General features: G+C 46.7%; 4 protein-coding genes across 5 annotated transcripts in view; 3 read left to right on the top strand and 1 right to left on the bottom strand.

Moving 5' to 3' along the window:
* Positions 1-5,073: 5,073 nt before the first annotated feature.
* PHLPP2 (PH domain and leucine rich repeat protein phosphatase 2) lies at positions 5,074-38,078 on the top strand. The gene is made up of 19 exons (XM_040410162.1): positions 5,074-5,200; positions 16,775-17,019; positions 19,956-20,089; positions 20,985-21,175; positions 21,793-21,918; positions 23,716-23,870; positions 23,960-24,106; positions 24,361-24,591; positions 24,671-24,870; positions 24,972-25,032; positions 26,493-26,588; positions 26,662-26,817; positions 27,360-27,560; positions 27,643-27,805; positions 28,006-28,136; positions 29,038-29,148; positions 29,223-29,417; positions 30,710-30,941; positions 31,025-38,078. Exons 1-19 carry the CDS (start codon positions 5,093-5,095, stop codon positions 32,138-32,140), a joined length of 3,999 nt encoding a protein of 1,332 aa, XP_040266096.1. The 5' UTR covers positions 5,074-5,092; the 3' UTR covers positions 32,141-38,078.
* Positions 38,079-40,884: 2,806 nt separating this feature from the next.
* Positions 40,885-56,553, bottom strand: MARVELD3 (MARVEL domain containing 3). Its single transcript, XM_040410165.1, has 4 exons — positions 56,430-56,553; positions 50,761-51,277; positions 49,262-49,371; positions 40,885-41,862 (listed from the first exon to the last, which is right to left on the bottom strand). Exons 2-4 carry the CDS (start codon positions 51,267-51,269, stop codon positions 41,252-41,254), a joined length of 1,230 nt encoding a protein of 409 aa, XP_040266099.1. The 5' UTR covers positions 51,270-51,277; positions 56,430-56,553; the 3' UTR covers positions 40,885-41,251.
* A 147-nt stretch (positions 56,554-56,700) lies between these two features.
* On the top strand, positions 56,701-70,773 carry TINF2 (TERF1 interacting nuclear factor 2). Of its 2 annotated transcripts, XM_040410207.1 has the most exons (7): positions 56,701-56,811; positions 62,705-62,889; positions 64,658-64,756; positions 67,809-67,910; positions 68,282-68,389; positions 69,123-69,201; positions 69,730-70,768. In XM_040410207.1, exons 1-7 carry the CDS (start codon positions 56,793-56,795, stop codon positions 70,545-70,547), a joined length of 1,410 nt encoding a protein of 469 aa, XP_040266141.1. In that variant the 5' UTR covers positions 56,701-56,792; the 3' UTR covers positions 70,548-70,768. The 2 variants fall into 2 exon arrangements, with proteins under 2 accessions (XP_040266141.1, XP_040266142.1); XM_040410208.1 differs by lacking the exon at positions 67,809-67,910 and having other exon boundaries at positions 69,730-70,773.
* Positions 70,774-123,114: 52,341 nt separating this feature from the next.
* TAT (tyrosine aminotransferase) overlaps positions 123,115-123,660 on the top strand; it is a 10,332-nt gene continuing 9,786 nt past the window's right edge. Inside the window, exon 1 of the mRNA XM_040409126.1 lies at positions 123,115-123,460. The gene's annotated coding sequence lies outside the window, so the exon portion shown is untranslated. The remainder of the gene's footprint in view (positions 123,461-123,660) is intronic.

Here is a 123,660-nt window from a genome sequence, read left to right as displayed (position 1 = left end):
CATACGGAATGTACTCCGTATGTCTTCCGTATCCGTTCCGTTTTTGCGGAACCATCTATTGGAAATTTTATGCCCAGCCCAATTTTTTTCTATGTAATTACTGTATATGCCATAAGGAAAAACGGAACTGGAAACGCTACTGAAACAAAAAACGGATCTGTTAAAAACGGCCCGCAAAACACTGAAAAAGCCATATGGCCGTGTGCATGAGGCCTTAAAGTAAACGTCCACCGTGCTTGTTCTAGGCCCAAAATTCTGTACTGATTAATTACAGAGCTCCAAATCCCCTGCACAGAATTATATTGCAAAACGCTGCCGGCAGCCACCACTAGAGGGAGCTATTTTACTATATGGTTTAGTGTATAAACAGGACTGTCATTTCTTAAGCTCCCCCTAGTGGTGGCTTCAGGTAATTTAGAGACTGCTATAAAGATATATTAAGAAATGAATAAGCACATAATTGTGGACTTATTGAGGTTAAAAAAAGGTGGACATTGACTTGGAAATGTACAAACAAGAACAAAAAATAAAATTCTGGGACCCCATCCAGTCCTGAAAATGAAGGGGCTGCAGTGCTGGTTTAGCTTCGCGTGGAACTGCAGGAATACCCCTTTAGGGCTCATGCACATGACCGTATGTATTTTGCTGTCCGCAGAAAAATACAAATGTCCGTATTTTGCAGAACGGAACAGCCGGCCCCTTATAGAACAGTCTTATCCTTGTCCGTGATGCGGAGAATAATAGGACATGTTCTATTCTTTTAGGGAAACGGAATGCACACGGAGTAACGTCCGTTTTTTTTTTTTTTTTTGCAGACCCATTGTAATGAATTGTTCCACAAACAATCCGCAAAAAAAAAAAACGGAACGGACACGAAAATAAAATACGTTCGCGTGCATGAGCCCTTAGTGTAGTGATCTTCTGGCGTCCTCTTCCGTAGTAAAGTAGAATTTATACGCCATTCAGAAGCTGTGGAAAGCTGGGTGACGGCTCCTACAGACCATGTAATGGATCCGACACCCAGAACAGGTGACCCTTGGACATTTCCTCAGGTAGGTCTTTTTTTTTTCTTTTCCTCTAATTTTAGGAAGAAATGTTTTTTTTTGTGTGTACTTTAGGGGTCTATTCACACAGTGCTGTCTACTTCTGGGTTCATACTGTGAAATTATGGCAAAATGCAATGGATTTTGCTGAGGTTTCACAAAAACCGCTATGTTTTGTGGGAATCACAACCTGAAAACGGAATTTGACTGCACCGTGTGAATAAGTCTTTAGGCAAAAAAAATTATTTTATTTTTTGGCGCTCAATAGCTGTTTAAATTTCTGTGATGGTATCAAAGCCGCTAAGACCCTGCGGAGCTAGTCGTCAGTGTATTTAAAGGCGTTTTCTGGGATTTCACATTGGCCTATATTCAGAAGATTGAGAGAATGATGGGGATCCGACTCCCGGAACCCCTGCCGATCAGCTGCCGAGCTCCCTGGTTTTAATGGGAACCGGTCGCCTCTCCTGACGTCTGTTTTGGTAAATAGCTGTATTCCCCATGTAATAACAATTCTGGAGTGTGTATTCTTACAGCTCTGTGTTGGGCTGTTCCGCTCTTATTCCCCCTAGAAGTTTATAAATAATTTACCAGCTTGTGTCCCCCACTTACTGCACAGTTGCCCAATCAGTGCAAGCTGTGCCAGGCAGGGTAAGGACACGGCAAGGAGATAGGTGACACCTGTCGGTTTATTCAATATTTCTGGGAGGAATAACAGAGGAACGTCACAGAATAAATGATGATCATGTGATCAGAGGCAGTTTTTATGTTTGCGGTTTACTGCAGGCTCCGAAGTACATTTCATCTTCTTCTTTCTAATAATCCAGAATAATCTGGTAAATGGCGGCTCCCAATAATAGCTGAAAACGAATGGCGGCGTTTAGACTCACGTGCTGGAGGGGAGCGGACTTGTCCTCAGCAGTCCGGGCCCGGTCAGGACTTGAATTTTCCTTCCACGTCTAGGAGACTCAGAGTATTGGAGTCACGTGTACTTACTGGAGTACTAGTCACTAGCTGATGTAGAACTACAACTCCCAGCATGCTGCTGTAGAGCAGGGGCCCTGTAGCTGATGTAGAACTACAACTCCCAGCATGCTGCTGTAGACCAGGGGCCCTCTAGCTGATGTAGAACTACAACTCCCAGTATGGCCGGACAGACTCCTGTTTATTGCAGAGAACTGCAAATGGAAAATTCTGAGCAGAAAACCAATTCAGAAAAAGGCTGGTTTCAATATGGATGCACTTTCGGATCTGTACCAGCCGTCCTCCTACTGGACCTGGCCAACCAACGGCTTCCTATGGGCGGATTAAAACTGCATCAGAACAAAAGACGCAGGCGGTTTTCAGTGCGATGGCGGTTTTTTAAAAGTGAAGCATTAGTTTTAACCACTACCACAACTGCGCTGTCTGAATCCACCCTAAGAAACCCACCTGAAGAGCATCGCACTGTCCTTTGAGGGTCTCTCACCCTATTAGGCCTTACCTTTTTTTTTTGCATTTCCAATAAGACTGTTTTCTATCTGAATGTCCGAGGGGGTTTCTGTGTGTCGGGTTTTTACGTCCCTTGGTCCGTTTTTGGTTTTTTTCTTCTCGTTTGGATTCCCTTTTTTCACTGCTGCTTAGCAATGGATGGCGCTCCTGTAGACTTAGGCCTTTTTCACACAACCGTTTATTTTTCCGTTTACGGACCGTTTTTTGCGTTCCGTATACGGAACCATTCATTTCAATGGTTCCACAAAATAAATGGAATGTACTCCGTATGCATTCCATTTCCGTATTTTCATTCTGTTGAAAGATAGAACATGTCCCATTATTGCCCGCAAATCACGTTCCGTGGCTCCATTCAAGTCAATGGGTCCGCAAAAAAAAAAGGAACACATACGGAAATGCATCCGTATGTCTTCCGTATCCGTTCCGTTTTTGCGGAACTATCTATTGAAAATGTTATGCCCAGCCCAATTTTTTCTATGTAATTACTGTATACGGCATACGGAAAAACGGAACGGAGAAACGGGAACAAAAAAAACGGAACAATGGATCCGTGAAAGAGGCCTTAAAGGGATATCCCAGTTTTTACAAGTTATCCCCTATCCACAGAATAGGGGGGGGGGGGGGGGGGGGGGGGGTCTTACTGCCAAGACCTCCACAGATATTAACAGGGACCCCATACCACTCGGGACCCCCCTGAACTTAGATTAGTGGGTTTCCTTCCACTAGGGCCCCCACCAATCACAAGAACCTAGAGCCCAACGTAGGCTTCTCCTCCATGTGCGCTGACCCATTCATTTCTATGGGGCCGTGCACACACCTGCACTTTTCGACGATCCCTCCGGCTGCTCTGCAGAATAAAGCCTCTTGCACACGACCGTATGTATTTTGCGGTCCACAAAAAAAAAAAAAAACGAATGACATCCGTGTGCATTCTGTATTTTGCGGAACGGAACAGCCGGCCCCTAATAGAACCGTCCTATCCTTGCCCGTAATGTGGACAATAATAGGACATGTTCTATTTTTTTTGCGGAACGGAAATACGGACAAACGGAATGCACACGGAGTAATGTCCGTTTTTTTGGGGGGTTTTTTCGGACCCATTGAAGTGAATGCTTCCGCATACGGTCCACAAAAAAAACGGAACAGACACAAAGAAAATACGTTTGTGTGCAAGAGGCCTAATAGAAGAAGTCCTAATCTTCCCTGTGCCCTTTCTAATGATGGCCTCATGCACACGAACGTATTTTCTTTCTGTGTCCATTACGGGTTTTTTTGCGGACCATATGCAGAACCATTCATTTCAATGGGTCCGCAAAAAAACAAAAACGGAAGTTACTTTATGTGCATTCCGTTTCCTTATGTCCGTATTTCCGTTACGCAAAAATTTAGTCCTATTATTGTCCACAATATGGACTGGGATAGGACAGTTCTATTAGGGACTGGCTGTTCCGTTCCGCAAAATACAGAATGCGTACCGCAAAATACATATACGGTCGTGTACATGAGCCCTAAGACGGAGGGCACGCGGAAGGTTCTGTATTTTGCAGACTGAAATATGGACCCCTAGGAGGACAATTAGCTCTATATACAGTAGGTCCGGTAATCTGGCATCTATCATATCATATATTGATTCCAGATAAAAGGAAGGAATTATTTATATAATTTAGAATTAATAAGCTATAATTATTGATATAAATCAGACTGCGCCCCCCCCTTCCCCCCCCTATATCCTAAGAATGGATGTGCTCGACCCTCCATCACCATCTGAAATGATACCATTCTCAGGCTGCGTAGGGGGGGGGTCAGTGGGCTATTTTCACACCTCTCTGAGTGTGCGAGGAATTTGGGGTAACTGAGGGTTCAGGTGGTCATTTATGGCATATCTGATCAAAATTCATTAGAAATTACTTTTTGGCTTCACCGATTCCTTGCAATTTACCTAGAGCCGAGGTCAGCAACCTTCGGGTCGCCAGCTGTTGTGAAACTACAATTTCCAGCATGCTCCATTCATTTCTATGGGAGTTCTGGGAATAACAGCAAGTATGCATGCTGGAAGTTGTAGTTTCGCAACAGCTGGAGGTTGCTCAGCCCTTTTATAGACTGATAAGCTGATATAAGCCCTCTCCTGCACCCCAATGTCCAATCTTAAAGGGAAGCTCCATGTATCTGTAAGTGCCGTAAGGGTTAATGATCAGCCCTTTCCAGTATCCAGTTGTACTATGGGTATAATCATTAACCATCTGATTGTAAAGGGCAGCTGCCCTGGCCTAACCTTACACAGTGCTCACTCGTCGCGCCTCATGCGTCACGAGAAGGGCAAGGTACAGGCAGCAGCTGACTTGCCAGCAGTTAAGATGGCAGCTGGGGGGGGGGGGGGGGTCTTAATTTGCAGAATATCACTGTACGCAAAGTGGGCGGGGCCATTTTATTGGATTAGCAGCACAAGTGTCAGTCTCTGCGTGATTGGCTGAGCGAATCTCACTGTCCCTCGACTAGTGGGCGGAGACTCCCGGGATTGGCTGGACGTCTGCTGGCTGTCAGTCGTTCTGCAAGCCGTGGAAATGGACGGCCAGAGACCGGGTCCGGTCGTGGGACCCAACGGGGAGGAAGGGCCTGAACCGAACCGGCCCAATACCGCTGCACGGGGAGCAGCGGTTCGAGTGCTTAAGGTGGGCGTCTGTCATTGGAGGTGACTGGCTGCATGAAGCGTGTGATGGAGAGCAGCGCTGTGCTGACAGATTATGGCCAGCGCCCCCTGCCGGTACACAGCTGTCACCTGTCCTGTGCAGAGGTGTAGTGTGCTCGGCAGGAACTTGTTCTGTGCTGTCCACCTGTACAGAACACCTCCCTGTCTATATCATGTATATGGTCCTGTATACAGGTGTCCCCTATATACCTCCCTGTCTATATCATGTATATGGTCCTGTATACAGGTGTCCCCTATATACCTCCCTGTCTATATCATGTATATGGTCTGTATACAGGTGTCTCCTATATACCTCCCTGTCTATATCATGTATATGGTCTGTATACAGGTGTCCCCTATATACCTCCCTGTCTATCATGTATATGGTCCTGTATACAGGTGTCCCCTATATACCTCCCTGTCTATATCATGTATATGGTCCTGTATACAGGTGTCCCCTATAGACCTCCCTGTCTATATCATGTATATGGTCTGTATACAGGTGTCCCCTATATACCTCCCTGTCTATCATGTATATGGTCTGTATACAGGTGTCTCCTATACACCTCCCTGTCTATATCATGTATATGGTCTGTATACAGGTGTCCCCTATATACCTCCCTGTCTTTTATGTATATAGTCCTGTATACAGGTGTCTCCTATATACCTCCCTGTCTATATCATGTATATGGTCTGTATACAGGTGTCCCCTATATACCTCCCTGTCTATCATGTATATGGTCTGTATACAGGTGTCTCCTATACACCTCCCTGTCTATATCATGTATATGGTCTGTATACAGGTGTCCCCTATATACCTCCCTGTCTATATCATGTATATGGTCTGTATACAGGTGTCCCCTATATACCTCCCTGTCTATATCATGTATATGGTCTGTATACAGGTGTCCCCTATATACCTCCCTGTCTATCATGTATATGGTCTGTATACAGGTGTCTCCTATATACCTCCCTGTCTATATCATGTATATGGTCCTGTATACAGGTGTCCCCTATACACCTCCCTGTCTATATCATGTATATAGTCCTGTATACAGGTGTCCCCTATATACCTCCCTGTCTATATCATGTATATGGTCTGTATACAGGTGTCCCCTATATACCTCCCTGTCTATATCATGTATATGGTCTGTATACAGGTGTCCCCTATATACCTCCCTGTCTATCATGTATATGGTCTGTATACAGGTGTCCCCTATATACCTCCCTGTCTATATCATGTATATGGTCTGTATACAGGTGTCCCCTATATACCTCCCTGTCTATCATGTATATGGTCCTGTATACAGGTGTCCCCTATACACCTCCCTGTCTATATCATGTATATAGTCCTGTATACAGGTGTCCCCTATATACCTCCCTGTCTATATCATGTATATGGTCTGTATACAGGTGTCCCCTATATACCTCCCTGTCTATATCATGTATATGGTCTGTATACAGGTGTCCCCTATATACCTCCCTGTCTATCATGTATATGGTCTGTATACAGGTGTCCCCTATATACCTCCCTGTCTATATCATGTATATGGTCTGTATACAGGTGTCCCCTATATACCTCCCTGTCTATATCATGTATATGGTCTGTATACAGGTGTCCCCTATATACCTCCCTGTCTATCATGTATATGGTCCTGTATACAGGTGTCCCCTATATACCGCCCTGTCTATATCATGTATATGGTCTGTATACAGGTGTCCCCTATAGACCTCCCTGTCTATATCATGTATATGGTCTGTATACAGGTGTCCCCTATATACCTCCCTGTCTATATCATGTATAAGGTCTGTATACAGGTGTCCCCTATACACCTCCCTGTCTATATCATGTATATGGTCCTGTATACAGGTGTCTCCTATACACCTCCCTGTCTATATCATGTATATGGTCCTGTATACAGGTGTCTCCTATACACCTCCCTGTCTATATCATGTATATGGTCTGTATACAGGTGTCCCCTATATACCTCCCTGTCTATATCATGTATATGGTCCTGTATACAGGTGTCCCCTATACACCTCCCTGTCTATATCATGTATATGGTCTGTATGCAGGTGTCTCCTATACACCTCCCTGTCTATATCATGTATATGGTCCTGTATACAGGTGTCCCCTATACACCTCCCTGTCTATATCATGTATATGGTCTGTATACAGGTGTCCCCTATACACCTCCCTGTCTATATCATGTATATGGTCTGTATACAGGTGTCCCCTATACACCTCCCTGTCTATATCATGTATATGGTCTGTATACAGGTGTCCCCTATACACCTCCCTGTCTATATCATGTATATGGTCCTGTATACAGGTGTCCCCTATATACCTCCCTGTCTATATAATGTATATGGTCCTGTATACAGGTGTCTCCTATATACCTCCCTGTCTATATCATGTATATGGTCCTGTATACAGGTGTCCCCTATATACCTCCCTGTCTATATCATGTATATGGTCCTGTATACAGGTGTACCCTATACACCTCCCTGTCTATATAATGTATATGGTCCTGTTTACAGGTGTCCCCTATATACCTCCCTGTCTATATCATGTATATGGTCCTGTATACAGGTGTCTCCTATATACCTCCCTGTCTATATCATGTATATGGTCTGTATACAGGTGTCCCCTATATACCTCCCTGTCTATATCATGTATATGGTCCTGTATACAGGTGTCCCCTATATACCTCCCTGTCTATATCATGTATATGGTCTGTATACAGGTGTCCCCTATACACCTCCCTGTCTATATCATGTATATGGTCCTGTATACAAGTGTCCCCTATATACCTCACTGTCTATATCATGTATATGGTCTGTATACCGGTGTCTCCTATATACCTCCCTGTCTATATCATGTATATGGTCTGTATACAAGTGTCCCCTATACACCTCCCTGTCTATATCATGTGTATGGTCCTGTATACAGGTGTCCCCTATATACCTTCCTTTCTATATCATGTATATGGTCCTGTGTACAGGTGTCCCCTATATACCTCCCTGTCTATATCATGTATATGGTCTGTATACAGGTGTCCCCTATACACCTCCCTGTCTATATCATGTATATGGTCTATATACAGGTGTCCCCTATACACCTCCCTGTCTATATCATGTATATGGTCTGTATACAGGTGTCCCCTATACACCTCCCTGTCTATATCATGTATATGGTCCTGTATACAGGTGTCCCCTATAGACCTCCCTGTCTATATCATGTATATGGTCCTGTATACCGGTGTCCCCTATACACCTCCCTGGCTATATCATGTATATGGTCTGTATACAGGTGTCCCCTATACACCTCCCTGGCTATATCATGTATATGGTCTGTATACAGGTGTCCCCTATACACCTCCCTGTCTATATCATGTATATGGTCCTGTATACAGGTGTCCCCTATAGACCTCCCTGTCTATATCATGTATATGGTCCTGTATACCGGTGTCCCCTATAGACCTCCCTGGCTATATCATGTATATGGTCTGTATACAAGTGTCCCCTATATACCTCCCTGTCTATATAATGTATATGGTCCTGTATACAGGTGTCTCCTATACACCTCCCTGTTTATATCATGTGTATGGTCCTGTATACAGGTGTCCCCTATACACCTCCCTGTCTATATCATGTATATGGTCCTGTATACAGGTGTCCCCTATATACATCCCTGTCTATATCATGTATATGGTCCTGTATACAGGTGTCCCCTATACACCTCACTGTCTATATCATGTATATGGTCCTGTATACAGGTGTCTCCTTTATACCTCCCTGTCTATATCATGTATATGGTCCTGTATACAGGTGTCCCCTATATACCTCCCTGTCTATATCATGTATATGGTCTGTATACAGGTGTCCCCTATACACCTCACTGTCTATATCATGTATATGGTCCTGTATACCGGTGTCCCCTATAGACCTCCCTGGCTATATCATGTATATGGTCCTGTATACAGGTGTCCCCTATACACCTCACTGTCTATATCATGTATATGGTCCTGTATACAGGTGTCTCCTTTATACCTCCCTGTCTATATCATGTATATGGTCTGTATACAGGTGTCCCCTATATACCTCCCTGTCTATATCATGTATATGGTCTGTATACAGGTGTCCCCTATAGACCTCCCTGTCTATATCATGTATATGGTCCTGTATACAGGTGTCCCCTATACGCCTCACTGTCTATATAATGTATATGGTCTGTATACAGGTGTCCCCTATATACCTCCCTGTCTATATCATGTATATGGTCCTGTATACCGGTGTCCCCTATAGACCTCCCTGGCTATATCATGTATATGGTCCTGTATACCGGTGTCCCCTATAGACCTCCCTGGCTATATCATGTATATGGTCCTGTATACAGGTGTCTCCTTTATACCTCCCTGTCTATATCATGTATATGGTCTGTATACAAGTGTCCCCTATACACCTCCCTGTCTATATCATGTGTATGGTCCTGTATACAGGTGTCCCCTATACACCTCCCTGTCTATATCATGTGTATGGTCCTGTATACAGGTGTCCCCTATACACCTCCCTGTCTATATCATGTATATGGTCCTGTATACAGGTGTCCCCTATACGCCTCACTGTCTATATAATGTATATGGTCCTGTATACAGGTGTCCCCTATACACCTCACTGTCTATATCATGTATATGGTCCTGTATACAGGTGTCCCCTATACACCTCACTGTCTATATCATGTATATGGTCCTGTATACAGGTGTCCCCTATATACCTCCCTGTCTATATCATGTGTATGGTCCTGTATACAGGTGTCCCCTATACACCTCCCTTTCTATCATGTATATGGTCCTGTATACAGGTGTCTCCTTTATACCTCCCTGTCTATATCATGTATATGGTCTGTATACAGGTGTCCCCTATATACCTCCCTGTCTATATCATGTATATGGTCTGTATACAGGTGTCCCCTATAGACCTCCCTGTCTATATCATGTATATGGTCCTGTATACAGGTGTCCCCTATATACCTCCCTTTCTATATCATGTATATGGTCCTGTATACAGGTGTCTCCTATACACCTCCCTGTCTATATCATGTATATGGTCTGTATACAGGTGTCTCCTTTATACCTCCCTGTCTATATCATGTATATGGTCTGTATACAGGTGTCTCCTATATACCTCCCTGTCTATATCATGTGTATGGTCTGTATACAGGTGTCCCCTATACACCTCCCTGTCTATATCATGTATATGGTCCTGTATACAGGTGTCCCCTATATACCTCCCTGTCTATATCATGTATATGGTCCTGTATACAGGTGTCCCCTATACACCTCCCTGTCTATATCATGTGTATGGTCCTGTATACAGGTGCCCCCTATACACCTCCCTGTCTATATCATGTATATGGTCCTGTATACAGGTGTCCCCTATACACCTCCCTGTCTATATCATGTATATGGTCTGTATACAGGTGTCCCCTATACACCTCCCTGTCTATATCATGTATATGGTCTGTATACAGGTGTCCCCTATATACCTCCCTGTCTATATCATGTGTATGGTCTGTATACAGGTGTCCCCTATATACCTCCCTGTCTATATCATGTGTATGGTCTGTATACAGGTGTCCCCTATATACCTCCCTGTCTATATCATGTATATGGTCTGTATACAGGTGTCCCCTATATACCTCCCTGTCTATATCATGTATATGGTCCTGTATACAGGTGTCCCCTATAGACCTCCCTGTCTATATCATGTATATGGTCCTGTATACAGGTGTCCCCTATAGACCTCCCTGTCTATATCATGTATATGGTCTGTATACAGGTGTCCCCTATACACCTCCCTGTCTATATCATGTATATGGTCCTGTATACAGGTGTCCCCTATACACCTCCCTGTCTATATCATGTATATGGTCTGTATACAGGTGTCCCCTATACACCTCCCTGTCTATATCATGTATATGGTCTGTATACAGGTGTCCCCTATATACCTCCCTGTCTATATCATGTGTACGGTCTGTATACAGGTGTCCCCTATATACCTCCCTGTCTATATCATGTATATGGTCTGTATACAGGTGTCCCCTATATACCTCCCTGTCTATATCATGTATATGGTCCTGTATACAGGTGTCCTCTATATGCCTCCCTGTCTATATCATGTATATGGTCCTGTATACAGGTGTCCCCTATACACCTCACTGTCTATATCATGTATATGGTCTGTATACAGGTGTCCCCTATACACCTCCCTGTCTATATCATGTATATGGTCCTGTATACCGGTGTCCCCTATATACATCCCTGTCTATATCATGTATATGGTCCTGTATACCGGTGTCCCCTATAGACCTCCCTGGCTATATCATGTATATGGTCTGTATACAGGTGTCCCCTATACACCACCCTGTCTATTTCATGTATATGGTCCTGTATACAGGTGTCCCCTATACACCTCACCGTCTATATCATGTATATGGTCCTGTATACAGGTGTCCCCTATACACCTCCCTGTCTATATCATGTATATGGTCTGTATACAGGTGTCCCCTATATACCTCACTGTCTATATCATGTATATGGTCTGTATACAGGTGTCACCTATTTACCTCCCTGTCTATATCATGTATATGGTCCTGTATACAGGTGTCCCCTATACACCTCCCTGTCTATATCATGTATATGGTCCTGTATACAGGTGTCCCCTATACACCTCCCTGTCTATATCATGTGTATGGTCCTGTATACAGGTGCCCCCTATACACCTCCCTGTCTATATCATGTATATGGTCCTGTATACAGGTGTCCCCTATATACCTCCCTGTCTATATCATGTATATGGTCCTGTATACAGGTGTCCCCTATACACCTCCCTGTCTATATCATGTATATGGTCTGTATACAGGTGTCCCCTATACACCTCCCTGTCTATATCATGTGTATGGTCCTGTATACAGGTGTCCCCTATACACCTCCCTGTCTATATCATGTGCACGGTCCTGTATACAGGTGTCCCCTATAGACCCCCCTGTCTATATCATGTATATGGTCCTGTATACAGGTGTCCCCTATATGCCTCCCTTTCTATATCATGTATATGGTCCTGTATACAGGAGTCCCCTATACACCTCCCTGTCTATATCATGTATATGGTCCTGTATACAGGTGTCCCCTATACACCTCCCTGTCTATATCATATGTATGGTCCTGTATACAGGTGTCCCCTATATACCTCCCTTTCTATATCATGTATATGGTCCTGTATACAGGAGTCCCCTATACACCTCCTTGTCTATATCATGTATATGGTCTGTATACAGGTGTCTCCTATATACCTCCCTGTCTATCATGTATATGGTCCTGTATACAGGTGTCCCCTATACACCTCCCTGTCTATGTCATGTATATGGTCTGTATACAGGTGTCTCCTATATACCTCCCTGTCTATATCATGTATATGGACCTGTATACAGGTGTCTCCTATACACCTCCCTGTTTATATCATGTATATGGTCCTGTATACAGGTGTCCCCTATACACCTCACTGTCTATATCATGTATATGGTCTGTATACAGGTGTCTCCTATATACCTCCCTGTCTATATCATGTATATGGTCTGTATACAGGTGTCCCCTATACACCTCCCTGTCTATATCATGTATATGGTCCTGTATACAGGTGTCCCCTATAGACCTCCCTGTCTATATCATGTATATGGTCCTGTATACAGGTGTCCCCTATAGACCTCCCTGTCTATATCATGTATATGGTCTGTATACAGGTGTCCCCTATATACATCCCTGTCTATATCATGTGTATGGTCTGTATACAGGTGTCCCCTATATACATCCCTGTCTATATCATGTATATGGTCCTGTATACAGGTGTCTCCTATATACCTCCCTGTCTATATCATGTATATGGTCCTGTATACAGGTGTCCCCTATATACCTTCCTTTCTATATCATGTATATGGTCCTGTATACAGGTGTCCCCTATATACCTCCCTGTCTATATCATGTATATGGTCTGTATACAGGTGTCTCCTATATACCTCCCTGTCTATATCATGTATATGGTCTGTATACAGGTGTCCCCTATACACCTCCCTGTCTATATCATGTATATGGTCCTGTATACAGGTGTCCCCTATAGACCTCCCTGTCTATATCATGTATATGGTCCTGTATACAGGTGTCCCCTATAGACCTCCCTGTCTATATCATGTATATGGTCTGTATACAGGTGTCTCCTTTATACCTCCCTGTCTATATCATGTATATGGTCTGTATACAGGTGTCCCCTATATACCTCCCTGTCTATATCATGTATATGGTCTGTATACAGGTGTCCCCTATATACCTCCCTGTCTATATCATGTATATGGTCTGTATACAGGTGTCCCCTATATACCTCCCTGTCTATATCATGTATATGGTCCTGTATACAGGTGTCCCCTATACACCTCCCTGTCTATATCATGTGTATGGTCTGTATACAGGTGTCCCCTATATACCTCCCTGTCTATATCATGTATATGGTCCTGTATACAGGTGTCCCCTATACAGTCCTGATCAAAAGTTTAAGACCACTTGAAAAATGTCAATAAATCCTATTTATCATGGCTGGATCCTAAAAAAGGTTCCAAGTAGAGCTTCAACATGAAACAAGAAGAAATGGGAGGGAGACAGAACATTTTTTGAGCATTAAATTTAATGAAAACAACAAATAAACTGAAACAGGCTGTTTTTCAGCTGATCAAGAGTTTAGGACCACACCTCCAAAAAAAAAACTAAACCCCCCCTAAACAGAAATCCAACTTCCAAACATGAACTCAGTAATGAGTAGCTCCGCCGTTATTGTTTCGGCATGCTTGATGCAAGCGTTTCCATGAGGTGAGTGGGAACATTTCTCCAGGTGGTGAAGACGGCCGCACGAAGGCCATCTACTGTCTGGAACTGTTGTCCATTTTTGTAAACTTCCCTTGCCATCCATCCCCAAAGGTTCTCAATTGGATTTAGATCAGGGGAACACGCAGGATGGGCCAAAAGAGTGATGTTATTCTCCTGGAAGAAGTCCCTTGTCCTGCGGGCATTGTGTACTGTAGCGTTGTCCTGTTACCACTCAGACGAGGGCCCTCAGTCATGAGGAAGGCTCTCTGCCACATCTGGACATAGCCAGCGGCCGTTTGACGCCCCTGCACTTCCTGAAGCTACATTGTTCCACTAATGGAAAAAGCCCCCCAGACCATTATGGCGCCCCCTCCACTGTGGCGCGTAGAAAACATCTCAGGTGGGATCTGCTTGTCCTGCCAGAAACGTTGGAAACCATCAGGACCATCAAGGTAAAAAAAAAAACTCATCAGAGAATAAAACTTTCTTCCACCTTTGAATGTCCCATGTTTGGTGCTCTCTTGCAAAGTCCAAACGAGCAGTTCTGTGGCGTTCAAGGAGACGAGGTCTTTGAAGACGTTCTTTGTTTTTGAAGCCCTTCAGTCTCAGATGCCGTCTGATGGTTATGGGGCTGCAGTCAGCACCAGTAAGGGCCTTAATTTGGGTCGAGGATCGTCCAGTGTCTTGACGGACAGCCAATTGGATCCTCCGGCTCAGTGCTGATGAAATTTTTTTGGGTCTTCCACTAGACTTTTTTGTTCCATAACCCTCAGGATCATTTAAGAAATTCCAAATGACTGTCTTACTGCGTCCCACCTCAGCAGCGATGGCGGCTGTGAGAGACCCTGCTTATGCAGTTCAACAACCCGACCGCGTTCAAAAAGGGAGAGTTTTTTTGCCTTTGCCATCACAACGTGTGACGACCTGACAGAAAAGGACAATGAATCCACATCTTTGCACAGATTTGGCCTTTTAAAGGCATGTGGTCCTAAACTTTTGATCAGCTGAAAAACAGCCTGTTTCAGTTTATTCGTTGCTTTCATTAAATTGAATGCTCAAAAAATGTTTTGTCTCACTCCCATTTCTTCTTGTTGCATGGTGAAGCTCTACTTGGAACCTTGTTAAGATCCAGCCATGCTCAATATGATTTTTTGCCATTTTTCAAGGGGTCTTAAACTTTTGATCAGGACTGTACCTCCCTGTCTATATTTATGTATATGGTCCTGTATACGTGTGTATCCTATAGACCGCATTCTCTATATCGTGTATATGGTCCTGTATACAGGTGTCCCCTATAGACATCCCTGTATATATCATGTATATTGTACAAGAATATAACTACTATAATACTGCTCCTATATACTAGAATATAACTACTATAATACTGCTCCTATGTACAAGAATATAACTACTATAATACTGCTCCTATGTACAGGAATATAACTACTATAATACTGCTCGTATGTACAAGAATATAACTACTATAATACTGCTCCTATGTACAAGAATATAACTACTATAATACTGCTTCTATGTACAAGAATATAACTGCTATAATACTGCCTCCTATGTACAAGAATATAACTACTATAATACTGCTCCTATGTACAGGAATATAACTGCTATAATACTGCTCCTATGTACAGGAATTTAACTACTATAATACTGCTCCTATGTACAGGAATATAACTACTATAATACTGCTCCTATATACAAGAATATAACTACTATAATACTGCTCCTATGTGCAAGAATGTAACTACTATAATACTGCTCCTATGTACAAGAATATAACTACTATAATACTGCTCCTATGTACAAGAATATAACTACTATAATACTGCCTCCTATGTACAAGAATATAACTACTATAATACTGCTCCTATGTACAAGAATATAACTACTATTATACTGCTCCTATGTACAAGAATATAACTACTATAATACTGCTCCTATATACAAGAATATAACTACTATAATACTGCCTCCTATGTACAAGAATATAACTACTATAATACTGCTCCTATGTACAAGAATATATCTACTATAATACTGCTCCTATGTACAAGAAGATAACTAATATAATACTGCCTCCTATGTACAAGAATATAACTACTATAATACTGCTCCTATGTACAGGAATATAACTACTATAATACTGCCTCCTATGTACAAGAATATAACTACTATAATACTGCTCCTAGAGTATGTACAAGAATATAACTACTATAATACTGCTCCTATGTACAGGAATATAACCACTATAATACTGCTCCTATGTACAGGAATATAACCACTATAATACTGCTTCCTAATTTTAAGTATGTATCTAGGATGAGGATCTGAAGATGGAAAGATAACTCACAAGACATTTTATAGCTCTAATTTTTTAAGATTTCATCTGCAATATTTTTTCACCCCAGTGCCCGAGTAGGAGTTTCTTTTAAAACCAGCCTGTGTAGCACAGAGAGGCAGTCTGCGGTATAGTGAATAAATATGTCCTGTGAAGTGCCGCCAGCAGAGGGAGCTGTTAGAAGTAAACTAGTCTGTGCAGCTGGGTTAACATTGATGATACTATCAGTAGGCCGCAGCTGGCGCTGGATGCACTTAGACTGACGGAGGAAATTTTTACATTTTCTTTACAGCGAAATATGAAACGCAGCGGGAGTAAAAATTGCCTGAGTCAGAAATGCTGTTTGGGATCACGAGAGAAAGAATGGCTGAGAGAAGACCCCAGCAGAGGATGTATCTATGTCTATGGCACAGACAACACATCCTCCATTTGTGACCTCCACGTGGTCCTCTGCACTGTGGACACCACGGCCTCTGAGATCCTGCTTAGTGAAGGGACAGACAGCCTGTATGTACAGCTCAATGGAGACCTGGTCAGGTGAGAAGACTGTTCACTGGTGGTGTGCTGGTCATGAGCATGGTCAGTCTAAGGTGGTCCTGTACCCTGCAGACTCATCATACTTCTGCTGCTCTCTTTCCACTATGTCCTTGCTTTTAGAGAGAAATATTCAGATAATACAAATATAACCAGGTAAGTTCCAGCCTGAATAGTGGAGCTCACCCCAACTACTTACTTTATCTGGTGCCTCCATTCGTGAACACCAATGCTGCCATCTTGGTTGAGCACCTCTTCCTAGTGATGCAGGCGGGTCTAAAGAAGCATGAACGTCTTCATACGTTCTTCAGGATCCTTAAAGGGAGTGTTTAATTTCCCCGAAATGTCACCACAGGCCACTGGATATTTGAAGCATCACAAGGTCCTCCAGAGAGAGGTTTGCTCTTTGTTACCGATCTCCACTCTGGTCAAGAGATGAGAATCCTAAACGGAGAACCCATCTCTATTAAAGGGGTTGTCTCACATCAGACATTGATGCCTCCAATGTCAAATAGGTGTGGGCCGCGCCTCTGGGACCCCATCCTATCTCCAGAATGGCACCCTCGAAGTGAACTGAGGCCACCCTCCATTCATTTCTATAGGAATTCCAAAAATAGCTTTGGAGGACTTCTCTCCTGCATTAGGGCTTGTTCACACGAACGTAAGGGCTCCGTGGTTGCGGTTCCGCAATGTACAGTTCACCAGCCGTGTGCATTCCGCATCATGGATGCGGACCCATTCTCCGCAAATCCGGCGGTGCGGAACGGAAGCACGGGATGGAACCCCACGGAAGTACTACGGAGTGCTTCTGTGGTGTTCCGTTCCGTAAAAAGAGAGAACTTGTTCTATCTTTTTGCGGAACGGACGGATCGCAGACCCTATTCAAGTGAATGGGTCTGCGATCCGCATGCGGCTGCCCCGCGGTCGGTGCCCGTGCGTTGCGGTCCGCAGCACGGAGCCCTTACGTTGCTGTGAACAAGCCCTTACACAGACAATCCATTGGCTGGATTGGGAACAGGTGTAATTCTTTATTTATCCTGTGGTGGTGCTGCAGGGAAATTGAACACTTATAAATATTTCCAGCTGATCGCTGGAGGACTCTTAGTGATTCTCTAGACCAGGCATCCTCAAACGGCGGCCCTCCAGCTGTTGCAAAACTACAACTCCCAGCATGCCCGAACAGCCTACAGGTATCAGACTACAGCAGGGCATTGTGGGAGTTGTAGTTTTACAACAGCTGGAGGGCCGCAGTTTGAGGATGCCTGCTCTAGACCATCCTCACGATAGTAGGGATTGTCCGAAATGGAGAGAGCGAGAGAGAGCCTCACTCTCTGGAGGACCTGTGATGGACATGCTTTACACTGACAGTCCATATAATTCAGTGAGGACTTTGTAATTCTTCGTTTCCCCTGTGGAGGCGCTGCAGGGAAAGCAAACACTTTCTGCTTAGTGACAACCAATTTGACCACTGTTACGTCTTCCACCAGGGTGGTAACCTAGGATTCCCAGGCTCGTGGACAGTGTGTGACTATTGCAGGTGAGGGGACATCGCTACGACACTAGTAGGATGTGGCGGTAGGCCTCCTGCAGTGCATCGTCAGGTTATTAGCAGTAACCTGCATGCCCGGCTCCGCTCCGGGGCTGATAACACTGTCCACTGCAAATATTGGAAGACTTGGCCGGTTTGTCTTGAGATTAGGCGGCACTTCGATAAAGATGTTTATTCGTTAGATTGGCATTGTGTACAGAGGCTCGTTGGGTAATGGTGGGGGAGGGGACTTGGTTGTAAGCACGCTTCAGCCATGATCAATCAGGGGACGACCACACGGGACATATTATCTGTGGGGGGAAAAAAAACTCCCCCACGGATTAGGCCACAAATTTGCAGCAAAATCTGTATGAATTTCAAACGGATTTTGCCGTGGATTTCACTCATGCGTTGCAAAGGGAGAAATTCGTGGTGGAAATCCAAAGGATAATTTGACGCGCTGTGTCTCCACGGCGGGTAGATAAAATTCCTTAAAGTGGTATGCCCATCTGGGACATTGATGGCGTATCGCTAGGCTATGGCATCGGTGTCAGATAGATGTGCGGCCCACCCTCAGGAGTTCCAAAAATAGTTGCGCGAGTGTGCGCAGTTTTTTTTGTTAGTCCCAAAGTGGTGAATGGAGCGCGCACCACGCATGCACAGCCACCTCTCCACTGTATGACTTCAGGGAGTCCCAGAGGGGTAAATGGAGGGGTGGAAGTGCATGCAGAGGGGGCTCTTCTTCACTTTGAGGGGGCCCTGTTCTGGAGATAGGAGCGGGTATCAGGGGGCATATTCTAGTAATATGCTATCAATGTGTAAGATGAGAATGCCCCTTTAAAATCTCCTGCAAATGCTGCAGCTTTCCGCAGCATATATGCTGCATGTGAACTTACCCTAAGGCCTCATGCACACGACCGTATCCGTTTTGCGGTCCTTGTTGCATCCCATTGATTTCAGAAGATGTTCTTTTTGCAGAACGGAAGTGCGGATGCAGAAAGCTCATGGATCATCCGTATGGCTGTTCTGCGAATATATATATATTTGTCCGTAGAATGCGGACCACAGACCCAGTGAAATCAATGGCTCCGCCAATAAAATGCGGACGGCACACATTACAAAAAATGTTGCAATGTAGTTGTACCCATTTTGTCACCGTGTAGCCCTAGCCTAACTCTTTTGGACTGTATAAGAAGCTGTACCTCCTTCCCTTATGCTTTACACTGCAGCTTTACTTGTTCAGTTTGACTAGTGGGTATATTCACCAGGCGTTAAAACCCTACAACGGATTTCTATTAGAGCAGCATTAGAATGATTACAATCTACAAGGACATAAGCCACATGCCTTTAGGTGCATCGTCTATGGATCTGAACGTATACATGGCGGTACATTATTTTTTTTCTTCTTCAGGAGGTTAGAACCCGAAGAACGACCCCTGTACATAATCTACAAGTACTTGTCCGATCTGGGGTTTCGGGACACTGCTCGGATCCAGGAGGAGGCCGCCCACTCCGATCTCAGCTGCATGATCCGGTTTTATAATGGTAAGTGGATGTTTAGGATTCATGGGGCGTGGCGGGGTCCTCGTGGACTCCGGAATGGTGCCTCCGTTCCGCCCCTGTGACCAGCGGCAGAGAAACAATGCGGCACTTCAGGTTTATGTTTTTTTTTTTAAATGGATAAAAGTTTAAAGTGCATTTTTAGTTTCAGAAAACTTCTGACGTGTCATGGTGACAGAGGTTTTTTATCAGTGGGGGTCCAGGTAGTAAGACCCCCACCGATCACTGAAATGAGGGGGCAGAAGTGCTCAGCTGGGCGTTAAACCTGTTCGGCTCTGCTAGACTTATTCATATCCCAATTCCTGTTCGTTATTTCTCAGAACTGTTCATTGTGCTGAGATTTTGACCCCCGAACTATGTGGCAGGAAAAGCTCATCCAATGGAGCATTCCTCCCTCCATAGGGTCCCTGGAAATCTGTAGGACCACATTTGGGGGCATCTGCCCCATAGGCATTTAAAGGGGTTGTCGGGAGTCCCTCATTTGAAACCTCCATCAGTTAGTTAGAGCAGAGAGAGTGGCTATGAAGAACATCTTTCTGGAGGACCCAACACATGTTCCTTACACGGACAACCCAGTGACCCATGTAATACTTCATTTCTCCTGCGGAGGTGCTGCAGGGGAGTTAAACATTTGCTACCTGGTTCCCCCAGGGCTACACCTTGAATAATACTTGAATGAGCTCAGATTATATATATTTTTTTTACTGTATAGTAGGTTGTAATATGGCAATATGAAGAAGTGGCCAGAGAGCGGTATCGCTATTTCTTTGCTATGGCAGTATTATAATGAGCCTGTGAGTCAGAGGGGTTATGGTCTCGAACCCCATCCCCCCCATGATTGCTGTGGGTTCTGTAACCATAGACTTTCTGTATCTTTCAGAGAAGCCAAGTTCTTTGGAGCAGCTGGACCGGATTCTGCTGTCGGGGGTGTATAACGTGCGCAAGGGCAAAACCCAGCTTCACAAGTGGGCGGAGAGGATGGTGGTGCTGTGCGGGACCTGCCTAATTGTGTCCTCCGTGAAGGATTGTCAGACGGGGAAGATGCACATTCTGCCCCTTGTGGGTGGCAAGGTGAGGCCCGTGGCACTGTGGCGGCTTCCTTCATGCTGGCACGGCCCGGCCGATGACTCACTTTTACGGGAGAGTCACCTCTGTACACAGTCCTGATGGGATAGTAAATGTGTGATGGAACAGGGAAACATGCGTGTTACGTGTAGGGTCAGTTTTCACAAGCTCGTTTGCATAGAGGTTTATGGATGCAGGTCTCAGCTTGACCCTGACTGCCGAGTGGGCGCGTTTATTTCACCAGTGCCTTCAGGCCTTCTCATAGCTGCTATCCCTTATATAATGTTCTGTGCTGTACAGAAATGTTTTTACAATTAGGGAAAAACTGGGTGTGCTGAATTGTGACCACAAAAGTAATGATAGGCTAATGTACATACCTGCAATATCAGGACTACCCAAAATGACTATTATGCAGAGGTCTGCAGAAGAAATTCCTATCCAGAGGATCTCTCTTGGCCTCTAGCACAGCAGGAAGTCTCAGCCTCTCCCACACTAAAAGAAAGTGCAGCAGTTTACTCTGACCGGGCAGACCATCCAGTCTTCTATGGTCCATATATTCTGTATATGTTATAGTCCCGTAGTCTGATCTTTTGTTTGCTAACCTTTTTGTCTTCCGTCTAAAGATCGAGGAGGTGAAGCGGAGGCCGCACTGCCTGGCCTTCTGTTCTTCGGAGGCACAAGCGCCCACCTACCACGTCAGCTTTGATTCTGCAGCAGAATATCAGAGATGGCTCCGCCAGGCAACCAAAGTAAGCGGATAATGAGCCTGTCCACACCAGAGGTAGGCCTTGTTCATACCGTGCAGTTTTTTTTGTCAAAACTGCATTGTGTGTACAAAGCTTTAAGGTGTATGTACACCCATAGACACAGTGTACATATAGAATTAATCTACATAGAAACATTCAGCAACTTTTGTTATTGCAGTGGATTATTTATCTTGTACTGATCCACACTGTTCAATACTCCAGAGCTGCATTCACAATTATGCAGCGCTATACAGACATTAGCACCGGGCTGTCTCCAATGGGGCTCACAATCTAAGTTCCCTTTCAGTCTGTCTTTGGAGTGTGGGAAGAACCGGAGAACCCGGAGGAAACCCACGGAAACATGGGGAGAACATACAAACTCCATGCAGATGATCAAACCCAGGACCCCAGTGCTAACTGAGCCACCGCGCTGCCCACAATCTGCAACAACCATGTTCTAGATTCTAGAGCACCTTTATTACTTACAGGAAAAGCAAACTGTTTCACTGCATTACAGAAGCCCAGCTAAGAGTGTGTCTGATAACAAGCTTGTGGCCTTTCAGAAAAGAGATTGCAGCTCTGGAGTATAATACAGGACAGGATGTAACTCAGGATCAGTACAGGATAAGTAATGTAATGTACACAGTGACTGCACCAGCAGAATAGTGAGTGCAGCTCTGGAGTATAATACAGGATGTAACTCAGGATCAGTACAGGATAAGTAATGTAATGTATGTACACAGTGACTGCACCAGCAGAATAGTGAGTGCAGCTCTGGAGTATAATACAGGATGTAACTCAGGATCAGTACAGGATAAGTAATGTATGTACACAGTGACTGCACCAGCAGAATAGTGAGTGCAGCTCTGGAGTATAATACAGGATGTATCTCAGGATCAGTACAGGATAAGTAATGTAATGTATGTACACAGTGACTGCACCAGCAGAATAGTGAGTGCAGCTCTGGAGTATAATACAGGATGTAACTCAGGATCAGTACAGGATAAGTAATGTATGTACACAGTGACTGCACCAGCAGAATAGTGAGTGCAGCTTGGGAGTATAATACATGATGTAACTCCGGATCAGTACAGGATAAGTAATGTAATGTATGTACACAGTGACTGCACCAGCAGAATAGTGAGTGCAGCTCTGGAGTATAATACAGGATGTAACTCAGGATCAGTACAGGATAAGTAATGTATGTACACAGTGACTCCACCAGCAGAATAGTGAGTGCAGCTCTGGAGTATAATACAGGATGTAACTCAGGATCAGTACAGGATAAGTAATGTATGTACACAGTGACTGCACCAGCAGAATAGTGAGTGCAGCTCTGGAGTATAATACAGGATGTAACTCAGGGTCAGTACAGGATAAGTAATGTATGTACACAGTGACTGCACCAGCAGAATAGTGAGTGCAGCTCTGGAGTATAATACAGGATGTAAGTCAGGGTCAGTACATAAGTAATGTTTGTACACCATGACCCCAATAAGCTGATCAATTTACAATAATCCAATCAGTTTGTTGATGTCTGCAATATAGATGACACCAGTGAAGTCATTGGCCTTTGCGCCCTGTTGGGATGGCTTATCAATCGGTTTATCAGTTTATTTCAGAATGGCTGTCAACGACCCTAATCCAGCCTGGTACTCCATAAATAAATTACCTGATAGTACCCTCATGTACTGTGCCTATTAGGAGCACAGCATGAGGTCAGTACTGTCACCCCGGGGTACACGTTCTTCAGATTGAACACCTATGTTCTGAATTACTATCCGTCTTATTTCATTGTAGGTTGTATCGCAGAGACTAAGCACTGTAGATCTCTCGTGTCAAAGCCTGAAGGAGATCCCCGAGCACCTGTTCTACTGTCAGGACATCACCAACCTCAACCTCCGTCACAACTTCCTGCAGCTGGACAGCGCAGACGGGGTGACCAGTCTATCCAGGTTTGTCCACGTTTCCTTAAGACACAACCATCGGTGATGCAGTCTTGGAGAAGGCTGACGTTCATGACGTTCTTTGTGTTCCTCTCAAGGTTTTCTCAACTGAGAGTTCTGAACCTGTCACAAAACAAGCTGGGAGATTTCCCCCTCCAGTTATGCGAGATCACCACGCTTACGGAGCTGAACGTGTCGTGTAACGGGCTGACGCACTTACCACCCCAAGTTGGGCAGATGCTCAGGTCAGGTCTTCATACATTGTGATATATGAAGAAATTATGAAGACACTGCAGCTGTGGAGCAACACGCTGGCCATGTCCCTGAGTCCATAGCTCCTATGTTGTGTAGCCATTGGCCCCCACGTTTGAGTATTGGTGTCATATGCACACACTGACCCCCTTTTTGGCACCTTATAACCTCACCCACCGATCCTGAAGCCCTACCAGCTTAGATGAATATCTAATGTATCCTATGTATTCTCGCTACTTACATGCAGCCTGCAGACGCTAAACCTTGATGGGAACTGCTTGACGTCATTACCAGAAGAGCTTGGATGTCTCCAGCAGCTCTCCTGCTTGGGTCTGTCATTCAACGATCTGAGTAGCATACCCCCTGTGTTTGAGAGGCTTGGCTCAGTGGACAGATTGTGCATGGCTGGGAACCGAACGGAGTCTTTAAGTCTTCAGACCTTATACAACATGCCACACTTGAAGTCCGTAGACTTGAGGTAAGCTCTTGCAGCGTCGGTGGGTGATGTTGGGAATGGGTTCGTTGCCTCGGTGACTATAAACCTTCCTCCTCCATAGGATGAATCATCTTACACAAGTCATCGGCACCTTGGAGGGAATAGACAACGTCACCCAGTTTGATGTACGAGACAACCAGCTGACGGCCCTGGACCTCAGATGCTTGGGGAACTTAGAACAATTGCACTGCGAACGCAACCAGCTGAAGGAGCTGATTCTCTGCGGCTTCTCCCTGAGAGCGGTTTATGCTGCGTCCAACCGTACGTCACTACCGCCACAGCTGCTGCTGCACCTCCTGTGTGCCGTCATCTGCACGCCTCACATTGCATCCTTGTCTTTTTTTTGTTTGTTTGTTTTGTAGAGTTGACCTTGGTGAATGTATACCTGACTCCTTCCCAGCTGGTTTCTTTAGACTTGTCCAGGTAAGTGTATGGGTGTTCCAGCTCTGGCATGGGCACTGCTAAGTGTGGCAACTAGTGTGAATGTGAACAGAGAAATGTGACAGTCTCTACTCACGTCTCTGCAGCTCCCTGGGTTGGCATGCAATGAAGAGAAGGAAGGCTCTGGGTTAAGGGGGTTCTCCTGCCAGATGGTAGTCAAGGTGCCGTTGGTGGTATGGGTTTTAGGTGCAGGGTCCCTGATGTCTTTGTGATTCCAGCACCCTTGGGGGCAAGTAGGTGACTGGCTGGCACAATAAGGAGCCCAGTTCTCTTAAGAAATTCACAGTATTTTACTGAAGGTCATCAATGTGCACAAAAGTCATTTACAGCAGGGGAGCCTGGGCAGTTGTTCAGAGTAGTTCCCAAAAGTTGCATAAGGGGTCGTTTTCCTCACTTGCAATCAGTCTTCTTCTCTTGTTTCTCCAGGCTGGAGGGATGCACTATCTATACATTGGTTCACAGTGTCCTCTTTAGTAATACTATCTGTGGACAGTGCCCTTCGGCCTTTAGTTATGGTGGGCAGCTGGTAGCTTGGAATCTCTCCACCAAATGCAGAGGAGGCTAAAGCCTGATCAATGACAGTTACCTTCCTTTGCCAATATTCTCACTCCCTCTCTGAATTGCCTGGATCTTCTGTAATGTTTCCCTTCTATAGGCTGGTGCACGGCACTATCTCTGGGGTCTAGATAACTCTCCACAATGGCGGCTGAGTTGTTGCTTCTACCTCAGATAACTTACTACACTGCACTGACCTCCTTCTTGGAGGAGTCAGCTCTCCGAGGTCTGCTGTGACCTCCTCCTCCCACGCCCTATGCAACGTTGTGGAATCTCAGGCACAAGCACATAATACGTGACACACAATTACAGTGTCTTCCAGGACATCTGTGTCGGCCCCATGTTCATATGTGCCCACAGGGCTGAGAAAAACGAAGTTTTAATATCTGCAAATGAGCCTTTGGGAGCAACGGAGGCGTTACTGTTACACCTAGAGGCTCAGCTCTCTCTGTCCTTGGCACTTTGATTGACAGGACCAGGTGTGATGACATTTATAATGCCTGGTCATGTCAATCTAAATGCAGAGAGAGCTGAGCCTCTAGGTGTAACGGTAACGCCCCCGTTGCTCCTAGAGGCTCATTTTGCATATATTAAAACATCATTTTTCTCAGCGATGCGGGCGCATATGAACATGCGACCAACACAGAAGCCTTCAGCTGCCAAGCGCACATGCAACAGGTCAGCCAGGGTCATAGAGACAAATCTGCTGACAGATGCCCTTTAAGCACTGCAGCATTGGGGGCCATGAGTTAAAATCCAACCATGGCTATAGTCTGTACCTGCTCCTTCTGCTTCCACGGGTTTCAGCATCAAACCCCCCAACCCCACTCCACTCCAGAACAAACAGCCATGAAGAATATGTAATGAAGCTATCTCCTTTGCCTAAGGAACTGCTTAACGTCAGTGCCAGACTGTGTTTGTGAAGCCAAGAGGCTGGAAGCTCTAGATCTCAGCTGGAACCTACTGACAGAATTACCCTTAAGGTAATTGTGGAAATTCACCTTATTGCAGGTTACAATTGGAGAGTCTGTTGCTAAACATGTACCTTTCCTATAGGGTAATGGGGTGTCCCAAGTTAAGGAAGCTTCTCCTCGGACACAACCAGCTGAAGAACCTGCCGTGTCCTACTGATTGCATCCCTCTGGAAAGTCTGGATGTCCAGCACAATCTACTGAGACACCTTCCTGACTTCTTGTTCTCTGTAGCTTTAAAGTGAGTGTCCACACAGGTTTGTAAGGCTGCATTCTTACCCGATTTGCTAGCGACTACAGTGTAGTTGATCACATTGTTATGCAGCAAAAAAAAAAGGGATTCCACCATATACTGACTTGTCGGAGGTGATTAAAGGCCTGAGGAGAAGTTTAATATAAATGCATAAATGCTGGGAGCTTTCATGGCATATATGCTAAAAGTGCACTGCAAACACAGTTACACCCTAACCCAGGCAAATCTCAATTTACAAACATTTTTATGGCAGTTTTTGGCATAAAAATAGTTGCAAGATCTCTTTTTGAGGCTTTTTAAACGCCTGTGCGACAATATTTTGTTACATGGGCATTTTTTTTGCCATTCTCGCCACTTAGGAGTGACGGGAGCTGAGCCGGGACTTCCGCTTTTGCAAATTTACTGTATATACTCCAGACGCATGGACTGCTGGAGGTGTGTCTAATTTATGGCAAGGCGAACCCTCCGGCAGCGCAGAGAGAAAACTGGCGTAAATAGCATAACATTTTTAATGCTTTGACACTGTTCAGTCTCAGGTTTCTTAATGCATCTGCAAATGCACTGGAGTCCCTGCCATCCATGTGTAGTGGAGAGGAGAGCGGAACTAGGCTGCAAGTCCTCTACCTAACCAACAACCAGCTGACTGATCAGTACGCCCCGTTCTTGACCATACACGTGAACCTCAGGATCTTGCACATGGCTTATAACCAACTGGAGACCTTCCCCGCCAGGTGAGACGGTGTTAAGCAGCCGCCTTAGAAATCCTTTGACTAGTGAATTCACCTTAAACCAACCTAGAGTCTTGTCTTCCAGCAAACTGAACAAACTGGAGCATTTGGAGGAGCTGAACCTAAGTGGAAACCGCCTAAAGTCCATCCCCAGCACTGTATCCAACCTCAAACATCTGCACACCCTCATCGCTCACTCCAACTGCATCAGCGTGTTTCCTGAGATTTTCCATCTGCCGCATATCCAGGTCATTCCCCCGCCTAAAACCTACACTATCAGACCTTTCCTAGCTCTCCACTTCTAGCTCTGATCCCCTATTATCTCTCCTCTTCCCCCCTCTCTTACCCTGCAGGCTGTGCTACAGCTGTAGACTTGTGTACATGGTGTCATCTCATTGTCACTGACTCGGCCTCTGGCATGAGATGTTGCTGCTCTTTGTTCCTGCAGCTGGTTGACTTGAGCTGTAACAGTCTGATGGACATCCCGGCGCCCGATGCCCTGCCGCCCGCCCTGCAAGAGCTGGACTTGAAAGGGAACAATGACCTGGTCCTGGATCATCAGCTCCATGACATCTTCAGGTATCACTTCACTAATGTCCTGCAGTCTGCACTACGGGAAAGTGTCAGGCTCACAAATCAGTGCAACGGTAGAAACTAGGCCATAGGATACAACAGGACTATAATTCTGTACGATGGCAGAGACCGGCCGGAAGAAACTGTGGTGTACATCAAAATTGTGAAAGCCGTTTTGCAATAGCTTATTTCTCTGCTGATCATGTGAGCTTACACGCCCAATGCCTGAGGCTGCACTACTGAGAGATTCCGGTCCAAGTCGCCATAAATATCTACAACTCGCATGGCTTGAACGGTGACTTGGATCCACAAACATGGTCTCCATAGCAGGACTGTAGCTGATGGCATGCCATCAGGATTTCTCAGTAGTGCAACCTCAGGTTCTGGGCCTGTAACTTATATCTCAGCCTAGATATAATGTATTAAAAAAAAAAAAAGGTGTTCAGATTTTAAAGATACACTTAGTCTACCTGCACAAAACCACATAAATCGGCACCATTTATCTTGGTTTTTGTGTGTGTTTTTTTTAGGCAGTTTTAGTTTTCTGTTTGTTGTAACAACTCCATTGAAGTCTATGGAGAAAACCACTATACAGACGGCATGGATTTGTACAAAACAGCGGGCATGCTGCATTTTAAAAGCCATATGGCAGGTTAATTTCTGTACATGACATTTGGCAACTCATTCATTTTGCTGGTACCATATTACAGTGCATTTTTTCTGCAAAAAAAAAAATCTGTGGAAATTGTTTTTGCATAATCTGCAACGTGGGCAGTTCCCTTTAAGAGCCTTCCAGTTTTGTTCTTCACTTGACACAACTGAGGGGTCAGTGCAGAAAACCGTCACATTACTGCTCTAGCTTCACTGCCACCATCTATTAACGGACCCTTCTTGCCTCTTCCTACAGTCACATCCCCATCCTGAAAATCGACAACAAGCCGATGGCTAACGCGGAGATGGCGGTGCCGTCCATTCCCTGGAATCATGGCTTAGCTGAGATGTCTGGCCAGAGGAATAAGTGAGTATTGCTGCCATCCATGTTCGGTGGGCATTGTGGGGAGACCTGCAGTAATGTTGGCTCCTCTCCCACAGGCTGTGTGTGTCTTCATTGGCGGTCAGTGACTTCGCGGAAGGGGTAGAGGCTTTGTACGGCATGTTTGATGGAGACAAAAACGAGGAGGTGCCGCGCCTGCTGCAGTGCACCATGGGAGACGTGCTTCTGGAAGAAGTGCAGCAGTCAAGCTGTGATACGACGTCCATATGCCACACGTTCCTGGTGTCACACAGGTCTCTGCCCTAAATTATCAGCTAACTAGTGCACACTGACGGCATTCGGTGCTGTACATCCTCATGTCTTAAGGGGCAGATAGGTTAGACCTCTCCATGCTGCATGTGATGGAACAAAAGAACAGGGAGCGGCTTGCAAAAATGGTTCTGTATTTTATCTCTGCTCTCGTGACCATCTGTTTTTAGAATGGAAAAAACATTTTCGGAGGAAAAAGAGACTGATGAGAGGATTGATAAATAGATGGATGAAAAAAAATAAAAGGTTATGCCAGCACCTCCTGACAAAGTGTAATAACAGGTGAACGATGGGGTGGATGAATGTGTGGCTAGAAGGATGGGTAGACTGGATGGTGGGCAGACGGATGGATGGGTGGAAGGACAGACTGGATGGATGGTTGGTTGGACAGGCAGGTTGGATGGGTGGAAGGACATCCTTGATGGATGCATGGGTTGGATGGATGGCTGGAAGGACAGGCTTAATGGACAGATGGGTTGGAAGGATGGACGGACAGACAGGAGGGTTGCAGGGATGGGTGGAAGGACAGGCATGATGGACAGATGGGCTGGATCAATGTACAGATGAAAGGACGGACGGAATGGATAGATGACAGGACAAGCTTGATGGAAGGGAAGGACAGGCTGAATGGACAGAGGGACGATCAGGCAGGTTGGGTTGATGGACAGGATGAATACAAGGATAGATGGAGAGAGAGAAGCAGAAAGATAATAAGATGGATATGAGATATATATTTACACTAGTTTCCAAACTATATTGGTAAAAACACAATGGGGAAGATTTATCAAAAAAGGAAGTCCTCTCCGGGAAGGCTGTTCGGGCGGGGAACAGCCTGCCGTATCCGTGCTATCGCAAGTCCACCGTGCCGAGAGACGGCCGGACAAAAACGGCAGCATGCTGTAGCTTTATTCCGCCCACCTCTCGGCATGTTTGCCGCGCTGCGGCCGGACCTCCGGCTCGCCCCCATTATAGTGACTGGGGCCGGAGTGGAGGCGGCGGCACGGTGGACTTGCGGCAGCATGGATTCGGCAGACTGTTCCCTCGCTGGAAAAGGCTACCGCAAGTGTGAAAGTAGCCTAAATTGCGCATACCAATCGGGTTCTAGTTTTAATTTTCCAAAGAAGCTCTGAAAAGTGGAATCCGATTGGCTGCTTTGGGCAACTAAGCCTTTCCCTTTGCACCAGTTTTGATAAGTCTCCCCCAATGTGACACCTTGTTAACCCTCTAATAACCACGGGGATGTTGGGCTCTTGCTGCCTGTTACTTCTCCCATTAGGAAGTTGGGGACTGCAGGTCAGAAACTCGGTTCTTCCGCCCTCTTGTGTTACATCGGACACACGGCACCGGAGCACAGCAACAACTTCTCTTTGACGGTAGCCAACGTGGGGACATGTCAGGCCGTGTTGTGTCGGAGCGGGCAGCCGTTGGTTTTATCCCGCATGTTCAGCATTGAGCACTGCCCGGAAGATCTTCTGAGGATCAAGGAGCAGAAGGCGATTATCACAGAGGTGAGTCATGGTTTTAAGTTTCTCCTTGAGGTTTTTTGTCTTCACTGCCAAGAAATGCAGGAGTATATTTTTTTGTTTTGCAGGATAATAAGGTGAATGGCGTAACCTGCTGCACACGTATGCTTGGCTGCACATATCTACACCCATGGGTGCTTCCTGAACCTCATATCACAAAGTTACCGCTTACTGTGCAGGACGAGCTGCTGATTCTTGGGAACAGAGCATTGTGGGAGTACATGCCAGTAATGGAAGCCGTACAGACCATTCGGCACTTGCCAGACCCGCTTTCAGCTGCTAAGAGGCTCTGCACTTTAGCACAAAGCTATGGTTGCCAGGATAATGTCGCCGCCCTAGTGGTTTGTCTTAATATTGGAGAGGATACCTGCACTTGTGAAATGCATACTCTGACTTTACCCAGTCCATCCGGCTTACCTTCCACACCTGCCACAAAGGAATCTCCAGACTCAGTGACGCCATCTTCCAGTAGCGGCATTGCCTCGGAGTTCAGCAGCGAGATGTCGGTATCTGAGGTGAGCAGCGAGGTGGGCTCCACAGCCTCCGATGAACACGCCATGGCTGGAATAGATGGAGGCCTCATCCTCAGGCCAGAACGGCGGTGCAGTCTCCATCCGGTTCCTTCTGCCAGCACTTTTCAACGGCAGCCATCTTGTGCCACTTTCTCCAGCAACCAGTCGGAGAATGGTCTGGACAGTGATGACGACCTGCAGGCTGAGGGCCTTAATACTGGCAGCAGGGTGGAAGTAGAGGTGGATATTCACTGCAGCAGGCAGCACTCCCCCGAGCCTTCTGCCCTGGGCACGTTTCAGGGACTGGAGGAGGAGGATGATGATGGAATTTCAGTGCGGATCCTACAGCAAAACACCATCAATCACAGCGCAACGTCGGGCCAAGAGAAGGACGAGCTACCCTCTTCATCCTCCGGGTCTTGTCTCTATTGGAAGAAACACTCCAATGGGTCTGTTGTGCCCTTGGAAGAAATCCTTAACCTCATTGAGGTTGCCTCTGAGGCTCCTAAGAGAAAAACTGGCTACTTCTCTGCACCTTCACAGCTGGAGCCCGAGGATCACTTCGTAGTTCCTCCGCATCTGGAAAACGACGTTCGGCAGCAGTTGAATGACTTAGAATCTGGAGCCGAAGAAAGAGCCAATGCCCTTGAGGAATACGATACTGCTTTGTGACCGGGGCGAACCCAAGGACTTCGGTGGCGGGGCCACATCAACTGGCCCTAAAATTGCACATTTCTCAATTCTCACTCCTGTAACGTGCGGCAGATGGATTTGCCAATCACAACATACCTCTTGTACCTTCTTCCCCCATTCGGAGCCAAATGTTTTTTGTTTTGTTTTTGTTTTTTAATTTATTAATGAATTTAAGTCCTGGTTGTTGAGCCAATGAACAAATGTGAATCTAATCCAGATGATATTTATATTTTTTAACCACTTGGTCCCATTGAAGGTACGATGCAGCCAACTAGGGTGTGATCCAGTGGAGGTACTTGAAGATGACTTATCCACCTTCCATATATAGTGGAAGAGGAGCTCGTTTGTCTTGGAGGGGGGGGGGGTCAGATTGCCCTACAACACACTGACGAGTCCTAACGTGGACAGCAGTCTTTCTTCCCTGTCAGAGCCAACTCTCTTAATACCCCATGGGTAAGTGGCATACCCAGAAACCGATGCCCCCCCTCCCCTTCACACGGAGTAGCTTATTTACATAGTACTTTACTGAATTTGTACAGTTTGCAGCGACTGATGCCCAGCTTGGAATGAAGGTTGTCTGCGGGAATATTCCTGTCGTGGTCGCTTTTCCTGAGCCATTCTTGATCAATCTCGAGCAGCTTATGAGACACCTTAGCACTTTTCAGTACCTTGCAAAGTGACTAGAGGAGCAAGAACAAGGAATCGTACATTCCCATTAGATTCGCCAAGTGTGGTGATTGATTGAGCTATATGAGCCTCCGTTATATCATGTAGAATTTACGTTGGTGGAGGGTCATATTTTTAAGATATTGACTAAATTATGAAATAACAATAATACTGTAGGGTCTACATCTGACTCTGTGAACGTCTCCAGAGGAGTCTCCCAGGTTTATGACCAGCGGACATGAGCCACTTTGTTTTTTTTTTATATGCACTTTGAACTAGATTTCATGGTACCTGGGAAGGGAGGGAGAGGGGCAAAGACCCCCCGCCTGATGCAACAGAAGAAACTGTAGAGATCCCGTGGCCTGGTCCACGTCCGATATTGCTAGAAATTTGTCTGATTTGCACTAAACGCTTTATAAATTTCAATGTGTGACACTGCAGATTGCATTGCTTTCTCCAGTTGGCGTCTTAAGTCTAGCTTTACAGACATTTGGTTGTGAATGAATCGACAGAGTCCAAATCCAACGAGGAACCTTGGCAAGGATTGGACAGTCTGTACTTGGACCACCTTTCCCCATGATGCTTTGCCTGCTCAGGGCTCTCCCCGATATACACGGAGTCCTCACTACTTCTATTGTCATTCCTGGTTTGAATGTCGATGCCATGTTGCCACAAGAAAATCTCGCCAATGGGGAGGACAAATTTGCTGTCTTAGTGTTTTCATTTTTGGCTTGATACCGGCAGAGGGGTCCAGTCATGTCGTTGAGGCGCGAGTCCCTTCATCCCTCGCTCTAAGTTGCTGCTGTGTTTATTTCAGTGTTGGGGGTGGGAGGACTACTCGGACATCTCTGTGCTCCAGTGAGATAGCCCTAGGGGTCATATATTAATAATATTGGAAAATGCCTTGAGGGTTGTATCTGTTGCTGCATCCTTCCCCGTCTCAGGCCTCCTTGCACACTTGGTTTTCTTCATTTCTCCCTCTGCCGCCACCACCACCAGTTTTTACGGAGACAATGGGCAGAGAAGACACTGGGAAAGGATTACGTCAGGGATTTGTCTTGTATTCTGCGCCCCCATTGTGTGCAAGAGCGATCCGCGTTTGCCGTGTCTATGGATTTGAAATCTGCATCAAGAAGGCAGGCCACTTCTTGATGTGGATTCCATGTGGAAACTGTGGCAAGCAATCCACATTGATTGGGACTAATCCACGTGTGGACAAACAGAAGTTGTCGATGCAGAAGGAATTCCTTGAATTTCTGCCACGGAGCCCACGTCCAATACATGTTGGGGAAAAATCAGATGTTGACCGCCATGTCTTAAGGGAGTTGTGCTAAGTTTTAAATTTATCTCCTTCAGGATAAAGGATATCTCATCGCTGGGCATCCAACCGCTGGGATAGACACTGATCCCAAGAAAAGGGAGTCCCATTTCCCTGTCCTCATGGAGTGGGCAGGTCAAGCGTGATGCCATTCCATTCTCTATAGGAGAATACTTCGCCAAGCTATTTTCCGTCCCAAAGAGCTGAATAGAGCAGCAGGGTGCATGCTCGACCTATCACCCCATCAGGATGGGAGAATGGGACCACCGTTCTTGAGACTGGTGGGGAATCGAGAAGTCGGGCCCTGGCCAGTGCCTTAGTTCTGCCTGGAGAGAGCCGGCACTGCCCCTACCACTACCAATGCATGGTCACCTTATCTGTACTCTGCAGGGTAAATTTATGAAACTGGTCTAAAAGAAAAACTTGCCCATAGCAACCAATCACTGTGCGGCATTCATTCTTCAATGGAAAATACCAAATGAAAGCTGTGCTGTGACTGGTTGCTACATCTGCCAGTCTGATGGACGAGCCTGGTGTTGGTGAATGCCAGGAGAATGTTACCTGTTGGTGGTGGAGGGGTAATGCTATGGAGGTGTTCTTAAGAGGTTGGCCTAGGTTCCTTAATTCCAGTAAAGGGAAACCAAGACATCGTTGACAGTTGTAAGCTTCCAGCTTCGTGGGAAGAGTTTGGGGAAGGTCCTTTTCTGTTCCAGCATGAATGTGCCACAATGCAAGGTGGGGGGAGTTTGGTGTAGAAGAACTTGACCTCAAGCCTAGCCAACACCTTTTAGGATGAACTAGAACAGGCATGCTCAACCTGCGGCCCTCCAGCTGTTGCGAAACTACAACTCCCAGCATGCTCGAACAGCCTACAGGAGGTCATTGTGGGAGTTGTAGTTTTACAACAGCTGGAGGGCCGCAGGTTGAGCATGCCTGAACTAGGACATAGAGTGTGGCCAGGCCCTCTCCTCCAAGATCAGGATCTGACCTCCATGAATGGGCAAAAAATTCCATCTTTTAGAAATTCTTCCCCCGAAGAGCCAAGGGTGGTGGGGTAAAACTCCATATTAATGTGTATGGATTTAGAATACTTTTCTCCAGGACAAGACCATTTTTCTTTTAGATATTTTGGGTGTTCATCTCTCTACATTGATTCATTTGTGTGAAAGGGGCCTCCGACTGGGGGTGAATATATCATCGGATGTACGCAGTTTACTGGCATACAAACATAATTATTGTGCAAGCAAATTTTTGTAATTTTTTTTTTCAAGCTATGTGGAGGAGATCCTCCCGAGCGCGGCAGATACTGGTACAGCTCACCTCTGCACCAGATCGCTAGCTTTTCTAGTGCATGGACAACGCCTCAATATATTGCATTAGACATATGGCGTAGCTGTGGAAATACCTGTACATTTCTTAATTTTCAATTCTGGCTCAGTTCCATGTTCTTATAACCAGATTTGCCCCAGACAAGGGCCGCAGCACGTCCAACTGATGTCACTCCCCGACTAATCCATCCATGGCTATATGCGCTCTCCCATAAGGACCAGAGCATGCCCAGTAGAAATTTACCTAATCCACTACCTCCCTGTCTATTGTGCAGCCAGGACAATTTATCAGCGCATGCGCAGTATTTTGGGGCTTACTCTAACTGCACATGCGCCAATATTTCATCTTAAATGCACAATGGACGGGGGCGGCAGTGGATTATGTAGGTTTCTACTGCGCATGACCCTGGTCCCTGGATTTGGGCCTTGTTTGTAAGAGACAGGGGAGCAGGAGCGTACATTCAGTCATGGACAGGTTGGTCAGGTGACCCATCTAGGACATGACATCACTTGGACATGGGCTTAATCAGGAGAAATCTGATTGTTTACGTCCAGGGCAGCAAATAGAGAACATGAAACTGTGCACGAATTGAACCTTAGGAAACAAACAGGTTTTTCCACTTCTACAATAGACGTCTGATGCAGTATGTTTATAGGAAAGGGGCCAACCCCGCTAAGTTGTCATTTTCGCTTTCTTTACTTCACCCCATGCTCTCGTCCTTGCCTGTTTTTATTGGGAAAACACTGTTAGGACAGTTTTGTGCATTTTTTTTGTACTAAACTTTGGGTGAAACCAGCTGTACTTTACCATTTTTTAGAACAAATTACAACAGTTTCATGACAGTACATTTTGTGGTACTACACATTTATTCCTTAGCGTACACCTATATCACAGGCATGTGGTGGATAGAGCCGAGTCCGCTCCATACACGCTAATTGCCAACTGTGTTAGACAGTTAACGCCCTCACACAAAGTCCAGGATCGGAGATAACACCAATCCCAGATGTATAATGCAGTCAATAGCAACCGTGGCATCTGAGCAGTTAGACATGGAGGGGGCTCCATTTGTCCTCCAGACGTCTCAATGCAATCATTGGGGGACGATGACAGAGGTTGACATGGCAGCCAGGGACCTAGTGAATGTCCCTTCCCCAGACGTGCCATCTTTGTACTCCCATTATAGAAGTAATTATATGTTCAAGTCCCCTAAGGGGGCTAAAAGGAAAAAAAAAAATAAGTCTTTAATTATAATAAACAGATTTATTAAGAAAAAAAAATCTAAAAAGTTTCACATATTAAACATAAAAAAATAAATAAACTTAATTGGAATCAAAATGTCTGAAACATACAGTACAACTTTATTTATCCTGCACAGTGAACGCCATGAAAAAAAAATAAAAAAAAATACCAGAATTGCTGTTTTTGAGGTCACCTCCCCAAAATAATGAAATGTAAAAAAATCTAATCAAAAAGACATTCACCCCTTAATGGTACCAATAAAAAACTACAACTCGGACCACAAAGGACAAGCCCTCACACGGCTTCATCCACTGAAAAAAGTTAGACAGCAACAGCATTTTTTTAAAGGCTTTTAATTAAACTATATAAATTTGTTGTCGTCTTAAATCATACTGACTCACACAATGAACTATGTAAAAAAAAAAAAATTTAAATGGCAGAATTTCTTATTTTGTGGACCGACATGAACACTGCTGTTCCATTTAGGGAGGGGACTCCTCGTTCTCTGGGTCAGACCCTCACAATCTGTAATTTATTATTTATCCTGTGGAATAGGTTTTATAGGATAACCCCTAATAAAATGGCGCTGCCTTCTCTTTGCTCAGGCTTTCACTATGTGGATGTCTCGTCAGGGAAGCAAATCCATCATGTAGAAGTACCCTTCCTTCTAAGACTTCTGCATGTAGAGGAAGACTTCCTGTGATTGTCACCTAGTGGGAAGTCACTAGTGTGGCTCCTCCTACTTTCCCACCCCCGCAGATCTGAAATTTCTGTCACCTTTATTATTCAATGGTTGGGTACTTCCACCTATTTGTCCAAAGAGGGTTTTAGGAGAAAGTGTGGACTTATGCCCCCTACTGCATTTTTTGAGCACTGCATAAAAGGCGTTTATACATTTCATCGCGATTATATCATGGGATAGGCATTAAACTGCCTTCCCTGCTGCACAAAGCATGAATTTAGCAAAGGACTGAAACCAAGCTTTAAAAGCATCTCGATCCCTTCTGAATAGTGTTGATTTGTAAGCAGAAACAGGTTTATGAAATGCGTCTGATCTTGCACTGGTGGGGGTTCTTTTTACAGACACTGCCCCCTGGGGGGGAGCCAAAGAAATGACAACCTCTAAAGCCATTATTTGTACATTTTTATTTTAGCAAAAGCAATAATGTATATATGTACAAGTTTTCATTTACACATTTCTTGATTTTTGGCTTTGCTGGCGTTAAAGAAAAAACAAAAAACAACATTTTTCCCAGTTTTCCCTGAAATGTCAAATATATGCTCTTTCCCCAAAATAAACCGCTGTTCATTCTGTTCTGAAAATCTCTTCAAAATGATGTTGTAATTAAAGCGGAATCTGCTGTCTGAAGTTTCCTGTGTCAAGTTATACCTCCGAAATAGGGAGCCAGGTAAACAGTAGTGCAATGGAGTATACAGAGGAAAGCCAGCAATCAGCATCCTCGGGGGCGGTGGCAGATAGTTATAGGCTTGGAGCTGAGCGTGTAGAGGGGGGGTGCTCGACTTCTTCAGTAGTGGTTTGGGTGCTCCATTTGGTCCCTTTCAATTACAAAATCAAGATAGCGGTCAAAGCCAACAACCCCCATCAGTGGTTTCCCTTCAATGTCGGCAGGCAAGGGGGCTCTGTAAAATATTCTTGTATATTTCTGTATATAGGGGGTGGTATTATTGCAGCTATACTTCTGTACAATGCGGGCGGTATTAGTGTAGTTAACTTTTTGTACATTGGGGGGCGTTATTAGTGTAGTTATATTCTTTGAAATAAGGGACAGTATTATAAAAATGTTCTTGTACATAGGAGCAGTATAATAGTAGTTATATTCTTGTACAATGTGGGCGGTATTACTGTTAAATTTCTCTACATTGTGGGGCATTGTTAGTGGAGTTAGGGTACTTTCACACTAGCGTTATTCTTTTCCGGTATCGAGTTCCGTCACGGGGGCTCAATACTGGAAAATAAAACGCTTCCGTTTTATCCTAATGCATTCTGAATGGAAAGCGTTCCGTTCAGTATGCATCAGGATGTCTTCAGTTCAGTCCCTTTACGGTATTCCAGAACACTTGCCAGAACGCTGGATCCCATTAAAATGTATTAATGCCAGATCCGGGACCAAGTGTTCCGGAAAACATGCGCATGCGCAGACCTTTAAAAATGCAAAAAATAAATAAATACCGGATCCGGAATTTCAATGCATTTGTCAGACTGATCCGCATCTGGATCCGTCTACAAATGATATCCGTTTGCATACGGATTTCCAGATCCGGCAGGCAGTTCCGGACAACGCAAGTGTGAAAGTAGCCTTAGTCTAACAAACAGTATTATAATAATGTTCTTGTATCTACTTGTACATGGGGAAGGGGGGCAGCATTATGGTAGTTATATACTTGTCATTAGGGGGGCGGTATCAGGGTAATCATATTCTTGTAAATAGGACAGTATTATAGTAGTTATATTCTTCTACATGGGGGCGGTAGTGTACTATAGTACTTAGTCTTATCCATAGAAGCAGCACTTCAGTAAGTTATATTCTTGTCCATAGGAAGCAGTATTGTAGTGGTGATATTCTTCTCCGTGGGGGGGCGGTATTACTTAGTGCTGGTTTACTATGCTTGCAGGAATGCACCCGTCTGCAAATAAAGTGCGTTAGAAGTGACAGCGATTTACTTGGAGCAGTTGTCCAAACACAAAGTGCGTTATTCTGCAGGGGGCACCAAAGAGCACAGGTTACATGTTAAAGAAAATCTGAAATCTGTGTGCCGTCACTTGACATGATGGGAGTGATTGATATTCATGATACAAAATTTTTAAATGTCTTCATGAAGAGTGACAAAAATTGCCCTCAAGGAGCAGGTAGCACATTGCATACTACATATCTATTTTATAGTATATGTTGTACACTATGGATTTTGGCTGCATTTTCCTTTATAAGTGTTCAATATATATATATAATTTCAGATTAGTAGGCGTCATCCTATTGCCTGGGTGTGACATAAAGTTCACTGCTGTAGAGCCGCCTTTTCCTTGTATGCCCGGGCCGCTAGCACAACGCTGACACCATATAATATAATCAGTATGATGGCAAAGGTTGCTGCTCCCCCGTCGGTCCCAGACAGATAACAGTTCATCCAGGTGAGTCCATTTCTGGCGTACAACCTCTCTCTCCTCTTGCACACGTCCGTGGAATTTATTTGGAGAGCAAAATGTAGAAACACCCCCACCGCAGCTCCATAGCCCAGTGACGCCACCGCGCTGAAAGCAGCCTCAATCAGGAGCCATTTCTTAGATAGATCCAGTAGGTGCCTGGATCCGTGAGCCAGGATGGCAAGTGTCAAGGTCCCCATCAGCAAACACACCGTCAGGCCTCCGTATATCAATGGAGCGCGCAGGAGTGTGAATTCCTGGTCCAACTGACGCACCTGCTGCAGCTCTTGACCCTCAAAGGGGTAATAACCGCCTCCGAACCCACCACTTGCCATGCCGGCACTGAACCCAGATAGGGTGAAATGGGAGGAGACTACACAAATCAGAACCAGAGCGTTGAGGATCACCTCCAACATCTGCAGAACACCTGAGTGAGAAAGAGAAGAGGCTGAGAACCCGCTTTCCATGCCTTGAGAAGGCCAAGAGCTTGGCAGAGGAAGAAAGATGATTTGTAGACACCAGTTTAATATTCATTTTATACACATGAACCAATCTGCACCACCCTTGAGGTTCCTAGAAAACCTCCAATCCTTTAAGGGAAGGTCCATCTTCTAAAACATTTTTGAAATTTTTTGTTCCAATGCATCCAAAGTGAAAAATAAAGCAACTTTGCAAACAGTCTTTATTTACAAAATCTACCACCATTTAGTGTCTGCTGCTTCTATGGTCACACTTCCATCTGTCCCTCTTAGGACTGATGCACATGGCCGTCCCGTGTATTGGGGACCGCAATTTGCACAGGCACCATCCGCGCGGCGGCGGCTGCAACGGATCGTTCCAGACCTGTTCAACTTGAATGGGTCCGTGATCCGTTCGCACCGCAAAAAAAATAGAACACGTAGAGAAACCCCACGGAAGCTCTACGGGTCCAGTGCCTCCATTCCGCACCGACTTTCCGGATTGCGGACCCCTTCAAGCTGTTTGCGGGCGCGGCCATGTGAACGAGCCCTTATATGCGTACATTTGGCTGGTTAGCAAGAAGTAGGGACACAGATAAATGGCAGTATGACTGGAGGACCAGACTACGCAAGATTTGTTTGTAGTCTGTTACCGTGGAGACAAAAACAGGTAGCAGAATTTTAATTTAGACTATGGGCCAAGTTGTTTCATTTTTTCTGTAAGCGGGACCACCTACAATCAGCCGGAGGGAGCTGATCTGCATCAATGACACCTTATTTAAAATGCAGTTTTCACACTTTAGATTAATAGTTTTTATTTTATACAGATTCTTAAAAACAAAGCTGCACAATACATCGTATATGTAACATGTATTTACAAGACTAAGACAACAAGGTGTGGGGGGTAAAAGAGACATGGACTAGAATTCAAGGGGGTCAACTGGCTTCTTTTTCTGGCGGCGGACTCTCCGGAAACCCTTAACGGCGAGCACGGCGCTCATGAAAAAGGCTATGATGGCCATGCAAGAAAAGAGGGCGGCAGCAATGTCAGCCCCATGTAAGGCGCAGCTAAAGCCTTGGTAACCCTTGCTGCTGTACAGGGCCTCGCGGTCTTTGCAAACCTGAGAATTATAAGCGTCCTGTAAGCGCTTGAAGTAGAAATACAGGGCCGGCATGTAGCCCACAGCAATGACGATGTCTAACCCGCACTCCACCAACAGCCATATTGGCCAGTGCCACGGGACTCTGAGAACACCAAGAAGGACCATGAGGCAACTGAAAGCCATTATTGCGCCCCCAAAGGCCATGGAAGCGGTGACTGTGGGAAGCTTCAGATTGTAAAACTGGACGTCTAGCTCCTGAGCCCTATCTCCATCTGCACCGCTAAAGCCGCTATAGGCCCCCCCAAACTGGTAATAATAAATTCCTCCCAGGTTAGTGATCCCAGTGAAGCCCCCAGTGGCGTTGTAGGACACGGAGCAGCATATCAGGATCAGCATGTTGAGCAGAACTTCCACAAGCTGACAGCAAGCTGAAAAGATGGAGAGCAGACGAAGACACATTAGATCGGGGAGAATTAACACATATTAATGCATCAGGTAAAGAGGCTCTCCACTAAGGGCACTTTCACACTAGCAGTTTTCTTTTCCGGTACCGAGTTCCGTCAAAAGGGATCAATGCCGGAGAACTGATCAGGCATATCCCCATGCGTTCTGAATGCAGAGTAATCCGTTCAGGATGCATCAGGATGTCTTCAGTTCAGTCTTTTTGACTGATCAGGCAAAAGAGAAAACCGCAGCATGCCTGAATTCCGGATCCGGCGTTTTTCTCCATAGGAATGTATTAGTGGCGGATTCGGCATTCAAAATAAAGGAATGCCGGATGACACCGGAAAGACGGATCCGGCATTTCAATGCATTTTTAAGACTGATCAGGGACTAATGCCATCAGTTGGCATATGTTTTGCCGGATCCGGCAGGCAGTTCCGGCGACGGAACTGCTTGCCGGATCACTCTGCCGCAAGTGTGAAAGTAGCCTAAAATGTATCGTCTAAAAAATCTGATTAATACTGCAGGCTACTAAGATGTATCTTCAAAAAAAAACTAGTAGCCTGCAGTATTAGGCCTCTTTCACACTGGCGTGTGCGCCTCGTTGCCATATTGCAGACCGCATTTGCGGATCCGCAATACACGGGTGCCGTTCCGTGGGCATTCCGCATCACTTCAATGGGTCCGCAAATACGGAGATGCGGAATGGAAGCACGGAACGGAACCCTACGGAGTGCTTCCGTGGGGTTTCGTCCTGCAAAAAGATAGGACATGTCCTATCTTTTTGCGGAACGTCCGGATCCCGGACCCAATCAAGTGAATGGGTCCGCGATCCGCTGTGGCTGCCCTACGGACTGTGATCGTGCATTGCGGCCCGCACGTCTGAAAGAGGCCTTAATCAGATTTTTGGAAGATACATTTTTATTCTGCAGGCTACTAAAATGTATCTCCACAAAAATCTAATACCGCGGGCGAGTAAAAAGTATAAAAAAATCTAAAGTGGTTATCCTGGTCAATATAATGATGACTGATGCTCCGATCAGAGGTTCAAGAGAGCCCGGAAGCTTTACAAGCACAGCGCCGTACATTGTATAGTGGTTGTGCTTGGTATTGCAGCTTAGCCCCATTTACTTCAATGGGGCTGAGCTGCAACTAGGCCATGTGACCGATGTACAGTGACGGCACATGGTCTAGGAAGAGGCATCGGCATGCATAGAGCCACGGCCTCTTCTAACAACAGATCAGTGGAGGGTCCCGGGTGTCAGACCCCTATAGGTTAATTAGTATTAACGGATAACCCCTTTAAGGGTCCATTCACACGTCAGTAGTGTATTGCGGATCCGCAATGCACCCGGCCGGCACCCACATAGATCTGCCTATTCTTGTCCGCAATTGCGGACAAGAATAGGACATGGAAGATCGGGGGTGTGCTCCGGAAATGCGGATAGCACAATGTGTGCTGTCCGCATCCATTCCTGCCCCATAGAGAATGAATGGGTCCGCACCCATTCCGCAATTTGCGGACCCATTCTGCGGACGTGTAAATGGACCCCAATACTGCAGGCTACTAAAATGTATCTTCACAAAAATCTGATTAATACTGCAGGCTGAGCCAGGCAATGGTACAGCATCAGAGCCAGTCTGGTTGCTATTAATACACTGCTTAGCAACCACACTCCTTACAATGGAGTTGTCAAGCAGCACATACCTAGCAACGAACTAAGGGCAAAGACTTGGCAGGACATGAACTGCTGCTGTTCCCATCTTTCAGGGCAACATTAAACATTTTGGTATAAATATATTTTGGTGGAGAATCCCTTTAAGAGCTGAAGGTTTTCTTACTTGAACCTTAAAGGGGTTGTGTCAAGCAAGTGGCATTTATGTTGTAGAGAACGTTAATACAAACTGCTGACCAGTGACATCGCTAGGTTAAAACATTCGGGGCCTGGGCCCCTGATGTTTTGTCCCAGACCCCGAATGTCCTGCCTGCCAGCTAGATACAACTGTATTGTGGTCCTCAGGACGGCAATACAATTGAATCTAATGCCCTGCAAGAGCCGAAGGACCTGTGATGACATCACAGTCCATGTGATCAGTTCTAAATGCAGTAGTTGAAAAGGACTTGCGATGATGTCACCATCATGTGACCAGTGCAGGAGAGGACGGCAGTGAAGAGGAGAAGTCCTGGGGAGGAAGCTGTAGTGAGGTCTGCTACATGAGGAGAGGTAAGTGAAGGGAGAGGCAGAGCAATGCTGGGAGTTGTAGTTATTTAACTGGGACTGTATGTTAGGGCTGAAGGGAGGGAAGTTATTTACATGGGACAGTGGGGTGGAGTTAATTACATGGGACTGAAAGTTGAGGGGGTGATGTTATTTACATGGGAATGCATGTTGGAGGTGGCTGGAGAACGGTGATGTTATTTACATGGGACTATATGTTGAAGGCAGCTGTGGGAGGGAGTGATATTTACATGGGACTGAATGTTGAGGGGTAATGTTATTTACATGGGACTGCATGTTGGAGGTGGCTGGGGAGGGGATGATTTTATTTACATGGGACTGTATGTTTAAGGTGTTTGGCGGAGTGATGTTATTTACATGGGACAGAATATTAAGGGGGTGATGGGACTGTATGTTGACGGTGGCTGGGGAGGGGGTGATGTTCTTTACACGGGACTGTATGTTGGAGGGGGCAGGAGAGATGGCGTGATGTTATTTACATAGGACTGTATTTTAGAGGGGGCTGTACATAGAGAGGGATGGTATTAACATGGGACTGTATATTGGAGCGGGCTGGAGAGATGGTATTTACATTGGACTCTATGGCAGAGGGAGGGAAATAATGTTATTTACATGGGACTGTATGGTGGAGCGGCTGAGGAATTATATTTTCTGAGGACACTAATCTGAGGAATATAAATACTGGGGCACATCAGGGCGAGCATTATAACAGTAGGGGGCAATATAAATAATGGGGGCACTGTGGGGGCATTATAACAGTAGGGGGCGATATAAATACTGGGGGCATTATAACAGTAGGGGACAATATAAATAATGGGGGCACTGTGGGGGCATTATAACAGTAGGGGGCGATATAAATACTGGGGGCATTATAACAGTAGGGGGCAATATAAATAATGGGGGCACTGTGGGGGCATTATAACAGTAGGGGGCGATATAAATACTGGGGGCATTATAACAGTAGGGGACAATATAAATACTGGGGGCATTATAACAGTACGGGGTGATATAAATACTGGGGCACTTCAGGGTGAACATTATAACCGTAGGGGGCATTATAAATACTGGGGGGCATTTTAAATCCAGCTGACATTAGGCGTTCTTATTACTATTGGGGGCTCTATAGGAGGGATCCACATTATTTCTACTAACAGCACTATGGGGGCCTTATTACTACTGAGGGGTCGGCAGAGAGCTTTATTACTACTGGGGGAACAATAGGGAGCCTTATTTCTACTGGAGGCTCTGTAAGGGCATTATTAATACTGGGGGGCTCTTCTACTAATGAGCGCACTCTTGGGAAGCATTATCAGCAACGCCCCTGCTGCTGACTAATGTATTGGGATTGTCCATGTTGCCTCCTTTGCTGGCTGGATTCATTTTTCCATCACATTATACACTGCTCATTTCCATGGTTACGACCATCCTGCAAACGCCATGCTTGCATACTATAGGAAAAAGTGCCAGCCTCTCCGGTGGCTGAGACCGCCTTTTCTGGTGGCTGATGCCTTTTCCTAGAGTGTGCAAACACGGCCACTGCTGCTGGTTTGCAGGGTGGTCGTAACCATGGAAACGAGGAGTGTTTAATGTGATGGAAAAATGAATCCTGCCAGCAAAGGAGGCAACATGGAGAATCCCAATACATTAGTAAGTGTCTTGTATTCACTTTCTCTACATGATAAATGCTATTTGTTGAAGTGACACAGCCCCTTTAGGGGAATTGTCAGTTAAGCGATTCCCTAATACAATCATTCCAATGGATCTTCTACATTACAACTTATGGTCTTACTCACAAGTCGACAGTGCACATACACCGACTGATTACGCTAACTGTGGTGGGTCCATTCACATTTTTTTCCTGCAGGATGGAGCAATACAATTGTATAGGCACATTATAAATATTACAGTCCTCTAAGTTGCTGGTGGAAATCGCCATTTGTCACCTACACACTATGGCATCACTGAAAGGGGTTGTCCACAGTTATTGCATTTATTGAATAACCCAGTGGCTAGACTAATGTTATTTTTTATTTTTTAACATGCAAGTACAGAAGCATTGAGATCCAGGTGCTGGTTTGAAAAACTTTGAATATTTTTCATGGGACAACCCCTTTAAATATAGGGTGCCCTGTGGCTCTTTGGCGGTTGCAAAACTACAACTCTGCTGTTGGAGCATGATGGGAGTTGTAGTTTTAGAACAGCTGTATAGCCACAGGTAGGAAAACTGGTATAACTGCACATTTCGTCTCTTATCTTTACAATAACACCCAATTATGAGTCTTCACACACAAATAAAAATACCTGCGCCCACGCAATAAACCGAGATTAAGAGCTGAAGGTGCGAAGTTCAAGGTGGAAGGTTCAGGAACTGGCAGCAATCAGCGAATTTCAAAAAAATAAATAAATTTAAAACTCCCAATAGAGCAAGGAAGGTGATGCCAGAAACAAGGTGCGTCAATGGAGGCATGCTGGAAGTAGTAGTTACACGACGCACACAGACTGGGCTCTGTTCACATTAGCGTCATTCTCCACGTTGTCAGATTTCTGCAGGATTTAGCTGGCAAGAATAGCTCAGTCCGCAGTGCTATTTCCGTCAAAAAAGTGGAAGTCCGATGGAACCCATTATAAGAGGGTTTAACAAGGCTGTGACGGCTCCATTAAAGGGGTAATCCACCGTTTACAGAGTGATGATCCATCCTCTGGATAGGTCATCAGTATCTGATTGGTGGGGGTCCGACACCCGGGACCCCGTCAATCAGCGGGGCTCGCAGTAGAGCTGCTTCACGTAGGCCAGTGACGTCACGACCACAGGTCACATGCCCCACAGAAGTGAATGAGGCCGAGCTGCGTCTAAGGCACGTGGCGTCCCCGGCCTAGAGGAAGCCGGAGTGCCGCTGCCTTCTGAAAAAGCTGATCAGCACGAGCCCTGGGTTTCGGACCTCTGATGCATAAATTAATTGGAAAACCCCTTTAAGGGTGTAGTCATACAGAGCAGAATACAGTATACTTCTGAATACCGCCTGCACCGGCCGCACAAAAAAAAAAAAAAAATAATATTTACATGTATGGACCTAAATTTTCACAGAAATTTCTGCAACTGTGTGTGAGTATATTTAAAAAGCTGTTTTGCATCCACCACCGCCAAATTACTTACGGATATCGCCCCCCCCCCACTTGTACGAATCCGGTCTAATTTTTTGACATTTTTGTAAACTTCAAACCGCACAGACTGTGGCCGATCCTGGATGATAAATCCGGTGCACCCTTAGACTGTCCTCCCTTAGCTTAGTTGGCCTACTGTGCACCTAAATTTTGGTGCAATTTTGGCGCATGACATTGCCTCTTAGGCCATGCCCCTTGAATGTTAAGCCACGCCTGCTCGACTAGCGCAGACGAAACGGTGTCTAAGACACTTCGTAAGGCTGCAGACTATCCGCAGCAGAGTGAAGGAGCTTTTCACAAATGTCGCCCACACGCTGCAGTGATTCTCCTCGTATAAATCTGCACACACCTTGACCTGTGGCGTGGCGTGACTTCGGTCAGGGAATGCACATTTGCAAGGCAGAGGGTGAAATCTGCAGCAAATACGCCCAAAAAAAAAAAAAAAATCAGCCCCATTCTGTTGCTGTGGATTCCTGCCGGAAATGCTACAGTATATAGACAGATACTATATAAATAAATAAAAACATTGTTATTTTACTGCTGCTGCGAGGGGAAAGATATTATCTGCTAGTAGAATAGTAGATCAGTAGAATTTAGGATAACAGTATGACAATTCTAATGACAAGCCTAGATAAAGATGCACTTATCACTTGTAAAGTGTGACCCCTCTAATTCAGTCACCCCTTCCCTCACTGGTCGCAGTGATAGTCTGACAGGGAGTTAAACGGAAGGAAATTGGATAACCCCCTGAAATAAGGAACTGCTGAGTACTAACGGACAGGGCACGTGTTGCTGCTCTGGTTCTCCCGGCCTGACTTTATTTACCACGTCGACAACACGTGCCTGCTGCAACCAATCACTGGCCTCGTCGAATGCAACACTGAGGCCAGCGACTGGCTGCAGCTGTCACGTATTATCGACATGACATCACTCCTGCAGCCGGGTCTATAGAGCCCTGCCAGGACAACCAGGATCTGTCAGGTAAGTCTATACCTGTTCTTTATTTCAGGTGGATTCCCGAGGTTGTCTGGTTTTCTCCGGACAACCCCTTGTCTGCTGTGCTACAAATCCGAATAAAGAAGGACGTAGAGTACATGGAGTGACTTAAAGAAGTATATCCATAGTGTCCCTTTAATCCTGCGCCCGTGTCCCCTGCCACATGTATGGTTAGGAATACTACCCCAGAACAGGCACACGTGTGTAATTAGACGGAGGAGCCGGTGTCCTCTGTGCCTCAATATCCTGAGATCAGCGGGACACAAATATGAATCAAGCTGCGCCGTCAGCACAGGAAATGTCCTCTGTTTTCCTTGGGAGAACAATGAAGACAGAAAGAGCCGGGCCCCCGATGCAGGAGCCCGGGGTGACTAGTAACTATTTTCTTACTTTTTCAACTCAGCTTGAAGAACAGGAAAAATGACTTTAAAATAACAGAGTTGACTTGTGTTTTCCTTTCTGGGACTGTATCCAAACCGCACTGTGTCCTATACAGCGGATTCTGTGTCTGGAGGGCGGTGCAGGAGCCACAGGATTATCGCCCGTATACACAACATTTATAAAACCCACATCTAATGGACGGTCTATACACCACTCACATCCAGAGCTGCATTCAAAATTCTTATGTTATAAGTGCTCAGGCTGAATGACGCGGTAGCTTACTGCCGCCCCCTGCTGGATAAGCGTTGTAATGCGGTTTACATTATAATGTCTCATACCATGTACCAGTGGGCAATACCGCAAGCTGGACGGTATTACAGGAGTCATACACGGTGGATTCTATTACATAATGGAAGTAATAAGGGGTAGAGCAATCAATAGAATTCAGAAAGCAGCTTTCGATGTAACTGGAGCATAATGTAACCAAATCAGAACAAAAGAACATAGTATTTGACAGGTTAGACAATATTACATGAAGAACAATTGCCGTTTTTTTTTTTATTACAACCTGTTGTACATAACCTTAAATGAAAAGCTAACTTACCACGTCCGGTGCACAGATATTTGCATTTGTGACAATCCAAGATCCCACCATCCGGTTCTGCTTCATAATACTCCAAGTCCTGCAGCTCGGCACCAGGTGTAGGGAATGACCTACGGGGTAATGGAAATCAGTTTTAGCAATTCCTAAAAAGGACAAATTGAGAAAAACACAAAGATGGAGAACGGAATAAATAAAGGTCACAAGCAAAACAAATACAGTTAATGTTGTATGATAATAGGATACAAAAATATACATATGGAAATAAAAATAATGTTTCTATAGCACTGACATAATCTGCAGGTCTTTACAACTGGGGAGATGACAGATAAATTATATGTAATCCACACTAATAACTATAATTCCAACTCCCTATGTACAAGAACTACTATAATACTGCTCCTATGTACAAGAATATAACTACTATAATACTGCCTCCTATGTACAAGAATATAACTACTATAATACTGCCTCCTATGTACAAGAATATAACTGCTATAATACTGCTCCTATGTACAAGAATATAACTACTATAATACTGCCTCCTATGTACAAGAATATAACTACTATAATACTGCCTACTATGTACAAGAATATAACTACTATAATACTGCCTCCTATGTACAAGAATATAACTACTATAATACTGCTCCTATGTACAAGAATATAACTACTATAATACTGCCTACTATGTACAAGAATATAACTGCTATAATACTGCCTCCTATGTACAAGAATATAACTACTATAATACTGCTCCTATGTACAAGAATATAACTACTATAATACTGCTCCTATGTACAAGAATATAACTACTATAATACTGCTCCTATGTACAAGAATATAACTACTATAATACTGCCTCCTATGTACAGGAATATAACTACTATAATACTGCCTACTATGTACAAGAATATAACTGCTATAATACTGCCTCCTATGTACAAGAATATAACTACTATAATACTGCTCCTATGTACAAGAATATAACTACTATAATACTGCTCCTATATACAAGAATATAACTACTATAATACTGCTCCTATGTACAAGAATATAACTACTATAATACTGCCTCTTATGTGCCACAATATAACTACTATAATACTGCTCCTATGTACAAGAATATAACTACTATAATACTGCCTCCTATGTACAAGAATATAACTACTATAATACTGCTCCAATGTACAAGAATATAACTACTATAATACTGCCACCTATGTACAAGAATATAACTACTATAATACTGCTCCTATGTACAAGAATATAACTACTATAATACTGCTCCTATGTACAAGAATATAACTACTATAATACTGCCTCCTATGTACAAGAATATAACTACTATAATACTGCTCCTATGTACAAGAATATAACTACTATAATACTGCTCCTATATACAAGAATATAACTACTATAATACTGCTCCTATATACAAGAATATAACTACTATAATACTGCCTCATATGTACAAGAATATAATGTAATACCGTACTTACCTCTCAGATGAATAGTAATTTTCTGGCTGTTTTTTGTTCATTGGAAGTCCCTGTTCATCGGAACGGTTACGGCTTCTCTCTTTGTATTGATGGTCTCTTTCCTCATATGGGGGGAGACTGCTCTCTTTGTAATAGCCGTCTCTTTCCTCGTAGTGATTCCGGCTCCTGTCAGCTTCATATCTGCTGTGCTTATCCCTCTCCTTATATCTCTCTCTGCTCTTGTCCTGCTCCTTGTCCCTATAGTGCTTCTCCCTTTCCTGATACTGGTCCCGATTCCTGTCCTCCCGGTGCCCGTCTTGCCTCCTGTCTCCATGATGGTCGTCTCTTTCTCGGGGCCGATGTTTGCCACGCTCATGGTGGCCCCTGCTCGGAGCCCTCTCATTGTGGTAGCCGTTCTGAACGTCGGAGTGACTGTCCCGTGTGTTGGGGCGGCTACTGCGCTGCTCGGATTTGTGTTTCCTTGGTGCACGGCTCTCCCCATCACTGGGATAGGGACCAGGATCCCCCATTCTCAGACCTGAAAGAAGAAGCACCTTACATGAGCTCAAGACATCAAGGGTATCCTTAAAATGAGCATCTCCCCTTTAAAACCAATACATTTCAAGAGGTCATTAAAGGGGTATTCCCATGTGTGATGACTTTAGTGCTGCACCCTCTTCTAAGTTTTCCCTGCAGAGCAGCGCTCTCTCTTGGCCGCCCGAATGCGCAGAGAACTGCTGCCAGACCCATTCACTTGAATGTAGGGGTAGTGCGGTGTGGCTGGGGTGCTGCTGTGAAGGGGAAGACTTAAGGGGCCGCAGTACATCCTCATTATGAGAATGGGCGGGGGTCTCGGGGGTCGGCACCCCACCATTAATTAAAGGGGTTATGCCACAGAATAGGTGATAAATATAAGAACACTGGGACCCCCTGCAATCCTGAGAATGGAGGCTCCTCCAGTTCCTGCTCTGAATGGAGCGGCAGTGCACAGGGACCCTCCGTTCTCGGGATTGTTGGGGGTCCCAACAGTTGAACCCCTGCAATCTGATATTTACCACCTACCCTGTGGATAGGTGACACTCTTCATAGGCTAACCCTTTTAAGTGACGGCATCATTGCTTGAGATGGGAATTCCCCTTGACAGTAAATTAGACCAATCTGCAATACCAGACACAGCCTACAGACCGGAGTGGCGCTGTTACTGGGGAAAAAAAAGAAAAAAGGAAAGTGGAGCATTTGCCAAATTATCATCTACGCAGGTGTACTCAACCAGCTGTCCGGACCCCTGCATGCACCCGGGTGCCGTCTCTCGGGGTGCCAGAGTCCAGAAGCAATGAGCACTTCCATCAATACAGATAGAAGCGCTCATTGCTGGAGCGCAGGGAGCTGGGTCTTGTCACTCACCGCTCAGCTCCCCGCGCTCCTCCCCTTCTTCAGGCCGGCGGCGCACAGAATGGTAAAGCAGGAAGACTTCTCCCCGCTCCACCATTCAGCACCGATCGCGCTGCCAGCCTGTGTGGGTGGAGCCTGCAGCCCAGAAATCTGCTTAAGCTCCGCCCACACAGCGCTGCAGAGCGATCTGTGCCTGCAGGGGAGAGAGGTATGTGAGCTTCAGGAACGGGACCAGGTGAGTAGTTACTGTGTTGTTGTTTTTTTAACACAGAGGAGGCACAATGGGCATTTCTACTCTTGAGGGGGCACAATGGGCATTGCAAATGTGAAGGAGGCACAATGGGCATTGCTAATGTGAAGGGGGCACAATGGGCATTGCTAATGTGAAGGGGGCACAATGGGCATTGCTAATGTGAAGGGGGCACAATGGGCATTGCTAATGTGAAGGGGGCACAATGGGCATTTCGACTTTGGAAGGGGCACAATGGGCATTGCTAATGTGAAGGGGGCAGGGCACAATGGGCATTTTTACCCTGGAGGAGACACAACGGGCATTGCTAATGTGAAGGGGGCACAATGGGCATTTCTACTCTGGAGGGGGCACAGTGCAAAGAGGGCATTTCTACTTTGAAGGGGGCACAGAGGGCATTATTACTGTGAAGGGGGCACAATGGGCATTTCTACCCTGGAGGGGGCACAACGGGCATTGCTAATGTGAAGGGGACACAATAGGCATTTCTACTCTGGAGGGGGCACAGTGCACAGAGGGCATTACTACTATGAAGGGGGCACAGAGGACATTAATACTGTGAAGGGGCACAATGAGCATTACTTGCAGAGGGCATTACTACTATTAAGGGGGCACAATGGGGATTTCTACTATGGAGGGGGCCCAGAGGGCATTACTATTGTGAAGGGGCACAATGGGCATTACTACTATTAAGGGGGCACAATGGACATTATTACTTTTAAGAGGTACAATGGGCATTATTACTTTGAAGGGGGTACAATGGGAATTACTACTGTGAAGGGGGCACAATGGGGATTATTACTGTGAAGGGGGCACAGAGAGGGCATTCCTACTGTAAGGAGGCGCTTAGAGTATTCATACTCTGTGGAGAGGAACTAAGGAGGCATTAAAATGTGTCAGGGGCACTAAGGGATCACCCTGCTGTGAGGGTGCACTTAGGGGTATCATACTCTGTGGAGCACTAAAGAGGTATCATACTGTCTGAGGGGTATTAAAGGGGCATCAATATTGTAAGGGGGCAGTGAAAGGACATTCTTAGTGTTTGGTCGGCAGAAAGGAGATTAGGTGGGCTTGGAGGTGTGGATTATTGTAAAAATAAAATAATAATGCAGCGCTCCACACAAATGGTGTTGTCCCTCATATTTTAGTTTTATAGCTCGGACCTTCATCCTACAGACGACTCCGGTATGAGAACCTTTAAAAAAAAGTACTTGAGTACCCCTGATCTACGGTGTATTGAAGGTTCATGGGATCACACAATGGAACTGCCCAATGTAAATACCCATTAGGGAGAACTTCAAAGTTTTAGTAAACTACACCCCCAAACTCACCGGGAGCTGCCGCCCATTTACAGCTTAACATGGCAAACCAGTCTGATCACCAGTGCTGCCAGTGCAAAGGTCACTGAGAATTATAGGGGCTGTCCAGGATCCCCTAGGTTTCCAGTTAGCCCCCCTTGCGTGGTTTACCTAATACACGGATCACACTTCACTGGTGGTGACTATCCCTCCGCTCCGGCACCCTGGCTGCGTTCGGCGACCTTCTAGTCCCAGGCTTCTTGATTTCCGGCTAGGCTATGGATGGGGTCACGGACGCCGCTGCAGCCAATGACCGGCCACAGGAGTGACATGTCTCCAAGCAGCACATCACTGGTGAGGCCAGTCATTTGCTGCAGCGGCGTCCGTGACCCCGTCGGCAGCCCACCCGGAAATCAACAAAGCCTGGGACCGGAAGATCATCGGATGTAGCCATGGGTGCAGGACTGGGGCAGCAGGGACCAGGGGATTCTTGTAAAAGGTAATTTAAAACCGAGGGGATCCTGGACAACCCCTTTAAGGGTACGTCCACGCAGGGCGGGCTTTCTGCTGCAGATTTCACCTCCTGCACTGCAAAGGGAGAACTCCGCAGAATGAAACAGACATTTATTTGGGGGGGGATCTCATCCACTTTGCCGCTAGCATACTACGCGGTGGGAAATGCGCACGATGTATGCTCCGTGCGGCCCTATCCTCTCTGTAATACTACGCGGGAGAAGATGGGCGCCGGTGCTGGGTTTTAGGTGACATTTTTTGAAGGAGACTTCAGTCCTCCACCATCCCCAAAGAGACACCTTCAAGTCACTAAATCTCTTGGCAATCGTCACCGTGTCAATTAGTCTGAACGCGTCCAACCCTGACAACGGGACGCGCTAGTAATACCCGGAGGAAGGAGATAATGAGTGTCATCTACTGAGTGGAGATTATCTGATGACCGGAGATTTATACCCTGAGTAATAGAAGTAGTAACAGTACTATAGACAGTAAAGATAACCATTGAGTGCAGCCTGTACTCTGCAGGCAGCGGAATACAGAGCCGGAGCAGACTGATGGGAAAATATTCAGCACTTTGTAAATTATACATATCAAACCTCTGCTCTTTCTAGGCTTAGGAGTCATGTGGCGGTCCTATCGGTGCCTGACCGCTAACCGCATGCCTGAGCATACACCGACAGGTCCGCCCACATGACTCAAAAGCATGGATTTTAAGGGGCGTTCCAGTATGACATTATCCGCTATCCACAGGATAGAGCATTACTATTAGATTGTTGCCCCCCCCCCCCCCCCCCCTTTCCCTCAAAACAAATGGAGTGGGAGGTCGGGCATCCTGCAGCCGCTCCATTCATTTCCGGAGACAGACAATTACAGCGCTCACCCATCTCCATCACTCCCGACCGGCCTCTCAATTGGGGGCTCCACAGGGTCCCAACAGTAGGACCCCCCCACCGGCCTAATAGTTACCCCCTATCCTGTGGATAGGGGGTAACGTCATATAACCGGGATACCCCTTTAAATGTATAAATTACTAGTATTACCGAATAAAACTCCATAGAAACGTTGGACTGGGGACGGTGGGCTCCTCAGTCGTCAGACCCCCACAGCACAGGTGATACACTATCCCTGCGCTACAATTTCTCACAATTTACAAGATCTCTGCTTGCTGTCTGTGGATAGAAGCATTCTGCTTTACATCCAAAGGGTTAAAGGTTATATGCTCATGTGACACCGGTGACTAGGACTATGGGACAAGCCGGGTTCACAAGAGTGTAATACGCGTGCATTTCTGTGTCAGTATTACGGTCTCAAGTCACGGCCGCGTCCCAGTTCGGACTGGAACTTACGCCCATAATACGGATGCGTCAACACATTCAGAGCTACTTTTAGATGAAACTGGCCGTAAAGTCAAGTTTCAGTCCAGTCATGCTTCGTTCAGAAGCCTGTGGCGCCGATTACGGAAGCTTGACAACACAGCGCAGCCCGCTGCGCTATCCTGGCCGGTAAAACGGCAGACGCCATAACAGAAACCGGACAGATCCCATCACAGTCAGCGGTGCAGAGGAAAACTGGCTTAGTTGCCCCTAGCAACCAATCAGATTCCACCTTTCATTTGTCAGAGCTGCTTTGGAAAATGAAAGGATCGATCCGATTGGTTGCAAGGGGCAACTAAACCAGTTTTCCCTCTTGGCCACCTTTGATAAACCTTGCCCCGGTGGGTGCTGCCGATGTGACCGATTCGTCTTTGGCTTCCATTTCCTTTTTGTTTCTAAGAGTGAAGCCTAAACAAAAATGTTTCCATTCACTGTCTGCAAGCAGTGGTCTCAAACACTGCGAAAAATTGACACAAAGTTAAAACTGCAGTCGTTTTCATTGTACGGAGCTGAGCTGACATAAAACCACACAAAATGTCTTCATATGGATTTTGGTAACTGCTACCATGGTAACCATAGCAACCTGCAACTTTTTCCTAAATTTTTAGGCACTGCTTATAAATCTGCAAGTTATAACACTTGATTTAGTAACAGTTTGGGTAAAAATTTGCTTTGCAATAGTTGAAAAAAAACAAAAAACACTCTCCTTGAAAGGAAATGAGAACTTCAGCCACACTCGGAAAGACCCCCATTATGCCCCCCCAATGAGCATGATGCACCTGCCCCGGAGCAGCCCCCTCAGAACCCCGGTTCCAGCCCCTAATAATTACATATTCCCAGGATTTATTCCCCTTTATTACTCACCCAAATTCTCTTCCCAGCGTTTGCTGTACGGAGAGAAACAGCCGGAACCGAAACTCACACTCGAAAGCGCGCCCCCGACGCAGCAACACACCTGAGCTCGCTTCAGGCGAGCCCCAGAGGGCGCGCGCCCGACGTCTGGAACGCAGAAGAATGCGCGCCGCGCGCGTTTGGAACGCACAGGGGGACGCGCGCACACTGATTGGTAGAAGCCGATGAAGAAGTGATTGGGCAGAGAATGTTGACAGCGCTGTGATTGGTCGCAGATTACAGAGTGCGCTGCGGTTGGCCGGGAGGGGGCACGGGCGGCTCTGTGATTGGCGGGTTTGCGGAGACGCGTTTGGACATGTACTGGAGGCAGTGGAGATGAGCAAGCAACCGTCAGGTGAATCCTCCGGGTGATGTGGAGGCTGCTCTGTCCTGTGTGGGCTGTTATTAGGGTGTTACTGGTGGTCTGCAGGATTGCATATTGACAGTATACACTACTGTACTTGGGGAAGGGGTATATGGAGATCCTCTATAGACTGGGGGTCAGGGAGGTATGTGGGGACCCTTTATAGACTGGGGGTCAGGGAGGTATGTGGGGATCCTCTATAGACTGGAGGTCAGGGAGGTATGTGGGGATCCTCTATAGACTGGAGGTCAGGGAGGTATGTGGGGATCCTCTATAGACTGGGGGTCAGGGAGGTATGTGGGAATCCTCAGACTGGAGGTCAGGGAGGTATGTGGGGATCCGCCATAGACTGGGGTTAGGGAGGTATGTGGGGATCCCCTATAGACTGGGGGGCAGGGAGGTATGTGGGGATCCCCTATAGACTGGGGGTCAGGGAGGTATGTGGGGATCCTCTATAGACTGGAGGTCAGGGAGGTATGTGGGGATCCTCAGACTGGAGGTCAGGGAGGTATGTGGGGATCGTCTGTAGACTGGGGGTCAGGGAGGTATGTGGGGGTCCTCTATAGACTGGAGGTCAGGGAGGTATGTGGGGATCCTCTATAGACTGGAGGTCAGGGAGGTATGTGGGGATCCGCCATAGACTGGGGTTAGGGAGGTATGTGGGGATCCGCCATAGACTGGGGGGCAGGGAGGTATGTGGGGATCCCCTATAGACTGGGGGGCAGGGAGGTATGTGGGGATCCCCTATAGACTGGGGGTCAGGGAGGTATGTGGGGATCCTCTATAGACTGGAGGTCAGGGAGGTATGTGGGGATCCTCTATAGACTGGAGGTCAGGGAGGTATGAGGGGATCCTCCATAGACTGGGGGTCAGGGAGGTAAGTGGGGATCCTCTATAGACTGGGGGTCAGGGAGGTATGAGGGGATCCTCCATAGACTGGGGGTCAGGGAGGTAAGTGGGGATCCTCTATAGACTGGAGGTCAGGGAGGTATGTGGGGTTCCTCTGTAGACTGGAGGTCAGGGAGGTATGTGGGGATCCGCCATAGACTGGGGTTACAGGGCTCCAGACTAAAAAAAATATGAAGGAGCTATTGGCTCCTAACCTGAAAAATTTAGGAGCCAAATGAAATTTTTAGTCGCCAAATTTAAAATATATATATATAATATAGCTGGGATGCTTAGGAGCATATAAGACATCTAAGGCCTCATGCACACGAACGTGTATATTCTTTCCATGTCCATTCCATTCGTTGTTTTTTTTGCGGGCCGTATACAGAACCATTCATTTCAATGGGTCCGCAAAATAAACGGAAGTTACTCTGTGTGCATTCCGTTTCTGTATGTCCGTATTTCTGTTCCGCAAAAAAATAGAACATGTCCTATTATTGTCCGCATTACGGACAAGGAGAGGATTGTTCTATTAGGGGCCCAGCTGATCCGTTCCGCAAAATACAGAATGCACACGGACGTCATCCGGATTTTATGCAGAACCATTTTTTGCAGACTGCGAAATGCATACGGTCGTGTGCAAGAGGCCGAAGTCTGAGTGTCTGGAGCTGGATAACCTTTCACCACGTGACCTACGACTATAAGGTCTCTCAGCCCGAGAGCGACCATTGAACCTGTAGCCCTGTTCTTTGCCCTTAGAAAGATCCATTGATTCAGGATGATTTACTTTGCTGGATGGGTGAGGGGAGCCCATCCAGGGGAGAATGTTTGGAGAAGCTCCATTAGGAATCTCAGAGGGAATGTTAGGAGTCTGCACTTTTTCAGTGGAGACGCCTCTGGTTCTGTTTCTGAGGCAGAAGGGTCCATTGATGGGATAATGTGTCTGTTCTTGGGGGATCAGGTGGTGTGTCTGGAGGAAGGACACTATGGACTGGTCCCTGAAAAGGGGGGCCTTTGTGGATGGGGCTGGATTCAAAGGCACTTGAGGTGTTGGAAACCAAGGAACCAGGCAGCGAGGGGGTAAGCGGCAAAATTTGAGACTTGTTAGTCACATCAGTTCGTTGTGAGGGAAAACTGGAGTCCAAGGTCTGCTAGGAGCTTGACAGGATTTGCGATGTAGGAGTGCCGAATTCACACGACGTCTGTGAGATCCCGGCCCGGAGTCCTGCTGAGTGCAGGAGCGCACGGCGTCATTGGTTGCTATGACGCCGTGCGCTTCCTGCTGCCGCCGTAGTACAGTAATACACTGGTAACCAGTGTATCACTGTACTGCGGCGGCAGCAGGAAGCGCACGGCGTCATAGCAACCAATGACGCCGTGCGCTCCTGCACTCAGCAGGACTCCGGGCCGGGATCTCACAGACGTCATGTGAATTCAGAAGCAGACTGCTGGAAGCGGAAGCACAAGATGCGGGAACCCAAGCCACGCCCACCCTCTATGCCGAGTAGTGTGAGCGAGCGGATCTTCATCCAGCAGACGGCTGCAGCGTCTCTCTGCTGGATGAAAGCCTTTTTTTCTTAGAGGCAGAGCAGCGGAGGGTTTAGGCGCAAATGGCAATTCCAAGTCGCATTGGCGACCATTTTGGTCGCCATCTGGAGCCCTGGGTTAGGGAGGTATGTGGGGATCCCCTATAGACTGGGGGGCAGGGAGGTATGTGGGGATCCCCTATAGACTGGGGGTCAGGGAGGTATGAGGGGATCCTCTATAGACTGGGAGGTATGTGGGGATCCTCTATAGACTGGAGGTCAGGGAGGTATGTGGGGATCCTCCATAGACTGGGGGTCAGGGAGGTAAGTGGGGATCCTCTATAGACTGGAGGTCAGGGAGGTATGTGGGGATCGTCTGTAGACTGGGGGTCAGGGAGGTATGTGGGGATCCTCTATAGACTGGAGGTCAGGGAGGTATGTGGAGATCCTCAGACTGGAGGTCAGGGAGGTATGTGGGGATCCGCCATAGACTGGGGTTAGGGAGGTATGTGGGGATCCACCATAGACTGGGGGGCAGGGAGGTATGTGGGGATCCTCTATAGACTGGAGGTCTGGGAGGTATGTGAGGATCCTCTATAGACTGGAGGTCTGGGAGGTATGTGGGGAGTCTCTATAGACTGAGGTCAGGGAGGTATGTGGAGATCCTCTATAGACTGGAGGTCTGGGAAGTATAAGGGGATCCTCTATAGACTGGGGGTCAGGGAAGTATTAGGGGATCCTCTATAGACTGGGGGTCAGGGAGGTATGTGGGGATCCTCTATAGACAGGAGGTCAGGGAGGTATGTGGGGATCCTCTATAGACTGGAGGTCAGGGAGGTATGTGGGGATCCTCTATAGACTGGAGGTCAGGGAGGTATGTGGAGATCCTCTATAGACTGGAGGACTGGGAGGTATGTGGGGATCCTCTATAGACTGGGGGTCTGGGAGGTATGTGGGGATCGTCTGTAGACTGGGGGTCTGGGAGGTATGTGGGGATCCTCTATAGACTGGGGGTCTGGGAGGTATGTGGGGGTCCTCTGTAGACTGGAGGTCAGGGAGGTATGTGAGGATCCTCCATAGACTGGGGGTCCGGGAGGTATGTGGGGGTCCTCTATAGACTGGAGGTCAGGGAGGTATGTGGGGATCCTCTATAGACTGGAGGTCAGGGAGGTATGAGGGGATCCTCCATAGACTGGGGGTCAGGGAGGTAAGTGGGGATCCTCTATAGCCTGGAGGTCAAGGAGGTATATGGGGATCGTCTGTAGACTGGGGGTCAGGGAGGTATGTGGGGATCCTCTAGACTGGAGGTCAGGGAGGTATGTGGGGATCCTCTAGACTGGGGGTCTGGGAGGTATGTGGGGATCGTCTGTAGACTGGGGGTCTGGGAGGTATGTGGGGATCCTCTATAGACTGGGGGTCTGGGAGGTATGTGGGGGTCCTCTGTAGACTGGAGGTCAGGGAGGTATGTGAGGATCCTCCATAGACTGGGGGTCCGGGAGGTATGTGGGGGTCCTCTATAGACTGGAGGTCAGGGAGGTATGTGGGGATCCTCTATAGACTGGAGGTCAGGGAGGTATGAGGGGATCCTCCATAGACTGGGGGTCAGGGAGGTAAGTGGGGATCCTCTATAGACTGGAGGTCAGGGAGGTATATGGGGATCGTCTGTAGACTGGGGGTCAGGGAGGTATGTGGGGATCCTCTAGACTGGAGGTCAGGGAGGTATGTGGGGATCCTCTAGACTGGGAGGTATGTGGGGATCCTCCATAGACTAGGGGTCAGGGAGGTATGTGGGGATCCTCTATAGACTGGAGGTCAGGGAGGTATGTGGAGATCCTCTATAGACTGGAGGACTGGGAGGTATGTGGGGATCCTCTATAGACTGGGGGTCTGGGAGGTATGTGGGGATCGTCTGTAGACTGGGGGTCTGGGAGGTATGTGGGGATCCTCTATAGACTGGGGGTTTGGGAGGTATGTGGAGATCCTCTATAGACTGGAGGACTGGGAGGTATGTGGGGATCCTCTATAGACTGGGGGTCTGGGAGGTATGTGGGGATCGTCTGTAGACTGGGGGTCTGGGAGGTATGTGGGGATCCTCTATAGACTGGGGGTCTGGGAGGTATGTGGGGGTCCTCTGTAGACTGGAGGTCAGGGAGGTATGTGAGGATCCTCCATAGACTGGGAGGTATGTGGGGGTCCTCTATAGACTGGGGGTCTGGGAGGTATGTGGGGATCCTCTATAGACTGGAGGTCAGGGAGGTATGTGGGGATCCTCTATAGACTGGAGGTCAGGGATGTGTGTGTAGATCCTCTATAGACTGGAGGTCTGGGAGGTATGTGGGGGTCCTCTGTAGACTGGAGGTCAGGGAGGTATGTGAGGATCCTCCATAGACTGGGAGGTATGTGGGGATCCTCTATAGACTGGGGGTCTGGGAGGTATGTGGGGATCCTCTATAGACTGGAGGTCAGGGATGTGTGTGTAGATCCTCTATAGACTGGAGGCCAGGGAGGTATGTGGGGGATCTTCTAAGGACTGGTGATCATAGAGGCATTTAGGTAAGGCAGGTACAGTAAGTAGGAATCTCTAGATCTGTGTGTCTCCATGGTAACAGACTACACACAGCATGTAGTCAGCCATATGTTCCTCTTCCACCCACTTCCTGCTGCCGTTATGTAGAAGAGGGTACAGATAGACCGGAGTATGACTGCAGGACAGGACCATACTTCTTCAACACGTCCATGTTTAAAGGGGTCGTGCTAAATTTTGGGTTATTCCCTGTTGAAAACTTGGCACAATGGAATCTGTCACCACTTACCTGTAAATAAAACCAGCTGCATGCTCAGATGTGCACTTGTCGGCATATTGCAATGCCATTTGTCTCGTCCATATCCATGCCCCTAATTCTGAGGAAAAAGGCGTTTACGTTTATGCAAATTAGCCCCTTGGTGCAATGAAGGAGTTTCCTTTGCACCCTTAGGCGCCTCTCATTTTCCTTGCTGGCTGCGCCCCTAACTGCTTTGACTGACAGAGCAGGGCAGCATAGATGTATTCACACCTGGCCCTGAAGCCTCACGGCAGAACATGCAGCGCATGCGCAGCACATGGCGTAGAGATCGCCAGGCAGATTGATTCTCTCTGTGACAGATTCCCTTTAAGAAACATAGGTCGGCATAGGAGCTGCATACACAAAATAGTATCAGTGCTGTTAACCAAGACTGTTTGCTTTATTAGCTTATGTTGGTTGCAGTAATAAATTGTTGCAAAAGTCTACATACCCCCTTTTTAAATTGCTTGCTGTTTAACCGGCGTGGGTGCAGTTGGTCATCGTACTCCCTGCGCCATCTAGTGGAGAAGTGCTGCTTTTATTTTACATTCAAAAGTAAAAAGTTCCAGGAACTGCTCCATTATTCCGCTGCAGATATGTAGTAGCAGCGATTCACTGATGTAGTGTTGTGTTCCTCTCATCTTTTAGGGCCCCATGTAGACACCAGATCGTCCCTTCCTGTGCTGGTCAAGGCTGTATGGCTGGTGATGAAGACGAGGGATGTTCAGAACTACGGGAGAATTGTAGAATTCTTGGAATTAACCCACGAACAGGTTCCTGCTCTGCTCTGCTACATGCACCATGCTAAGCTCAGCACCGGTCTGAGGGGGAAGGTGAGCTCCTGAAAGCTATTACAGTACATGAGAGGGCTCCCAAACGTATAGACTCCAGAAAGCTTTTACAGTGCAAAGTGGGGGGTTCTAAAAGCTATTACTGCGTAGGCGTGAGCACCCGAAAGCTATTACGGCGCAGGCTCCCGAAGGCATGGGCACCTGAAAGCTATTACGGCACAGGCATGGGCTCCTAAAAGCTATTACGGCGCAGGCTCCTGACGGCATGGGCACCTGAAAGCTATTACTGCGTAGGCGTGGGCTCCCAAAAGCTATTACGGCGCAGGCTCCCGAAGGCATGGGCACCTGAAAGCTATTACGGCGCAGGCATGGGCTCCCAAAAGCTCTTACGGCGCAGGCTCCTGACGGCATGGGCACCTGAAAGCTATTACGGCGCAGGCATGGGCTCCCAAAAGCTATTACGGCGCAGGCTCCCGAAGGCATGGGCACCTGAAAGCTATTACGGCGCAGGCTCCAAGCATGGGCACCTAAAAGCTATTACGGCGCAGGCTCCTGAAGGCATGGGCACCTAAAAGCTATTACGGCGCAGGCTCCCGAAGGCATGGGCACCTAAAAGCTATTACGGCGCAGGCTCCTGAAGGCATGGGGACCTGAAAGCTATTACAGCGCAGGCTCCTGAAGGCATGGGCACCTGAAAGCTATTATGGCGCAGGCTCCTGAAGGCATGGGCACCTAAAAGCTATTACGGCGCAGGCTCCTGACGGCATGGGCACCTGAAAGCTATTACAGCGCAGGCTCCTGAAGGCATGGGCACCTGAAAGCTATTATGGCGCAGGCTCCTGAAGGCATGGGCACCTAAAAGCTATTACGGCGCAGGCTCCTGACGGCATGGGCACCTGAAAGCTATTACAGCGCAGGCTCCTGAAGGCATGGGCACCTGAAAGCTATTATGGCGCAGGCTCCTGAAGGCATGGGCACCTGAAAGCTATTACGGCGCAGGCTCCTGAAGGCATGGGCACCTGAAAGCTATTACAGCGCAGGCTCCTGAAGGCATGGGCACCTGAAAGCTATTACGGCGCAGGCTCCTGAAGGCATGGGCACCTGAAAGCTATTACGGCGCAGGCTCCTGAAGGCATGGGCACCTGAAAGCTATTACGGCGCAGGCTCCTGAAGGCATGGGCACCTGAAAGCTATTACGGCGCAGGCTCCTGAAGGCATGGGCACCTAAAGGCTATTACGGTGCAAGCTCCTGAAGGCATGGGCACCTGAAAGCTATTACAGCGCAGGCTCCCGAAGGCATGGGCACCTGAAAGCTATTACGGCGCAGGCTCCTGAAGGCATGGGCACCTGAAAGCTATTAGGGCACAGGTGTGGCCACCCTAAAGCTGCGGGCGCCTGAAAGCTGTTACAGCATGGACCCCCAAAAGCCGCTATGCCGTAGGTGTGAGCAACCAAAAGCTATTACTGCGCAGACATGGCTGCCCAATAGATATTAAGGCACAGGCATGGGCTCCCAAAAGCTGATATGGCGCAGGGGTAGGCGCCCCAATTCTATTAGGGCACAGCCAGGTTTGGGGGCCCAAAAACTGTTACGGCGCAGGCATGGGCAACCAAAAGCGGTTATGGCACAGATGTGGGCTCCCGAAGGCAGGAGCAATCAGAAAATCAGCTAGGGGCTGTGATTTCTGCACAACACTCACGATCTGTCCCGTTTAACAGCAGACCCCATAGAATCTAGGTGCACGTCACCCCTTGTTCTTCAGATGTATAAGGCTGGAAGAACCGATCGGTGTGTCCTTTATTTGCACAGATCGTGCTCCACATGATTGAAGACAAGAAACCTCTGCTGGATATTCTCACAGCGCTGAACCGTTACTTCCCTCCTGTCTTTCCAGATGATTCCTCAGAGGTAAGAGTTGTCACCTTTGTCATTCATTTGCTGCGCGTCCAGCGTCTGACTCCCCCGCAATCCGCCTATTTCGCCTTCACACACTGTAGCCCCCCAGCTCCTGAGCTTCTTGTGCTATGCAAGATACGTTTAGGATGGCACTATTATAAATGTTACCACTAGGTGGCCCTAGTGTGACTCTTTTTTGTTTTGACCTAACGGTGCCCAGTGCTAATACGCAGTAGATTTAACAAGCCTCAGTCTCCCCTTCTGCCGCCCCCCTCTGAAAACACACACCTCCCCTCATGTTTAACGCTGGTCATAACCTCCCTCAGTGAGTCAGCACATTCTGCACACACAAGGCATGACCTGGGTCTGTTTTTCACTAGGTTTTTTTCTCTGAGATCTCCAGCAAACCCTGCAAAAATGACCATCTTGGTTACCAGAGATGTCGAAACAACTGTTCCCTCTAAGCTAGTGAGCGGGGCAGTTTGGGAACCATCTCAAATATCATCATACAGGGCCCTAATAATTAGCTAGAAAGCAGCGAGATATAAACTGAACAAAGATATAAACGCAACACTCTCAGTTTTGCTCCCATTTTGCATGAGCTGAACTCAAAAATCTGAAACATTTTCTACAGACACAAAAGACTCATTACTCTCAAATATTGTTCACAAATCTGTCTAAATCTGTGTCAGTGAGCACTTCTCCTTTGCCGAGATAATCCATCCCACCTCACAGGTGTGACATATCAAGGTGCTGATTAGACAGCATGAATATTGCACAGGTGTGCCTTAGACTGCCCACAATAAAAGGCCACTCTGAAATGTGCACAGTTTTTCCTTACTGGGAGAGGGGGGATCAGAAAACCAGTCAGAATCTGGTGTGGCCACCATTTGCCTCACACAGTGCAACACATCTCCGTCGCATAGAGTTGATCAGGTTGTTGATTGTGGCCTGTGGAATGTTGGTCCACTCCTCTTCTGTGCGAAGTTGCAGAATATTGGCAGGAACTGGAACACGCTGTCGTATACGCCGATCCAGAGTATCCCAAACATGCTCAATGGGTGACATGTCCGGTGAGTATGCTGGCCATGCAAGAACTGGGATGTTTTCAGCTTCCAGGAATTGTGTACAGATCCTTGCAATATGGGGCCGTGCATTATCATGCTGCAACATGAGGTGATGGTCGTGGATGAATGACACAACAATGGGCCTCAGGATCTCGTCACGTTATCTGTGCATTCAAAATGCCATCAATAAAATGCATATGTGTTCGTTGTCCATAACATACGCCTGCCCATACCATAATGCCACCGCCACCATGGGCCACTCCATCCACAACGTTGACATCAGCAAACCACTCACCCACACGACGCCACACACTGCCCTGAACAGTGAAAACTGGGACTCACCCGTGAACAGAACGCCTCTCCAACGTGCTAGACGCCATCGAATGTGAGCATTTGCCCGCTCAAGTCTGTTACGACGACGAACTGCAGTCAGGTCCAGACCCTGATGAGGACGACGAGCATGCAGATGAGCTTCCCTGAGACGGTTTCTGGCAGTTTGTGCAGAAATTGTTTGGTTATGCAAACCGATTGTTGCTGCAGCTGTCCGGGCGGCTGGTCTCAGACCATCATGGAGGTGAACATGCTGGATGTGGAGGTCCTGGGCTGGTGTGGTTACACGTGGTCTGCGGTTGTGAGGCCGGTTGGATGTACTGCCAAATTCACTGAAACGTCTTTGGAGACGCCTTATGGTAAAGAAATGAACATTCATTGCAAGGGCAACAGCTCTGTTAGAGATTCCTGCAGTCAGCATGCCAATTGCACACTCCCTCAAACGTTGCGACATCTGTGGCATTGTGCTGTGTGATTAAACTGCACATTTCAGAGTGGTCTTTTATTGTGGGCAGTCTAAGGCACACCTGTGCAATATTCATGCTGTCTAATCAGCACCTTGATAATGTCACACCTGTGAGGTGGGATGGATTATCTCGGCAAAGGAGAAGTGTTCACTAACACAGATTTAGACAGATTTGTGAACAATATTTGGGAGTAATGGGTCTTTTGTGTCTGTAGAAAATGTTTCACATCTTTGAGTTCAGCTCATGCAAAATGGGAGCAAAACCGAAAGTGTTGCGTTTATATTTTTGTTCAGTGTAGATATAAACATAGAGGAGCGACGGAAGAAAAAGACCACATGGTCCATCTTGTCTGCCCTTGAATATGCAGGGCCACATAGTATCCAAAAACTAAATGCCACATTAATTACACATTAGATCCACTGCCAACCCATCCAGGTGCAAGTGCAATGTAGTATCTACAGCCTGGTGATCTAGGGCAGTGAGGGGTTAATGCGGCATGTCTGGTGGTCTGTGGAAGTGAAGGTGTCAGAACCTCTAGATCTAGTATGCCTTCTGGTCAGGGGCAGTTAGCAGGTTAATGCCAGGAACCCAGGGGTTAATGTGAAGGTCCTGGTGCAGTCAAATGGTTAATTTAAGATCTCCGTTGGAAAAGTTAAACAGGTTGTCCGGGATTAAATCACAGTCACTTTCTTCCAGAAACTGTGGACAGGTGCGGGGCTGGTTTTGCTTTTTACGAAAGCAGCCATGTTTTTTTTATAAAATCTACGTGATCGAGGGTCCGCCTCCCAAGGCCCCATCATTGTCCTGGGCTGTAACTGATTGAGATTGAAGTGCAGAGAGGGGATAGAGAGGACTGTGCAACTGTAGTTGTAGGGCTGCATAGTTCTCTCTATGAACAGGCATAGAAGCCCCATTTGGTTGAATGCCCTTTGATTGATGGAAGTCTCCAAGCAAGACCAAAATGGTTCTAGAATTCAGCCCGAGAGTTTAGGGTCCATAGACGCACCCCCATCAATTCTCCAAACTAAGGAGCTGCAGCTCTCGGAAAAGCCTAGTAACTTGAAGCTGTTTGGCCTCATCGTAAAATCTGTACCAGGACCCTTCCCCCTCTAGCAACCAAGCAGACTGTAGAGATCCTTTCTTTTGGGGTTTGCTAACCCTCATATTTGATCTTGCTGGCTCTCCTTTATGTGATTTCAGGCCCAGGGCAAGGCGTTTAAGGTCCAGCAGAGTAAGATACATTTTCGGAAACTAGTCCTTCGGATGATCCGGGACGAAAAATTTCGGCAAAATTATGTAACGGTAAGAGTGAAATACTGATGTCCTCTGACCTCTCATCTATGCCTTGTCATGGCAAGGTCCGGCCTGCACAAAGAGGTGACATCTAGGCTGCATGCACCAATGCATGCATCCACATGTTACTTGCAAAACTTGGCGTAGATTTTGATGCAGAACCGCTCTGGTTCTCACCCCCTTCAGACTTCCACCTCTGTTTTACAAAATGGGTCCAAAAATCAATACATTGACTCCATTAGTTGTGCTGGTTTTTAGACCAAGGGCCCACGTTAGGAAAATGGTTTTGCCGCCTACAGGTGAAAAAATGTACTGCAGTGTAATTATTTGTAGTGCATGCATGTATTCGTATCATACGGTATATACCTTTTCCTTAACAGAATACTCTGCATCTAGAATACGGGGATGCGTACATGGCCGCTCTTGAGAAGCTGCTTTGGGAATTCCTGTGCAGGCTGCAGACTATTCTCAATCACAGGTATCCAAGGGTAAGGATCCCGTGGGGGAGGGGTTCAAAGTGCAAAGAATTTAAAGGCAATGTACAGCTTTGGGGGCATTTTTTAAAATTATTATTGTATTGTACTCATGTTGAGCTAAAACAAATTTTTTCATTTGTTTTTTATTAAAAGTTTTGAACCACTGTCTTGGTGTAGCCCTGGGATTCTCTAGTAGCAGGATCTGAATTTTCACTCTGTTCCATCAGGCAGATTGAGCTGACGGCTCTTGATCTCTGCCATAAAAAGTACCATTCACACAGCTGGAAAAAAAAGTTAACCCTTTGTGACAAAACAGCTCAATATTTTTAATAAAGACCAATTGAAAAAATGATTTTTAGCCCAAAATGCAATCATGAAAAACAAAATTGCCCCTAAAGGTGCACACAGCCTTTTAAAGAGGTTTTGCGAGACTTTATTACTTATGACGTATGCTATGGATAGGTTGAGGTCCGACACCTGGGACCCCCGCCGATCAGCTGTTTGAGAAGGCAGTGGCGCGTGCAGGACTATTGGTGCCCTCCCAAACAGCTGATCAGCAGGGGTCCCAGGTGTCGGACCCCCACCAATCAGATGCTGATGACCTATACAGAAGATAGGTCATCAGATTAAAAAAAAAAAATCTCAGAAAACCTCTTCTAAGATTTGATGAATATTCAGAGAAATTCTGAGAACGTAACTGACAGTTCTTTTTAGCCATGACGGTCAATATGTTGTCTTTCTGCAGGTCCCACAAACCCCAGGGCCGCCTGCTGTAGACGAGGAGCATCTCTCCAGCACCCCCCATCACCGCAGTTCAGGACTGAGTAAGTTAAGGTTCTTAGGACCCCTCCATGAGCCCCTTTCGGCCGGACGTTCCCATTACCTCTAGGAGGTGCACTCTTATGCTCTCGTGAGGAGATTGCACTTAACCGTTCTTTTCTACAATTCCTGTTTGTACATATGGATTTTACCATTTTTATCAAATGTAGATTTACCTGTTTTTATTTATGCAATAATCGTTGTCAACTACAACTCTCATCCTCTTTCATAACTATTTGGCATGTTGAAAGGCCTATCAGTTCTTGCAACTCTGCAGTGGAGATAATAGGTGAGGCTCAGGATTGAAATCAATGGGTTACCCTGTAATATGTGGTAGCCCCGAGTCCTCGGAAGCGGGGACCACCTATTAGCTCTGGCTTATAGAGGGGAGACCCCACCCCTGACATCCCGATGCCTACTAATGATGTTGCTCATACTGGTTGGCCGAGTCCACAAGCTCTGGCCTCCTTGGGCAGAATCATTGTACATTACCTTCCTCATCCATATACATGTTTTTCTGTTTTTATTTTTAGATTTTTCAAAAATCCACGGTGGCGGAAGTACCATGGCGAAGAAAAAAAGGACAAATCCCAGAACCCATAGTGTAGCCGCTGACGGGCCAGAAGAAAATCCCAGTGTTACAGCCCAGTATGAGGAACATCGAAATTTTACAAAGAATAAACCAGATTATTGGAAGTATGAAGGCAACAGGCAAAGTACATCGCAAAGCTTGGTGCAGGACACCAACAGGAGGACGCTAGATTTAATCCGTAGTGTTGAAAACCACGCGGATGAACCTCAGCGGCCATATTTTGAGATTTTCGGATTAGACTGCAGTCAAACGTCTAAAGTCAATCACTGTGAAAACCTTTCTCCTCCAGATCCGTTGCAATCTCAGGGCCACGATCCTAACCTGGAGCGTACTTCAGATACGACAGGACATGGGTCGTGTACAGACATACAGGTCACAGACGTAGCTCAAGCGAGGAGGCAATCTCCAGTGTCCAGCCATGTGTCTAGAAGGAACCATGAAGGACAAGGTAGGGCCTTAGCTCAGGGACTGATGACAGGGAAGTGGCAGCCGAGGGTCCACCTAAGAAAACTACCTTTCAATATCATTGACAAGAATCAACATGAAGAAAATGTGACTCCTCAAGTAGCCGACTCCGAGTTGTCGCCAAGTGAGACTGTTCCAGAATCTGGTGGCTGGTCCTGGGTGTGTTCTGATCCCACGGACAATGACAGCAATGATCCTGACTACTTCCCCGGACACAGTTTTTTCCGTCCCCTCGGAGAGCAGATGTGCAGAATTCAACAAAAAAGAGGCCTCCGCTTTCCCTCTCTGCCGTAGAAGTAAAGGTGGCCATATACATCAGATGAATTTTGGGCAAACCTGACAATGTTGCCGAGACCAGCTCCATCCAATATGCACGAGGGAATCCTGACTCTCTCGTCGTGTCCCATTACCTCTAGGAAGGGTGCTCTCACGCTCCGTTCTTTTACACAATCCGTTTGTACATACGGTTTTTGATAATTTTTATCATGTGGTAGCTTTACCTGTTCTTATTTATGTAATAAATGGTTTGAACTACAACTCCCATCCTCTTAATTATTTGTTGCTTCATACGTTGACATGACCTCTGGATATTTGAATGGAAAATCCCAGCAGTCGTGGCTTGATGTTCATAGAATTTTATTATCATAAATCAATATGTCCCATCATCTAGGACGCGTTTCGGCTAGACTGCCTTTTTCAACAAAAAAAGGCAGTCTAGCCGAAACGCGTCCAAGATGATGGGACATATTGATTTATGATAATAAAATTCTATGAACATCAAGTCACGACTGCTGGGATTTTCCATTCAACTGCACTTGGAACCGGTCCTATCAGCGTGTGCTGGCCGACTCATCTCATGACCTCTGGATATGACGCTGAGCACTGACAGGCTGACCCCACTCCTGTAACCTCCGCAGCAATTCTGGCAGCACTCATACAACCTCTGGATATGACGCTGAGCACTGACAGGCTGACCCCCCACTCCTGTAACCTCCGCAGCAATGCTGGCAGCACTCATACAGCCTCTGGATATGACGCTGAGCACTGACAGGCTGACCCCCACTCCTGTAACCTCCGCAGCAATGCTGGCAGCACTCATACACCCTCTGGATATGGGGCTGAGCACTGACAGGCTGACCCCCCCACCCCTGTAATTTCCGCAGCAATGCTGGCAGCACTCATACACCCTCTGGATATGACGCTGAGCACTGACAGGCTGACCCCCCACTCCTGTAACCTCTGCAGCAATGCTGGCAGCACTCATACAACCTCTGGATATGGGGCTGAGCACTGACAGGCTGACCCCCCACTCCTGTAACCTCTGCAGCAATGCTGGCAGCACTCATACACCCTCTGGATATGACGCTGAGCACTGACAGGCTGACCCCCACTCCTGTAACCTCCGCAGCAATGCTGGCAGCACTCATACACCCTCTGGATATGACGCCGAGCACTGACAGGCTGACCCCCACCCCTGTAACCTCCGCAGCAATGCTGGCAGCACTCATACACCCTCTGGATATGACGCTGAGCACTGACAGGCTGACCCCCCCACTCCGGTAACCTCTGCAGCAATGCTGGCAGCACTCATACACCGTCTGGATATGACGCTGAGCACTGACAGGCTGACCCCCCACCCCTGTAACCTCTACAGCAATGCTGGCAGCACTCATACAACCTCTGGATATGACGCTGAGCACTGACAGGCTGACCCCCGACCCCTGTAACCTCTGCAGCAATGCTGGCAGCATTCATACAACCTCTGGATATGGGGCTGAGCACTGACAGGCTGACCCCCCACCCCTGTAACCTCCGCAGCAATGCTGGCAGCACTCGTACAACCTCTGGATATGACGCCGAGCACTGACAGGCTGACCCCCCACCCCTGTAACCTCCGCAGCAATGCTGGCAGCACTAATACAACCTCTGGATATGACGCTGAGCACTGACAGGCTGACCCCCCACCCCTGTAACCACTGCAGCAATGCTGGCAGCACTCATACAACCTCTGATATGACTCTGAGCACTGACAGGCTGACCCCGCACCCCTGTAACCTCTGCAGCAATGCTGGCAGCACTTATACAACCTCTGGATATGACGCTGAGCACTGACAGGCTGACCCCCCACCCCTGTAACCTCCGCAGCAATGCTGGCAGCACTCATACATCCTCTGATATGACGCTGAGCACGTGCATTTAACCTCTTTGGTTGCCCCTGGCGAGGCCTGTTCTGAGTAGAACCTGTCCTATTAAACCGCTGTATGGTCTACATAGGTCACCGTGCTGCAGCTTCAATCTTCTTATAGCCTCGGCCATCTTTATGTAAAGCAGCAATTCTTTAGTTCAGATCCTCAGAGAGTTCTTTGCCATGAGGAGCCATGTTGAACGTCCAGTGACCGGTATGAGAGCGATAACACCAAATGTAACACACCTGCTCCCCATTCACACCTTGTAGCTCTAACGAGTCACATGACAGCGGGGAGGGAAAATGGATAATTGGGCACAATTTGGCCATTTTCACTTAGGCCTCTTTCACACGAACGATGCGGATTGGCTCCGGATGCGTTCAGTGAAACTCGCACCTTTTTGCAAGCAAGTTCAGTCTGTTTTATCTGCAACTGCGTTCAGTTGTTCAGTTTTTTCCACGCGGGTGCAATGCGTTTTGATGCGTTTTTCACACGCGTGATAAAAAACTGAAGGTTTACAAACAACATCTCCTAGCAACCATCAGTAATAAACGCATTGCATCTACACTTGCTTCCGGACGCAATACGTTTTTCACTAAAGCCCCATTCACTTCTATGGGGCCAGGGCTGCGTGAAAAACGCTGAAGATAGAACGTGCTGTGATTTTTAGGCAACGCAGAACTGATGCGTTAAAAAAACCCTCATGTACACAGACCCATTGAAATGAATGGGTCAGGATTCAGTGCGGGTGGTATGCGTTCACGTCACACATTGCACCCGCACAGAAAACTTGCTTGTGTGGAAGAGGCCTTAGGGATGTACTCACTTTTGTTGCCAGAGGTTTAGACATTAATGGCCGTGTGTTGAGTTATTTTGAGCGCACACTCAACTTACACTATTATACATGCTGTACACTGACTATTTTTTTAAATGGATTTTTCGCCCTATAGGACGCACCTACTGTAGGTTTTAGAGGAAGAAAATAAGAAAAAAATTATTTTTTCATCAGACCTCAGCTCAGACCCCCAACGTTCATAAGATTCCCAATCAGACCTCAGATCAGAGCCCCAATGTGAATATGACCCCCAAGCTGACCTAAGCTCAGACCCCCGATGTTAATGACCCCCAATTAGACCTCAGCACAGACCCCCAATGTTCATAAGACCTCAAATCAATCCTCAGATCAGATCCCCAATGTGAATGACCCCCAAGCACACCTCAGATCAGACCCCCAATGTGAATATGACCCCCAAGCTGACCTAAGCTCAGACCCCCGATGTTAATGACCCCCAATTAGACCTCAGCACAGGCCCCCAATGTTCATAAGACCTCAAATCAATCCTCAGATCAGATCCCCAATGTGAATATGACCCCCAAGCACACCTCAGATCAGACCCCCAATGTGAATATGACCCCCAAGCAGACCTCAGATCAGACCCCCGATGTGAATGACCCCCCAAAGCAGACCTCAGATCAGAGCCTAATGTGAATGACCCCCCAAGCAGACCTCAGATCAGAGCCTAATGTGAATGACCCCCCCCCCCCCCCCAAAGCAGACCTCAGATCAGAGCCTAATGTGTATGACCCCCAAAAATGATCTTACCTCTTCTGCTCCGGACACTACCGCCACTCCTGATATCCACTCTCTTCTTGTTCTTCCTGCTGCATGCTCTGCTGTGATAGTGTGAGATAGTGTCACAGAGTGCCGACGACGTCCTCACGCTGTACGCAGTCACAGCGCAGTGAGCGGCCAAGGAAGACCAGGAAGCAGTGAGTACAGATCCCGCACAAGGAGTGCTGCATTCACCGCTTCCCGGCCCTCCTGTAGTAATGAGCACTTCCATAATTCATTAGTATTCGCCGCATAAGACTCACTGACCTTTCCCCCCACTTTGGGGGGGAAAAGTGCGTCTTATAGGGCGAAAAATACAGTTCATCCTAATTCAGCTTCCCACTCCCGTATGTTATGGGGTTTAGGCGTTGCTGAGAGCATAAGATGATGATTATAAATATTGGAGATGGATCTCAAGGGGCACTGTGGAAGAAAGCAGTTCTAACCGGTTAAGTGTCCTGAGAGGGGTGTGTGAGGCTCGGAGGTAAGCACGCCCTATTAGGGTGCCTTCACACGCAGAAGATTTTGCAGCAGGAAATTCCATTTATTTGAATAGAGCATCAAGCACATGGATTTCTGCAAGCCCCATTAAGATTTTCAGTCGTGGAATTTTCTTCCACAAAATCTGCCGTGTGCGAAGGCTGCTGCCCTTAGGCAGAAGCCTAGTGCGTGCAGGAAATCTATGTGTACTTGATCTTCTTGTGGAAGTAGGGTGGTCAGGTAGAAGGCTGGTGCAAAGTCTGTTAATTGAGAAATTCGGGTATGCATTAGCTTTGTCCATGGGAAGGGAAGCTCACTGCGGCTTTTGACAGCACCAGGAGGACGCCTATAGGCATCAACGGGGAGGTAGGGTTTTGATATCCCGCCTCAGCGTCCTACTCGCCAGTGGGAGCAATGATCCTATTTCCCTGGATGCCGTTTCTTCCGTCATCCAGGAGAGCAGATGAGCAAAATTCGGCCAAATAGAGGCCTCCGCCTTCCCGCTCTGCCATGAGTAAGGTCTCAATGGTCGCCTAGCCTGTGTTGCAGACCACAAACTTTGACTTAAACGATCTACGACCCGCAGAGCAGAGGCACGGATCTGAAGTCCGCAGAAACACTCGGAAGCCAATCCATGGGCTTTCGGGTCCACAAAAGATGGGACATGTCAATGGGTCCGCAACGCAGCACGGCGTGCACAAGGCCCGGTGCCTGTGTGTGACCACGGACATGGTGACCTTATGGTCATGTAAATGTGCCCTAAAGGTTATCATATACATTGATTAATGTTGGGCAAACCGGTCAATTTTGGCAAGACCAGCTGACCATCTAATGTGTATGAGGGCGTTCTGACTTACAACCTCAAATGTCGGGGTAAAGAGCGGTCAGACCGTCGAATTTTTACATGCCAGATCCTTCGTTTTCAGGGGAGATAGGCGGCCACCAGAGGAGTCTGGCAGAGGCTTATTCCCGTAAAGCTATGGAGGCACCAAGCGTGCAAGTCGGCTTCAAAATGGAGCTTTGTTTAAATCAACACTTGGACAGCATTTTTATATATATTGTATCACCAAAGCCACCCCTTTCCTAAAAACAGACCCTCGGGTGATCAACTGAACCATGGGTCTGGGTTGTCAAATAGCTGACGGACGGTCAGATTCCCACCGCTCATGGCGCAGGCCATCAAAATGTCGATAAGGGAAGCCAAGTTGACATCACCAGATTGGGAGCTCTCCGATCTGGCTCCTAAAGTGGCCCCTTGGAAACCAAATCACGGCGCCTCAAAAGGAGTAACACAGCCCCGATCCTGCCGCTGATCTCGGAATGCACTGACGACACCTTGGCAAAACTTGACGTTGCAGTTCAGGAACTACATTTTTGGTGACACAACATATTTCCTTCAAGGGGTTAAGTGCCATTTGACGACCTATATATTTATCAGGACCAACTTCTGTTTGTTGCTTCAAAAAAAAATTATAATATTCCGGAATCTTGTCTTTTATAAATTCTGCTTAAAATTCCGTCCAGTCCTGAATGTTGCAACTTCTATGTGATTATTGGGAGCAGGATTATTTTCTTCCAGCAGGAATCCGTACACTTTGTCCTCTCCCTGTTGTGTACTCTGATCACGCCACAGACCTGTACCCCGATGTGAGGCTCGCGGGGAGGGACAGCTGCAGAAAATAGAAAAACAGCCCAACCCATTCCATATGTGCAACGAGCGAATGTCTACTGGAAGCACGTCGGGCGTCACAATCTCTTATCTGCAAGCTGTGTCAGATGGGGAATGTATGTTGTGGAGACATCACAGTTTACAGCTGCACTAAAAAGTCTATTATTACCGTCCGGTGCGTAAGACTCACGGAAAGCCGGGACCCCAACCCATCAATAAACAGGTCTCGGTTTGCTTAAGGTGGGCACATTCCATTCTTTCAGCAGTCTTCTGGTCGCCGCCCTGTGAACTTCCAGATGGATAGTGTTACGTGGCCACACAAACACATTGGGGGTCATTTATGGAACAGAAATACGCCTATATTAGGCGTAATTCTGGCGCAGATTGCGGCGCAAAAAATCGGAAACTTTTACCCACTTTTACCCAGCAGGCCTGTCTCATTCACCATTTTGTACGCCTGTTTTAGGCATAGAAAAGGGTCTAAATGTAAAACAGCACGGAAGCTCAGAAGCTGGCTTACATTTAGAAGCGGCGGTGGATACGCGGCGCCTCTACATAACTCCGTCGGATCCACCACCAGCGCAGGGGCTTATTAAGACTGGTGTCTAAAACGTCGGTCTTAATAAATGTGTCCTATATTATTATTTTTTTACTGCTTATATTGTATAATATCCAAAATTAGACATATCAGGCTTCGCTGCGTCCGTAATGATCGGCTTTATGAAAATATCACTAGATCTATCCAATCAGGTGAACGCGATAAATAAAAATTATGTCAGAACGGCACCTTCCCTCATAAAACGCATAATATCAAGTGATCCAAAAAAATCATATGCATCTTGAAATGGTACGACTGAAAAAGCCACCTTATCCCGCAAAAAAACAAGACCCCGCACCGGACTTTCGCCCAAAAAATAAAAAAAATATGGCTCTTGTGATCGGTGGCTGTTTTCTTAGCGGATAGGACCTCCACCAATCTAATGGTTACTTAATGTAACCAGAAAACCCCTTTAATAGTTCAGACATTGATGCGTAATACTAATTACCGGTGTTTACCTTTTTTTTTTTATTATTTTAATATAATAAATGGGAAAATGTTTTTTTTTTTTTTATATTCCTTTTTATATATTTTTAAAAACTTTTCAACTTTTTTTTGTCCTCTTAGGGGACTTGAACCTTCTGTATTACAGTGTATAGTGATTTTACACACTTTTACACACAATATAGAGCATGCTGCGATTTTCACGCAACGCACAAGTGATGCTTGAAAATCACCGCTCATCTGCACAGCCCCATAGAAATTAATGGGTCCGGATTCAGTGCGGGTGCAATGCGTTCACCTCACACATAGCACCCGCACGGAAAACTCGGCCTTGTGAAAGAGGCCTAAGGCTGGGTTCACACGGGCGTCACGTTTTGGCTCAGGATGCGTCCCGGGTGCATTGCGGCAAACCCGCGCGAGTAGGTACAAAATTGCAGTCAGTTTTGACTGCGATTGCGCTCCGTTGTTCAGTTTTTATCGCGCGGATGGAATGCATTTTGCACGCGCGTGATAAAAAACCGAATGTGGTACCCAGACCCGAAATTCTTCACTGAAGTTCAGGTTTGGGTTCAAGGTTGTGTAGATGTAATTATTTTCCCTTATAACATGGTTATAAATAATAGCATTCTTTAATACAGAATGTTTAGTAGAAGGTCAATTGAGGGTTAAAAAAATTAATAAAAATGAACTCACCTCCTCCAATTGATCGCGTAGCTGCCGGTCTCCTGTTCTTTCTTCAGGACCTGTCAAAGGACCTGTGGTGATGTCACTGAGCTCATCACATGGTCCAATCACATGGTCCATCACCACAGTGATGGACCATGTGATGTGACGTCCCCACAGGTCCTTTAGCCCAGCAGCTCATGATTAAAGAAGTAAGAAGAGATCGGCAACTATGCGATCAAGAGGAGGAGGTAAGTTATTTTTATTTATTTTTTTAACCCTTAATTGACCTTCTACTAAGCATTCTGTATAGAATGCTATTATTTTCCCTTATAACCATGTTATAAGGGAAAATAACACAGTGAATAGACACTTAGTAGTCATCTTAGCAACCATGCGTGAAAATCGCACCGCATCCGCACTTGTTGCGGATACTTGCGATTTTCACGCAACCCCATTCACTTCTATGGGGTCTGCGTTGCGTGATAAACTCACAATATAGAGCATGCTGCGATTTTCACGCAACGCACAAGTGATGCGTGAAAATCACCGCTCATGTGCACAGCCCCATAAAAATGAATGGGTCCGGATTCAGTGCGGGTGCAATGCGTTCACCTCACGCATTGCACCCGCGCGGAAATCTCGCCCGTGTGAACCCAGCCTAAGGCCTCTTTAACACGGGCGTCATGTTTTTGGCCCAGATAAGATGCGGGTGCGTCGCGGGAAAATGCGCGATTTTTCCGCGCAAGTGCAAAACATTCTAATGCATTTGCACGCGCGTGAGAAAAATCGGTATGTTTGGTACCCAGACCCGAACTTCTTCACAGAAGTTCGGGTTTGGGTTAGGTGTTGTGTAGATTGTATTATTTCCCCTTATAACATGGTTATAAGGGAAAATAATAGCATTCTCAATACAGAATGCATAGTAAAATAGCGCTGGAGGGGTTAAAAATAATAATAATAATTTAACTCGCCTTAATCCACTTGATCGCGCAGCCAGCATCTCTTCTGTCTTCTTCTTTGAGGAATAGGACCTTTGATGACGTCACTGTGCACATCACATGGTCCATCTCATGATCTTTTACCATGGTGATGGATCATGTGATGTACCATGTGATGAGCACAGTGACATCACCACAGGTCCTTTTCCTGTGCACAGCAAAGAAGAAGACAGAAGAGATGCCGGGCTGCGCGAGCAAGTGAATTAAGGAGAGTTTAATTTTTATTTTATTTTTTTTAACCCCTCCAGCGCTATTTTACTATGCATTCTGTATTCAGAATGCTATTATTTTCCCTTATAACCATGTTATAAGGGAAAATAATAATGATCGGGTCCCCATCCCAATCGTCTCCTAGCAACCGTGTGTGAAAATCGCACCGCATCCGCACTTAACCGCGGATGCTTGCGATTTTCACGCGACCCCATTCACTTCTATGGGGCCTTCGTTGCGTGAAAAACGCACAATGAGGAGCATGCTGCGATTTTCATGCAAGGCACAAGTGATGCGTGAAAATCACCGCTGATGTGCACAGCCCCATAGAAATTAATGGGTCCGGATTCAGTGCGGGTGCAATGCGTTCACCTCCCGCATCACATCCGTGCGGAATACTCGCCCGTGTGAAAGGGGCCTAACTGTTATCTCTGATCCTGACCTCTATGGGCAGGTGTCAGATGTGTAACGCAGCCGCCACCCGTTGTCAGCCTGCTCCATACATTACTTTGCAACCAGCGACATACATACAGTTACCGGAAGAATATGAGCAGCGAAAGTGTCTCAACCTATTGTTTACATTGTGGGTGGAGGTCTCCCAACAGGGAGAGGACAGAGTGTACGGATTCCTGCTCCCAATAATCACATAGAAGTTGCAACATTCAGGACTGGACGGAATTTTAATTGTGATTGGTTTTACAAGCGCATGACTGTTTTTTGTCTCCTTACGGCCTGAATCACACCTTTCAGTGTTTGGTCAGTGATTTCCATCAGTGATTGTGAGTCAAAATCGGGAGCCTCCACAGGCATCAGGCCTTATGGATGCGACCGTTCCGTTTTTTGCTGTCCGCAAACCGCGGATCCACAAAAAACGGAAGCCGCCCGTGTGCCTTCCGCAATTTGCAACGGGCGGCCCATTGTAGAAATGCCTATTCTTGTCCACAAAACGGACAAGAATAGGACATGTTCTATTTTTTTTGCAGGGCCACGGAATGGAGCAACGGATGCGGACAGCACATTGAAGTGAATGGGTCCGCATCCGAGCCGCGGCTCAGATGCGAACCTAAACAAAGGCCGTGTGCGTGAGGCCTAAGGGAAAGATCTGCACCTGTTCTGTGTTTAGAGCCGCCCCTGGTTTTGGCTCACATTAACTGATGGAAATCACTGACAGCATTAGGCCTCTTTCACACGAACGATACGGATTGTGTCAGGATGCGATCAGGGAAACTCGCACGATTTCCCAAGCAAGTTCAGGCAGTCAGTTTTGCCTGCAATTGCATTCAGTGTTTCAGTTTTTTCCTCGCGGGTGCAATCATCGGGTGTGTGAAAAAAACCTGAAGGTTTACAAACAGCATTTCCTAGTAACCATCAGTAAAAAACGGATTACATCCGGACGCAATGCGTTTTTCACTGAAGCCCTATTCACTTCTATGGGGCCAGGGCTGCGTGAATAGGGCAGAATATAGAACGTGCTGCGATTCTCACGCAACGCAGAACTGATGCGTGAAAAACAACGCTCATGTGCACAGACCCATTAAAATGAACGGGTCAGGATTCAGTGCGGGTGCTGTGCGTTCACGTCACGCATTGCTCCCACGCGGAAAAATTGCTCATGTGAAAGGGGCCTAAGGCTGGGTTCACACGGGCGTCACGTTTTGGCTCAGGATGCATCCCGGGTGCATTGCGGCAAACTCGCGCGAGTAGGTACCCAATTGCAGTCAGTTTTGACTGCGATTGCGTTCCGTTGTTCAGTTTTGCACGCGCGTGATAAAAAACTGAATGTGGTTCCCAGACCTGAACTTCTTCACTGAAGTTCAGGTTTGGGTTAGGTGTTGTGTAGATGTAATTATTTTCCCTTATAACATGGTTATAAGGGAAAATAATAGCATTCTTAATACAGAATGGTTAGTAGAAGGTCATTTGAGGGTTAAAAAAAAAAAATGAACTCACCTCCTCCAATTGATCGCATAGCTGCTGGTCTCCTGTTCTTTCTTCAGGATAGTATTTGGGGGTACAGAAAAATGAGGAAGCTAAGATGTCTGTGTGTCACACTCTGCAGAGACGAGGCTCGGCTGAGAGAAGTTGTCCGGACGGAATGGAGAAGATGATGACAGAGAAGATCTACATCAGAGGAGACTTCAACTGGGAGGAACTGGATGTGATAGGTACTTGCTGCTGTATAGCTATAGCGGGCATAGGGGTCGGTTGGTCGACTTAGAGAATTGGGCCATATGCATTGGGGCTTGGGCCCCGGATCTGTTGAGACCCTAGCAAAGCCCCTGCACATGGGTGCAGGAGAATTAGGCAGGTCACTGCTCCCTGACATCTAATCCACGTTCAGCCTGGTCAGAAGAACCACTCAATGGTGCAATGAATGGCCAGGTCTGTATCGCTACCATCGCTACCGACCGTAATGGAGCAACATTGGCGTCAGTAGGAGGTTGAATACTATTGTGCAGTAAGACATGTGGTTGCGTTATCAGCAGGATATTTGGTTTGGGCTAAATAAATAAATGTATCTGCCCTTTGGTAGGCGACCGTTCTGACGTAGTTATTTATGTGCATGGGACTCGCGCCCTGTTTATCATTACAAGACGGTTCCTATATGCAGGGCGGTATGCCGTGTGCACGGCTCTGTGTAGTGCTGGTAGGACTCCTGTCCTTTAGTGAACCCTGTCCTCAGTTCTGGGAATCGTAGCTCTTGCATCATCACCGATTATGGTTACCAGAAGCGTAGATTGTACGTCGCGGCCTTGAGGTGCTGATGTCATGGGGAGGTGTGGATAGTGCTACTGCATCAGTGGCTCAGGAACATTCAAAAAATGTATTGGTCGGACGTCTCGCAAAGAATTCCCCCAAAACATCAAAGAGGAGATGAAAGCTTGGCACGGAAAAGACATTTATAATCTTGTCCAGAACAGTGTAAATAAAGTTTATTGAAAAGCAAACAGGATGGGTTCTATCGTAATACTGTATATGTCTCAATATAGGAGCCGAGCTCTGAACTGCAGGCAGGACTTTGTCAGATTAAAGGGTTTTCCGGGATTTCGATGCTGATGACCTATCCTCGGGATAGGTCATCAGTATCTGATTCAGGGGGGCCTGGTGACCCTGGAAAAAAACTAAAAGTCCCCATGTTGTAGGCAGGACTAAACTGATAGAAGACTGGGCAACATAAGTAGGTGGAGCCAGCAAAACCACAGTGCAGCACAAAGTACCGCCCCAGCAGAACCAAATACCACAGTGCAGCACAAAGTACCGCCCCAGCAGAACCAAATACCACAGTGCAGCACAAAGTACCGCCCCAGCAGAACCAAATACCACAGTGCAGCACAAAGTATCACCCCAGCAGAATCATATACCACAGTGGAGCACAAAGTACCGCCCCAGCAGAACCAAATACCACAGTGCAGCACAAAGTACCACCCCAGCAGAATCATATACCACAGTGCAGCACAAAGTACCGCCCCAGCAGAACCAAATACCACAGTGCAGCACAAAGTACCGCCCCAGCAGAACCAAATACCACAGTGCAGCACAAAGTACCGCCCCAGCAGAACCAAATACCACAGTGCAGCACAAAATATCGCCCCAGCAGAACCAAATACCACAGTGCAGCACAAAATACTGCCCCAGCAGAACCAAATACCACAGTGCAGCACAAAATACTGCCCCAGCAGAACCAAATACCACAGTGCAGCACAAAGTACCGCCCCAGCAGAACCAAATACCACAGTGCAGCACAATATACTGCCCCAGCAGAACAAAATACCACAGTGCAGCACAAAATACTGCCCCAGCAGAACCAGATACCACAGTGCAGCACAATATACTGCCCCCGCAGAACCAAATACCGCAGTGCAGCACAAAGTACCTCCCCAGCAGAACCAAATACCACAGTGCAGCACAAAATACTGCCCCAGCAGAACCAAATACCACAGTGCAGCACAAAATACTGCCCCAGCAGAACCAAATACCACAGTGCAGCGCAATATACTGCCCCCGCAGAACCAAATACCACAGTGCAGCACAAAGTACCTCCCCAGCAGAATCAAATACCACAGTGCAACAGAAAGTACCACCCCAGAATAATCAAATACCACAGTGCAGCACTAAATACTGCCGCCCTCTCCACAGTATTTAACTGTATCACCGTCCAGAGGAAGGTAATACAGTTGAGTTCAGGAGGGCAACTGCGGCTGTTGAGCATCAGATGACTATGTACCTGACCTGTGGCCATCAGGAGAGCATGGGTGGCCCACTGGGCAATTTCCCTGTGGGGTCTATGGCCAATCTTCCCCTGATCTGATTGGTGGGTTTATGACACCCGGGACCCCGGGATCAGCTGTTTGAGAAGGCACCGGTGCTCCCTTGAGCATTGTGGATATCTCTCAACTCACCAAGCACAGCGCCATACATTGAACAGTGGTTGTGCCTGGTATCACAGCTCAGCTTCAGTCACATGAATGGGAAGGAGCTGTACCTAGGCCATGTGACTGATGAACGTGATGTCACTTACCTAGGCTAAGCTGCAAGGAGGCCGAGGTGCTCCTGTGTGTTATGCAAGCGGGTGTGGACCCACTGTGCCACTGACTGGGTATACTCTGGGTATACTCTAGAGGGGCGTAACTAAGCCACTATCTGGTCTTCACTAGAGCCTCTGATGGTGAGGCTAGGCTTGGGCCATTAGGGTAGTTGCCAGGGGCCACTCCAGAGCAGGAGATAGACAAGCTAAAACCACGAGGTTGCTCAGGCATCTTCCTGTGGTAGGAAGCACCTTTAAATACCTGCTGCAATCCAGCCATAGGCTGGTAAGACAAAGGGCTTGTATGTGCTGCTCCATAGGTGGAGAGAGACACACCTATGCAAGCTCAAACACCAGCGCAAAGCTCCGGCAGGAAGGAAACTCTGGCCATAGTTAAGCTATCGGCTGCCCGCACTTGTCAGCATGGCGCATGGCCGCAGGGAAAGTGGGAGCCCTGCGCCCTTGCACGCGGTTAGGGGCAGCAGCGCCGGAACGAACCACTGGGCTAACAGTACCCTCCACCTTACACCCCCTCTCCTTAGGCCTGGTCCTTGACAAGAATTTTTTCAGAAGAACAGGTGCATTGATGTTTTCTCTAGGTTCCCAAGATCTTTCCTCAGGACCAAACCCCTTCCAATCCACAAGATCCACCCAGTCATCATGATGGAGGTTGGTGAAATGTCCCAAAAAATTGGTCAGAATTTGATTGACACGTTCCACTTGACCATTAGACTGCAGATGATAAGCTGAAGAGAAATCCAGAGACACATTCAAAAGATTACAAAAAGCTCTTCAGAACTTACAGTCAGGTCCATAAATATTGGGACATCAACACAATTCTAAAATTTTTGGCTCTATACACCACCACAATGGATTTGAAATGAAACAAACAAGATCTGTTTTACCTGCAGACTGTCAGCTTTAATTTGAGGGTATTTACATCCAAATCAGGTGAACGGTGCAGGAATTACAACAGTTTACATATGTGCCTCCCACTTGTTAGGAGACCAAAAGTAATGGGACAGAATAATAATCATAAATCCAACTTTCACTTTTTAATACTTGGTTGCAAATCCTTTGCAGTAAATTACAGCCTGAAGTCTGGAACGCATAGACGTAACCAGACGCTGGGTTTCTGTAACGGTCACGTCCACACACACACAGGGGGGAGGATAGTGACCACTGCGCTCCACCTTCACCCCTGGCCCTGCCTACTTGCCTCACGAGTCCTGATGACAGGGGACAACTGGACGGCAGTCCCTAACTTAGGATATGTGCGGGAAGGACAGACAAGACAATTAACGGATAGTCAACGGACCGGGTCAAAACCAAGAGGACAGCGCAGTACAGAGGGATAAGCAAAGAATAGTCAGGAGAAGCCGGGGTCATAAATACCAGGAGAGTCGAGAAGTACCAAAGGAGTCCGCAAAGAATAGTCAGGTGGGAGCCGAGGTCAAAATTAGGGATCGACCGATATTGATTTTTTAGGGCCGATACCGATACCGATAATTTGTGAACTTTCAGGCCGATAGCCGATAATTTATACCGATATTCTGGGAATTTTCATTTTTGAGAAAAAAAAAAAATTCCTACACAAATCTGCTGAAAATTAATATGTTTATTGTTAATGTGTATTTTTTTGTTTATTGTTAATGTGTATTTTTATTTTATAAATCTTTTTCATTTATACTTAATATTTTTGTGGTTTTTTTTTACTAACTTTTAACCCCCTTAGGGACTAGAACCTTTGTCCTATTCCCCCTGATAGATCTCTTTCAGGGTGAATAGGATCTCACACTGTCCCTGCTGCTCTGTGCATAGTGCACACAGCAGCATGGAGCTGAACATGGCAGCCAGGGCTTCAATAGCGTCCTGGCTGCCATGGTAACCGATCGGAGCCCCAGGCTTACACAGCTGGGGCTCCGATCGGAGGAGCAGGGGAGAGGGGATCCTGTGGCCACTGCCACCAATGATTAATACTGGGGGGGGGGGGGGGCGCACTGCGCCACCAATGTTTTTACTATTGGCCGGGATGGGGGTGGGGGGCGCACTGCGCCACCAATGATTAATACTGGGGGGCTTGGGGGGGCGCACTGCGCCACCAATGAAGATAAGTCTATCGATCATTCATATACAGGAGGCGGGAGCTGGCTGCAGAATCACATAGCCGGCTCCCGACCTCTATCAGCGGTAGCTGCGATCCGCGGCACCTGAGGAGTTAACTACCGCGGACCGCAGCTATCGCTCATAGAGGTCGGGAGCCGGCTATGTGATTCTGCAGCCAGCTCCCGCCTCCTGTATATATGAATGAATGAAAGGCTTATCTTCATTGGTGGCGCAGCGGCCACAGCCCCTCCCCTCCTCTTATGTGCTATCCCCTCATTGGCGGCAGCGGCAGCAGCAGCATCACAGGGGGAGGAGACACTGCTTCCTTCTCCCCTGTGCTGCGGAGGGAACACAGAGAGCGCTGTCAGCAGCGCGTTCTGTGTTCCCAAAACGTTATCGGTATATCGGCAAAATAGATGCCGATACCGATAACGTTCAAAATCCTCAATATCGGCCGATAATATCGGCCAAACCGATAATCGGTCGATCCCTAGTCAAAATACCAGGAGACATGTGCAGTACAGGAGGAGCAGGCAAAGGATCGTCAGGGAACAGGATCAGGTAAGTATACAGGTATCCAACAAACGCCAGGAACCTAAATTAACAGGCAACCTGTGGCCAGCAGGCTGCCTGTATTTATAGTGGGGAGTGAGGGTCATGTGACGTGGCCAGCGTCACATGACCGACAGACCAACCAGTCGAGCACCGAGTGATCAGCTCGGCGCTCAAGGCAGACCTAGGAGCAGGGAACCTCCCAGCTAGCAAAGCCGCCCTGGGAACGAGGTCAAACACAGATCCTCGCTCCCGAAGCTAAGCAGCAGGTCTGCGGCTGATGGGAGACCGAGTGCGCCTTCGGCACCCCGTTACAGTCGGGCGATGGCCTTTCAGGGTGTTCTTAATGAAATTTTCGAACAAGTCTAGGAGCATGAACCTCCCTGGCAGGTACCCAAGATCTCTCTTCAGGTCCATACCCCTTCCAGTGAATCAGGTACTGCAAGGAATTACGCACCTTCCTGACATCCACTATTTTAGACACCACATACTTGACAGCATCATTAACAAGAACCGGCGGAGGCGAGGCTTTTGTTGATGGTACTACCGGTTCAAAATATTTTTTAGGCAGAGATTTATGGAACACATTATGAATGTGGAATGACTCGGGCAGCTCCAACCTAAAAGATACCGGGTTAATCACTTCCGTGATCTTATATGGTCCAATAAAACGAGGAGCAAATTTTTTAGAAGTTACCTTGAGAGATAGATTCTTGGAGGACAACCATACTTTATCCCCAACCTGAAAGTTTACCCCCCTTGAACGTCTCCTATCAGCCTTGAGTTTTTGAGAACATTGAGCCTTTTCTAGGTTCGATTGAACCCGGGCCCAAAGTGTGCACAGTTCGGAGGAGAGTTTATCCGCTTCAGGGTTAGAGGAGGAGACGGACGACCCAGAATGAAAACGGGGATGAAAACCATGGTTACAAAAGAAAGGGGAGACCCCAGCAGAAGAATTGACACGGTTATTCAAAGCAAATTCAGCCAACGGAAAGAATTTGACCCATAATTGCTGGTCATCAGCAACATACAACCTCAAGAATTGTTCCACAGACTGATTAAGGCGTTCAGTCTGCCCATTACTCTCAGGATGGTAGGCGGAAGAAAAAGACAATGAAATTTTACCTCTTTGACAGAAGGCCCTCCAGAATTTGGACACAAACTGCACACCCCTGTCAGAAATAATATTTTCCGGGATGCCATGTAAACGAACAATCTCTCTCACAAAAATAGGCGCCAGGGTTTTAGCATTCGGAAGTTTAGACAGGGGAATGAAATGGACCATCTTGCTAAACCTATCGACCACTACCCAAACCACAGTCTTACCCTCCGCCAGCGGTAGGTCAGTTATAAAGTCCATCGAGATATGGGACCAGGGTCTACAGGGAATGGGTAGGGGTCGTAGGTTACCAGCAGGGCGAGTCCTAGGTGTCTTAGACCTGGCACAAACCTCACAGGCTGACACGTAGGACTTAACATCCCTGGTCAGAGTGGGCCACCAATAAGATCTAGAAACCAGATCCTTAGTGCCCTCAACACCTGGATGTCCACAAAAGGCAGAATCGTGACACTCCCCCAAAAGCTGGAGACGAAATTGTACGGGAACAAACAACTTATCTGTTGGGGTGGATGCCGGTGCCAGATGTTGTTCAGCTTTAATGCGAGCCGAGATATCCTGGGTTAGAGCCGCTAAGAAGATGTTTGCTGGTAGGATGGATTCAGGCGGCGTCTCAGTGGGTTGAAAAGCATGGAAGCTCCGAGATAATGCGTCTGCTTTCACATTTTTACTTCCCGGCCTGAACGTAATGGAGAAATCAAAACGGGTAAAAAACAGAGCCCTTCGGGCTTGTCGGGGATTCAACCTCTTAGCTGACTCGAGAAACATTAGGTTTTTATGATCAGTGACAACAGTTGCCCCCTCCAAAAAATGCCTCCACTCCTCAAATGCCCATTTAATAGCCAGCAGCTCCCTATTCCCTATGTCGTAGTTTCTCTCCGTGAGAGAGAATTTCCTGGAGAAGAAGGCACACGGTCTCAGGTTAGTGAGGCTAGCAGGACCTTGTGAAAGGACTGCTTCTGCGCCGTCCTCGGACGCATCAACCTCCACAATAAAAGGTTTCTCCTGATCAGGCTGGATCAGAATGGGAGCGCTACTGAATGCCTTTTTTAAGGTTTCAAATGAAGAGATGGCCTTGGTAGACCAATTCTCCAAATCCGCCCCTTTCTTAGTAAGGTCGGTCAATGGCTTAGCAATTACAGAAAAATTCATGATAAATTTACGATAGTAATTAGCGAAACCCAAAAACCGTTGTAAAGCCTTTAAGGATGAAGACCTTACCCATTCCTTAATTGCTAAAACCTTACCAGGATCCATCTTAAAGGCCTGAGGAGTCAAAACATGCCCTAGAAACAGAATCTCCTGTACACCAAAGACACATTTCTCTTGCTTAGCGGATAACTGGTTCTCCCTCAACACCTCTAATACTTGTTTGACATGAGCCACATGAGATTCGAAATCTGGAGAGAATATCAAAATGTCATCAAGATAGACAATAACAAATTTACCTAAGAACTCCCTGAGAATATCGTTCATTAAGTTTTGGAACACAGCTGGGGCATTGCTGAGTCCAAAAGGCATCACCTGATATTCAAAGTGTCCTATCGGAGTATTGAACGCTGTCTTCCATTCATCTCCCTCCTTGATTCGGATTAGATTGTATGCCCCTTTCAGGTCAATCTTGGAAAACCAGGTTGCCCCCAGAACCTGGTTAAATAAATCCGGAATCAATGGGAGAGAGTATCTATTTTGGACAGTGATCTTATTCAATCTCCGGTAATCAATACAAGGCCTAAGATCACCATCCTTCTTTTTAACAAAGAAAAACCCTGCTCCCATAGGAGAGATTGAAGGTCTAATATGCCCTTTAGCAAGGCTCTCCTTAATATAATCTTCCATAGCCTTGCGTTCGGGCCCTGAAAGATTATAAATTCGCCCTTTAGGAAATTTGGCACCCTCTATTAGCTCTATGGCGCAATCATAAGGTCTATGGGGGGGGGGGGGGAGAACCTCTGGAGTAGGGGATGAGAATACATCAGAAAATTCTTTAATAACTGAGGGTAATGTATTAGACCTTACTGAAACCCCAGCCTGGACCACGGACAAGCATGAGTCACACTTAGGTCCCCATTTCACCAACTCTCCTTTGGACCAATCAATTGTGGGGTTATGTAAACGGAGCCAAGGCAACCCCAGTACCACCTCAACCGGTAGGTTCTCCAGGACTAAAAGGGAACATCTCTCAGAGTCGCACACACCCACGGTCAGAGAAATTTCACCGTACCACCCATCAGGGGAGTAGCATCAATAGCCATGACATGGATAGGTGTAGGTAAAGCAAACATAGGAATACCCAATTTACTAGCAAATTCAAAGTCAATAAAGCTGGCCTCTAAACCGGATTCAATAAAGGCCTTACCCGGCCACTTATTAACCCCCAGAGAAATTGTTATGGGTACCAAAAGCTTATATTTAGAAAAATCAGGGTGTACCTGGTCTTTAGGTTGTCTTGCCTTAGGAGACTTGTCAGAGAGGACCCTCTTAGGACACTTGTTGATCCAATGGCCAGGATCTCCACAGTAGAAGCACTCTCCGCGTCTGCGACGAAGATTACCCCGGGTCATGCCAACCTGCATGGGTTCCTCGGTGGAGACCTCAGTGTTGTCCTGAAAAAGGCCTCTGGCTGGACCACCATCTGAGAACAGAACTGTCGTTCTTGTCGTCTCTCTCTAAGTCGTCGGTCAAGTCGGACAACTAGGGTCATCATCTCCTCTAAGGTCTCTGGAATTTGATAACTGATTAATAGATCTTTTAAATTATCAGACAGACCAGACCTAAACTGACTCTTCAGGGCTGGTTCATTCCATCCTGAGGGGACACACCACCATCTGAATTGGGTGCAATACTCCTCCGCAGGGAGATGGCCCTGAACCAGTGCCCTAAGAGCCGTCTCGGCTACCAGGGCCCTGTCTGGTTCGTCATAGAGGGTACCCAGGGCCTTAAAAAAAACCTCCACAGAAGTCAGACAACTGGCCCCAGGAGGTAACGAGAATGCCCAGGCCTGGGGATCACCCTTTAGTAGAGAAATTATAATCCCCACGCGTTGGCTCTCGGGACCGGAGGACACGGGGCGCAAACGGAAGTAGAGTTTGCAACTCTCCTTAAAGGAGAGAAACCTCTTACGGTCTCCAGAAAAGGGTTCTGGGAGCTTGATCTGGGGTTCAAAATGTGGACTGGAGGGCAGAGGAGTGGAAGAACCTTGCCCTAACTCAAAAGAACGGAGTTTCTCTCCTAGCTCCTGCACCACCTGTGTCAAGCTAGAGACATGGTCAGTCAGGGTAGTAAGAGGATTCATGATACAGTGGTTATTGGGCCTGTTAATCTGTAACGGTCACGTCCACACACACACAGGGGGAAGGATAGTGACCACTGCGCTCCACCCTCACCCCTGGCCCTGCCTACTTGCCTCACGAGTCCTGATGACAGGGGACACCTGGACGACAGTCCCTAACTTAGGATATGTGCAGGGAAGACAGACAAGACAAAATACGGAACATGAACGGACCGGGTCAGAACCATGAAAGCTACGCAGTACAAAGGATTAAGCAAAGAATGGTCAGGAGAAGCCGGGGTCAAATACCAGGAGAGCAGAGAAGTACAAGAGGAGTCCTAAGAGAGTAGTCAGGTGAGAGCCGAGGTCACAATACCAGGACGGATGCGCAGTACAGGAGGAGCAGGCAAAGGATCGTCAGGGAACAGGATCAGGTAAGTATTCAGTAGTCCAACAAATAGCCAGGAACCTAGAAATTAACAGGCTACCTGTAGCCAGCAGGCTGCCTGTATTTATAGTGGGGAGTGAGGGTCATGTGACGTGGCCAGCGTCACATGACCGACAGACCAACCAGTCGAGCACCGAGTGATCAGCTCGGCGCTTAAGGCAGACTAGGAGCAGGGAACCACCCAGCAGTAAGGCCGCCCTGGGAATGAGGTCAAACACAGATCCTCATTCCCAAAGCTAAGCAACAGGTCTGCGGGAAATGGGGGACCGAGTGCACCTTCGGAACCCTGTGACAGTCTCCTTACAAATTTCTCCACTCCAATAAAAGTGGAGAATTTGTCTAATTTCTTTGTGGGTGCAAATTTAAGCCCTTTATTGAGAAGGGTCATTTGTGCATCAGTGAGTTGTGATTTGCTTATATTTATTACGTTCGACGTGTCCCGTGATGGTTGTATTTTGCCCTTCTTCCGGGAATGTCTTCCTCTTCGTGTCTTTTTTGTGGTGTTTGCGTGCTGCTGTATGTTGTGCTGTTGGATTGTGGATTGTAGTCCATCTGATTGTGATGATATCTGTCTGTGACATGGTTCATGTGTTTGTTCACGTGTTCCGTATGGCGGTGTCTTAAGTTGTAATCGTGCTGGTGATTGTGATTGTGCTGCGGTTGATTCCTCACATATCTTGGTGTTAGAGTGGGTGTTAGTGATCGTCTCATTCTCCCTTTGTGATGTGGGGGGTGGGGGTAGAGTCTAAAAAAAAATGGTGAAGAAAGGACCTCATATCTGTTTGATGTAGACACTTGACCTTGCTCCTTCATAACATCACCTATCACCTATATTCTGTCTAATATTAATACTAGGATTCTTCTCAATCTCATCTGTCATATATCCTTGTTTCTCTCTTATATTATCATTTCTCTTATCCACATTTTTAAATTTATTCATTTTCTTTTGTATAATGTCCCTCTCTAGATTGTCTAGGTTACGGCATATACGATGCTGCCATTTGTGTGTTTCCTCTGTATCTGGGAATTGTTGTATTTCTGTTTTGATATTAGCTATTTGTTCATCTGTGATCGCCTCTCGATGATCATTCGTATTAGACTTTCTGACTGCACCTTCAGAAATGAGTCCCATTGTTTCTGAAAATTATCATCTACCAAGTCTGCAGCTGGGTTTTTAGTAAGCATCAGACCTTTGGGAATAAATCCCTTGTGTAAATATTGATTGAGGGCCGTGATTTCCCAACTATTGCGCAGCTGTCTCTGCAGCAGACCCTCCAGCATTCTGAAGCTAGCATTCCTTGTTCTGGTAACATTTGCCAACGTCTCAACTGACATGTCAAATGTGAAGGATTGAATTTTATTTAATTTGTTGTCCATATGCTCCCAGATATCCATAGTGAAAACCCAAAGAGCACAGCCAAATGAGTGGAGTAGACAAATGGATAGAAATCTGGGTAATGGCGGCTCACCTGGGGAACCACTACGGATAGGTGCACTCCTCAAAGATCACCAAGTCCAAGAGGTACAGTGCAGACCAAAAGTTTGGACACACCTTCTCATTCAAAGAGTTTTCTTTATTTTCATGACTATCAAAATTGTAGATTCACACTGAAGGCATCAAAACTATGAATTAACACATGTGGAATTATATACATAACAAACAAGTGTGAAACAACTGAAAATATGTCATATTCTAGGTTCTTCAAAGTAGCCACCTTTTGCTTTGATTACTGCTTTGCACACTCTTGGCATTCTCTTGATGAGCTTCAAGTGGTAGTCCCCTGAAATGGTATTCACTTTACAGGTGTGCCCTGTCAGGTTTAATAAGTGGGATTTCTTGCCTTATAAATGGGGTTGGGACCATCAGTTGCGTTGAGGAGAAGTCAGGTGGATACACAGCTGATAGTCCTACTGAATAGACTGTTAGAATTTGTATTATGGCAAGAAAAAAGCAGCTAAGTAAAGAAAAACGAGTGGCCATCATTACTTTAAGAAATGAAGGTCAGTCAGTCAACCGAAAAATTGGGAAAACTTTGAAAGTAAGGGCTATTTGACCATGAAGGAGAGTGATGGGGTGCTGCGCCAGATGACCTGGCCTCCACAGTCACCAGACCTGAACCCAATCGAGATTTTTTGGGGTGAGCTGGACCGCAGAGTGAAGGCAAAAGGGCCAACAAGTGCTAAGCATCTCTGGGAACTCCTTCAAGACTGTTGGAAGACCATTTCAGGGGACTACCTCTTTAAGCTCATCAAGAGAATGCCAAGAGTGTGCAAAGCAGTAATCAAAGCAAAAGGTGGCTACTTTGAAGAACCTAGAATATGACATATTTTCAGTTGTTTCACACTTGTTTGTTATGTATATAATTCCACATGTGTTAATTCATAGTTTTAATGCCTTCATAGTCATGAAAATAAAGAAAACTCTTTGAATGAGAAGGTGTGTCCAAACTTTTGGTCAGTACTGTATGTGAATATATTGTATGGAGGGGCACTCAAATATCAGGGGGCCCCAGACAACAAAGTGAGTGTGAAATGAAAATTATTTAATAAACAACAATAAAACCTAGGTAAGGCACATTTTTTATTGACATTCAGGAGACGCTAACCTGCGAATCCAAGGATGTCATTTATCTATTAGAATGCAGCTGTCATAAACAGTATTTGGGCCGAACGAAGAGAACTCTCAAGAAGAGAGTGAGTGAACATATCTCCAATATTCGCAAGGGATCTGAGCTTCACTCCCTCTCTAAACATTTTAAAGATTCACATGATTGTGATCCGTCCACCCTTACCTTCGTGGCCATTGAAAGGGTTAGGAGGCCAAGGAGGGGAGGAAATCACATCATGAATATGTCGAGACAAGAATCTCGCCGGATCTTTGAGTTTGATATTCTGATGCCCAAAGGGCACAATGCAGGGATGGAGCTGTTTGGATTCCTTTAATGGGGGGGGCTGTCCTGCGGGGATGTGGAATCCAAGTCTGGCTGTTTAACAGCACTTTGATCCCCCCTCCCCGGCGGACCGCTCCTCCAGCACCTCCACCTCTGCATGCGACAGACCACCCAGCATCACATTATGAAGCTATAACAACCCAGAAGATTATTTAGTGCACTTTATTATTGTGTTTTATTATTGTGTGTTATTCTATTTATTAGCTATTTATGCATATTATTTTATTTACGTTTTTATTCATGATTTTATGAAAAAAGCATTGAAAACGCATATGCGTTTTTTAGTTTGCAACTACTCCACACCAGGATTTAGATGGACCATCTACCCATCATCCAATGATACTATGGAGTATAAATAGGTCGTACTTCCTGCTTGCTAAACACCACTACTGAGGAAGGGGAGGCACCCCGAAACGCGTATAGTTTGGTCGGAGTAGCAAGCAATATACCATCATGGACTGTACCGCATTTGGTTCATAAGAAGGCTTCTTATAGCGTACTTATTGATGACCCAGGAACAACAAACATTCTTCCATGCATTGACTTATTGTGACGGTAACGTACACTACACACAGGGGAGAGGATAGGGACCACTGCGCTCCACCCTTACCCCTGGCCCTGCCTACTTGCCTCGCAAGTCCTAATGACAGGGGACAACTAGACGGCAGTCCCTATCTTAGGATACGTGCTGGGAAGACAGACAAGACAAATAACGGAACGTGAACGGACCGGGTCAATACCTAGAGATCTACGCAGTACTAAGGAATGAGCAGAGAATAGTCAGGAAAAGCCGAGGTCGAATACCAGGAGAGAAACGAAGTACAACAGGAGTCCGCAAAGAATCGTCAGGTGGAAGCCGGGGTCAGGATACCAGGAGAGATGCGCAGTACAGGAGGAGCAGGCAGAGAATCGTCAGGGAACGCAGGATCAGGTAAGTATGCAGGAACAAAACAATCACCAGATACCTAAAATTAACAGGCAACCTGTGGCCAGCAGGCTGCCTGTATTTATAGTGGGGAGTGAGGGTCATGTGACGTGGCCAGCATCACATGACCGACAGACCGACCAGTCGAGCACCGAGTGATCAGCTCGACGCTCAAGGCAGACCTAGGAGCAGGGAGCCTCCCAGCTAGCAAAGCTGCCCTGGGAACAAGGTCAAACACAGATCCTTGCTCCCGAAGCTAAGCAGCAGGTCTGCGGCTGATGGGAGACCGAGTGCACCTTTGGCACCCCGTTACACTTATTTGGTAATGCGGAACTAAGTTTTCAATTCCTTCTAGCTACGATCCCCTGACGGAAGTGCAATCACGTGAACGCACTTAGTCACGTGAACCACCGGCAAGTCCCGTGGGACGCCAGGATCGCGAAACCACACGGGACGCCGTAGTGAGTCCGGACGATTGAGAAAGAGAAAGAGGAGACACCCGGCAATTATCCCCCTACCTGACGGTAACGTACAGCATTCCAGTGCCAGTCTAGGCACTTGACCATTGTTGAATCATCGAATGGTTACGTCTGTACCATACAACTCTGCCACAAGATGGTCGCATTCTATTGACTTGGGCATATTAATTTTACAAGTGAGATTGTCTGGATGGCATGTTCTCATCCCATGCAAGTTGCATGAGCTAGTCCGTAGGTCATTTTACAGGTGCCACGGATTAAAGTGACTTTTTTGGATCCACCTATGTTTGGGATCCCTACACATTGTGTCCCCATATCAGGTGTTACGTCATCTATCCTGATATATATATAGGGACCTACGAGCCATTCATCCATCATTCCTACTATCTCTGGCTATTGAACAGAATTCTATGTGTGGTGCTATTTGTTTTTATCTTGTTATTCAGTATGTATCCCACGAGATCCCATAGTCTGCATTTTGGGGTATGTTTTCCATCTGGGGCTCGATCAATCACTTAAAGTGGCTGTGGGCCGCTTGTTGTACGTTGCACGAAAACTGATCGCTCAACATTGGATTGGTGAATACCATGCTTGTTTATGAGAAGGCTGTTTTCCAGAAAAGGGATTGTCCTCTTAAATACGAAAAGTTGTGGGAGCCGTGGCTGGCGTATGTGTACCATTCTAGACATTCGGACTAGATGTAATCAACACCGGAAAGTGATGGGAGGTGGGTGGGGGAAGGGAAGGGAGGGAGGCGAAATTTTGGCGGCTGGAGGGCGTGATGGTTTCAGATCATTGTTTTCTTTATAAACGGGTGTTAAAGTATTTTGTACCTCAGACTAACCTTGTATGTTATTTCGGCTGAAACAATGTTCATTGCATCCTTGCTAGTAATATTGTGTAACTGAACTGACAATATAATAAAAAAGATCTGATTTAAAAAAAAATAAAAAAGGCCGGACAACCCCTTTAAAATGAGTTTTCTTACCCTGACTCCTTTTTAGACTTAAGCTGACCTGGCGATCTATGATCACCATAGATCTGGTTTGAGAATCCTCCAGTGATCAGCTGGGGGACTTTCCCTGCAGTGGCCACTACAGGAGAAATGTGGAATTACACTGCCGCTTTTCAAATAAAATAAGAGCCTCTCTTTGTTAGCGACTCTCTCCCTTGGCTAATATGGATGGTATGAGTGACCTACCCACTCTGTGATGTCCATATGTCCTAACAGAGCATAGGGAAAGGAAAAAAGATTTTGAGGGGTCATTTATTAAGACCGACATTTTAGTGCTGGGATGAATACCATTCACCTATGGCGGTTGTTCAGGAGGTACAAAAATTGAAAGCATGAGATGAACGTAGGGTGCTGCTGTCAGGCTATCCAACCAGAACGGTTATTGAATTGTCCGTAAATGTGGAAAAAGTGGACTGAGGCCGGCGCTGCTGGGGCACACTGCCCGCAATAAATATTTTCTAATGGTAACCTACACCTTGAGGTCTACTGAACCAGCAGCACCAGCCTCGGTTCACTTTTTCCAAGTTTACTGTTAAAATGATCTGACTGGTCGCTATAAAATTGGTCTGCTGTAAACTGTATACAGTATATGATGCCGTCATTGTCTTCCCAGATCAGTGTGCAAAACACATTGCTGTACGCCGGGCGCAAGGATTTCTTATCGCTGCCACTGATGAAACCAAATGTAAAAACTGTCTTTTCTTGCAACAGAAAATAAAATGCTGACAGCCCGCCATCGAGCAGAATCCGCCTGCAGTTTCCCTTTATATCTGATCGGCTATTTTATGGGTGATGTGGATTCTGCCAAAATGTACAAATGTATTTTATATTAACAAATAAAAATGTCAAGTGTTTGCATTTCATAGAAAACATTTTAACCCCTTCATCCCTGGAGGATTTTTCATGTTTGCTTTTCCAAGGCCATAACTTTTTTATTTTTTCCATTTCAAATACAGTAACTATATTGTTCTTTGTAGGACAAGTTTTGCCCCGATGTGGCGGGGAGCGGGAAAAAAATTTGCATAGTTTTTCTTTCATTTGACCTTTGAAAATTTTTAATTTTTTATTTTCATTGCCATCCTCTCCTCCCTGTACGTTTATCAGCCTGCTCCTCCCGACCCACCCATACACATGCATGATAGTTCTGCCGAGCGTGATTGTATGCCTCTGTCAGCGGTTTAACTCCCGTGCCGAAAATCATATCGAAGGATAGTCGTTACATAAGACAGTTGCCCAATCAAACTGAAATCGGCCAGCTGGAGGACATATACGTCTATGGGCACCTTTTAGGCCACCAATTCTCGGTCAGTAGGTCACATAACATTTTTGGCAAATGATCATGGGTCATTATCCTCCGTAGGAGAATGCCGGCCAAGTCCACGTATTTACTCAGTCCCAGGATAATTTAACATTTTACCATTTCTTTGCCGTCTGCACAAACATCATGGGAACAAAGCAAAACTGGAGCTAATCCAAAGGTAACAGAGGATGCAGACATTCCCGCAGTCACGTTCGCGACACGGACCGTGTCACAGAGGCTGAGATGAACAGGCAATTAAAGAAGCACAGTTTTTATTCACGGCTGCATAAGGCCCCTTTCACACGGGCGAGTATTCCTGAACGCATTGCACCCGCACTGAATCCTGACCTATTCATTTCTATGGGGCTGTGCACACGAGCGGTGATTTTCCCGCATCACTTGTGCGTTGCGTGAAAATCGCAGCATGTTCTATATAGTGTGGATGCGGTGCGATTTTCACGCACGGTTGCTAGGTGACGATCGGGATGGGGACCCGATCATTATTATTTCCCCTTATAACATGGTTATAAGGGAAAATAATAGCATTCTGAATACAGAATGCATAGTAAAATAATAGGGAGGGGTTAAAAAAATAAATAAAAAATAATTTAACTCACCTTAATCCACTTGCTCGCGCAGCCGGCATCTCTTCTGTCTCCTTCTTTGCTGATTGCAGGAAAAGGACCTGTGGTGACGTCACTCTGGTTATCACATGATCCATCACATAATCTTTTACCATGGTGATGGATCATGTGATGACTGGAGTGACGTCACCACAGGTCCTTTTCCTGCAATCAGCAAAGAAGGAGACAGAAGAGATGCCGGCTGCGCGATCAAGTGGACTAAGGTGAGTTTAATTATTTTTAATTATTTTTAACCCCTCCAGCGCTATTTTACTATGCAGTCTGTATTCAGAATGCTGTTATTTACAGAACACCGATCCCAAGCCCGAACTTCTGTGAAGAAGTTCGGGTTTGGGTAGCAAACATGCGCGATTTTTCTCACGCAAGTGCAAAACGCATTACAATGTTTTGCACTCGCGTGGAAAAATCGCACCTGTTCCCGCACCTTTTCCCGCAACGCCCGTGTGAAAGGGGCCTTAGGGTGGGTTCACCTCTGCGTTTTGGATTCCCTTATGGCTTTCCATTATAACATGGCTATAGCGGAAAATAACGGAATCCATAAGACGGAAGTCAAAACGGAAGCCTTTAAGAGGCATTCCGTTTTGATCCGTCTTAATAGAAGTCTATGGGAATCGTAACGGATCTGTCTGGTTCCCGTTATGCAAGACGGAAAACAAATTCCTGTCGACAGGACTTTTTTCTCCGTCATGCATTACTGAAACAGGACGGATCCGTTATGATTCCCATAGACTTCTATTAAGACGGAATGCCTTTAAAAGTCTTCCGATTTGCATTCCGTCATAATACAAGTCTATGGGCAGCATAACGGATCCGTCCTTTTGTCTTATGGATTACGTTATGGTTATAACGGAAAGCCATAACAGAATCCAGAACGCAGATGTGAACCCACCCTTAGCAATCATCAGTGAAAAACGCATCACATCGCATCTGCACTTGCTTCCGGATGCAATGTGTTTTTCACTGAAGCCCCATTCACTTCTATGGGGCCAGGGCTGCGTGAAAAACACAGAATATAGAACATGTGTTTTTCACGCAAAGCAGAACTGATGATTGATATAAAACGCTCATGTACACAGAACCATTGAAATGAATGGGTCAGGATTCAGTGCGGGTGCTATGCGTTCACGTTTTTCAGCCAGCATAGAAGATGTAGTGCCCTTTATTCCATCATCTACTTAGATATTCGAGATCTGGAGGAAAGAGCGGACACTGTATCATACTTATATAAAGGGCAACAGTCGATTAATCAATTAATAATCCCAGTTGCCACCATATCAGGCGCTGTTCATAAACCGCCGCCATTCACGCCGTACCGCGCATTCCATAAGACGGCAAAGACGGATGTCAAATGGACACAACGGTACTAATAAGACCTTATGCGCACAGGAGAAGACATAGATAATCCTCTTACTTATCCAAAATACCATTGATCGTCACCAGGGGCGTAGCTATAGGGGATGCAGGGGAAGCAGCTGCTTTGGGGCCCTGACCCAGAGGGGGCCCATCCAGGAGGACTAAAGGATTTGGTAAGGGCCCCCTCAACACTATTACACAGTATAAAAATTTTCTATTTTTTTTATTGCTGATGTCTCCAGTAATTGGGACTGATATATTAGCAACAGTTAGGGTGCATTCACATGACCGTAAATGTTTTGCAGTCCGCAAATTGCGGATCCGCAAAACACAGATACCGGCCATGTGTGTTCCGCATTTTGCAGACCGCACATGGCCGGCGCTATATAGAGAATGCCCATTCTTGTCTGCAAGAGTGGACAAGAATAGGACATGCTCCATATTTTTTGCGGGGCCGCGGAACGGAACAACAGATGCGGCCCCATTGAAATGAATGGGTCCGCACCCGTTCCATAAAATTGCGGAACGGATGAGAATCCATTTATACGGTCGTGTCAATGCACCCTTAGTCTCCATCCACATCTGCTTTACATTAGTCTGGTCCAGCAGAGGAGTATAGCTGGACACCGCCATGGCCTCCCGCATCCCTATTTCATATCATGGGATCCGTCATGCTGGAAACCTGATGGATCCCGTTATAGTGAATCCGGCAGTGTTTTTCTATGTCTGATACATTGATTCAGGTGGTCTGCTCCTGGTGGTTCAGGTGGTCTGCTCCTGGTGGTTCGGGTGGTCTGCTCCTGGTGATTCGGGTGGTCTGCTCCTGGTGTTTCAGGTGGTCTGCTCCTGGTGTTTCAGGTGGTCTGCTCCTGGTGATTCAGGTGGTCTGCTCCTGGTGATTCAAGTGGTCTGCTCCTGGTGTTTCAGGTGGTCTGCTCCTGGTGATTCAGGTGGTCTGCTCCTGGTGGTTCAGGTGGTCTGCTCCTGGTGATTCAGGTGGTCTGCTCCTGGTGGATCAGGTGGTCTGCTCCTGGTGTTTCAGGTGGTCTGCTCCTGGTGTTTCAGGTGGTCTGCTCCTGGTGTTTCAGGTGGTCTGCTCCTGGTGATTCAAGTGGTCTGCTCCTGGTGTTTCAGGTGGTCTGCTCCTGGTGGTTCAGATGGTCTCCTCCTGGTGATTCAAGTGGTCTGCTCCTGGTGGTTCACTGACAATGGGCTCCCGCAGCTGCTCAAATTCTGTGCAGCCGCCATCTCATTCTTGCACAGATAAATGCACACCCATTGGATGTCTACATTCTATATGGGGTCCTCAGTTGGTTCAAGGGGTTTTCCTGTGTAGGAAAAACATGGCTGCTTTTTTATAACCTACTACCTAGTCTCACTACTGATGTCCTGTTGTCATCTTATATTTTTTATATGTACAGAATTTTAATGTTTTTTTTATTTTTTATAATGCTACCCATTGATATTATGCTCATGTATAATATATATATACACTCACCTAAAGAATTATTAGTGCCCCCATACTAATACGGTGTTGGACCCCCTTTTGCCTTCAGAACTGCCTTAATTCTACGTGGCATTGATTCCACAAGGTGCTGATAGCATTCTTTAGAAATGTTGGCCCATATTGATAGGATAGCATCTTGCAGTTGATGGAGATTTGAGGGATGCACATCCAGGGCACGAAGCTCCCGTTCCACCACATCCCAAAGATGCTCTATTGGGTTGAGATCTGGTGACTGTGGGGCCATTTTAGTACAGTGAACTCATTGTCATGTTCAAGAAACCAATTTGAAATGATTCAAGCTTTGTGACATGGTGCATTATCCTGCTGGAAGTAGCCATCAGAGGATGGATACATGTTCTTAGTCTGTTTACGCCAAATTCGGACTCTACCATTTGAATGTCTCAACAGAAATCGAGACTCATCAGACCAGGCAACATTTTTACAGTCTTCAACAGTCCAATTTTGGTGAGCTCATGCAAATTGTAGCCTCTTTTTCCTATTTGTAGTGGAGATGAGTGGTACCCGGTGGGGTCTTCTGCTGTTGTAGCCCATCCGCCTCAAGGTTGTGCGTGTTGTGGCTTCACAAATGCTTTGCTGCATACCTCGGTTGTAACGAGTGGTTATTTCAGTCAACATTGCTCTTCTATCAGCTTCAATCAGTCGGCCCATTCTCCTCTGACCTCTAGCATCCACAAGGCATTTTTGCCCACAGGACTGCCGCATACTGGATGTTTTTCCCTTTTCACACCATTCTTTGTAAACCCTAGAAATGGTTGTGCGTGAAAATCCCAGTAACTGAGCAGATTGTGAAATATTCAGACCGGCCCTGTCATGGTCTTACCTGCTTGCTGCTCTCCTTCGTTTGACATGTGCTGGCGGCCATCTTGGGTCCTGGGTTTCTTGTAGCCTTCCACCCTGCGGCTCCTCCTTCCCCTGGGAGGAGCTGGATGCCTAGCTCATATATATAGGAGGTCTGTGGCTTCAGTTCCTTGCTTGGTCCTCTTGTGTTCACATGCTTCTAAGACTGCTGCTGCTTCTGGTTCCTGATCCTGGCTTCGTCTGACTACCCTGCTGGTTCCTGATCCTGGCTTCGTCTGACTACCCTGCTGGTTCCTGATCCTGGCTTCGTCTGACTACCCTGCTGGTTCCTGATCCTGGCTTCGTCTGACTGCCCTTCTGGTTCCTGACCTCTGGCTTCGCAAAGACTCTGCTCGGTTTCACCATCTGTTTGGACTTTTGCTTTACAGCTTTATTTTCAATAAAGCCTTCTTATTTTCACTTATCTCTTGTTGTACGTCTGGTTCATGGTTCCGTGACATTAGGACCAAGCCATGAATTCTGACGGTACAGGGCCATCCTCGCTACCCACGCTGGTTGCCAGACTTGATCAGCAGGATCACCTGTTGGGTCGGTTCGCTGTGGCGTTGCAAACCCTGCTTGAACGCACGGCTCATTTCGCTCCCGTTGCCGATGGGTCGGTTGTCGCTCCTGGGCTCGCTCCTACTGCCGCTCCGGTTGTTGCGCCAGAGTCTACCCCGACACCTGTTGTTGCGCCTGCGGTGTTTCGGGGTATGACCGGTTCTGCCCCTCTTCCACAGCGCTTTGGGGGAGAGCCAACTCAGTGCCGAGGTTTCCTTAACCAGGTGGGCATTTATTTCGAGTTGCTGCCACATGCCTTTCCTACTGAGAGATCAAAGGTGGGCTTCTTGATCTCGCTGCTCTCGGACAAGGCCTTGGCCTGGGCCAGCCCTTTATGGGAGAACAACAATCCGGTGGTTGCCGAGTTTTCCGGTTTTGTTGCTTCTCTTCGGAAGGTATTCGATGTGCCGGCTCGTGCTGCCTCTGCTGCGAAGCTCCTTATGTCCATCAGACAGGGTTCACGATCCGTAGCTGAATACGCCATTGAGTTTCGTACCCTGGCAGCAGAGGTGGGCTGGAATAATGAGGCTCTGGTCGCTGCTTTCTCTCATGGTCTCTCGGATGCCTTGAAGGATGAGGTTGCAGCTAAGGACCTACCAGTTGAGCTCGAGTCTCTTATTTCTTTCCTGATTTTGATTGACACCAGACTCAGGGAGAGACCTTCCTTTAAGGAGAACCTGCGGAGGTCTTCTAACAGATTGGTGCCTACGTTTGCTGTCCCACCCGTGCCTCCCTCTCCTCCCACGCCTCCTGGGGATGACTTGTCTGGGGGTGAACCCATGCAGCTGGGGTTTGCTCGCCTGTCTGAGGGGGAGAGGGCACTCCGGAGACGCGAGGGCCGATGCATGTACTGTGGTCTCGGTGGGCATTTTCGGTTGGCATGTCCGAACCGTCCGGGAAACGCTCGTACCCTGAGATCCTGTCGGGGGCAGATCTTGGGTGGAGTCTCCTCGTCCCCGGTTTCCCGTGTTGACAAACCACTGATCACTGTTGTCCTCTCCTGGGTCGGGGGCTCGGTGACGACCCAGGCGTTGGTGGACTCTGGTGCTGGTGGTTTGTTCATTGATAGTGTGTTCGCTGCCGCCAATTCCATTCCTCTGCAGGCTCGAGGTTCCCCACTGGCTCTTGAGGCGATAGACGGCAGACCCCTTCTGCCGCCACACGTGACTCATGAGACCCTTCCAGTGGGGATAGCCATTGGTGCCGTTCACAGAGAGTCGGTCTGCCTCCAGGTTATTTCGTCTCCACACTACTCGGTGGTCTTGGGGTTCCCCTGGCTCCAGAAGCATAATCCGACTTTCGATTGGAGATCGGTCGAGATCCTCTCGTGGTCACCGCAGTGTGGGGCTAGTTGCATCCATGGGTCTGTCAAGTTGCTGTGTACTTCCTCGGACTCTCTGTTGCCTCCTGAATACGAGGAGTACCGGGATGTATTCGATAAGGTGCGCGCGGTTGCCCTACCTCCGCACCGCCGATATGATTGTGCCATAGAGTTACAATCTGGTGCCGTTCCTCCTCGTGGCAAAGTCTATCCACTGTCGATAGCGGAGAATGAGGCCATGGAGGAGTACGTGAGGGAGGCGCTTTCACGCGGACACATTCGCAAATCTTCGTCCCCGGCAGGGGCTGGATTTTTCTTTGTGAAAAAGAAGGGCGGTGAGTTGAGGCCTTGCATCGATTACAGGGGTCTCAATCGCATCACGATCAAGAACGCTTACCCGATACCCTTGATTTCCGAGCTGTTCGATCGCCTTAAAGGGGCCACGGTCTTTACCAAACTCGACCTGAGGGCGGCATATAACCTGGTAAGGATCAAGGCGGGCGATGAGTGGAAGACCGCGTTTAACACCAGGACCGGTCATTACGAATCCTTGGTTATGCCCTTTGGGTTGTGCAATGCGCCCGCAGTCTTTCAGGAATTCATCAACGATGTTTTCCGTGACCTGTTGCAGCAGTGTGTGGTAGTCTATTTGGATGACATCTTGGTATATTCTGAATCCATGGAGGCCCACATTCTGGATGTCAGACGAGTGTTGCAACGGTTACGAGAGAACAAGCTGTTCGGTAAGCTTGAGAAATGCGAATTTCACCGATCCCAGGTAACCTTCTTAGGTTACATCATTTCCGCTGAGGGGTTCTCCATGGATCCTGAGAAGGTTTCGGCTGTCTTACAGTGGCCCCAGCCCAGTGGTCTTCGTTCCCTGCAGCGCTTTTTGGGCTTCGCCAATTATTATCGGAAGTTCATCAGGGACTTTTCCATGCTGGCCAAGCCTCTCACGGATCTGACCAGGAAGGGCAGTAATTCCCAGGTCTGGCCGCTCGAGGCCATCCGAGCTTTTGAGGCCCTAAAGTCCGCCTTTGTGTCGGCTCCGATTCTGTCGCATCCCAACCCTGGGTTGCCCTTTGTCCTCGAGGTGGACGCGTCTGAGACGGGAGTAGGCGCCCTTCTGTCTCAGCGTAGAACACCAGAGGGTCCTCTGCTTCCTTGTGGGTTTTACTCCCGGAAACTGTCTTCCGCGGAGTGCAACTATCAGATTGGTGACAGGGAGTTATTGGCCATCGTGCAGGCCCTTAAAGAATGGAGGCACTTGCTCGAGGGTTCGGTGGTTCCGGTTCTCATCCTGACGGACCACAAGAATCTGACCTACCTTTCTGAGGCCAAGAGATTGACACCACGTCAGGCCAGATGGGCTCTGTTCTTGTCACGTTTTAATTACGTGGTCTCCTACCTACCCGGTTCCAAGAACATCAGGGCGGATGCCTTATCACGGCAGTACTCCGAGCTGTCCAGGGAGGAGTCGATTCCGACTTCGGTCATACCTCCGAATCAGATCCTGGCCGCCATTCGCACCAGCCTGACCTCTCCCTTGGGTGAGCAGATTTTGGCGGCTCAATCTGGTGCTCCCTCTGGGAGACCCAACGGCAGATGTTTTGTGCCTGAGGAGTTGCGCACTCGGTTGTTGCGAACCTACCATAACTCCAAGACCGCGGGGCATCCTGGAAAGAATCAGCTGTCCTGGGCTGTTTCACGTCTGTTCTGGTGGCCTTCCCTACGTTCCGACATCGCCGCATATGTAGCGGCATGCTCCGTTTGTGCCCAGAGTAAGTCCCCTCGGCACCTTCCGTTGGGCCTTCTGCAACCCATAGCCACCGGGGAGCGCCCATGGTCACACCTGGGGATGGATTTCATTGTGGACCTCCCTGCATCCCGAGGCCATACGGTCATTCTCATGATTGTGGATCGGTTTTCCAAAATGTGCCACTGTGTTCCTCTCAAGAAGTTACCCTCTGCACAAGAGTTGGCCACGATTTTTGCCAGGGAGGTCTTCCGGTTGCACGGTTTGCCTAAGGAGATTGTGTCGGATCGGGGGAGTCAGTTTGTGTCCAGGTTCTGGCGCGCCTTTTGCTCCCAGTTGGGGATTCATCTCTCCTTCTCCTCGGCCTACCACCCTCAGTCCAATGGGGCCGCAGAACGATCCAATCAGGCCTTGGAGCAATTCCTTCGTTGCTATGTCTCCGATCACCAAGACAATTGGGTTGACCTCCTGCCTTGGGCTGAGTTTGCCAGGAACACGGCGGTGAACTCTTCCTCTGGGACGTCTCCCTTCATGGCCAATTATGGGTTCCAACCTGCCGTGTTACCGGAGGTATTCTCTCCCGAGGATATTCCGGCTGTGGAGGATCACCTTTCCGTCCTACGTGCTTCTTGGGTACAGATCCAGAAGTCCCTTGAGGTCTCTGCGCAGCGCCAGAGATTCCAGGCTGATCGCAGACGAGCGCCTGCTCCTTCCTACCAGGTCGGAGACCGTGTATGGTTGTCCACCCGCAACCTCAACCTTCGAGTGCCCACTCCCAAGCTGGCGCCTCGCTTTGTTGGTCCCTTCCGAGTGCTTCGCAGGGTAAACCCGGTAGCCTATGCCCTTGCGCTTCCTCCTGGCATGCGGATCTCCAACGTGTTTCATGTCTCCCTGTTGAAGCCACTGGCGTGGTTATCGTTTCACTTCCTCGGTTCCTCGGCCTCGTCCGGTCCAAGTGGGCAATCGTGAGGAATATGAGGTGAGCAATATCCTGGACTCACGCCTGGTCCGCGGTCGGTTGCAGTTTTTGGTCCATTGGCGTGGTTATGGTCCAGAGGAGCGTTCCTGGGTTACCTCCGCAGATGTCCATGCTCCTGCCTTGCTCCGAGCCTTCCACGCACGCTTCCCTCAGAAACCGTTTTGTGCTCCGCGGAGGAGGGGCCCTTGAGGGGGAGGTACTGTCATGGTCTTACCTGCTTGCTGCTCTCCTTCGTTTGACATGTGCTGGCGGCCATCTTGGGTCCTGGGTTTCTTGTAGCCTTCCACCCTGCGGCTCCTCCTTCCCCTGGGAGGAGCTGGATGCCTAGCTCATATATATAGGAGGTCTGTGGCTTCAGTTCCTTGCTTGGTCCTCTTGTGTTCACATGCTTCTAAGACTGCTGCTGCTTCTGGTTCCTGATCCTGGCTTCGTCTGACTACCCTGCTGGTTCCTGATCCTGGCTTCGTCTGACTACCCTGCTGGTTCCTGATCCTGGCTTCGTCTGACTACCCTGCTGGTTCCTGATCCTGGCTTCGTCTGACTGCCCTTCTGGTTCCTGACCTCTGGCTTCGCAAAGACTCTGCTCGGTTTCACCATCCGTTTGGACTTTTGCTTTACAGCTTTATTTTCAATAAAGCCTTCTTATTTTCACTTATCTCTTGTTGTACGTCTGGTTCATGGTTCCGTGACAGGCCCGTCTGGCACCAACAACCATGCCACGCTCAAAATTGCTTAAATCACCTTTCTTTCCCATTCTGACATTCAGTTTGGAGTTCAGGAGATTGTCTTCACCAGGAGCACCCCCCCTAAATGCATTGAAGCAACTGCCATGTGATTGGTTGACTAGATAATTGCATTAATGAGAAAAAGAACAGGTGTTCCTAATAATTCTTTAGGTGAGTGTATATATATATATATATATATGTATGAAGGCCGATTTATTGGCATGTATTTGTGGGAGGGGTGGCAGCAGCCTTCATTAACTTCACAAGTATTCCCCTCTGGGCTCAGCGTCGGTGCTGTGTACTCGTGTGCAGCCAGTTGAACCAGTTGTGTGGATCTCGTGTGTTGAACCAGTTGCTTCGGTGTCCAGTCGGCGTCCAGGAACCAGCTGAATTCTTTTCGGTCGGGTGAGTTCGCTGCAAGTTCTTCTTTCAGTCCGGTCGGCGGTATGTTGGCTCCTTAGGTGAGCCCACGATTGGCTCCCACGCGGCAGTACAATTAGGGTTTCGGTTCCTCCTGTTTAATGTCTTGCACGGGCCGCCGTGCTATCAGAGAGGCAGGGTGGGGAGGGGGGGTGAGATGGGGAAGGTTTTCAGCCCGTGTTCCAGTGGTTCCTTTTCTGCGTCACGTAGCTGCACCAGCTGTTTTAGGTTAAGGCGGTATGGTCCATGCTTAAGTCCGGGCACGCCGCCGTGGCCCATGCCGACTAACCCCCCCCCCCCTGTTTGCTGGGGGACACGAACTGATAGCTTACCCAACTAGAGCAGTGTTGGTCCATGTTATGTAAGCTTTGTGGTCACATACTGTTTTGCATTTTCATACGTATACAATATTATCGAATGACATTATAATCAAAATGAATGCTCATCTCATTGCCTTTAAGAATAAAATCAACCTGAACCAAAGTTCTATTATGTGGCTGAGGAAGCCAAGATGAGTTCATGGCAAGTTCAGTTTATATAAAAATAATTGTGAACATAAAACGGACATTGTATTTAAAAGTTATTACTAAAGATATGGAATTATCTGTAAGGAGTAAACCAACTTCCTAAGACATGTCTGTCTGGAGGGAACAAGGTTATTCCATGGATAAGCAATGACTTGATAAGGATGCATATCCTTGAGGCACACCTGCTGTATGAGGTTCAATTTATATATTCATAATTATATTATATATATATATATATCTCTGTATGGTATATTTAGTTTACAACATATGTTAATCAATAATTCATATAGTGTGTTATCTATGTGTAACAATGTATCGATTTATATAGATATTATACCATATATTTATCATTTAGAAGGTATTGTAGAAGGTACAGAAACATTGAAGTAAGTTTATGTTAATTGGATTTCTGAGAAGAGTAAATGTTATTTCAAAACAATAGTTATTCATGGATGTAGATAAATGAAATGTACAAATTCCGATGCCAAACATCAAAGCCGTTATATAAAATTTTCATCAAGTCAACCTATATTTCAAAAAGATAGGAGAAGACAGCCAACTCCAACAAGTCCAGGATATAGGTCATTAAAAGTGTCAGGAAAAGACCTTCCTCAATGATGTATGTTAAAAGGTCAAGGAGGTCATGTTGAACGTATTATTAGATATTTAGTTTTAATGCTTAAAAGTTGTGATGTTCATCTGCAGTACCGCAGTGCCATCTGGAGGCAGATGGACATTATATTATATTATTTAATTATTTGTTCTATACCATATTAGGAGTTAATAAGACATCATGGTGTTATTAGCATGCGAATACACCCACCTTACCTGATTGGGAATCCCTAATCTAAAGGGGATGAGCAGCAAGAGAGAGCCATATAGATCCATATAGCCATCGATCCATCCATTCATTCAATCAAAAAGAAAACTTTACCAGAAAAAACTTGGATTATTTTTTTGGATTACTAGGAAAGTTCTTCAGAACTGGCCCCATCTGAACTCTGTCTACCTTTGACCCGGTAACGTATATTTTGTTTACTATTAAAAATATATTTCTCTCGTTATATAGCCAAGAGTTCCCATACTGTGGGAATATATAGTGTTAGGCGCCTCCATAATGCTGATTATTCTCTTAGCAAAGATGCATATTGTTAATAGAAGATCTGACATTATTTGAAAAGAGGACTAAACCCTTGGAAAGTTATTTTCCATAGTCTTATTGCCGAGCTGAATATTTTATCATATTAATATCATATATTTTTGATTGGTCATAGAAAAACAGAGTCAAGGGATAACAGTTATTTTCCTGTATATCCGTGTCTTATTGCTATAGCCTGTTTGATAAACAGAAGATCCTAAGTTTCTCTTGGTATATGAGTCTGTTTGTTAAAAGTATGACACTGGTTGTCATAAATCACTAAATCATACTGTGCTGATCAGATAGGGGTGTGTTAACACCACCGTGTGGTACATTTTGGGTGTTATTTTGTAACTTAATCATTTGTTTTGCAGTTGTATTGATTTTATATTCTTTGTTTTTATAATAAACAATTATATATTTTTGCATATACAATTGTCCCTTTGTTTCACTGCTTGCACAAATCAAATTAAGATACCCGATAAAAAGAACTTAGAGGCGATTATGTCTGCCTGAAGGATAATATCATTTTATAGTTTTTTTATTATCCTCTCTTTTATATGAAGATTCTTTTTATATAGAAGATATATGACAATACGGTTTCTGTCGAGGTCTGCATGCTCCAGAGCTAAGGTGGTAATAGTACGTCGTCTTTATTTTCAGGTCAGACGCTCTATTTTCAGTTGATTATCAAATACACCTTTGGATCAGGTAGAAGAAAAAAAAAAAAGTGTGTTTGGGGGGGGGGGGATATTTGATGTTATTAGCTTACACGTTTTCTTCTTATGGGTGTGTTTTCTCATTAGGTTACTGGCCTACTTACCGTTTCTTCAGGTTGATTTACGTCAGGTTCCTGGTAAGCCTCATTTAGTTTCACTTATGGTGTCACAAGTTCGACCTGTCACGTCACGCCTGTCACCGCGGATTCGTCATTTGCATGTTTCTCGGCAGCTCCGCTGCACTCTCCAATGGCCATTGGTAATTCACTTATGGTGGGTCACAGGTTTGCTCACTTGTGCCCGAAAAAAAAAAAATATAATAATAATAATTTTTTTATATACAAGCCTATGCTCAGTGGTAGACAAGGGGTCACTCTGGTTCGTCACTACACCCTCACCATATTCTGTGCCTATGCATGTCTCACTTCCACGGTTTAAACCGAGCCAGTGAGTAACGGTCACGGGGGCCCGCTGTAGTCGGCGTCATGTTATTTCAGGGCTTTCCTCCGCTTCCGTCGGTCAGCCTTCTTGGTGGCACTTCGGTTTTCGTTAGTCACGCATACTCGAGTTGTCCAATATGTATGTTTATTATCAGCAGTTGAAACATGTCGCATGCGTCTGGCATAGTGGAAGCTTCCGTGGATGAGAACGTCGCCAGGATGTCGGAGGGTGGCAGTGTTCCGTCGCTCCGAAGCTGGACCATTCCCAAGCTCACGTCGGAGTTGTTGAAAAGTGGTATTCCTTTCTCAGCCACTGCTAGGAAGGTGGAGCTGTACTGCTTACTCGTGGCGGGTACAGCAGGTCCTAGACAAGAGCAGGTGTCTATGGCCACAGTACAGACTTCTCTTTCACAGTTGCATGTCATCGTCAATAACTTTACGTCCTCAATCACCAATATTCAGGCGAGGTTGGAGGCAGTGGAGTCTCGGGGTGCAGTTGTCGCTCATCCTCCACCAGATGTTCCTGTCGCCTCCACATCCGCCGCAGGTTGCTCATGTACAATGTCCCTGTGCCCAACGTCACACCTGCTCATTTCATTCCCGCGAATATCAAGAAGGACATACTTGAAGGTAGAGACGTGAATCTAGCTTCCTTACTGATTGCCACTCGAGATCTCTCTGATAACAAAGTTATTGTCCTGTGGCAACGTTTCGGTGGTTCTCAAGAGCCGCGACCAGAGGCTCAATCGGAAGCTATCGATTCCGGAATTCCTTCTGGTGTTCAGCTTGTACAGGGATGTCATCTGCTCTGTCCGTCCAGACAGGAGAGAGGAGTTGGATCTCTACCTTTATAGAGTCACTGATTTGGGGCATAAGTATGGCGGTGCTGCGTTTTACGACTACCACTGTTCCTTTCCTGCGAAAGCAGCGGCAGCACTTAGCCAGTTTCAGTTTACCACTAATTGGGCAACATAGACACAGATCTTCTGCAGACACTTTGCAGGGCTTAAAGCCCCATCGCGTTCTCTGTGTCAGTCTATTTTTCATACGGCCGAATGGTGTCATAGTGCAAGCGCCGGCTCGGAGTCGAGTTTCAAAGTGCCTGCAGCCGATCCACAGGGGTACCAGCACGGTGGATAAGATAGGTCGCCCTATCAAACATTTAGGGAGATCCCAGATTTGCAACAACTTCAATTTCTCAGCTTGTAATTACAGCCAATGTCGCCTGCTTCATGTTTGCACCAATTGTTTCAGAGCTCACGCTAAGATAGCGTGCACATTAAAGTCAGATAAAGCTTACATGAGTGTCATAAACACTGATTATTTACAGTTATGTCTGCAAGGTCACCATGACCCTAAGTTCGTCAATTTCTTGATCACCAGGTTCGTGGTAGGGTTCCATACAGGACTGGTCGCCCTGCCAGAGGTTACGTTCGAGTGCAAAAATTTACAGGCTGCTGAGAGGGCCCCAACTTCAGTGGACAAGTTGTTAGAGGTTGAGTTAGAGAACGGGTTTCTCATAGGGCCTTTTTTCGGTGTCTCCATTCGACCGCTGGAGGGTTAGCCCGGTAGGGGTAGTCACAGGTAAATTTAGCAGAAAGGAGAGGCTGATCTACGACCTCTCAGCCCCGCATGCTTCTCACATTGCCAGCCTCAATTCCCTCATTCCGTCAGAGGAAGTCAGCATTAAGTATTCTACGATAGATCAGGCCATAGCAACCATCATGCAGTTAGGGCCTGGGACCTACTCGTCTAAGGCAGACATATCCGATGCTTTCAAACTCCTTCCCATCATGCCTGCGCTCTGGCAATGGCATGGTATAAAATGGAGGAGTTTGTACTATTTCGCCACGAAGCTAACGTTTGGCTCCAAGAGTAGCCCTTGGTGGTTTGATCAGTTTGCGAAGGCCCTGCATTGGATTTTGGAAACCAAGTTCCACTGCAAACATGTCATCCACTATCTGATTGAACGTCCGTGACGTACACCTCAGGGGCTTGAAACCTTACAAGCAGTTTTCTCCCAGCTAGTTGTGCCAGTGTCACCCAGGAAGGTTGAGGACACATCCACTGTTATCACGTTCTTGGGCATCGTGCTAGATTCAGGGAACATGTTAGCCAGACTGCCTGAAGACAAACTGGTGAGGATTAAGGAAGTCATCCACAAGTTCACAGTAGTGAGGATGGCGACGAAGGCGGACTTACAGTCGCTATTGGGGATGTTAAACTTTGCTATGCGTATTATTCCACAGGGTAGGTCATTAATTTCCCGTCTGTTGGCTCTTCTTCCCACGGCACCACAGCAGGATAGTCCAGTACAGCCAGATGGCCAGGCAGTGGCAGATCTACTCATGTGGGACCAGTTCCTGAGTCAGTGGAACGGGATTTCTTTAAGCATCCCCGCTGCTTCTAGTTCATCTCCCATGGTCTTTTCTGATGCTTCCGCTGGCACTGGTTTTGCAGCCATTTTTGGCACCCACTGGATGGCCGGGACATGGCCCACAGATCCCAGGTTTTCTACAGACTTCAGCCTTGTTTGAACTGTACTCCATAGTGGCTGCCGCATACGTTTGGGGTAGCTAATGGGCCAGTTCCACAGTCGTGTTCATTTCAGATAATTCGGCTACAGTGGACATTTTAACAAAAGGTAGATATAAATCCTCACACGTTATGTCTTTCATACTGTTGTTTCCATGTCCGAGGTACACAGAACGTGGCGGCTGATGCGTTGTCACGGGCTAACTTCTCCCTCTTTTCACAGGTCATGCCAGAAGCGGACGTCATAGGGGCCTCGATTCCTCCTAACTCAGCGTTTGTTGTGGACTAACTAACCATCTGGTTACTGCCCACAGCCTGGTAGCCAGGTCACTGTCATCTGACACGGCTAGGAGTTACAACACAGGTTGGGATCTGTTCGGCAGGTTTCAGGAGAGATACTCCCAGGGAAATACTAGCTTTATAGATTATATTTTGGCGTTCATAGGATACTGCCACTTGAAATTGAAGTTGTCCCACAACACTGTTCGGTCCTACCTGGCTGGGGTACAACATTTCTCCGCCATTAGTCATCCGGAGCGGGGGTCCCTGTTTTCTGCTCATGTTATCAAGGCCGCCTTGAGAGGTTTGGGTAAATGTAGTACGGAAGGCCAGCCTCGCAGACAGGCCATCACTGGTAAGATCTTTCGGGACCTGTCTGACATGTTGTATAGAGCCCCTTTCGGTGTACTCCCCAGTTTAGTGCTTAAAGCCGCCATCTACTTAGCATTCTACGGGTTCATGAGGCCGGGCGAGTTCACGTGCACTTCCACCAATAGCAGGTCTGTCAGCCTCAACCAGTTGAGCCTGAGCCCCGACGGTTACACGCTGTCCTTACCCATCACCAAGACATCTCAGACAGGACCCCCCACTCAGGTCACTTTCTTTCCGACGTCTCAATCATGGCGCCCGGTTCAGGTCTTTCAGCAGTTACTGACAGCCTTAGCAGACCGAGACCCAGACAGTCCTCTTTTGCTGTTCCCACAGCACCACTCTCCACCTCTCAGTTTGTATGTCATGTCCGTATGCTGGTGTCCAATTTAGGGTTGAACCCAGCAACCGTGTCGGGTCACTCTTTCAGGATAGGTGCAGCATCCGCTGCCACCAGGTACAGAGTGCCGGCCCATATTATCCGCAAACTAGGTCGTTGGCGCTCTTCGTGTTTTAATAGGTTTATACCTCGGCCCAATCAAGAGATGTTGCTTGCATTTCAGGATTTGGTCATGTAGTGTTGGTTTGTAATAAAGTATTGCTAATCATTGAGTTGTGGTGTTTTGCCCTCTTTTAGGCGTCCCTCCTACGCAGCGGTTATGGCACAATTCAAGCCGCTTAGATCTAGTTAGTTAGGCAGGTTGATGGTCGCATCTCTAGTTCCCTTCGTCACACAGGTAGCCGTGACCACAAATATATATATTTTTGGGTTTTATGATTTGCCACATTTATACTTGAAAGACCCTTAAAGTCTGAAAAATCAGTAGCTTACTTTGTGTCACTGGAGCTACAATAAAAGTGTGAACTGATTTATTTAGTAGAAATAATATTTTCTATATTCTATTTAAACTGTTTGGTGGTCCAAGACGGCGGGTCCCAGTAGGACATTTAATAACCTTCACAGTGGGCGAGAATGCCGCTTAAAGGGAATGTGGAAATGGCCTATTGTTTAAATCTGTATAACATGAAGCACTTCAGCCACCTGTAGTAAATACAAGTCCACACCAGGAGCTCTGCTTAAGGCTTCATGCACACAACCGTATGTATTTTGCGGCCCGCAAAAACTGATCTGCAAAAAATACGGATGATGTCCGTGTGCATTCTGTATTTTGCAAAACAGAACAGCCGGCCCCTAATAGAACAGTCCTATCCTTGTCGGTAATGTTCTATTCTTTGCGGAACGGACGTACGAAAAAAGGAATGCACACTGAGTATCTTCTATTTTTTGCGGACCCATTGAAATGAATGGTTCCGCATACGGTCCGCAAAAAAAACGGAACGGACACGGAAAGAAAATACGTTCATGTGCCTGAGCCCTAACCCAGCACTGACAGTCTTTCAAACTTGCAGACTTGTGTGTTCTTTTTACCTCATTGTGCCAATATTGTATGTGAGTGAGCAATAGAAGTCCTGCTCACAAGTTCCTGGTACAAAAACTTTTTGTTTCTTTTTATTTCGGTAATTCATTCCAGTATGTTTGTATTCCAGGCTGTCATAATTAAGGAGTAAATTAACAGCACTCTTAAGTAATTTGCAAAATGAGCTTTGATTGTTTATTCAAGCCACCAATGGTTTTCAGTTTTATTGGGCCCAATAAAACTGAAAACCATTGTTGGCTTAAATAAACAATCAAAGCTCATTTTGCAAATTACTTAAGAGTGCCGTGAATTTATTCCTATAAATACTGGGATATCATCCCATCACAGAGCACCAAGAAAGAAAAAAGAATTCTCTGAATTGTGGAGTGCCAGCCATCTATCTTGGACATAATAAAGGAGCACATGCAGTGCGGCATGATAGGTATTATTACTTTACAGCAGTTCGTTAAGTAACATGTCACCAATAAAAGTCCCAAGACAGACAATCAGGATGAAATATTGATGCTACTATGTCTAGTGGAAGTAAAGAGAGTGAAGGGGAAAGGGAAGAGAAAAAAAAAAAAGGGAAATGGGGGGGGAGGGCCGGGGTGAGTAACACAGCTGAACTTAGAAACCATAACTTAACACCCCGCAGACCCCAGGGTGGGCAGAACACAACAGAAGCCCAATGTGATCACCTGTCTTCCAAAGTTGGTGGACTAAACATCTAAGCAGGCATGCGGCCACACCGAGTGAGCCATCAGACGGAGTCATGTCCCTGAGATTGGGGGGTCGCCTAATAAAAGACGCGTCAACGGAAACATATCTATGGCTACATATCTGCTTCACATGGATCTCCTTCCTGGAAGATGCCTCCACCCAGTCCATCTTCATTATGAAGGAAACTTTCTCGAGAAATAGCTTAAACCGTGGGGGTGCAGGGTCGATCCAGGTATGGAGGATGGTCTTAATTCCTGCAGCTGCTATCAGACATAATAATTTCTGTCCGAATACGTCCCTAATTCTGTCCCTGTCTCCTAGCCGTATGAGCCAACCCTGATGGTGGGAGGGCTCATACTCTGGAACCTATAATCCCTACTAGCCCTCAGGGTGGCCCTGGACTAGGAGCAGGGTAAGACGACCTGTTCCTCCTAGACACAGACGAACAGGAGTCTCACTGGCCAGACTGCAAAGGAAGGGGAACATAAACAGCATATGGCAATGGCAGGTAAATGAAACAAGTACAACACCTACCTGACACAGACACACAGCCTGGAACCCATGTACAAGTGCTGCTGTCCACAACAACACAAACGGACACAGCACACACCAACATCACACAGGAACCCATAGCTGCAATAAACAAAGAGACCAGAGAAACATCTTCATAGCATCATACATAAACTTATGACCACAAGGGTGGCCCTCACTGGCAGATGGTATTAGAGACCAGGAGGATGCCTCCAGCTTACTACAAGGCTGGAGTACCCCTCAGCTTCAGGTTTCCACAGAGGCGTTATAGCCCAAAGTGGCCACACCCACACAGACACACACTGGTGAGGGAATTAACCCTTCCGACACCAACCAGGGAAGTGAAACCACTTAAAGGGGAATACACACACAATAAACACACTGGAGCTGTTACCGCCGGCAACGACATGCGTGGCAACCATGTCCTAGGGAACAGCCAGAAGGCCGAGACACTGCCATCACATGTACACAAATCCACACATTGCCACAGACAACCGCAAGTGCAGGAAAGTCTCACAGTACACACATACAACAACCTCGTGCACAACAAACAGAGAAAGTGCACACAAACAAAGAGAGGTTGCCAGGTGTTACCGCATGCCCTTCACAGCAAGCTGCCTAGCAACAGCTCAGGCTGCTATACTGTGAATACAATCATGTTGCCAGCGGCAACCACATGTGAGGTGACATAACAGCAGTCCTCACCATGTGGTTGACAACAGACTAAACCGCAGGCAACTGCATGCGGGGGAGTCACGACCATGACCATGGTCGTGACAGTAGGATCTAGAGGTGCTGCCAAGATCAGATGGGTGGTAGTAACGGTGTGGACTTTACGCCAAAAAGATTGTATCACTGGGCAGTGGAAAATGTCTTCCCCCGTTTCTTTACATCGGAAGCAGTTATCAGATTCGAAGACGCCCATACGATAACCCCGAACTGGAGAGATGTATGCCCGGTGGTATATCTGTAAGGTCATTTACCATAACAGCTAGATGGCAAATAGGGAAGGTTACGTTCCAAAGCCTGGTCTAGGGTGGAGATTGTTAATTGTGGAATATCTTTGAGCCATTTGGCTATTGCACACTCGGCCTGCTTATAGTCCAGAGGAGTGCGCAAGAATTTATAGTAACTAGTGGTATGTCCCCTTACAGTTCGGGTATGTTTAAGGGAGGCTTGTAAAGCTGGACTCCATTCCCGTGGGGCTATATTGGACAGCAGGTTCTGGAGATAACTACTGGCTTGGAGATAGGAGAAGAAATTAAAACGAATATTGGGATACTTGTATTCAAGCGACAGGATCTTGTGTGTAGTGTAATTCACCCAGTGACCAACCCGCCTAATTCCTATTTCTACCCAGGGGTGCTCCTAAGCCTTTCTGCTGCCTAAGGCGAAAACTGAATCAGCGCCCCCCTCCCTCCCCAATGCCAATTTTTTAACCTAACCCCTTTCCTTCAGCTGTCCCCCTTCCCTTGCCCCTACATGTGCTGCCTGAGGCGATGGCCTCACCTGGCCTCATTGGTGGTGCGCCTCTGGTTCTACCAGTACCTACAAATCAGGCACTTCCTCTCTTCCCTAGTACATAGGGGACAGGAGAGTTCACCTGTAGAGATTGCTAACTTGTTTAACAGGGTATCTGGACCTAAAAAAGGACCTTCCACTCCCTACCTCTCCCTCTCCTGTCCCTCTGCTCAATCTAAGCTTCCTATCATGCTCAGGTGGGAGAGTGAATTAAGGAAAACCTGCCATGTATTGGGCAGTTAAGTCATCCCAATGTATAAATCATGCTGAACAAAACTGAAAAATCCAACTACGGTGGTACTTAACGCAGGATAGACTATTCCATGTGCTACCTATCCAACATCTTGTTGGCAAGGATGAGGACAAAAAGGAACACCTTCCCACATATGGTGGCACTTCCCACTCATCAAACCTTACCATAGCTAGAGACATATCTGACTTACATTTGGATCTTCCTCCAGAATCAGTGGTTACCTTGGATTTCTGGCTCCCATGCTTCTCCTCTTCCAGATCCAGTGTGGTGAGGGAACCCTCTAAATTCCCTATTCATATGAGGGTACACTTTATGGTCTCTGGGGAAGGAGGCTCAGGCAGAGACAGGTTATCACCCAGTGGCGTACATAGAGAAGTAAAGGCCCCATAGCAAGGATCAAACTAGGCCCCCCACACAGGACAGAAGGGTTTCTGCCTAAACCCCTTTCAATTACCCTTGGGCCATTTTTTCCACTACTTCATTTGCTAAAAGTTGTTCCTTTAGATGGTAGAGTCCTGGCCAAGTTCTCCTCTCCAGTAGAAGAGGAGATGATCCCAACTAAGACTTGGCCCCCTCCTGCCCTGCCCTGGAGGGGGCTGAAAAATAAAAATTAAACAATAAAAATTAAAAAAAAGTAAAACTGTGGCAGAATTGCTTCTTTTTTTTTTCAATTCCACCCCATTTAGATTTTTTTTCCCCTGCTTCCTACTGCATCATATGCAATATTAAATGGTGGCGTTGGAAAGTCCCTCAAACAACAGGCCCTCATGCGGCTGTGTGAATAGAAAAATAAAAAAGTTAAGGCTCTGGGAAGGCACGGAGCTCAAAACGAAAACACATTAAACATCTGGGGTAGAAAGGGTTAAAAATACTGATCAAAATACTAAAGTGTATACACTCTTTCTCAAGCCATTGCCTCCCATACTCTGTGACCTTCCAAACCCACTGCCCCTATATGTTAAAGAGAGAATTTTTCGGGATTTCGATACTGATGGCTTATCCTTAGGATGGGTCATCAATAGTTGATCGGTGGTGGTCTAACTCCCGACACCCCGGCCGATCAGCTGTTTGAAGATCAGATATTTTCAGTGGGCCAATAGGAACGCTTGCTGGCAATGCCGCCACCATGCCGGCTAATTTTTTTTTGGGCTGCATTTACAAGATAGGTGCAAGTCCCAGAGGTGACGATATGCCCCCATTGTCTGAGATTGCGATACCCCTTTAAATAAAATTTCCAGAAACCCGGTATCCTACTGCAACGTCTGTTTGCTCGGTGGTATTGTACCGTCCAGGAGGGCATTGAACTGGCATATGAAAGAAAAAACACACCTAGGTGACCTTGCTCCAATCTGAAGAGTAGTCTATCGCAGCTATCGAAAGCCTTAAAGGGATAGTAACACTTCCAGACCAGACAGATTCTTATTGGCCAAAGGAGATCCACCCGATCATCAGAAAACAGTCAGGATTCATAAAGTTGTCACCTAAAGCTCACATTGGCATCTCCATCACATATTCCATCATGGGGGACGCTTTTCATCCGACCAAAATGGCGGAAGCCACAATGAAACCCAAGGGACCTCTTTATAAGTCAATGGGATCCAGTGGGCACCGCTGGTGAACGTCCTGTCATGTATACGACTCTTATGTCGGATTTGCCTCTGCCAAAAGTTGGTGATATATAGCTATGAATATAAAAAAATATCTGAAATCTGAAATTCTTTGTGACTTCTTAGTTTTGAAGCTTCACAATTCATCATGTAACACCATCATGAAAGAACAATGCTCTAACTGAGTTCACTACATTTGACCTAATAGAGATTGTTACCATATGATACATTGTTTCCATATACTGGATACATTAACTCGGGGGAGGGACAATGTTGAACCCGCCCAGTATCCTAAAGAAGCATGCTCACAACTGTGTAAGCCATGAGCATGCTTTTCTTAAAGTGCCCTCTAGGATTGCTCTCCCGGACCCTTTGAAGCATGTACGAGACATGACTTGATCTCCATTCTTTATGGGAATGCAGCCAAAATACCGTAAGACACTCTTGTCATAAGTAAATAAGTGGGATGCCACCCCCCCCCCCCCCCCCATCCCCCCAACAAAAAAAAAATGTTCATCTTGAAATAAAATGTGAAGAGATTCTGTTCTGAGATAAGAAAGATACAATGCATTCGAGCATGTTATAATAATAATAATAATCTATAAAGGGGAGCTCTCCCCTCTCCTACATGCTTTCCCCTATGTAATAAAAATTCTGGAGCATCTGTTCCTAGGACTCTACGTTGCGCCATTCCTTTATTATTCCTGCTAGAAGTTATGAATGAATAACTTCAATGAAGGTCCAGCTGGGTGTTACCAGTTGGGGGACGTGTCACTGCACAGTCTGACACTATCCAACCAGTACTGTGCAGGGACACCCCCCGAACTGGTAACGCCCATCTGAACCTTTATTAAAGACTGCTGCCAATTCATACATAACTTTTAGCACGAATAACAAAGGAATGGCACAACATAAGCATAAGAACTCAGGCTCCAGAATGGTTATTACACGGGGAATTCATATAGTTGCTAAAAACAGACGTGTCAGAATAGGGGAAGGGTCCTCTTTAATTTTCTATGTGGAAAATGACCCTCAGGGTTACATGTCCTTACCGTATATACCGTATTTACCGAACCATAAGACGCACCTAGGTTTTAGAGGAGGAACAATATTTTTCATCAGACCTCATATCAGGCCCCCCCCCCCCCCCTCCCAATCTTCATCAGACCTCAGATCAGACAAAAAATAAAGAACTTACCTCTCCTGCCCTGGATGGTGCTGCCATTTGGGAAATCCGGCGAGCCCTTCCTGCAGCACTGTACTGCTCAATGTCAGGTCATAGAGAAGACCAGGGAGCGGTGAGTAAAGCTAGCACCCGCTACATTCACCGCTCACTGACTAATGAGCACTTCCTGATTAGAATTTGCATTATAAGACGCACTGCTATTTTCCTCCCACTTTTTTTGGGGGGGGGGGGGGGAGAGTGCGTCTTATAGTGCAGGAAATACAATACTTGTATATATACACTGACTTTCCTATGGAGAGACTCTCAGCATGTCTAAACACGCATCCTTACCCCGGAACCAATGCTGACACCTGCAGGGGAAGACACAGATGGGATGGACACGTCACTGACATCATTGGAGCTGATTCAACCCCGGGCAGTGAAGGGAGTGGGGGCATTTCTTAGACTTGTACGAATCTTCTTTTGTAAAGAAGGTGTCAGGGAACCATTACTGTGCATCGGAGGCACCATCATCCCCAGGCTCGGACTGGCCCACAGGGGTACAGGGGAATCCCCCGGTGGGCCCCTGAGCAAGGTGGGCCCCTAGTCTCCCACCACCTGCACAAGTGGTACATAACACAGTAGACTTACTGCACTACATACATATAGTCAATGTACAGCACCTCAACCAGCCTATTTTCATATAAAAAACTTGTTAGATTATTTATTATATTTGAATGTATCCGTACAGTGGGCCCCCAAAATACATTTTACTGGTGGGCCCTAGGCACCCCAGTCCGACACTGATCGTCCCTAAGAAGGACACCAGGTATGTTGACTATTCGTTTCCCAAGTATAGTCAGATTTTAATTTTGGACCACAGGGACGCTTCAAGGCCCAAAACAGGCGGGTCCCTATTGGTCGGTGATTTGTATCGGTGATTGTGAGCCAAAACCAAGGTATAATGGAACTATCTGCACCTGTTCTGTGTTTTTGGCTCGCACCTGTTTTTGGCTCCCAATAACTGATGGAAATCACTGACCAAACACTGACTGCGTGAACTAACCCTTAGGCCTCATGCACACGACCGTATGTATTTTTCAGTCAGCGAAAAACGGATTCGCAAAAAATATGGATGACATCAGTGTGCATTCCGTATTTTGCAGAACGGAACAGCCGGCCCCTAATAGAACAGTCCTATCCTTCTCCGGACAATAATTGGAGATGTTCTATTTTTTTGCGGAACGGAAATACGGACATACGGAAACAGAATGCACACGGAGTACCTTCCGTTTTTTTTTGCTGCCGACCCATTGGAATGAATGGTTCAGTTTACGGCTGCTTTATTCTTTTATCCTACCTTAATTGATGCATTCGATAATGATTGTGGTCTTATGCTTTGGCATCTCCCGTCCTAGAGGGAAGCGTAGGGTGTCTATGAATACACACAAAAAGAAATATTATGCAAGATAAATTGAAGGTATTTTTTTCTGTATTTTAAATAAAAAATAAACAGTTAGCAATAATTATATGTTAACATGACAGATGTTTTTTCAGTGTATCTTTTCTTGCATTTTTTATCAATTATTTTTTTTTTTAACCAATGGGCATTTACTTCAATACAAAACTGCATTTTCATTGGTTTGGCGCAGATCCGTGAAAAAGCAAACAAGCAGAAAACACGCAAAAAATGCTTGTACAGGTACTGAGCGTTTGTCTTTCTTACGTTTCCCATTCATTCCAAAGGGAGATTCAGCGCGGATTCCACACCACGATAGGGCAAAAAAATAAAATAAATGTCGCTTCCCATTGAAATGAATGGAAGAGAAACGAGCGAAAATCAGCCACAAACATCTCTGTGTAAACTGGTCCTTGCATTTATTAATCTCTATATACATATGTATTACACTGGACATATTTACATCATACATTGTCTGTGCTAATATTCATTGTACCTTAGGGTGTACTTTGAACACTTGGATTCTTGTGACCTGATGCATATTGTTTGCACACATCCATACATAGGATACAATGTTGTTTTTACAGAAGAGGAAATTTCTGAAATAGTTAACTACAATTCCTTCAAAATCAGTTCAATATGGTACATAAAGCGGCAGGAGGCATGTTTAGCAAATGGAACACTACCCACTCTTCTCCGCCAATAGGAGCAGGGAGATAGGTCCAACACCCATTTTTTTGGGACTATTTCATGGACGGATGTTACCTAGTCTGCGATTCCTCCTGTCAGCTGTGTTAGATTTCTGAGAGACAAAAGAATCCCTCATCCCTGCGGAAGTTTAACCTGACCGGTACGGGTAACCTGATATTACAATAAAATCATTGATGATGAATTAATGAAAAGTATCTATTTAACAATTATTTATAACATTCCATATATAATTTTTAGGACTTTTTTTGTTGTTGTTGTATTTTGCTGTTCTTGAAATTGAAGTTTACCTAAATATAGTTTTAATCTTTTTCTGTTCTTTAATGTTACCTAATTATGGAA

This window comes from Bufo bufo, chromosome 10 (assembly GCF_905171765.1).
Source record: "Bufo bufo chromosome 10, aBufBuf1.1, whole genome shotgun sequence".
In the NCBI taxonomy this organism is placed as follows: Eukaryota; Metazoa; Chordata; class Amphibia; order Anura; family Bufonidae; genus Bufo; species Bufo bufo.
Note: the sequence above shows the minus strand (reverse complement) of the source record. Positions and strands in the feature narration are given on the sequence as shown.

Excerpts from the sequence above, each read along its gene's own strand:
- MARVELD3 (XM_040410165.1), bottom strand. The coding sequence starts at position 51,269 with ATGGGGGATCCTGGTCCCTATCCCAGTGATGGGGAGAGCCGTGCACCA. Across the intron at positions 49,372-50,760 it reads AATTACTATTCATCTGAGAG|GTCATTCCCTACACCTGGTG; the intron begins GTAAGTACGGTA and ends ATTACCCCGTAG. Across the intron at positions 41,863-49,261 it reads ATATCTGTGCACCGGACGTG|CTTGCTGTCAGCTTGTGGAA; the intron begins GTAAGTTAGCTT and ends CCATCTTTTCAG.
- PHLPP2 (XM_040410162.1), top strand. The coding sequence starts at position 5,093 with ATGGACGGCCAGAGACCGGGTCCGGTCGTGGGACCCAACGGGGAGGAA. Across the intron at positions 23,871-23,959 it reads GGGGTGACCAGTCTATCCAG|GTTTTCTCAACTGAGAGTTC; the intron begins GTTTGTCCACGT and ends GTTCCTCTCAAG. Across the intron at positions 25,033-26,492 it reads GTTTCTTTAGACTTGTCCAG|GAACTGCTTAACGTCAGTGC; the intron begins GTAAGTGTATGG and ends CCTTTGCCTAAG.
- TINF2 (XM_040410207.1), top strand. Across the intron at positions 62,890-64,657 it reads GCACCGGTCTGAGGGGGAAG|ATCGTGCTCCACATGATTGA; the intron begins GTGAGCTCCTGA and ends TTATTTGCACAG. Across the intron at positions 64,757-67,808 it reads TTCCAGATGATTCCTCAGAG|GCCCAGGGCAAGGCGTTTAA; the intron begins GTAAGAGTTGTC and ends ATGTGATTTCAG.